The sequence below is a fragment of the Cervus elaphus genome, chromosome 23 (assembly GCF_910594005.1).
Source record: "Cervus elaphus chromosome 23, mCerEla1.1, whole genome shotgun sequence".
Classification (NCBI taxonomy): Eukaryota; Metazoa; Chordata; class Mammalia; order Artiodactyla; family Cervidae; genus Cervus; species Cervus elaphus.
In genome coordinates this window covers 47646394-47790572 of record NC_057837.1, presented here as the reverse complement: position 1 = coordinate 47790572, position 144179 = coordinate 47646394, and the positions used below count along the sequence as shown (strand labels likewise).

Here is a 144179-nt window from a genome sequence, read left to right as displayed (position 1 = left end):
TCCTGATAACCTGCTGTCTGATCAAACCCCTCCTAAACCCATACATCTTGTCAGGGCTTATTTCCTTCCTTCTCTTTAAAAAAATATTTCATTGAAATAGATTATCATGGTAGATTAAAAGTAGTCTCTTCTAGGGAAGCCAGCCGACTTAGACCACCATGCCAGGATGAAGCTCAAGCTAGCTATCTGAAGAAGTCCTTGAAAGGAGAGAGATGCCTGAGCTGTTTCAGTCATCCCAACTAAGGTGCCAGATTTGCAAGTAGAGAAGCCATCTTGGATATCTGGTCCAGTCAGCCTTTCAGCCAACTCCAGCCCCAGCTGCCAACTGACTACAACTGCATGAGAAACTCTGAGCAAGAACCTCCCAGCTGAACCCAGTCAGCCAACAGAACTAGAGAGATAATAAAATGGTTGTTTTAAGCCACCAAATTTTGGAATGGTTTGTTCAGCAGCAAAAATAATTATAACAAGGAAAGAGGAAATTAAGCAGAAAACACTAGGAATGTCTGTTGATGCTGGCAATCATTAGTTTGTAATGGAGCCATTTGTCTGACTTTGTTATTAATACTTTCTCTAGCTCAGCTTCTTAGGTTCAGGATCAGAGGGAATGGATAGCAGGACTTCTGCAAGATGATGATGATAAAGATGGTGATGATGATGATGATGGTTTAGTGGTTAAAGCAACAATTTATTATCTTCTAGAGGTTTGGGCCTGATGAGCTCATTAGGGCAGTTCTTACTTGAAGTGTCTCAGATGGTGGCAGAGAGTTTCTTTTTCTACCCAATCTCTCCACATGACTAGCATGGGCTTCCTCACAGCATAGCAATTTCAAAGTACTCAGATTTCTTACATAGCAGCTGGCATTCCTCAGAGCAAACATTCTAAGAGACACAGGCAGAAGCTATAGGGTTTTGAAAGACTATTATTTTGCCAATGACATGAAGAGACATTAAACATGAAAGGGGTGAAAAATGGACATGTAATAAGACTAGGTTCGAATATTTTTTAATGATTTTATTTATTTTTGGCTGTGCTGGGTCTTCATTTCTGCATGGGCTTTTCTCTAGTTTCGGTAAGCCGGGGCTACTCTTTGTTGCAGTGTGTAGGCTTCTCATTGCAATGGCTTCTCTGATTGTGGAGCTTGGGCTCTAGGGCATGCGGGCCTCGTTATTTGCGACACGCAGGCTCAGTAGCTGTGACTCCTGGGCTCTGAAGCACATGCGCAGTAGTTGTAGATCATGGTCTTAGTGGCTCTGAGGCATTTAGGATCTTTTTACCACTGAGCCACCCAGGAAGCCCCTAGGTTCGATTTTAAAAGGAGACAAGGAATCGAGAAAATGGAGCTATGGTGCCCCAAAACTTGTTGTCTAGAACCAGTGTTGCCCCAAATAAGTTTCTTTTCTTTTTTTTTTAAGTACACACTGCTATATTTTAAAAATAAATAAATAAAACTGTGCTGAAAGTAAAACAATTTTTTTTAATAAATTAAATCTTTCAGGATTTATAAGAGAAAACAAAATCTAAAGCTAGTCATTGACCATTGGCGTTTTCTCTTCTGAACTTTTGGTCACCTTATTTCATCCACACATTTTGTGTCTTCTATTAGTTACTTGGACATTTGAATTATTCCCAGGTATAAGATGGTGATATCCAATAGGACAAGGGCCATCTTATTTTTTTTAACATCATAGTAGCCTCAAGCCCTGTTTCAAGCAGGGTTTCCATATCAGTTGTAGTTCTGCTAGATATTTGGTCTTTAAGAAGAAATATTAACATCCTCTTATTTCCCTGGGTTGGGAAGATCCCCTGGAGAAGGAAATGGCAACCCACTCCAGTATTCTTGCCTGCAGAATCCCATGGACAGAGGAGCCTGGTGGGCTACAGTCCACAGGGTCACAAAGAGTCGGACATGACTGAACAACTTAACTAACTATTTTTCTTGATCGTGAAGCAGAATGCTGAAAGCTTTCAAGACAACTAAAAAATGCTTTCCATCATTATTGTTGGTCTGTTGACTTCTTGTTCAGGTTAACCTCCTCAACCTTGAGGTAGCTCTTGACTTTAGTGAAGGCCTTTAATGGCAAGTGCTTCAGACTAGGATGTTAAGTATACCATTTGATAATGAAAACACTTATTCTTCAGGGAGGTAGGGAAAGACAGGATGACTCTTTGTCAGTTTGAACATTTGACATGGCCTCTGGCTGGCAACAAGATGGCATCTGAGAGGTTAGAGGAGTTTTGGATCTAAGTGTCCTTAGGCTTATTGAAAGGATAGTTTCTATTGGATAGTCAGGAATAATCTTTGAGTGTGTGGATCACAACAAACTGTGAAAAATCCTCAAAGAGATGAGAATACCAGACCACCTTACCTGCCTTCTGAGAAACCTGCATGCAGGTCAAGAAGCAACAGTTAGAATTGGACACAGAAATACGGACTAGTTCAAAATTAGGAGAGGAGTACATCAAGGCTATATGTTGTCGCCCTGCTTATTTAACTTCTATGCAGAGCACACCATGCAAAATGCCAGGCTGGATGAAGCTCAAGCTGGAATCAAGATTCCCTGGAGAAATATCAATAACCTCAGATATGCAGATAACACCACCCTTATGGCAGAAAGCGAAGAGGAACTAAAGAGCCTTTTGATGAAGGTGAAAGAGAAGAGTGAAAAATCTGGCTTAAAACTCAACATGAAAAAAACAAAGATCATGGCATCCGTTCCCATCACTTCATGGCAAATAGATGAGGAAAAAAATGCAAATAGTAACAGATTTTATTTTCTTGGGCTCCAAAATCACTGTAGATGGTGACTGCAGCCATGAAATTAAGACACTTGCTTCTTGGAAGAAAAGCTATGACAAACCTAGACAGCATATTAAAAAGCAGAGACATCACTTTGCCAGCAAAGGTCCATATAGTCAAAGCTATGGTTTTTCCAGTAGTCATGTATAGGTGTGAGAGTTGGACAACAACAATTATCAGGACATGCAGGGACTTGCTATTGATAGAGTCCATAATGGTGCTAGTGGTAAAGAACACTCCTGCCAGTGCAGAAGACCTAAGAGATACAGGTTCGATCCCTGGGTAAGGAAGATCCCCTGGAGGAGGAAATGCAACCCACTCCAGTATTCTTGCCTGGAGAATCCCATGGACAGAGGAGCCTGGCAGGCTACAGTCCATGGGGTCACAAAGAATCCTACAGGACTGAAGCAACTTACCATGCAGCACATAGAACTGACTTGTTATTGTTGTCCAGTTGCTACATTGTGTCTGACTCTGTGACCCCCTGGAGGGCAGCTCACCAGACTACCCTGTCCTTCACTATGTCCTGGAGTTTGCTCAAACTCCTTCATTGAATCAGTGAAGGTATTCAACCATCTCACTCTCTGCTGCCCCCTTCTCCTCCTGCCCACAGTCTTTTTCAGCATCAGCATCTTTTCCAGTGAGTTGGTTCTTTGCATCAGGTGGCCAAAATATTGGAGCTTCAGCTTCAGCATTAGTCCTTTCAATGAATATTCAGGGCTGATTTCTTTTAGGATTGACTGGTTTGATTTCCTTGCAGTCCAAGGGACTCTTTAGAGTCTTCTCCAGTACCACAATTCAAAACCATCAATTATTTGGTGCTCAGCCTTCTTTATGGTCCAGTTCTCACAGCCATACATGACTACTGGAAAATCCATAGCTTTGACTACATGGAACTTGTCAGAAAAGTGATGTCTCTGCTTTTTTAATATACTATCTAGGTTTGTCATAACTTTTCTCCCAAGAAGCAAGGATCTTTTAATTTCATGGCTGCAGTCACTATTCTCAGTGATTCTGGAGCCCAATAAAATAAAATCTGTTTGGGGGGCTACAGTCCACAGAGTCACAAAGAGTCAAACATGACTGAGCAACTAACACTTTCACTTGACTTGTACCACCCTATATTTTGAGGATGTTCTACTTGGACATCAAAATGTGAGATTCACTGTCTGGTGTTTCTGTACAAGCAGCTCAGTGTTGGCGATTTACAAACTCCACAACAACCACTCCCAAAGGAATAAAGCAAGCCTAAACCCATCCTATCTGGTCAGTAGACAAAATTTCACAAAAAAAAAAGTAAATGAGAAAAGTAAATGCAGAACAAGCCCAAGATTTTTATCCCATGACTATGTTGATTGGGCATAAAATAGATACCACAGATGCCTACGGAGCTGAGTTTTTAATCTCACTGAATATCCAGAAACTCAGAAAAGATTTGGAGCAGAAACAATCAAATGTGAATACCCTACCATAAACACCAAGGGCTTAGGGGTAGGGAATATTGGCTTTCACTTCAGTAAAAAGGTAAAAGACAAATATTATTTTCTACATACCTTGAAATAAGATTTTAGATAAAGTAATATCTTGAAACCCACATCAACTGTAATTCTATAATCACACATAAAATGTGTATGAAATTTTGTGAATCTCACAATGAGCTGGAAAACTTTGTTTTTTGATGCTTAACGTGACCAGTAAGTCTCTTCCTTATGTATTTTGTTAGTAGCTTTTAATCCTTTTGCTATTGAAAAGAGTGGCATTGTGAAATTGAAACAGGTAGATTTTTAGGGTGTGAGGAAGGTGTTAGGAAGGAAAAATAATTTTAAACCCTTCTAGGTTCTTGGCTGAGACATCTCCTTGGAATAAAAGAGAGATTAGGAGGAGAAAAATAGAATTAATTTAACTTTGTACATGGGGAGCCCAAATATAAGAGACCTTCTTATACGTCATGAGCTAAGGAGAAGGAAATAGGGGTCTGGGACTAAAAGGGACTTCTCCTTCTGGAACTCCTATAATGTGAATATTAGTATGCTTGATATTATCCCAGGGGGTCTCTTAAATAGTCCTTATTTCTTTTTTCAGCTTGAGTGGTTTCCACTACTCTGTCTTCCAGCTCACTGATCTATTTCTCCGTATCATCGACTCTACTCTTGATTTTTTCCAATGTATATTTTATTTCAGGTACTGTATTTTTCATCACTGTCTGGATCTTCCTTATATTTTCTAACTATAGTTAAAAACTACTAAATTCTCACTCTGTTTATCCAATCTTCTTCCAAGTTCTTTGAGCAACTTTAAAATAATTACTTTGAACTCTTTGCTGGTCGATTATCTCCATTTCCCTTAGCTCTTCTTCTTGGGTTTTATCTTGTTCCTTCATTTGGATCATATTCCTTTCTTGCCTCATTCTGCCTCATTTGCTGATTTTATTTCTACATATTTGGAAGGTTGATTATGTTTCCAAACCTTGGAGACATCCTATGAACAACCCCCTCTAGTCCCTAGAGCTATATGCTCTAGGGTTGCCGCTTATGTAGGCAGCATAGGTCCTTCTGTTGTGGTGTGCATACTACTGTCGGTGGCCTGGAAGTGTCACTGGCCCTTGGTCTGATGGTTGCCAGGTTCTGCCTTGTGTGGGGGCTGCCAGCCACTGGTGGTCAGGGCTGGGTTATGAGGCAGCTGGCTGCAGAGCCTTAGGGAAGGAAGGTGTCTGGTGCTGGCTCACTGGTGTGCAGAGCCAGGCTTTGAGGTGGGTGGTTGTGCAGTAGGGTCCCTGGATATGGTCTCACCCTGCTAATGGTGGGGCTGGCTCCTGGGGACCCTGACTGAGAGGTCCAAGGTTTCCCAGTTGGCATGCTAGTGGGTAGGGTAGGTCCTGATAGGGCTGGCTGTGGGACTGTTGTTTTCATGGTGAGTGTGGATGGGTCCTTGGGCAGTCCCAGCCTACTGTGAGCAGAGCTAGGTTCTAGATTCTCTGCCTCAGGGCTTAGGAGTTCTGGAGCTGGTAGCAGCTTTCTAGTGGTCAGGGCAGATGCCCAGGGACGCCTGGGGTTGGTGCCAGCTCACTGATGTATAAGTCTGGTCTCAAGGTTAGTTCTGGCCCACTGGTGGATAAGTTGGGTCCCAGCATGTCTGACTGTTGGGCCCTAAGTATCCTGAGGTTTATGTGTTTGCCTAGTGGAGGGTGGGGCCAGGGCGCAGGCAGTCCTGGGGCTGATGCATGCCCACTAATGGGTGGTACTGGTTCAAGGGCTAGTTCTGGCCCACTGGTGAGTGGAGCTCGGTCCTGGGATCTCCGGCTATAGGGCCCTGGGTGTCCAGGCATTGGTATCAGCCAAGTGGTTCATGAGACAGGGTCTCAATAGCTGGCTGCAGGGTCCTGGGGGAGTCCCAAGGATAGTGTCTGAGGGCTGGTATGTGGGGCTGGGTCCTGGGCCCTCTGGTACACAGGGTCAGGTCCTGAGGTGGCTATGGTCTTCTGAGGGTCTTCATGGAGCTCACCTGCCTTGGGTAGTACTGTGTACCTGTCTGGCTAGCTGTTTGACTTGAGGCTACTGGTGCTGGCTGACAAGCTGGAGGGCAGGGCTGGGTCCAGATCCTAATAAGCTAGAGGGAGGGCTCCAAAATGGTGCTTGTCAGCACCAGGTCCTTGTGGTAGAAAGAGTTCCCACAGTTGCTGCTGCCAGAGTCTATGTCTGCCGTGTGAGTTCCAGTCGTCTCCTGCCTCTCCAGGAGGCAGGCATTCCAAGATAAGCAAGTGGGTCTGACCTGGGTCCTTTCAAGTTACTGCTTCTGCCCTGGGTCTCAAAGTGTGTGAGATTTTGTGTGTGCCTTTAGGATGGGGTCTCAATTGCCCATAACCCTCCGGTTCTTCTAAAAGTAGGCCCTGCTGACCTTCAGAGCCAAGGTTTTGGGGGCTTGTCTTCCCTGTGCAGAACCCCCAGGCCTGATGTGGGGCTTGGACCCCTCACTTATAGGAGAGAACCTCTGCAGTTATAATTAGCTCTCTATTAGTGAGTCACCCACCTAGGGTTATGGGTCTTGACGATACAGTGTCTCTGCCCCTCCTATCTGTCTCATTGTGGTTCCTTCTTTAAATCTTTAGTTTTAGAAAATCTTTTCTGTTAGTCTTCTGGCCTTCCTTATCAATAATTGCTCTATAAATAGTTATAATTTTGGTGTGCTCATGGAAGGAAGGAAGCTCAGGGTCTTCCTACTCTGCCATCTTCACTCTTCAGTTAAGTCTTCATGATGAAAAAAAAAGTTGATAATAACACTCTTCCTGGTACAGGCTCTCTATATAAATTATTTTACACAATTAAGGGACGGTATAAAGCTCTTCTTGAGTCTGTTGGGCCTTGATTGTCTGCAGCTTGAAATAATCCATACAATAATGGTATATTCTAGAGTGCCCTGCTCTGAACCACATGAGGGGCAATAAGCACAAAGCAGATAAGCATCTTTGGGAGGTAAATATCCTCATTAATTAAAAAGAATCATAACAGTTATAAGCTAAGTGTTCAAATAAACCTTCATCTTTTATCTTTTCATTTGTTTGATGAGTAACATTGTGTCATATATCACATTGCAATTGTTTAAATTCTGTTGTGATTATAAATTTTTTTTACCATATATAATCTTTTGTTTTCTTTTTTATTAAAGTTGATTTATCATATTATATTAGTTTCCGGTATATAATATAGAAATTCAATACATTTATAGATTTTACTCTATTTTAAGTTATCACTAACTATTGGCTATATTCCCTGTGCCATACAATATATCCTTGTAGCTAATTTGTTTTATAATGATAGTTTGTACCTTTTAACCCTCTACCTCATTCTTGCACCTCATCATCCATCTCTCTACCAGTATCCACTAGTTCATTCTCTACATCTGTGAGTCTGTTTCTGTTTTGTTATATTCACTCATTTATTCTATATTTTAGATTCTACATATAAGTAAGTGATCACAGACAGTATTTGTCTCTTTCTGTCTTGACTTATTTTACTAAGCACAGTGCCCTTCAGGTCTATTGATGTTGTTGCAAATAGTAAAATTTCATTCTTTTTATGGCTAAGTAGTATCCCATTTTGTGTGTATATATGTATACCACATCTTCTTCATTCATCATCAGTTATTGAGAACTTAGATTGCTTCCATATCTTAGTTAGTGTAAGTAATGCCACTATGAACACTGGGTAGAAAAACTAGTGCTTTGATTACACATATTTAATGCAAGTAGTTATCCTTTTTAGCTACTGAGACATTTTCCCCAAATAATCAACTTATATGGAATCTGAAAGCTCGTATCATAGGTTTGTTAGGTGAAAATGACATGGTACAATTTAGTTTACCCTAATTTCTACTTGCCTTGGGAAATTTATAGAATTTATCTCTGAATTTGTGACTTCTGCATCCAGCTTTAACACACCAAAAAAGAATTTTATGGAGGAGGGAGGAGAGAGTGCACACAAGAGATGTTGCTTCCAACATCTTTAGTGTGTTGTAAATATTATTTTTTTCTGCTTACTAGCTCTAGAAATAACATAAGAAGTTTGGTGATTTATCTAAGTTCTCCATAAATGTAATGCGGGAAAAGGTAAATGAAATTTGAACCAAAGATATTGAATACAGTCCTGATATTTGTTATTTACTTTATGTGTAAATATTTTCTCACTTTTTGTTTGTTTTCATGAGTCATTATGAAAGAGAGTGTACAACAGTGGAGTGTGGATTATCAGTTAGCCTCTGCCTATAGGGATGAAATGTAAACCTAGAATTGCAGCACCAGGTCATGTGCAGTGACTGTTTCTTTTGTTTAAAAGATGAATCTGCCTGCAATGCGGGAGACCCAGCTTTGACCCCTGGGTTGGGAAAATCCCCTGGAGGAGGGAATAACTACCTACTCCAGTATTGTTGCCTGGAGAATTCCACGGACAGAGGTTACAGTCCATGGGGTCGCAAATAGTCAGACATGACTGACTAACAGTAAACTAACACTTTCACTACAATTTCTGGTACACATAATTTTTGATGACTTGTCTTGGTATTGCCTGCAAGTTTGGTTAGTGTTCCATCATCTAGAACTCCTGAGAATATATGAACTAACCCAAGAACATCAGGTGAGAGATGGACCACAGATACCAAAGGCCTACAAAATGATGTACTCCTTGAGCATTGATCTACCAGGTCCAGACTGTGGTGAGCCTTCGTGATGAAAGACTACTTGTGTCTCGGGACTTCCCTGGTGATCCAGTGGTTCAGGGTCCACCTGCCAGTGAAGGGGACGTGGGTTCAATTACTGGTCAGGGAAAATCCCACATACTGCAGAGCAACTAAGCCTATGCATCACAACTGCGGAGGCCCATGTACCTAGAGCCCACGTTCCACAACAAGGGACGACACTGCAATGAAGACCCAATGCAGCCAAAAATAAATAAATAAATATATTTTAAAAGAGTACTTGCTTACTTGAAGAGATGGTAGCATCAGTACGCTGTGAAAGCTTGTTAGAAATTCAGAATTTCAGACCCCAGACCTGCTGAATTAGAACCTGTACTCTAACAAGATCCCCTGGTGATTCAGGGTAAGTTAAAATTTGAGAAACCCTGCTCTAGATCCTAGATACTAGGTAATTCCATAATTACATTCGATTTCTGTAAATTATGCAAGTGACCCATGTCACCTCTCTCACTCCTTTCTATCCACTTCTCTTCTGCTCTCTCCATCTCGTCCTCTTCTTCCTCCGCCACCTCTTTCTCCTCCATCTTCTTCCCCTCCACTTCCTTCTTTTCTTCCTCCTCCCTCTTCTCCTCTTCCTTCCCTCTTTCTCTCTCCCCCCTACACTCTATACTCTCACCCTCTTTCTCCTCTTTCATCTATAGAATATATGCTAGGAAAATAGAGACCTTTAACTCACATACACATATGCATATTCACAAAGCCAAATAACAAATAACTCAGCCTACCTGGAGCATTAATCGGTAAAGGAGCTGAGGCTGGGTCTTGGAAGAGAGGTGAAGAATGTGAGGTTATGGTTCTCACCCGTGAGTTTGAGATGTTCTCTCTTTGTTGCAGAAAAGACAAAGGAGCTTGGGTTTGGGGTAGTAAATTGGTGAGGAAATAAAAAAAAATTTTAATATAGCCTCTCAGTCCTAAATTCCCTGTCTTGGCTGACAAGGATACCATCTCAACTCCGGATACAGGGAAGGGGTGTTTCACATGGAAAATTCATCTCTTGCTTTCAGGGGGACATAGGAGGGTCAGAATGTCCTCCTTACATCACTTTTTCACATACATTTATTTCAAAATAATCAATATGTCAAAGTGGCATATTTTGGGGTGACATATTCTGAACTTTTATATTTGTATGGTGTAAATGTTTTATAATGTCCTCAGTTGTGCATCTCTTCCCAACTCAACAGTTAGTGATGCCACGCAGGTAGCTGAAAAATGGCCATGGTGAGAGTATTTGTACCATGGAAACTGGCAAATGGGACAAATCAGAATTGTTTTTTGGAGAGCCAACTGTTAAACATTTACCATCAAACCACTGACTTACATATTACTTACTTTATTCTTTTGGGTTTTCCCCCTTCCCAGTCCCCTTCCTCTCCCTCACAATACTTTCTGAGATCACCTTGCAAATAGGCTATTTGCATACAATGTTTTGTCTTAGAGAAACAACAGGAAAGAAAAATCTGACCATTCCAAGCTGACACTGTTGTTGGCCAGGGAGGCTGGCCTCTTAGCATAGAGCTGGCTGCTGAATATCCCCCTTTATAGATGAGCGCAGTTTCCAAGCAACAAAGAATTGTCATGAGCCCCATACTTACTGCAAGAGAGCCTGAAGTAACTCAGCCTGGTGAAAATTTGTATCCAAAGAGACTTTGAGGGGGAAAGTGGCTTACATAGAATTCATCAGAAGAAAGGAATTGAATCTCCTACTCAGCAAAGCTTGTGGATATTGTGTGTGAACATCACGGGCTTCAGTGTGCTTTAGGTCAGTGCTTTCAGACTTCTAGAAAACTTTGATCCAACAAAGTAAATTTTTAAAAATTCTGAGTCTAGATATAGGATTGCTGGTTTTTCATTTTGTCCCAAATAGAACATTATAAATTGAAACAAACTCCTATTGTTTCAAAGGATATTTTAACCTTTAAAAATAGAAATAAATGTCATTTATCATAGGATATCTTTTTGTGGGATAAACTTGGCTTCATGAAGAACTTATGACATTTCCTTTGTATTTCTCAATTTTCTTGAGGCTGTAAATATGTCTTCAGGGATCATCAACCACTTCACATGGACTTCGGGGCAATCTCTCATCAAGGTTCTGATGGTTTACAGTTTAGAAAAAGTCTCTCAAGTGAATGAAATCAAAGGAGGGAATGATTGAGTTCATGGAAGGGATGCAGTAGAGACCACATTGCCCATCTTTCTTTTTTTTGTTTCCCTTTTTACATCTGTTCTGCCTGTGCCTTCCTTTTCCCATTGCCTTTCCCTGTTGACTCATCTTGGACTTGGCCTGATTATTTACAAACCCCTGACCTATAGAGCATTCACTGAGGACTTTCTTCTCAGTATCTGTTGTGGGATCTGTCCCACAGAAAGATACGTTCAAGTTCAACCCGTGTATCTCTGAACATGACCTTATTTGGAAATAGGGGTTTGCAGATACAACCAAGTTAAAATAAGGTCAGTAGGGTAGGTAATCCAATATGACTGATGTCTTTGGAAGAGTATAAGAAGCACAGAGATAGATACACACAGAGGAAAGAGAATGTAAAGACAGATACACAGGGGAAATACTGTATAATGATGGCAGCAGAGATTGGAGTAAAGTAATGCATCTATACAAGTTGAAGAAGGGTAAGGATTGCTGGCAACACCAGAAGTTAAGAAAAAACTATGGAACAGATTCTCTCCTGGTGCCTTTAGAGACAGCATGGTTCTGCTGGCACCTTGGCCTCCAGAACTGTGACAGAATAAATTTCTGTTGTTTTAAGTCACTAAATTTGTACTTTGCTACATGAGTCTTAGGAAACATGTGGTATCCTAGCTGAAGTTGCTGAGAGAAGCTAATTAGCTTCCCTCCGATCAGGAACCGAACCCTAGTCTAGTCAGAGGCCAGCCAAACTTTGCCTCCCAGACTGGGTAGCTGTGAGTGGGACACTTTGACCTACATGTCTGATACAGGAAAGCTGGCAGGACCCATGGGAGAAAGGTCAGTGGATGTGGCCAGTGACTTGACGACATTGAGGGAGAAGCAGGACTTACCCTCTGTATCCCCTTAAGTTGAAGCTTGAGTTTCAGGAGGGCACAATGAAGTCCAACAGAAAGTTTTGCATTTCTTCAGCCATAATGAAGTAGTCTCATTATTTTATCATGGAGGAAAGGGAAGCTTTCTGGGGCCAAACATGAACCACTGAAATAGTGTTGACCAATACTGCCTTATTTTGACAAAATATCTCAACTTCTCCATGCCAGCCGTTCTTACAAGATATGGTTCCACAGAAGAATAAACACCGCTTAATGAGTTAGCTACTCCAAGACACTAGTATGCCAAACAAATTGGGCTATTCACAAAGTTATTTGTCTGAGCCCTTTATGGCAGTAATAAGCAGGGCAGAGATTAACAACAACAACAACAAAAACCCAACGATGTGTCTGGCATATTGTGTTTCCCTAATCAGATTGAAATAGCTGAAATGGAAAAATCATTTTCTAGGGGGTTTTTGCCATTCTTGGAATTCCTTCACACTGCAGCTGGGAAAATAGGCCTCATAACACGCAGATCCAAGTTATGAATCATTCTCCCTACATCAATAAATAAAACTGAATTTGAGCTAGTTCAGTAAATCTGTTATATTTTAATCTGGGAGCTGTGGTGTGCCGGTAAATATCCGACAACCAGTCCTTCTCGGGGAAAGCCCTGATCTGCAGCATTTACTGGTTTCAGACTACCCCATGGCTGATTTCAAGTCACCAACGTGAAGACAATGAACTTGAAGTTGGGAGATGGGTACCACCCACATGCAGCTGGCTCCTGCACAGGACTTCTTAAGAGTTTAATAGTTGTACTTGACATTGTTAGAGAACTTCAAAGAATTTGTTTTCTTTATACCAGGTGTTTCACATAAGCACTCATTCACAGTTGACATTCTTTTAAAATTCTTACACTTGATGAGGTAGATACTATCTTAGTTTTATAGGCTATAAAATTGAAAGCCTAAGAGTATGAGTGGTTTGTATAAAACCAGGTAGTGGAGCTGAATTAGGCAAGTTATTTAACTTAATGGCTTTTATTTCCTTTCCTACAATATGTGTTAATAATAGTATCTCAAACACAGTTGGGAGGATTTACTAAGATAAGGCATGGAAACTTCTTAGCACATTGCCTGCTGTGCAGTCATTCTCTATTTCAAATGCAATAAATATTCAGCGTGAAACATTAAAAAAAATACCAGTATGCAAAAAGGAAGAAAATTTAAAATACTTTTAACTGCTAACAATCCTGGTGCAGGATTTTAGTTCTGGTTTATAAGATTTATGAAGGGCAATCCAAGCATAAAATACTTTTCCAATGATAAAACATTTGAGCAATTGTTGAGTGCAATTTTGTTTGGATCATGATGGAAGCTTAGGTTACATACCAAAGTATGCAAATTACTTTTAAAAATAAATTAGAGCAGAAGCAATAATATCATTGTCCCTCTGAGTATGATATCATATTCTCTCTACAGTGGGAGTCCTAAGAAAGAAGATGAAGCCAAGGTCCAGAGCATATAATAATCATGGCTAGAACATCCATGAGTACATGTGGTAGCTCTAAATGATACCCTTGGTGAATGCTGCAAGAAAGATGGGGAGAGAACTGAGTCAGACAAATTCACAGTTAGGGAGAGCTAGTGTGTTTCTTCCAAGTCATTACTTAGAGTTCCCTGCAAGGTGTAGTGGAGCTTCTCCTCTGGGTATGGGGATGGGGTGCAGGGGGCTGTGTGCTATTTTTCAGTAGATCACAGCTCTCCACCTGATTTGACAGAGGATTTTCAGCTGATTTCAGTGGAAACAAAAAGTGATACCTTTTTTTTTTTTTTTTTAACCACACCGAGGCAGCATGTAGGACTTTTCCAACCAGAGACTGAGCTTGAGCCTCCTGTAGTGGAATTACTGCATCTTGATGCTTTTGAACTGTGGTGTTGGAGAAGACTTTTGAGAGTCCCTTGGACTGCAAGGAGATCCAACCAGTCCGTCCAAAAGGAGATCAGTCCTGAGTGTTCATTGGAAGGACTAATGTTGAAGCTGAAACTTCAATACTTTGGTCACCTGATGCAAAGAGCTGACTCATTTGAAAAGACCCTGATGCTGGGAAAGATTGAAGGCAGGAGGAAAAGGGGACAACAGAAGATGAGATGGTTGGATGGTATCACTGACTCAATGCACATGAGTTTGGGTAAATTCTGGGGAGTTGGTGATGGACAGGGAGGCCTGACGTGTTGCAATTCATGGGATCGCAAAGAGTTGGACACAACTGAGCAACTGAATTGGACTGAACTTTTGGACTACCAGTGAAATCCCAGACATGACACTTTTTTGCCCTGAAAATTTCACAATTTTTTTTTTCCTTCAAAACAACTTTATTGGGAATTCCCTGGGGGTCTGGTGGTTAGAACTCTGTGTTCTCACTGCTGAGGGGGCAGGTTTGATCCCTGGTTGGGAAGTAAGATTCCAGAAGCTTTGCAGAGTGACCAAAAAACAAACAACCCTTTCATTTTTGTTTCATTTGTTACCACAATTTGTTGCCATAATTCAGTAATTAGAAGATGAGCTTGTAGTTTAGCTTGCTTGTATATGCTTTTTCTATTGTTTTCGAGCATGATTAAAAATTAATACATATTCACATAGAATATTTGAAAAGCTGAGAAAAACACAAAAAAGACACAACTTCACGTTTCCACTACTTTTTTGTGTATTTACTGAGCATTTTAAAAGTAGTATATTAACATATATTTCTATAAATACATATATATCAAGAAATACTTTTATTAAAAAGTAGGATCATACTAAAAACTTTATCACTGTTTTTTACTTAGTAATAGACTGTGGATATTTTTTTAAGCCGGTACATAAGGAGTAATTAAATTCTTCTTTAAGTGACTATTTCTTCTGTAGATAAATGAGCATCATTTATGTAACCACTGCCAAATGTTTGTATTGTTTCTACTTTTTTTCTTAGTTCTTAGTATATTTTCATATGCCTGTAAGTATACCTTTCTAAAAAATATAAATTCTGGGTTGAAAGCTATGCACACAAATGTTTCATAGCTATGATTCAAATACTCTCCAAAAGAGTGCTATCAATGAATATCCTTAACAATAATGTGTCAGATTATTTTTTTTTCATATCCTTCCAAAACTGGGTGCTATAAATTCTTACTTCTACTACTGATAAGTTCCTATGGTTTCTCTTTGTTAAAGACTGTTGGAAACCCAGGAGGTTGAAGGTCGTAGAACTAGAGATATGGTGGACTGAATTGCTCTGTTGGCTGCTAGAAAAGTTTTGGCTCTGAAATCAAAGAGGGCCATTCTGGGGTCTGAGCAGGAAGAGATCATGTTTGTCTGTAGACCAAAGGATTACACAGAGCATAAGCCTGTGGTGGCATAATTAGATGGCAGACATCTTCCTTAGGGCTTTCCTCATAGTTCAGTTGGTAAAGAATCGGCCTGCAATGCAGGAGACCTGGGTTCGATTCCTGGGTCAGGAAGATCCGCTGGAGAAGGAAATGGCAACCCACTCCAATATTCTTGCCTGGAGAATCCCATGGACAGAGGAGCCTGGCAGGCTACAGTCCATGCGGTTGCAAGAGTCGGACATGACTTAGCAACTAAAACACCACCACCACTTCCTTTTGGCTCAGGGCAGTATCTTTGGACTAGAAACAGGATGAGGAGGTGTTGCATCTGTTAGAATAATTGTGCTCAGCCCTGTGCCAAATTCAAATATTCATGTGAGGGACTTCCCCAGTGGTCCAGTGGTTAAGACTCCACCTTCCAAAGCAGGGAGTATGGGTTCAATTCCCAGTGGGGGAACTAAGGTCCCACATGCCATGGAGTACAGTAAAAAAGTAAACAAATTTCGGACTTCCCTGGTGGTCCAGTGCTTAAGAATCTGCCTGCCAATTCAGGGGACATGGGTTTGATCCCTGGTCCAGGCAGATTCCATATGCCGAGGGACATCTAAGCCCCAGCGCCTAGGACACATGCTCTGCAATAACAGAAGCCACCGCAATGAGAAGCCCATGCACCACAACTAGAGAGTAGCCTCCTCTTGCCACAACTAGAGAAAGCATAGGCGCGGTAATGAAGACCTAGCACAGCCAAATAAATAAATAAATATTTTTAAAAATAGTCATGTGAGATTAAAGTTTGTGATTCTGAAATCACTCCAAACTTCTCTAAAGATTAGATGGCCCTTCTGGTAGCTGAGATTAATTACAAGAAATCATGGGCTTTAGAGGTCAATTATTTATTCCCTCAGGCAACAGAACTTATCAAGTACATCTGATAGGCATAGTTATAGACACTGGGCTTCAAAATAGAATAACATAAGATTCAGTAAATTCAAGCAGTTTACAAATTAGCTGCCCCTCCAGTGTTCTTGGGCCTCCCTTGTGGCTTAGCTGGTAAAGAATCCGCCTGCAATGTGGGAGACCTGGGTTTGATCCTTGGGTTGGGAAGATTCCCTGGTGAAGGGAAAGGCTACCCACTCCAGTATTCTGGCCTGGAGAAATCCATGGACTGTATAGTCCATGGGGTTGCAAAGAGTTGGACATGGACATGACTGAGTGACTTTCACTTTCACAAATTAGTTGGGACTGGGGAGACTAAAACCAAAAACCAATACCAATAAAGATGCAGTTGATATTGTCTATGCAAATTTACCCATGTAAATTTTTATCACACCCACCCCCTCAACACAAACACACACACCACACACACACACACAAACTCTAAGAAAAAAGCAGGAAGAAAGAAAAGGGTTGTAAGGAAAGGCTTCCAAGATAAGTACAGATAATTTGATGACTTCTTGGAGCTAATTTTACAGTGGTTCAAGTGGGTGGGGTGAGGACAAGCAGAGGAGAAGAGTCCCTTGGAGCAGATCTCAACCTTTGTGTTCAACTTTGAATACCTAGTAATCTTGTTAAAATGCAGATTCCAGGTTTGGCAGGACTGGAATACCAATGCTGCTGGCTCAAGGACCACACTTAGGATGGCAAAGTTCTAGGCTGATGTAGGCCTAAATCCTTTGGAATGACTGGGAAGGAAGGGAGTGGCTTGGGTCACAGACAAAGCTTTAGAGGTAGGTAGGATTCACTAATCCTGGAGAGCCATGGAGGTGGTGGTGAAATTTAATCCTGAGAGGTAGACTATGAGAATAAATCTACCCTTTTGCTTTCTTTGCCTTCCCCCTTCCTCCTCCTTCACCCCCCAACCTTACATGAAGCAAACAAAGAGGAAGGCTTCTCTATTTTGAAAACAAACAGAAATTTCTGGCTATTACAGAATTCTTAGGTCTCTGAATTTCTTAAAATTTCCAAGATGAGTTTTAATCTCCTACAAAAAGAATTTGGCTGTTTGCCCTAGGTAGTGGGTGCCTGCTTTGGCCATGTTACTGAACTCAAATTAGGCTGTTTGCTGCTTGAAAGTCAATATGCAAGAAACACCTTGTCAATAGACTAGTGTTAGTTGGAAAGTAAAGCTTGCTTTATTCAGGGGGCTGGCAACCTGTGGAGAAAGCAAATTTATGTCCAAGAACCAATTCTGAAGTTTCTGGTTGACCATGAAAATTTTTTAAAGGGAGAAAGAGGAAGTTAATTATTTGGGGGAAGGTGTCAAGAGTCTTTGTTATCACACGCTATGTGCAGACTTTCTTCTGATTGGTTGGTGGTGAGGTAACAGGGTGTGGTTCCAGGAATCTTGAGCTCAGCCTGAAGTTCCCATCCTCCACCTGGGTGGGGCCCTCGGTGGTGGTTTAGTCGCTAAGTCATACGACCCCATGGACTATAGCTTGCCAGGTTCCTCTGTCCGTGGGATTTTCCAGGCAAGAATACTGGAGTGGGTAGCCATTTCCTTCTCCAGGGACTTCAGGACCCAGGAATCGAACCCCGGTCTCCTGCATTGCTGGCAGACTCTGCTGGCAGTCTCCTGCATTGCAGGCAATTCTTAAGGTGGGTGGGGGGCTTAGTTCCTGCAAAAGAGCTCAAAGATATATTGTAATGTATACCCCTTGAGGAGGAGCCAGGATTCTGCCCCATGCCTACACTATTGTTTCTTTGACTGCCCCTCCTTTTTTTCTGCATTCCCTCCCTTTTCTGGTTGCTTAAGGCTTCCCTGGTGGCTCAGTCAGTAAATAGTCTGTCACAGTGCATGTGACCTGGGTTTGATCGCTGGGTTGGGAAGATCCCCTGGAGAAGGAAATGGCAACCCACTTGAGAATTCTTGCCTGGAGAATTCCATGGACAGAGGAGCCTGGTGAGCTACAGTCCATGGGATCACAAAGAGTTGGACACGTCTGAGTGACTAACTTTCACTTTTTTCCCTTTTCTGATTAGCAACTGTTTTTATCTGCCCTTTGGAAATTAAGGAAGGTCAAGGAGGCCAAGTAAAGCCTGTTTCCTGCAAAGGAGAAAAGGCAATGTGGAAGGATTTGTACCTGGGAGGGCCCCACAGGGTCTTGCTCAGTTTCAATTAGTCTATGATTTGAAATCTGAGACCTAAAAAGTAATCACTGATTTTAATAAGTTTTATCAGCCTAGGATGTCATTTCCTAAAGAACTTTTCTGTAATAACTGCCTACAGGAAACCTCTCTCCAAGTCCAGTAAAATAAACATCTCTAAAACGAACTAATTAGTTGAGGTTACTAACGCTCACTTCTATAGTTGGCTGGGTAATGAAATAACTTGGGAGACAATGGACTTTGGTTGACTACACACACTATAACTGAGTCTTCTAACCATTAATCATAGATATAATACTTGTATTAAATAAAGGTCATTTATTCAGTTTTTTAAAAAAAATGCCTGTGTGCTCAGTCACTCAGTCATGTCCGGCTCTTTGTGGCCCCATGGACTGTAGATGGCCAGGCTCCTCTGTCCATAGAATTTTCCAGGCAAAAACACCAGAGTGGGTTGCCATTTCCTCCTCTAGAGGATCTTCCCAATCCAGGGATTGAATCCTCATCTCTTGGGTCTCCTGCATTGGCAGGCAGATTCTGATAGTTAAATAAATCTAGAGAGAAAAAGACTGGATTACAGGGGTGCAAAACAAGGATACAATAAATAAAAGCAATAAAGTGTTAGTTCTCAGTCTTGTTTTCATTTTTAGGTAAAATAACAGAGGTACGGTGCAAAACAAGAGTAGAACAGAGAGAAGGGTTATTGCTGCTAATCTGCCCATCTAAATCATTCACATAATAGATGCACCACCAGTGCCAAAAACCTTTGCCTTCCTGACTCTGGCTCCAGCATTCTTTGGCCTGGCACCAGTCTGGATTGAGCAGCTGGGTTTTTGGCCCTTGTGTGTGGTAGCAGGGCTGATAGTGGTTGTTTTTTGTTGCTGTTCAGAGTAAGGATATGCCCTGAAACAGCAGCTCATTTTGTGGACAATCAATATTTTCACTAAAATGGTAAAATGATAGCCCATCAACTGTGGAACAGTTTGAGCAGTAAAGGGAACTCTTTTGGGGGATCCATTGTAATGCAAAATGCACAAGACTCAGAGGCATTTGGAAAGACAAGAAAATAGTAATAAGTGGAACTGACTAAAGACAAAATGTTCAGTATTTTCTGATAAAATTTTGTGTATGAGAAAAATGGAAATATAGTGTTAGTTCAGGTGTAATACATAGTGATTTGACAATTGCATACATTTTTGTGAACATAGGAGTGCATTTATCTTTTTGAATTAGTATTTTTGTTTTCTTCAGGTGAATACCTAGAAGTGGAATTGCTGGATCATATGGTAGTTCTATTTTTAATTTTTGAGGTACCTAGATACTGTTTTCCACTAATTTACATTCCCACCAAGGAATGCACAAGAGTTTCCCGTTTTCCACATCATAGCCAAGACTTCTAGTCTCTTGTCTTGTTGATAATAGCCATTCTGACAGGCATGATGCGATAGCTCATTGTGGTTTTGCATTTCCCTGATGATTAGTGACATGGAGCATCTTTTCACATTGGCCAATCTGTAGGTCTTCATTGGAAAAATGTTATGTCCTCTGCCCATAATTCAATTGTTCTGCTTCATTGTATCCAGTTTCACCAAAATGAGAAAATTGTTATTCTATTCTCCCTTTTTGTGGAAGAGACTCTATATAGCAACTGACAAAGCTTTCTAAATAATTCTTCCATTTACTTAAAACATTTTTTTTGAAGCGCTCCCTTTTTGGTTATATACATTTAAAATGTGATAGGGAAATTAAATGGGTAATGGTACTGTACCAAAACTATTAGCATAATTTCCACAATTCTGTGAATTAGGCTGGGCATTACCTTATTCCACGGATTCTACTGTCCCTTTTGAAAAATTTAACCTCTGAAATCACTGATGGCCAGGGAGGAGCAGCCCTGACATATTTGTCCTCTAGACACACTTGAATGTCCTTGTTTTCCCTGAAGACCTTTGAAGATGGAGTAGGAATCCAGACTATTATCTGTAGACCTTTGCTGATAGCTTCCCTTAAACTCAAAACCAGCAATGGCATCAAAACTTGGCCATTGGTATCAGTGACTTAGGTCCTGGTGATCATATTTGAGGACTTTAAAAAAAATGTTGTCACTAATGTTATTGGATAATATTGTTTTGAAAACTAGGGCATTACAATGTTATTTATGGTTGAACTATAAATGTGAAGATGTTTCAGGAATACCAGGAGAAATATCAATAACCTCAGATACGCAGATGATACCACCCTTACAGCAGAAAGCAAAGAACTAAAGAACCTCTTGATGAAAGTGAAAGAGGAGAGTGAAAAAGTTGGCTTAAAACTCAACATTGAGAAAGCTAAGATCATGGCATCTGGTCCCATCACTTCATGGCAAATAGGTGAGGAAACAGTGGGAACAGTGAGAGACTTTATTTTCTTGGGCTCCAAAACCACTGAAGATGGTGACTGCAACCATGAAATTAAAAGACGCTTGCTCCTTGAAAGAAAAGCTATGATCAACCTAGACAGCATATTAAAAATCAGACATTACTTTGCCAACAAAGGTCAGTCTAGTCGAAGCTATGGTTTTTCCAGTAGTCATGTATGGATGTGAGAGTTGGACTATAAAGAAAGCTGAGCACCGAAGAATTGATGCTTTTGAACTGCAGTGTTGCAGAAGACTCTTGAGAGTCCCTTGGACTGCAAGGAGATCCAACCAGTCCATCCTAAAAGGAATCAGTCCTGAATGTTCATTGGAAGGACTGATGCTGAAGCTGAAGCTTCAATACTTTGGCCACCTGATGCGAAGAACCGACTCCTTGGAAAAGACCCTGAAGTTGGGAAAGATTGAAGGCAGGAGGTAAAGGGGATGACAGAGGATGAGATGGTTGGATGGCATCACCAACTCGATGGACATGAGGTTTGAGGAAGCTCTGGGAGTTAGTGATGGATAGGGAAGCCTGGCATGCTGCAGTCCATGGCAGCACAAAGACTCCATGGACTGATTCGCAAAGACACGACTGAGCGACTGAACTGAACTAAGCAATTTATTTTACTTATATTTTCCTTTTCATGCATATGTGCACAATAATGATATATAATAAAATTTGTGTCTAAATAGACATAAAAGAACACTTTCATTAAATAAAATGAAACAAAATATAAGAAGATGTTATGGCATATTTTAAAGGGCAGCACTTTTTGATTCTTAGTATTGTCTTACAATCAACTTCTTAGGTATGTTGAAATTGGTAGTTCTTTCATGGAGTTGAGGTATAGGGAAGGTCTAGCGGGGGAAGGTAAAGTGTCTGCCTATAGCATGGGAGACCCGGCTTTGATCCCTGGGTCGGGAAGATCCCATGGAGAAGGAAATGGCAACCCACTCCAGTACTCTCGCCTGGAAAATCCCATGGGCGGAGAAGCCTGGTAGGCTACAGTCCATGGGGTCTCGAAGAGTGGGACATGGGCTAAGCGACTTCACTTTCAGGAGGGACATAGTCATTAGGTAGCAACAGGTACTGTGTCAGAGGCTGGGTGCCTTCTCCAGCTTCATTTGAAATAACCTATGGTATTTAAATTTCCACTTCACTGATGAAGAAACAGGTCAAAGATATTTTGAGCTAACCTTCTGAATCTTAGGTGCTACAGACATTTTGATATGATGGTACAACTGAGAGCTTGGAAAGCATGGACCAGAAAAGCAGCAGCCAATTTGAAATTGGTTTAAAGGTTCACATTTGCAGCACTTAAAAAATTTTGGAAATCAGCAGTTCCCTTGGTTTCCTCCATATAGAATTGATCTTTATATGAAAAAAAATTAACAGCAAGAACAAACTTCAGCAATTGTGTCACTTTTATGAAGAATTAGTCAGTTCAGTTCAGTTGCTCAGTCATGTCCAAGTCTTTGCGACTCCATGGACTACAGCACGCCAGGCTTCCCTGTCCATCACCAACTCCTGAAGCTTCCTCAAACTCATATTCATTGAGTCAGTGATGCTATCCAACCAACTCATCCTCTGTCATCCCCTTCTCCTCCTGCCTTCAATCTTTCCCAACTTCAAGGTGGTTTCCAATGAGTCAGTTCTTTCTATCAGGTGGCCAAAGTATTGGAGCTTCGGCATCAGTCTTTCCAATGAATATTCAGGACTGATTTCCTTTAGGATGGACTGGTTGGATGTCCTTGCAGTCCAAGGGAAGCGTCTTCAACACCACAGTTCAAAAGCATCAATTCTTCTGTGCTCAGCCTTCTTTATGGTCCAACTCTCACATCCATACATGACTACTGGAAAAACCATAGCTTTGACTGGATGGACCTTTGTTGGCAAAATAATGTCTCTCTTCTTAACATGCTATCTAGGTTGATCATAGCTTTTCTTTCAAGGAGCAAGCATCTTTTATTTCATGGTTGCAGTCACCATCTGCGATGATTTTGGAGCCCAAGAAAATAGAGTCTCTCACTGTTTCCATTGTTTCTCCATCTATTTGCCATGAAGCATGGGACCAGATGCCATGATCTTAGTTTTGTGAATATTGAGTTTTAAGCCAACTTTTTCACTCTCCTCTTTCACTTTCATCAAGGGGCTCTTTAGTTCTTCTTCGATTTCTGCCATAAGGGTGATGTCATCTGCATATCTGAGGTTATTGATATTTCTCCCGGCAATCTTGATTCCAGCTTGTGCTTCATCCAGTCTGGCATTTTGCATGATGTACTCTGCATATAAGTTAAATAAGCAGGGTGACAATATATAGCCTTGACATATTCCTTGCTCAATTTGGAAACAGTCTGTTGTTCCATGTCCAGTTCTAACTATTGCTTTTTGATCTGCATACAGATGTCTCAGAAAGCAGGTAAGGTGGTTTGGTATTCCCATCTCTTGAAGAATTTTCCACAGTTTGTTGTGATCCACACAGTCAAAGGGTTTGGTGTAGTCAATAAAGCAGAAGTAGATGTTTTTCTGGAACTCTGTTGCTTTTCCGATGATCCAATGGATGTTGGCAATTTGATTTCTGGTTCCTCTGCCTTCTCTAAATCCAGCTTGAACATCTGGAAGTTCATGGTTCATGTACTGTTGAAGCCTTGCTTGGAGAATTTTAAGCATTGTTTTCCTAGAGTATGAGATGAGTGCAATTGTGTGGCAGTTTGAACATTCTTTGGCATTGCCTTTCTTTGGGGTTGGAATGAAAACTGACCTTTACCAGTCCTGTGGCCATTGCTAAAGAATTAGTAGGGGCTTCTATAACTTGGGAATTGCTCATGGACTCATGCAGACGGAATGAAAGACACGGCCCTTAACCTTGAGGGATAGGGCCACCTGTGAGGTGAATGAAACACGAAATTGATAGCCTTCTGAATCTGTAAAAGATTCTGACAGTACAGAGATTGTGGAATATCTCAGGAGATATTCAAAATATTTACACGGGTTGATCAAGGGGTAAGTACAAATGATCACTCTTCTTAAAAAATTAATTAATTAATTAGGCTGTGTCAAAGGTCCCCTGGAGGAGGGCATGGCAACCTACTCCAGTATTCTTGCCTGGAAAATCCCATGGACAGAGGAGCCTGGCAGGCTTCGGTTCACAGTGTCACATCAAATCGGAAGTAGGAAGCAACTTAGCAGGAACACAGCAGGTGAAGTCTTAGTCATTGTGCAAAGGATCTTCATTGCATCATGTGGATCTTTTGTTGTGGTGCATGGACTCTCTCTAGTTGTGGCAAATGGTCTCTGGAGTGTGGACTTCAGAGTGTGAAGTTAGTTGCTCCAAGGCATGTGGGATCTTAGTTACCTGACCAGGGATTGAACCTGTGTCCCCTGTCTTAACTACTGGACCACCAGGGAAGTTCCCAAATGATCTTTTATCCACATAATAATGAATATTTCTGGGATAAGACTCAGCATAAAACAAAGCTGATTAGTTAAAATTACCAAAGGTGTATAGGCGTACATTAGTCGCTCATGAGTGTCTGACTTTTTGCAATCCCATCTGACTCTTTGCAACCTCATGGATTGAACCAGCTCCTTTGTCCACAGAACTCTCCAGGCAAGAATATTGGAGTGGGTAGCCATTCCCTTCTCCAGTGATCTTCCCAACCCAGGGATCAAACCTGGGTCTCCTGCATTGCTGGCAGATTCTTTATAGTCTGAGCCATCAGGGAAGTCCATTGTTGGAGGAATCAACACTTTGTGATAAAAATAAAGGCTTGCAAAATTAGACTTGGTAAAATAGTGGCCACAAAAGTAGATGCTATAGTTGGTTAAAAAAATACTGGTATCAACATAAAACTTTTTTTTTATAGTAAAATTTATATGAAAAACCTGAACCCGGGATTTCTCTGGTGGTTCAGTGGTTAAGAAGGGTTTGATCCCTGATTTTGGAAGATCCCACATGCTGAGGGTCAACTAAGACCCTGCACCACGAATACTGAACCTGTGCAACTAGAGCCCATGTTCTGCAACAAGAGAAGCCACTGCAGTGAGAAGCTTGCACACCTTAAAGAAGAGTAGGTCTCCATGCTACCCACCCCCTGCAATTAGAGAAAACCCAGCACAGCTAAAAATTAATTAAAAAAACCCTGAACCTAACAAAGGTAATTTCAATAAAATAACCATGAAACTAGCAACAACTTACTTCTACCTCTATTACCGAGTCCAGGCTCACTCGACTTGCCACATGACAGGCCAATGAATCCAAGAGTCGAGGTGTTGAGGTAAAGAAAGTGAAGTTGCTCAGTCGTGTCCACAGTCTTTGTGACCCTGTGGACTATAGCCTAACAGGCTCCTCCATCCATGGGATTCTCCAGGCAAGAATACTGGAGTGGGTTGCTATTCCCTTCACCAGGGAATCTTCTGACCCAGGGATCAAACCCAAGTCTCCTGCATTGTAGGCAGATGCTTTACCGTCTGAGCTACCAGGGAAGCCCTGATTGAGGCAAGGAAGAGATTTTAAATGGGGAGCCAGCAGATCGAGAAGGTGGCAAGCTAGAGCCTCAAAATAACCAATTTATGTGGGTCTGGGTGCCAGGTTCTCTTATAGACTGGAGAGAAAGAAGCAATGAGGAACTAAAGTCAAAAGGCAGAATAGAGAGGGAAATGCAGTGGGGGAGATAAAGTGGAAGGGTCTTCATTCTTGCAAAACATCTCCAAGGGAGTGGCCAGCCTTTAGAAGGGGTGTGTTTCTTCTATTCACAGGTGGGCAGGGACAAACTTATCTGTCCAGGAGCTGAACAAAGTCACTTTAGTTTACAGTCAAACAGAGGGGCAGGGTCCTCCAAGCAAGCAATTGAGTATGATTATAATAATAAAAGGAAGTTAAAAAAAATAGTTTCCAACATGGAGTCAGAATTGGGTTCCTTCCTGCAACACCTCTACAAAATTTAAGTAAGAAAGGAAATGGGCTTAATCGTTTTGTCCAGAAAGAAAGCCTCATAATTCATCAATTTGAGGACATCTCCCTGGTGGCCCAGTGGCTAAGACTCTGCACTCCCAGTGCAGGGGGCCTGGGTTCAATCCCCCTTAGGGAACCAGATTCCACCCCCATGATGCAACTGAAGATCCCTAGTACCACAGCTAAGACCCAGAGCAAACAAATAAATAAATATATTTAAGTTCATCAATTAAAAAATTTTCCAAAGATTTATATTCAATCACAGATAGTGAGGAGTAGGATTTAAGTTCAAGTATGGGACCTAAGGCTAGAAGATTTTCCACCAATGCTACTACCATTGTTAATACATGAAAGACAAAGAGAGATCATGCAGCTGATTTTGGATGAATGAGTTAATATGTTTCATTATTTAATCAAATAAGATAACATTAAATATTTTAAATGAGGTAAGATCCAAGTTAATCTCATTAAACATTTATTGCAAAAGTTATAACATTCCACAGAAGTAGGAGGAAGGAATGTATTGTTTATATTTTACTCTAATATAGCAATCATAACAAGGCATATGTGATATAATCTAAAATATTTTGAATTATTATAAGAGTTTTCAAGCAAGGCTGTGTAAAGTGGCAGCTCCAGGAGTCCCTTCTTTCCCTTTGCAGGTCCATGTTTCTCTGTTCTCAGTTTTTCAATTATCCAATGCTGCTGGCTTGTTTTGAATCTTCTAGAAATTCCTCAATTTCTGGCCCACTGATGGTGATTTTCAAATATGTGTAATTCTTCTGTGATTTCAATAGGACTTAGGGAAAGAGCATGGCTTCGACCCATCAACTTGAACTATAAACATTAGGCAAGTAATAGCTTGATTAAATAGTGATTACAGTAAAAAAAAAAAAGATCTAGTATAAACATTTAAAAAAAAGCAAACATATGAAAGAAATTCATCACTGAAGTATGACTAACAGCAGAGGAATGAAATAAACTCTAAGGTATTAGGAAATGTTAACAGCGGACTTTAGCAGACAATAGTACATAATTAGGAGGAAATTTTAATTCCTTAAGAAAATTGTGACTAAAAAAAAAAAAAAAGAAAATTGTGACTAAAACTAGTGACATCCAGAAATCATTGCATCTTGTGTCTTGCAGTAAGCAGGTACTTAAAAATTATTTATTAACTGACTAGACAACAGTCAGAAATGCTCTGGGAGCTAATCCAAGATCAAATATCAAATGCAGTCACCCGATATATATAATTTTATTTTATTAACAAATATATCTATTTATAAAATCCGACTTATAAAACTAGGAGCTGTCTAAGAGCTAGAGAGCCTCTAACCCAAATGCCTTTTTAATAGGACCATCCTAACCAATATGCTTCCCTGGTGGCTCAGAGGTTAAAGCGTCTGCCTGCAATGTGGGAGACCCAGGTTTGATCCCTGGGTTGGGAAGATCCCCTGGAGAAGGAAATGGTATTCTTGCCTGGAGAATCCCACGGAGAGAGTAGCCTGGTAGGCTACAGTCCATGGGGTCCCAAACAGTTGGACACGACTGAGCGACTTCACTTTTTTTCTTTAACCGATTTGCAGCTCAAGCTAGCTCTTGAGTCCTTTTTCCACATCTTAAGATTTTTCATATCTTACTCAATTTTAAATATAATTACAAATACATTATCATATTGCAATAGAATTATGAAAATTTCGAGTTGGAATCTCACTCGTTTTAAATGAAATCTGATAACAATTTTTTATTACGGGTAAACCAGCAGTTAACCTTGAAGACTGGAAAGCAACAGTTTAAGTTGGCTGATTAATTTTTCTGGAACCATCAAAGGAGAGAGTAAACCTTACCTTTTTTTTTTTCCTTCTTCTTCTTGGTAAGGTTCTTCCCCCACCCCACCCCCACCCCCAAAAATAAGTGACTACGGGTTTTGCAGAGATCTTTCTAGCTTCAAGCTTTATTTTACATATGAATAACCTGGGTCTTGTTACATGCAATTCATGCCGATTGACGTTGTTGTTCTTGAGTCGCTAAACTGTGTCTTACTCTTTTGCAGATACCATGTACTGTAAAAATGCGAGGCTCCTCCGTCTATGAGATTTCCCAGACAATTCTGGAGTGAGTTGTCATTTCCTTCTCCAGGGGATCTTCCCAACTGAGGCATCGAACCCCTTTTCTTGCCGTCTTCTGCATCGGCAGGCAGAATTCTTTATGATTGCACCTGGGAAGCCCTTAAAAGCAATTGGTATAGGCAGGTCTGACAGGATCTCCAGAGGGCAACTGTGATAATAACCACCGGGTGATACTGCCAGTATGAACCCCATCCTTTGCATAAGGAAGGTATAAACTCTCAACAATTTTAGGTCTCTCAACTCTCCTTAACCCTAAAGATTTGGTTAAGTGCGCTTTTCATTTTGTAACGAAATAGTTTCCACAGAATGTTAGGCTTGTTAATCTCCCTCGCTTTCCAATGGGACAGAAGACGCAATTCAGGATCTGAGCTCCACCTTTTCATTCTAGTTTGTCCTAGGACTGCTTAGGGGACCAAGGTAGGTGTCTAAGAACCCAGGCCAGGCCTCTGCCGCCGGTCCCGGCCAGCCGAAAAAGCCCACGCGGGGAACCCCTGGAATGCCCAGGAGTCCTGCCCTTACCAGAATCGCGCGGGCCCACCCCCAACGTGCGGCCCCCAACGTGCGGCCATCCATTGGCCCGGAGGGCGCCGGGCGTGACGTCAGGCTCCGCCTCGCCGCTCCTCAGGCCCCGCCCCGCGAGGGGGCCTGGCGGTTTGGTCTGGAGCAGCTGAAACCGGTTTGAGCGGAGCCGCTTCCTGTAGCTTGGTGCCGCTGCGGGCTGCCTGAGGGAGCGCTGGCGAGGTGCTGACGGCCGGCACCCGGCACCTCGGCCTGCGACACTGACTGTCGGGCGCGGCGTCGGTGGTGGCGCTGACCCGTGGACCCAGCAGGTGAGGTGGGAGGCCGGGCGGGCTGGGCGCTCGGTGCGGGGGCCGTGGCGCTAGCTCACGTGGCGGCCGAGCTGTCAGGGTTACGCGGCGGGGCGGGGGGCGAGTTGTGGGCAGGATCCCCCACCCTAGACGGGCAACCGGTCGGGGAACAGCGGCCTGGCGGTTTGCTCCTGTAAATCGGTGGGTTACACATGTTTATTGTATTTATCGTTTGCTGCCGCGATTACGCTGTGCTGCTTAGTGCTTAGTTCCCGTATGAAAATTCTGTAGCGTTTTCGGTAATACCAGAATGCATAGACAACCTAAGTATTGGAAGAACCATTTAGGGAACGAAGAAACGTAAATGCAGCAGAACTCTCTCACCGCCAGTCTCTGACTTCATCCATAAGTAATTCGTAGTGTTTTGACAACTGCTGCTTTTCTGAAATTGCTTATCCAAGTAGTCTAGGGCGTGCTTGTATAATTCAGTTATTCCAAGAAACCGAAGTGCCTTACTTTTTTAGGAAAAGGTTCTAGTAATAGACATCAGTGCCCTTGATACAATTTTAAGACAGCTGCCCCTTTTTCTAAAGCTCTACTTTTTCCAAGCTCTAAAGATTACCTTGTGGTAGAAAACCTAGCTCATCGACCCCCCTCTTTCCCCCTCGCCCGGATATAAAGGAAATCAGGCATGAATCATGAATTCAGTCACGAAGTGTGGAGATCTTTCACCATTGAGACAGCGGTCTAGTCTGATGTAACACATAGAGGAACTGGTTGGATGTTTGGGCTTGATGTTTTCTTAATACTTTTCTGTTGCCCTTCCTATTTCTGCTCAATTTCTATCCACTACTCCCCTCCCGGCCCCTTCTCCCCTCCCCGCCCCACCTTGCTACATTTCTGATAGTTGTGGCTTAACAGAAATAAATACAAGCTATCAGTCCTTTTTCCAACGCCTAACATTCTGGGTACAAGTAAGTAACATAAGGTAAAACAAACAGGTAAAACTGCACATGGTTCGGTCCGTTCTTCACATCACTAGCGAGAACTGATACTCTAGACAAGATGAGATTAGGAAGTGAAATCGCTCAGTCGTGTCCGACTCTTTGCGACCCTGTGGACTGTAGCCCACCAGGCTCCTCCGTCCGTGGGATTCTCCAGGCAAGAATACTGGAGTGGGTTGCCATTTCCTTCTCCAGGGGATCTTCCGGGATCTTCCCGATCCAGGGATCGAACCTGGGTCTCCCGCATTGCAGGCAGACACTTTAACCTCTGAGCCACCAGGGAAAGTTCGACTGAAATAGTAACCACAAAGGATATTTCAGTGGCAGAGGGAGTAAAATTTGATATGTGCAAAAGTAAGTTGATGAATCAAGTCTTTGTGTGTAACTTAACCAGGAAAAAAAAAAAATATATATATATATATGAAAATAATATCTAGACGTAATGAAAAAAATTTGGAATGGTTTTCTGGCATTGTGTAGAAAGATGATTAATGAGTTTACTGGCTTAATGAAATCTTCAGAACTGCTTTCTTAATAAAAACCCATCATGTCTATGTACACTTGATTAAAGTATTGACTCAGTATACTGGGGTTGGGCTAGAGGGGGATCATAATGATCCTCCACCAGGATGAGCAGAAGTTAGCTCCGGAAAGTATAGGCATTTCATATATTGCTTTCTAATATGCACTGAGGAGGCAAAGCTGTTGGAGCCTAGAGAATTGGAAACAGCTTTTTTCTTTGAAAAAATATTTGAAGGGAAACAGTGAAATACGTCATTTTGGCTAGGAAAAAAATACAATTTTGCTGAAAATACCTGTGACTTCAGTTTAGTTCTAAATTGTACCCCTGTTTAAATCTCTCTTTTGTTCCCTAAGCTGGCAAGCCAGTAAAGGAATATGTTAGGATAGTTTTTTTGATAAAAAGAATAAAGTAAAACTTACTTTGCCAGGTAGTATTTTTGAAGTATTTTTAAAATGTAAATTACAGTGTCATTTTGCAAATCATTCGAGTCCTTAAAAAAGTGTTAAAATAGTGTTAAATGCAACTCAAAGTCTCAGATGAGAATGCTGTTTAATACTTAACCTTCAGAAAGCAAAAAATGGAGGTTATGTTTAAAACCAAAGCAAAAACATATCTCAGGAAGCATGTTTTGTACTTGAGGGTATAGGTGAATTAGTTAAATTACATATTCAGTCAGCTCATGTATATAAAATGACTAGCATTTTCCATCTTATTCTTGTTGTATGTATTTAGAAGACCTGTCCCTGTTCAAGTTTAGATTTCCTTTGCATGTTTGGAAGAAGAGGAAATTTTGGTTGTGTAAATTTTTTGTTCCATAACAAAACAATATTTTACTTTGGTGGTAGCAGGGTGCCAAAATGGTACACTTCGGTCCTGCACCAGAATTTTGGCCTCTGTCCACCATCAAGTAAACTGCTGTAGGAGCAGCTCTGCAGGCTTTTGTTTGGAATGGCCTTAAATTTGGGCATTGCGGGGAGTGGAACTTAAACAGATTATATGACTTTTTTGGCAATCCACGTTGGAGATGATGCTTTGTTCACACCCGGTGAGGTTTTTTTTGGAGGGGTGGAGTTAATTTTGTGCTTGTGTATGAAGCTTTGGTATATAGTACATAATGTAAACTGCAGCTGTTTCCAGCCAAGTTACTATAGCCACTCTTACAAGCAACCTTAATAATGAGAGGCTCAGCTGTAATCAGCTAATTCCCTTTTCATAAAATTTAATGCAGTAGAAATTCAGAGATTTTTTTACTAGGTGTTGATTTTAATACATAGGAATAATTACATCTGTTTCCCTAAAATTGGTTAAAACAGTTACTTAAAATTGATCAACAAATAATCAAGTACCAATTTTTAATTATATACATGAGATTGTTCTTAGTAATTGTGGCAGTAAGCATTGGGTGAAAGTTCAGGTTATATGTTGAGGTTGGTTATTCAGCAGTTTGCTGGATGATAGAGCTTTTTGCTTTGTCTCAATCCAGTAACTTAAAAAGCCTAGTTTTTTTGATAGCCTTAAGGTTTCTGCTTGATATGATTGATGTAGATAAATGTAAGATAGATAAATTAAAAGTAGATTGCAGTGCTTCAATGAATCATTTATTTATTAGGAAAGGAAATCGTTCTATTCTTAGGGTTATACTCAGATTCATATTGAATGAAGGTTATTTGGGTTATATAGGTTAAATGGCGGGTAACAATCTAAAACTCATTTTAGATTTAAAACATTATTTGGCTGTGCTCAAACTGGATGTATTAATATATGTTTTAAATAGATCAGGTTTACTCTTAGACATAGAAAGTAGATTAGCATATGTGGTTTGATCAAGGACAGGCTTTTTTCCCCTCCAGTGTGGAATCTTGGGTTTTCTTACTGAATGGAGTTACTAAATAGGGATTTCTTGAGCCAAATGACATGAAACCACGTTGACTGATGGTCTTCCTGGTGGCTTAGATGGTAAAGAACCTGCCTGCAATGTGGGAGACCTGGATTCGATCCCTGGGTTGGGAGGATCCCCTGGAGAAGGGAACAGCTACCCACTCCTAGCCTGGAGAATTCCATGGACAGAGGAGCCTGACGGGCTAGTCTGTGTTGTCACCAAGAGTCCGACATGACTAAGCGACTTTCACTTCACTTGATTATTTACTATATTTACATTTTATAATTGATGTAAGTGAGATGATGCATAGTGACTCTTGATTTTCATTGCAGCCCCCCCTAGGGTTAGTTATTAGAGATTCCTCATCCTTAGCCCTCTTGATACTTGGAGCTGGATAATTATTTGTGGAGAGCTGTTCTATGCATTATATGGTGTTGAGCAGCACTCCCAGCTTTTACCACTAGATGCCAGGAGCATCACCCACGGTTATGGCAACCAGAAATGTCTCCTGACATTGCCAGATACCCTTAGAGGACAAAATTGCTTCCAGTGGCAACTGCTGCTTTAGATCTATATGCTTTGACTTGAAAGTGTGGTTAACTGTGGGTGTTCAGTTCAGTCGCTCAGTCGTGTCCGACTCCTTGCGACCCCATGAGTCGCAGTACGTCAGGCCTCCCTGTCCACTACAAACTCCCGGAGTTAGTGTTCATTAAATGACCATTGTGGAGTTGTGCATGTGTTCATAGGGAGGGGAACGGAGCATAGCAAAAATAGAAGAATGCATAGCTGAGAAAGGTACTTCAGGATTTTTTTGGAATAAAATGTGTAAATGCAAATAAGCAATATTTAAGCTGGAAAATTAATGGAAATGACATAAAGACATTGGAGTTCTTTTAGGAACATTGATGGATTGAGGGTACAAAAGTTTTATTGGAGGTGTTGGGATAGGTTATGTACAATATGATGTGGCCTTTTGTGTGGAGTATGTGTTCTTTCTGTATTTAAATTCTAAAAACTGCGTGAGAATTGATGTACATTAAAATCTTTAAAAATGTCTTAAGTACTTAAATAAAAAGATGGTAAGGTGAATAAGTTGGTTAGGCTGGGAAAAACAGCAAAGAAATTGAAAGCAAGCTGGAGCGAAGATGTGGCTAAAGGAGTAAAGGACACCAAGAGCTTAGGGGTTTAGATTTCTGTAAAATAATGGAAGCGATTCTAAGCCAGGGATGCAAGAAACATTCTAATTGACATAAAAATGTATTGTTGGAATGCGATTGGAAGACAAAATATAAGTAGGAGGCTTGAGTTTTTAAAGAAGTTTAAACTTAGAAAGGCATGTATGTAAGATAAATTCATATCTACAGGGTTTGGTAATAGATTGCAGAGTTGAGACTGCAGGACTGTAGTAATGATGGCCCTATAGTTAATAAAGAGAAACTCGAAAAGTGATTTGTGGGGGAATGGGTTTTGTCTTTTTTAAGCCATCAGATCATTTAGAAGCAGATTCTCAAACTTGTTACAAAACATAACCAGTTTGTTTCAGTGGATGGTGCTTAAGTTCTTTGGTTGTTTTCTTGTTATTAAAATTGGAACTTTCTTAATTAAAGTAAAAATACTCTTGAGCCAAGCTTTTTTCTGTCTGTAGTTGTGTGTGTGTATATTTCCCTCCACTGTAAACATGAGCCTGGTCAGGAAAGATAGGTGGAGTTCAAAACAGCTGCTTATTAGAGGAGTAACTGTGTGACAAGATAGTCTTGAATTCTAAAAAAAAAAGCTTGGACACACTTGTTTTGAAGTTTTTTCTGGTCCATGCATTCTTACAGAATAGGTTTGTAACATTAGGCCCTAAGACTTGCCAGGTGATTCCCAAATAATTCAATCTCTCTCTATATAAAGTCTCTGAAATCTTCATTTTTGTTTTGTGCTTTTTAGCTTATTTCTTGGTGGTAGCTATCTAGATATACTATAAATGACATCATCTTTTTCTTTATAGCACGACATCCTAAAATAAATCCATCAGAATGACACCTTCTCAGGTTACCTTTGAAATAAGAGGAACTCTTTTACCAGGTATTGTAAAGCTTTACTTTTAAACATTTAAAAAAATTACATTTTTCTTATCTGGATTATCTTAAATATAGAGTTGTTACTAGAGTGGACCTAATTTTTATTTATTTTTTTTATTTATTTTTTTTTTTAAATTTATTTATTATTATTTTTGGCTGTGCTGGGTCTCCTCTGGGAGGTAGATGTGGTTGCAGTGTGTGGTTTTCTCATTGCAGTGGCTTCTCCCGTTGTGGAGCACAGACTCTAGGCGTGTGGGCTTCAGTAGTTGTGGCACGCAAGCTCTGTTACTCCACCACATGTGGACTCTTCCCGGACCAGGGATCGAACCAGTGTCCCCTGCATTGGCAGACAGATTCTTATCCACTGAGCCACCAGGGAAGTCCCCCTAATTTTTATTTATTTTTTAAATATCTTTCTAATTTTTAGATGAAAGTATCTTCAGGGCATGCCTGATAACGGAAATGTGCCTGGAGCATAGTAAGCTCAAGGAAAAAAACAAAAAGCTGTCTCAAATGTCTTATTCTCATATTTTCCAGGAAAGCTGTGACTTTTGCATAGGATAAAGATATTTGAGCCATGTTTTTTTTGGTCACACCCACAGCTTGTGGAATCTTAGTTGTTCCCTGACAAGGGATTGAACTTGGGCCCTCAGCAGTGAGAGAGGTTTTTAAGTTGCATGAAAATGATGGAAATGTTTCTAGTGTGAAAAGTTGGTTAAATATTTGGCTAAGATAAATTTGTTCCTTACTTGTACATCTATTTTTTAAAACTTCATTGTATTTTTTGCTGTCTACTAAAGCAGTGTGAAATAATTTTAGTGTAAGATAGCACGTCAGAGCAATCACACCTTGGGACTTCCCTGGTAGTACAGTGGTTAAGACTCCTTCCTGGCTTCCATTGCAGAGGGCATGAATTCTATTCTTTTTCAATCCCTGGTCAGGGAACTAAGATCCTACATGCCTGCATAGTGTAGCCCAAAAAATGAACAACCGAAAAATACAGTATCATGCCTGGGTTATATACTTCCTTGTTTAATGCACTCTGGTTATTCTGGCCAGTCCTCAAATTTGTTGCATTCCTTTTCTCCTTTGGGGCTTTCTCAAATTGTTTCCTTTGTTTAGATCTGTGCCCCTTCCCACCACCTCTTAACTCACTCATTCTATATATCAAGCATCTTTGATCCAGTAGCTATTATAGCACCTGATAGTGTGTATTTGTCTAACACACGTTCTTAGCCAAGATGATCTTATACAGCTCCACCTCTGGGCAAGATTCTGCAGGTTGAAGATTGCTGGTCCCTTGGGTCCAGTACTCACCTCTTATCTAGTGTGTAACCTCCTTTGTGGAGAGAATACTGCAGACCTGTATCTTTTATTGACTTTTGTTCATAGGCAGTTTAAGCTAGAAGGGGCTGACCATGTCAGACAAATAGGATGACCGCAGAATTGGCTCTAGAGGAGTCAGCTTGACAAGGTGTAATTCCTGAAGGACTAGAGGGAAGATAGTGGTAGATGTGAATGTAGGTGAATCTTAAGTGGGAGGAAAGGAGGTGGAGGGACAAGAAGGACTCTCACCTTCCACCTAAATATTGTGTTACCTTAATTTCCTCCCCAAAGCAACGAGGAAGTATTCTCTGCTAAATGTGGAGTGAGTGCAGAGAGGGGTGAAGTTAGAGGGAACAAGTTAAAAAGTGTGGCAGTACTGTTTGAAATTCCTTTAGTTAGCATTCAAGTCTCTTGATAAATGAAAGCCAATGAAAGAAAGTGGTCTATTCTAGTAAAAAGTTTCCCTTTTTTCCCCCTCATAGAAGCCATATTCAAAGGCAATCAGCAGAAAGAGTAACATTGTAGGAGGGTATTGGTAAAATGCGGAGCTTTTATATAGAAGGAAAGTAACCAAGTTTGTCCAAGTTTCACTTTTTTCCATGTTTGATACATGTTCTTTCCAGAGCAGAGAGTAGCTACTGTTTTGTGTGGGAATAGGAAATAACTGAGTCCATGAAAAAGTTTGATGAGACGCTCCTTTATAAAAGAAGTATAACAGGCCTGAGTCAGTGATTTTACGGTAATCTATACTTTGAGCTAGGAACCATCTCATATGCTATACATATGCATAGCAGCATATGTGATCTTGAGAATAAACATTTGTGCCTTGTATTTAACAAAAGTGTTTATCTTTCTTTAAATCAGAAAAGGTAGTGATAACCTAAGTTAATTGCAAAAAAAAAAATCTGATTACTTTAAGGATTGGTGAATATTTTAACATGAAATCTTTATGTATAACCACCATATGCCTTTATAGACATGTATTTAGAACCCTGAAAACTTCTGAATGACTACCACACTTGTGATTTTAGTTAAGTTTTAGACAGTCCAAGTATACAAAATGCTCATGCAGGTCGCTAAAGCCAAGTATAGCTTCAGTCTTACTAGAATAGTGTCCAAAGCTTGGAAGCCAGGCTATACAGAGTATGAAGGAGTTTGTCCTGAAGTTTTGTTCATTTGGGCTCAGTTCATTGTCTTTTTCTTCATGGATTTTAATTATAATAATTCAGAATGTGTTGATACATAAGTTAAAGACTTCTGCATACTTACATTCAAGAATTTGTAGACTTTTCCTAAATGTGTGAAATTAGCAAATATAGGTGATGTTGGTTTGTGTGTTGAGAAGTGTTGAGATGAAGTGTGATAGTCTTTTTTTTTTTTTTTTTTTTAGTAAGGAATACTAGATTTTTCACTAGTCTTGTATTGGGGTTTTTTTTTTTTTTAAGTGATGGCTACATTGCTCATGTCCCATTGATAATTTTCTTGATCTTTAACTTCTTGATAGCCACTGTTTGAGTTCCTGGAAAATATCAATTATTATTTCTCTAAGATACTTATATGTCTTTAGTGTTTGCCCCTTTAAGTTGGAAGCTGCCTTGAAGACAAGGACAATGGTTTGATCACTTTGTCTTCTTGGTGCTCATTATTGGCTCAGTAAGTAGTTGAAAAATGAAGAAAATTCTGTCCCTGTACAACCTTCTTTTTCTCTGCCTTTGGTTCTGTAGAGGTGGGTCAGGTTAATAATGCAGGTGCAAAACAGAAAAAACACCCCCCCCCCCCAAAAAAAAAAAAACAAAAAACCACAGGGGCTAGTGTGTGTGCTACCTGGGTTTAAACCCATTTCTCCAGTGAATCCCTTTCATCTCTGTTAAAGGGGACTCTAGCCTGTTAAACCAGTGCAAAGTCCTAAAACAAAATGAGATGTTCCTACTTAACCCATTATGTTTTTTTAGGAGAGGTTTTTGCAATATGTGGAAGCTGTGATGCTTTGGGAAACTGGAATCCTCAAAAAGCTGTGGCTCTTCTTCCAGAGAATGAAACAGGTGAAAGGTAAGCATGGACATGTCATAATACCAAATAATTGTGACATTCAGATTATAAACTTGTTTTTTTTTTTTAAGGTATCTTGGTGTATTTTTCTTTTAATTTTTAGCAAACTTATCACATATGCATAGAGAGTAAAGTCATTTTACAAACTTTGCTGTGAAAAACAAGTTCCTTTGTTTCTCAGTTTTGACCTCTCAAATAGTTTCAGGTCTTGCCTGTTAGCTGCATCTTTTGGTACTAATACCATGTTTCTAAACAGGCTTATATTGTTTATTATTTTAAAAATCTTTTTAAGACATTGTCTTTGGCTTCTTGTTGCATAGTCTTTTTAAAAGATCTAATTTTTGCTTTAGCATAAGAAATAATTTTCTTGAGACATGTATACTATTAAAAGCAGAGAGTGGAACACATCATTAGAATTTTTAGCTAATGAAATGAGTTCACTACTGACATTAATTACAGCACTAAACTTAGCATGGGTGTGTTGGTGCATTGGAGTGGAGAAAGGAGGGCCTGGGTGCCAGTTTCAGTTCTGTAGTTAACAGTGATTTGAGGCAGATTCTGTATTTCTTAAGCCTCAGTTCCCTCATCTACATGGTTAAGAGGTTAGGATAGAATCAGTGATGTCAACAGTGGTAATCCTCCTCTTGCAGATCTTTTGAAGTGTTACTGATTGTCAAGATGTATGTGTGGGGGTGAAGGAGAGATGAGATTGTAAGTAGTGTACAAATACATGCAGTGCCCCCAGGGAGAAACATCAGATTAGATGATTATTAAGCAGTTCTACTAAAACTGTGGCCTTTAGACCCAGTGTTAGACAAAAAACATTTTTTATTAGTGCATGATGTGAGAAATGCACAAATTGAGAGCAAGTGTTTTGAAATGCTTAACGGCAGTTTGACATTGCTAGGACACCAATACATGTAATGGACTTATTGAACTGGATGTGTTGTGGACCAGAAGTATTGGTAGGGTAACACAAACGAACAGACACTGGTCCTTCACAGCAGATAGTTTGAGGAGCACAGGGAAATAACAGGGAAAGTAGAACAAGACCATAATGTTAGCTTAGGAAAAGAAAACAAACACATAGAATACCATTTTCTCTGTCATTTGTGTGACGCGTTTTCTCAGCCAATTCTCTTCCGTTAAGTTAAATTCTGTTGACAAATGATATTGGGATCACAGACAAATGAAATGTTTATTCTCTTCAAGTGGCTATTTTTTCCTTGATTTGTGGATCCATCACTCTTGTCTGAGGTGAAACCTCATGTCCTTTCGAACTTGTTTACCTCTGTCTGCTCTGAATTCTTAAGCTGCCCCATTATCTGTCTTCTCATTGCAGTGCCTTCTCTTGTTGTGAAGCAGGGCTCTAGGGCCTGAGGGCTTCAGTAATTGTAGCGCGTGGGTGCCATTGTTGTGCATGGGCTTAGTTGCTCCCTGGAATTTGGAATCTTCCAGGACCAGGGACTGAACCCATGTCTCCTGCATTGGCAGGCAAATTCTTAACCACTAGACCCAGGAAAGTCCTGAAACCACTTAAAAAAATTATTTAAAAAGGACTTTAGATGATTTAAAGCACTTTTAAAAGAGGCTTTTTTAAAAAAGTACATATGCTTAGGCCCTACTCCTGGAAGATGGATAAACAGTGCACGGGAGAGGGACCCCAACACATTTTTAAAGCTTCATATTAATTCTACTGTGCACATTTAGGGCAAGTTTCACTTATTCTGGTTGATTCTATGTATGAAATAATACTGGACGTTTGCCATAATTTTGGTAGCAGAGATGGGAGCTAAGTTTCACCCCAGAGTTGGTAGAATCTGTCAGAGCCCTGTGTTGAAGAGGATTCTGAGGCTTGTCAGGGAGAAGTCGTCAGGGCACATGTGCTGAGCATTCGCTCTGCCCTTGCTGTGCAGCAGTGCTTCTCAGCCAACCGTGTGCATCCCGTGCATCGAGCTCCATGTGACCAGGCTTCACCCCACACCTATGAAACCAGTCTCCTGAGGTGGAGCCAAGACATATGTATTTCATTATTGCCAGGTTGACTGATAGTTGTAGCTGGAGACCAGGGGTGACAGCTGGTTGTGGATATTTGTTAGAGACCAGAATTGAGTCAGAGTAAGGGTAATGCCTTAAGTCTGTCTTGGCAGAGCCAGGTGGGGAGCAGTGCTGACCATCTGGTGTCATGGAAGAACACTCGGAGCTCCTGTTTATAGTCACTGAACTATTCATGCTGAATTGATGTTTGAGTAATGACCTATGATATGGGCTCTCAAACTCAAGTGTTCATCATCATCAGAGCCTGGAGGCTTGTTAAATTACCGAGTGCTTGGGCCCTCCCCCGGAGTTTCCAATTCAATAGTTCTAGATGTATTCTGAAATTTTGCATTTCTACAAGCTCCCAGGTGATATGATGGTCCTGAGACCACACTTTAAATGCTGTTGGTCTATGATTTGAGGTTAAGAATGACTTATACATGTCACTCCATGTAACTCCATGGCTGATTCATGTCAATGTATGACAAAACCCACTGAAATGTTGTGAAGTAATTAGCCTCCAACTAATAAAGAAAAAAAGAAAAAAAAATAAATCACATCACTAGCTGACTACTGGAAAAACCAAAAAAAAAAAAAAAAAAGAATGACTTATAATCTTGAATTGTAGTGAATTCTTTCACTGTTGAGTCCATACTTTAGAAATAGCGTTTAGAATATGTTAGAATAGCATAGTTCAAAGGAAAACATTAAGTTTTAAGACTTACTTACAAACAAGTAAGACACAGACTCTGCTTGACTAGAGGGTAATAGCTAGAGGCTGGGCAGGAGAATAAGAGACAGTGGAAACAGGCAGTTAAGTCAGTGACCTTAGCCTCAAAGCCTCTTAGCAGCCATGTAACATCACTAGCTAAGTGAAAAGTGAAGAGATTCAGAAGTCTGCAGTGCTTCTTGCCTTTTTTTGTTTGGAATATTTCTGGTTCCTTTGTATGACTCACTGTTTAGGTCTCAGCTCAGACAGCTCTTGTTGAGGTCTCCCTCCAAAATTTGTCCCCTCAGAAAGATCAGCTAGTCCTTCCTATGTTTGTTTGTCTACTCATGTGAGCAAGCAGTTCCCTTGAAGATACGACTTTTTCTGCCTTACTCATCACTATGTTTGATGCCTAAAGCTCAGCTTCTCTGTACATCAGTGCCAAAATGAATCTTGGAGACAGAGTTTTGGTTAAAGTAGAAAGGGACAGCTTTATTGCTTTGCTAGGCAAAGCAGGCCACAGTGGTCTAATCCCCTCAAAACTATGTGTCCCTGACCCAGCAATACCACTTCTGGGCATACACACCGGGGAAACCAGATCTGAAAGAGACACGTGCACCCCAATGTTCATCGCAGCACTGTTTATAATAGCCAGGACATGGAAGCAACCTAGATGCCCATCAGCAGACGAATGGATAAGGAAACTGTGGTACATATGTGTCCCAAATTGGGAAAGATAGTCAAAAGTTTTATAGTAATTGCCTAAAGAAGGCATGATCAACTCAGTGGACATTTCTTCTGATGGGTGAGATAAATGGGAGTCAACTTCATCAACCTTCAGGTCTAACAGGTTTGGGGTCTTCGTGCTTGTGGGCTGCATGCCATTAACTTCTCCCACCTGGAGGGGATTTCAGTATCTGTAAAATAGCTCAAAGATAACTGTTGTATGCATCCTTAATAGGGAAATAGGACCTTGCCACTAGGCTGCTCTTAACTGTTCCTTTCTCCGTGGCCTTGCATCCCCTCCGTTCCCTAATTAAGAACTTCTGGAATCTGCCCATCGTAACTCAGGGAAGGTCATGGAGACTGAATGAAGGTTGTTTCCTATTAATCAAAGAAATGGAAAAAAAAAAAAAAAAAGAAATGGGGGACACAAAGGTCTTGTGTCCAGGAGCTCCCTGGGGCCTGGCATGGTATTATGTTCCCAGTTCCCAATTGATATCAGGCCTCGAGTAAAAATTTTTGTAGGATAAATGGTATTGATTACACATCTTACTTAAAGGATTTTATGAATTAATGAAGTCTTGCATTTTAGTTTGATACTGATGCTGCTGCTTTCTCTTTTTCTCACAGCATGTTATGGAAAGCAACCATTGTACTCAGTAGAGGAGTATCAGTTCAGTACCGCTATTTCAAAGGGTGCTTTTTAGAACCAAAGGTATGTTTTCTTTATCTAGTTTCCAGTTTCTTTAGAACACTTCTTTCAAAAGCAAATAACTTAAGTTTGGAAACATTAAAAGTAAAATGAGTTTGTTTTGATCAAATAAGGAAAAAAGAACTCTAGATTAATAATGTTTCAGTACCCAAAAGAAAGGAAATAGCCACCTCAGAGGCAGACAGTGTGTGCAGTGGAATTTTTTAAAGACTAATAGTAAGTATGTTCTGCAATATTCTTATCATGAAATTGGTTTTAATGATAAATGTTCTTGATAGGTGTGCATTTTCTATAACTTTTGTAAACTAGTTAGTAACCAGTAGTAAGGGTTTTTCTGTTTGTTTCATGTTTTTAATTTGTCTGTGGTAAAATATATTTAGAGGAGTATATAGCCAACTCTTAAGTAACTGTTTTAAAAATTATTTCACTGCAGCCAACTCTTAGTGGCTGCATTAACTGCTATCAAAACTGAAGTCATTCTTTATAGATTTTTTTCAGTGATGCTGTTGATAAATCAGGATCTTTTCTAAAGGCTTTGGAGTGTCAATTAGCTCTCAATCTGCTTGCTCACAATGGCTTATTATTTTGGGATCGTTTTCATGTTTAGAAAAGAAAATAAATTCTTATTTTAAAGATAGTTGCTTGCTGAAAGGATTCTTTTCTTTCAGATTTTTATCTGAGCACACATTGGGCTGCATGTGAAAAAGAGCTTAAGCGGGAGTCTAGGAAGCAGAAAGTGGATTAGATCTTTTTAAAAATGTATTTCCCTGTGGGGTCCTTGAATACTAGTTACATGTGAGAAAAAAAAATGCAAGCAGCCACTGTTTCCTCAGTCTCTTTAGCCACCATTATAAAAAACAAAACAAAACTGACAAACCCACTTCAGCTGTCTTTTGCACCTATTACGTTTCTTATTCCAAAAATATATTATGAATATACATAGTAATTAAAATTAAATTACATTATAGTTGATCATTATGTTGGCTTATCTTGACAATAGTCTCACTTTAATGGCTTGGGAAAAGATCATTTATTTGGCTGAGGGGTTGTGCATTGTGGCAGAATTCTTTAGTATACAGTGAACATTTGTGCATAGAATGTTGATCATAGCTCTCATGACTAAGCTTATTTGAGGATCCTAGTATATGAAATCTGTAACATGTGAAATTAACTAAATTTTACTTAAGGGGGCATATGGACAAGAAAAATCATAATGAATCCTTTGGGCATAGTTTCCTAAAGTAAGACTGTTGGCAACACAGGTCAAATTAAGCCAATCTATTTTCTCTTTTCATTGAAGATGTAACCAAAAGCAGCAAATCAATCCAAAATGTCTTTTCAAAAAATTGGCAAGAATTCTGTTTACAGTAAGAAACAAGTTTTTCCCCTTGTAATACTTGCAAAAGTTTACAGTATGTGTTGGTGAGTGTGTTTCTTTAAGTAGGTGCTCTGTATCGTGTACACATGTACCGTGTGATGCAGGGGCTGCCATGGTAAGTATGTTTTTCATGGAATAGAGTAAATAGCCACATAATAAATTCCATGCATATGGCTAGAGATTTTTTTCCCCCACATGCCAGCTTAAAGTGACGCTTTTCTTTTTAAAGTTGGTGGCACTTTTTAAATGAGTAATGATTTTAAATAGAAACTTTGTCTCAATTGTGCAATGATAGAAACAATGTGCAAGGAATCTTAAATTGTGAAATGATGTAAAGCATTAGAGTATATATTTTATGAATGTAAAGAATGATTGGAAAGAAAAATAATTATAAAAGCATTGAAAAACTGAAATGGGTAATAAGGTTAATTTTACTGAGTCAAAAGTTTTTGGTAGTCTATCTTGGCTGTTGTAGAACCTAAGCCAAAAATCTTGTAATGTTGTCACTTGACCTTCAGAATTCAGCTTCCTCATCTATAAAATGAAGGGTTTGAACTGTAGATTTTTTAGGTTTCTTTCATTGCTAAAACTTTTCTATAGAACATTTTACCATTCATAGTTTCTCTTCATAATTTGCTCTTTCTGGCATATTCCTCTTAGTTTAGAAGAGTCTTGAGGTCCTTTTTCTCCTAATTTTTCATATTCTTATACTTTGTAGAATTAGAATAAGGTATTAATAATTGAATTTTAAAATAATTTTACAGGTAACAGATATATTTTATTTAAACATAACACACAAAAATAGTAGATATTCTTGGAATGGAAACATTGCTGTCAGTCTGCAGATAACCCATTATTTTCACATCTTCACCAAAGATATCTAATTTTTGAATTAACATGTAACTTAAACATTTTTAAATCCATGTTCACCCCTTTTTATTTGTGGCTGGAATTAGGGATTGTCTCATACTGAGATTGTATTGTCTTTGAAATTTTTCATTCATTTCAGTGAAGCAGCTCTTTATTTTACAATAACATCTACTTTTAATTTTTACAGGTGTTAACATTCACTCATAATTAGATTCATTACAAATTCTTTTATCTTGTGGTTAATCTCCCTTGGTTTTTGTTTAAATCTTTTAATAGAAGAATCAATCATCTGATAGGCACAGTTGTTTCTTACTGGTCTTATTAAAAATAGTGATTTTTAAATAATTATGTATCTGGCCTCTGACATAGATTAAAAATTCTTCAGAGTCGCTTTCTTTTTCTTTTCTTTTTTATGGAGACATCAATAGTTTAATGGATGGGGAAGCTTGCATGTATGAAACAAATCTTAGAGCAACACCCGACTGTGTGCAAACCTTGGCAGGCAGGACATGGTAGCAGTCTTCACTGTGGATGGGGAATGGGGGAATTACCAGTTGCAGGGAAATTGACTTCAGGTGTGAGCTCCTTTCACATGGGCATTTGTTTCAAAATTGTAGAAAGAAAACAGTGAAATTTCTAAAATTTACGCTTAACAGTTTTTATGATATTTGAAAGCAGTGATATTACATGATAGTGATAATTTTGCTTGGTGGTTTGTTAAAAGCAAAAACTGCACTCTATATGTTATATAATCTTTCTTGTTTCTCAGTGCTTGATGTAGCTGAATGATGTCAATCAATAACTTTAAGAAAGCAGTCAATATGATGTTTTTCTGGAAACTTTTTTTTTTGGTATTTTTGTTAACATCCATTTTGAAAAGTGTTCCAGCAATCATCTGATTTAATACATGCTAAGATGGGCTTCCCTGATAACTCAGTTGATAAAGAATCCACTGGCAATGTAGGAGACCCTGGTTCGATTCCTGGGTCAGGAAGATCCCCTGGAGAAGGGAAAGGCTACCCACTCCAGTATTCTGGCCTGGAGAAATGAAATCTATGGACTGTATAGTCCATGGGGTTGCAAAGAGTCGGACACGACTGAGTGACTTTCAATAATAATAATAAAAATAAGATGTGGAATAACTCTAACAGTACTGTTACTAGAATACTGTCTTGGGCTAATCGTTACTTTTTTTCTCCAAAGAGCCACCTTGCGTTTCACTCTGAAACACTTAACATTTTGATAGTCTTTTACAGAATGGAACTCTTGTTTTTTCTAAGATCTTGAAGAGTGACTTATTACATTTAGAGTATTAAAAAGCACTGCATGTTTTGGAATTGTTACTGAGATCTTTAATTTCCCAGTGCCCAAGTATTAAGTTTTTTGTTTTAAGAAATATTAGTAAAAAAAAAAAAAAGCTAAAATTTAAGATTATCTTCTGAAGTTTAATAAAGTAGGCACTACAATTTTGGAAATTCAGTGTGTTTTAAGATTTGGTTCATTTGTCAGTACTGTAACATTTTATGTACCAATCATGAATTTTTAGTGTGAATGCTAGTAGACTCACTTACAAGCCATCTATTGAATTGGCCCTTTGGACTGCTCCTCAAAACTCCATTCTGTTCAAGCCTAGTTTGCTTTATGCTATGATTAGAGGGTTTGTTACTAAAACAGACAGGGGTGAGGTTTTTAAACTTAATCACTAAAATATGTTCACTTTCAAATGTTTAATCCATAGGGTTATTCTTAAATGATTATAGATACTGCAGTCAACACTTTGTGAAATTCCCCTGATACGAGAATTAAAAAAAAAAACAGACTCTCTTCTACTCACTTTTAATGCCGGCTGGTATTTACTGTTACATTCATGGCACCCTTTGAGGTCACATTTCATTAGTAACTTTTGTAACAATATGGATCTATACCATTTTTGTAGCAAAGAGGATTTTTTTTTTGAGGTGGCTGCAGAGGACATGGGGGTTTGGAAGAAGGGAATAGGTTAGTTAGTTCTGGTTCCCCGTTATTGCGAAGAAACATTCCTATTTTTAATGTATATATGCATCTTTTGAAATTATAAAGTTTTATCTGTGAAAATACAGAAAAATGACAGCAAAAAGTTTTAGTAAAAAATACCTAACAGATGCAGGATCAAATATTCCTCATTTTTAAACATAATTCACTGTATTTTAAGATGAACACTTTCACATTACATTTTTTTAAAATGTCTACACAGTTTATTATCAATTCACAAGTGAACACTTAAAACACGGATGCATTTAGCCGGAGAAAATGAGTTCCTGAATTGTCCCAGGATTAAGGAATTGAATGTATATCTAATGCAATGTTAGTTTTCAAACTTTGAAAGTTTGCAAGTTTTAAATAAGGTTTTAGCCTCTGGATATTTTAAGTAGGAGAATTCTCTCTTGCCTAACTTGTTACATACTTACTATCATTTGGCACATTTATTACATCAATAATGAAATCCTAGAAAAAGTTATAAAGAGTATTTAATGCCATCTGCAGATGTACTACAGGGAGAAATGTACATGTTCCAGACTCAAGAGTATGTATAATACATACCTAGAAAAGAGTTTGAATATGTGAAAATATTGATAGTGATTGTAAGTGATGTGATAATGGGTGATTTTGTTTTCTTTCTGCTTTTTTGTATTTTATTAAATTTCTTTTTCAGGAGGAAAAAATACCTTGTTAGGTTATAGTTTGAAATTTTGCTTTTAAAATATGTAAAGGATTGTTTTTGGGATATACGTTTAATTAGTCAAGGTGTTTTTTTTTTTGTTTTTTTTTTTAATGAAAATTAGGAAGCACTTCATATTTTAGTTCCTTAGGAACACTCAAAGGCGTCTTTGAGGTAGTTTATTTTAGGTTTTAAATTGCTGTAGACATTATCAACAATACATAAGGCTGGACTTTCGGTGGCTCAGATGGTAAAGAAACAGCCTGCAATGTATAGGATACCTGGGTTTGATCCCTGGATTGAGAAGATACCCTGGGGAAGGGATTGGTTACCCACTCCAGTGTTCTTCCTTGGAAAATCCCAGGTACAGAGGAGCCTGGCAGGCTACAGTCCATGGGGTTGGCAAGAGTCAGACATGACTGGGCAACTAACACTTTTACTTTCACTTTGTTTTTAGTAAGACAACTTGATAACAGAAGACAAGTATTACAATTTTTCACACTGTATGAATTTATAAACTTCAAGGCATGAAGAGTAAAACTGGATGCCTACTCCCATTTAATTAAACTTGTTCTTCAGATTTAACCCATGCATGTTTCCTTTCCTGAAGGAAAGGGCTTCTTGTGCTCCTTAAAAGCACTGGTTACTTTGATATGAGGATCTGATATTTTTCCTGTTACCTACTTACCTGTTTTTAAATACATGAAATGAACTTTATGATGCCTTCTAGTTCCTTGCATACTTGCGATAATTGATCTTGCAGTATTTGTTCTTACTGTTTATTTCTACCGGAGAGTTTCAGCTTTTTCCAAACCCTTGAAGAGTTACTTCAGACGAGATACTTCTTCCAGTAATCACATTGACTGCCAACATACGGAACATAATGTATATTTGCTGTTAATTTAACTCAGAACAGAGTATCAGTTAAAGATTAAACCGAGTATTGTAGGCAGATTAAAGAATGGGTTTAGAACGGTTTTATGTGCCAGTTCATCTCATTTTTCTTTGTTTACTGCCTCACCCTCATTTTCTTCCAGCATTCATCATATTTTGTGACCTGTTACATTTCTTATTTGGGGCATATAATATTGATATTAACAGGATGAATCTCTTGGTTTCATGCTTAGTATAAGACTTAGGCCACAAACATCTAATGACATCATGGGTAGAAAATAAGATACAAAAAATTATTGCAGACGTTTAACTTTTAAATTGCAGACTATCGGTGGTCCATGTCAAGTCATAGTTCACAAGTGGGAGACTCATCTACAACCACGATCAATAACCCCTTTAGGTATGGGCATTAACTGCATCTGTTTGAGGCATATGCATAAAGTTACTAATATGCTGCACATTGGCTTAGTGGGATTTAATAAGTATTTATTTTAAAGTTTAAGGTAAATGCATTGTCAATACTACAAGTTTCACTTAGTGTCTTACTTTCAAAACTAAGCAGTTCTTAATTGCCTTTCTTCATAAACTTAATTAGAAACCTTTGCCTAGTTATTTTTAATTTCTTGGATTAGATGACTTTACGGAATATATATTTCCATTTGGAGTAGTTAGAAAAGTTTGTAAAATAGCATTTTTCTTAACTGAGCATCTGTCTGTGGCTTTGATTACTTGCTCAGAGAACTTAGAGAACATTCAAGGAAAGAACTAACACAAAACAGTGATTCTTTTAACTTTGAGTAGTATGTTATTTTATTTATTGTGTGTGTGTGTTTTTTTAAACTAGTGAATATTTGAATAAACTTGTATGAATGAATTCAAATTTCCTGGTCGTAGCAGACATTTTCTCCCAATACCCTGCTGGCTATGTTAAAGTTGCTATTCAGATAATTTTTTTTTGTTTGTTTAAATGTTATTTAGTTTTTGTATGCCTAACAGTGGCATTTCTCTTCATACAAGTATTTTTGAATTTCCTTTTCCATACTGAGATTGAAATTCGAAATTCTTTTCACATACATTAAATTACCCACTTGGTTTCATGTATAAATTAGTGCTGAGAAATCTAGAGAAAATTATAAAGATAATAAATGGCTTGTTAGTTACTAGCTTAGATTAGAAAATAATGAGTGATTCTGCTTTACCCTGCATCAAGGACACATCTCTTTAAACAAATATCTTGTTCTATCCTCTGTTGGATTTTCTTTTTGCATGTTTTAATACATTTCTGATATTATATTTAGAATTGTTATGATAGTGTACTTTAGAATTATACTGAGGTTGGAAATTATTAGGAATTGAATATTTTAAAAATGCATTTTGAAGCATCCTGCAATTAAATATATTTTCTTTGAGAGGTAGGATGATTTTGTTTCTGGTCTTTTTAATAATTTTATTTTAAGCTTTTGGGAAGTATAACTTCTGAACTTAAGAGCTGTGTGAAATATACCAGAGAATCTTTACTGGAAACTATCACACTTATTTTGACAACTACTTCAGATTTATGCTTAAAGTAAACTGGGGAATGAAGTAGCAGGGAAGATAATCAGTATTTTACTTACAGGGTGGGGATTAACAGTTTTTCTCATTTAGTTAACATTTCTTTTGGAAGGGAGCACTTACCTTTTGGTAGTTCCTCACAGCTCTATGTATACAGGTAAGTTTATGCTGTTTGAAAAGCTTTTAGCTGGCTGTAGAGAATGGTTGGGGTTTGAGGAGCATTATATTTTAGTTAAGATCAGAATAGGCACTATGTGAGAATAAGCATTTTAATTGTGCCAATACCTTTGGTTTGAAAAAAACCAGGCAATATTGTTGTCCAGCATCTTGTCAGTCTCGTACATTGGTTGGTATAAACATTTGTCCCAGTGCCTCTAGTCTGGAGCACCTCTCTGAGAAGTTTTCTTTTCTCTTCCTTGTAACATTGTGAATAATCACCATGAATGTAAGAACTATTACTGTCTGATAGCCTCCTTAAAAAGGGTTTCTTTATTGAGGGCTACAATAAATATGCTTATTCACTTTGGGATGCTTTTATATTTTTAATTTTTTAAAAAATCCTTAAGGTGGGTAATTTCTCAGTTGTTAATTCAGTATGTACATCATGAATTTTAACTAAGTTTTCTATTTTCCTTCAATTTTAGAAAGTGAAATTATTATTGACGATGGACAATTTGGAATCCACAGTAAGTGAGACTGAGTTTTCAAAAATCTTCACATTCACATGGTTGAGATCTTACATAACATTTCATTAGAAACAGCACAGAGACATAAGAGTATGATTTTTTTTTAGATTATTTATCTATTTGGTTTTGGTTGTACTGGATCTTTGTCTTGTTAGGATGAGTTGGAGTTTCTCATTACAGTAGCTACTCTTGTTGCAGAGAACAGGGTCTAGGCACAAGGGCTTCAGTAGTTGCAGCTCAGGGACTCATTAGTTGTGGTGCATGAGTTTTAGTTGTCTGTGGTGTGTAGAATCTTCCTGGACCAGGGGTCAAACCTGTGTCCCATGCATTGGCAGGTGGACTCTTAATCCACTGGATCACCAGGATCTACTGTATCACCATGCTGCTTGTGGAATCTTAGTTCCTCAATCTGGGGGATCAAACCTGTGTCCTCTGCAGTGGAAGTGCAGAGTCCTAACCATTGGACCACCAATGCTTTATAATTTCATCTTTTTGATTTTTATTTGGCTGGTAACTTTAGGTGTATGAATTAATAGAATTAAAAGTATTATACTTAATTGTTACTATATCATCACTTAACACTACTGTGTTTGAGAATATTAATTGTTCTAAACCTTTAAATGTGAACTATTACTCATAAGCTGCATTTTTGCATTGTTTGTGCATTTATACTAAAATCCAGATTAAGGAGAATGTTCTAGTCATTCTGGCTGAGTAAACAATTTACAGTGGAGTACAGTCTCTAGGCTGGTGGGCTGAGTAGTTCCACTGAGCCATCAGGGAAGTCTGCTGCTGCTGCTGGTGCTAAGTCGCTTCAGTCTGACTCTGTGCGACCCCATAGACGGCAGCCCACTAGGCTCCTCTGTCCCTGGGATTCTCCAGGCAAGAATACTGGAGTGGGTTGCCATTTCCTTCTCCAGTGCATGAAAGTGAAAAGTGAAAGTAAAGTCGCTCAGTCGTATCGGACTCTTAGTGACCCCATGGACTGCAGCCTACCAGGCTCCTCCATCCATGAGATTTTCCAGGCAAGAGTACTGGAGTGGGGTGCCATTGCCTTCTCTGCAGGGAAGTCTGGGCGTGAGTGTATTGATTGTGGTTTTACTAGGTACAAGTGTTTATCTACTTTACAGATGTATAGGCTTTTGCAGTGTTTGGACAGTAATTTAACTTATTTTCTTGATTTTGTTTGGGATTATTTATATTGCATCATAAAGTAGTCTAACACTTGAGATGGTAGTGGTTTCTCTTTATGTATAAAATTTTGATAGTTAGGAAATCAGACCTAAGGAGAAAATTTCCTTGATTTTTTTTTTTTTTTTTAAATCCTATTGATGGAAAACTTAGGTCCAAAACAGTTGACAGCTCCCTGGTATTTATGACAATGTTATTACTTTTGTTAGTAAGAAACTTCAAATTAAACAGTGCTAGCAGTGTTATCACAATCATGCAGTTTATCAATGACAGACTATGTAGGTGGATAATACATTTTTTTTTTTTCACTTTAAAAAAAATTTATTTTTCATTGAAGGATAATTGCTTTACAGAATTTTGCTGTTTTCTGTCAAATCCCAACATGAATCAGCCATAGATACACATATATCCCCTCCCTTTTGAACCTCCCTCCCATCCCATCCGTCTAGGTTGATACAGAGCCCCTTTTTGAGTTTCCCAAGTCATATAGAAATTCCCATTGGCTATCTATTTTACATATGATCATGGAGGTTTCTGTGTTACTCCTTCCCTACATCTCCTCCTCTCCTCCCCTCTCCCCATGTCCATAAGTCTATTCTCTGTGTGTTTCTCCATTGCTGCCCTGTAAATAAATCCTTTAGTACGATTTTTATAGATTCCGTATATATGTGTTAGAATACTATATTTATCTGTATCTTTCTGACTCACTTCACTCTGTATAATAGGTTCTAGATTCATCCACCTCATTAGAACCGACTCAGATGCATTTCTTTTTATGGCTGAGTAATATTCCATTGTGTATGTGTTCCACAACTTCTTTATCCATTCAACTGTCGATGGACATCTAGGTTGCTTCCATGTTCTAGCTACTGTAAATAGTGCTGCAGTGAACAATGGAATACATGTGTCTCTTTCAATTTTGGTTTCCCCAGGGTATATGCCTAGAAGTGGGATTGCTGAGTCCTATGGTAGTTTTATTCCTAGTTTTTAAGGGAATCTCCGTACCGTCTTCCATAGGGGCTGGATCAATTTACATTCCCACAAACAGTGCAAGAGTGTTCCCTTTTCTCCACACCCTCTCCAGCATTTATTGTTTGTAGACTTTTTGATGATGGTTGCTCTGACCGGTGTGAGGTGATATCTCATTGTAATTTTGATTTCCATTTCTCTAATAATGAGTGATATTGAGCATCTTTTCATGTGTTTGTTAGCCATCTGTATGTCTTCTTTGGAGAAATGTCTGTTTAGGTCTTTTTCCCACTTTTTGATTGGGTAGTTTGTTTTTCTGGTATTGAGTTGTATGGGCTGCTTGTATATTTTGAAAATTAATCCTTTGTCAGTTGTTTCATTTGCTACTATTTTCCCCCATTCTGAGGCTTGTCTTTTCACCTTGCTTATAATTTCCTTTGCTGTGCAAGAGCTTTTAATTTTAATCATGTCCCACTTGTTTACTTTTGTTTCTATTTCCATTACTCTAGGAGGTGGGTCATAGAGAATCTTGGTTTGATTTATGTCATCGAGGGTTCTGCCTGTGTTTTCCTCTTAAGAGTTTTATAGTTTCTGGTCTTACATTTAGGTCTTTAATCCATTTTTAGTTTATCTTTGTGTATGGTGTTAGGAAGTGTTCTAATTCCATTCTTTTACATGTAGCTGTCCAGTTTTCCCAGTACCATTTATTGAAGAGGCTGTCTTTGCCCCATTGTATATTCTTGCCTTCTTTGTCAAAAATAAGGTGCCCACAGGGGCATGGGTTTATTTCTGGGCTTTCTATCTTGTTCCATTGGTCTATATTTCTGTTTTCGTACCAGCACCATACTGTTCTGATGCCTGTAGCTTTGTAGTATAACCTGAAGTCAGGAAGGTTAATTGTTCCAGCTCAATTCTTCTTTGTCAAGACTGCTTTGGCTATTTGGGGTCTTTTGTGTTTCCGTGTGAATTGTGAAATTTTTTGTTCTAGTTCTGTGGAAAATGCCATTGATAATTTGACAGGGATAGCATTAAATCCATAATTGCATTTGGTAGTATACTCATTTTCACAATATTGATTCTTCCTACCCAGGAACATGGAATATCTTTCCATCTGTTTATGTCATCTTTGATTTCTTTCATTAGTGTCTTATAATTTTCTTTGTACAGTTCTTTTGTCTCCTTAGGTAAATTTATTCCTGGATATTTAATTCTTTTTGTTGTAATGGTGAATGGAATTGATTCCTTAATCGCTCTTTCTGATTTTTTTCATTGTTAGTATATAAAAATGCAAGTGATTTCTGTATATTGATTTTGTATCCTGCAACTTTGCTAAATTCACTGATTAGCTCTAGTAATTTTCTGGTACTATCTTTAGGGTTTTCTATGTACAGTGTCATGTCATCTGCAAACAGTGAGAGCTTTACTTCTTCTTTTCCGATCAGGATTGCTTTCATTTTTTTTTCTTTGATTGCTGTAGCTAGGACTTCCAAAACTACATTGAATAATAGTGGTGAAAATAGACACCCTTGTCTTGTTCCTGATCTTAGGGGGAATGCTTTCAGTTTTTCACCATTGAGAATAATGTTTGCTGTAGGCTTATCATATATGGCCTTTACTGTGTTGAGGTAGGTTCCTTCTATGCCTGTTTTATGAAGAGTTTTAATCATAAATAGGTGCTGAATTTTGTCAAAGGCTTTTTCTGCATCTATTGGGATGATTAAATAGTTTTAACTTTCAATTTGTTAATGTGGGGTATCACATTGATTGATTTGCTTACATTGAAGAATCCTTGCATCCCTGGAATAAACCTAACTTGATCATGGTGTATGAGCTTTTTGATGTGTTGCTGAATTCTGTTTGCTAACACTTTGTTGAAGATTTTTGCATCTATGTTCATCAGTGATATTGGCCTGTAGTTTTCTTTTTTGTGTGTTGTCTTTGTCTGATTTTGGTATCATGGTGATGGTGGCCTCGTAGAATGAGTTTGGAAGTGTTCCTTCCTCTGCAATTTTTTGAAAGATTTTTAGAAGGATAGGCATTAGCTCTTCTCTTAAATGTTTGATAGAATTCTCCTGTGAAGCCATCTGGTCCTGGGCTTTTGTTTTTTGGGAGATTTTTTATCACAGCTTCATTTTCAGTGCTTAAAATTGGATTGTTCACAATTTCTATTTCTTCCTGGTTCAGTCTTGGAAGATTGAACTTTTGTAAGAATCCGTCCATTTCTTCCAGGTTATCTGTTTTATTGCCATATGGTTGTTCAAAATAGTCTCTTATAATCCTTTGTATTTCTGCATTGTCTGTTGTGACCTCTCCTTTTTCATTTCTAATTTTGTTGATTTGATTCTTCTCTCTTTTTTCTTGATGAGTCTGGCTAAAGGTTTGTCAGTTTTATTTATCTTCTCAAAGAACCAGCTTTTAGTTTTATTAATCTTTACTATTGTTTCTTTCATTTCCTTTTCATTTATTTCTGCTCAAATTTTATGATTTATTTCCTTCTACTAATTTGGGGGTTTCTTTCTTCTTCTTTTCCTAGTTGTTTTAGGTGTAAAGTTAGGTTGTCTATTCACTGTTTTTCTTGTTTCTTGAGGTAGGATTGTATTGCTATAAACGTCCCTCTTAGAACTGCTTTTGCTGCATCCCATACATTTTGAGTTGTGTTTTCATTGTCACTTGTTTCTAGAAATTTTTTTGATTTCCCTTTTGTTTTCTTCAGTAACCTGTTGGTTATTTAGAAATGTATTGTTTAATCTCCATGTGTCTATGTCAAATCTGTTTTTTTACAGTTTTTCTTGAAATTGATATCTAGTCTCATAGTGTTGTGGTCTGAGAAGATGCTTGATATGATTTCAGTTTTCTTAAATTTACTGAGGTTTGATTTGTGACCCAAGATGTGGTCTGTCCTGGGTAATGTTCCATGTGCACTTGAGAAGAAGGTGTATTCTTCTGCATTTGGATGGAATGTCCTGAAGATATCAATGAGATCCATCTCATCAAATGTATCATTTAAGACTGTGTTTCCTTATTAATTTCTGTTTTGATGATCTGTCCATTGGTGTGAGTGGGGTGTTAAAGTGTCCTACTGTTATTGTGTTACTGTCAATTTCTCCTTCCATGTCTGTTAGTGTTTCTCTTATGTACTGAGGTGTTCCTATGTTGGATGCATAGTTACTTACAATTATTAATGTCTTCCTCTTGGATTGATCCCTTAATCGTTATTAGTGTCCTTCCTTATCTCTTGTAATCTTCTTTATTTTAAGGTATATTTTGTCTGATATGAGGATTGCTACTCCAGCCTTCTTTGGCTTCCCATTTGCATGAAATATATTTTTCCATCCTCTCAATTTCAGTCTATATGTGTCTTGAGGTCTGAAGTGGGTTTCTTGTAGACAGCATATATATGTGTCTTCTTTTTGTACCCATTCAGCCTGTCGTCTTTTGGTTGGAGCATTTAATCCATTTACATTTAAATTAATTATTGATATGTATGTTCCTATTGTCATTTTCTTAATTGTTTGGGGTTGATTTTGTAGATCTCTTTTCTTCTGTTGTATTTCCTGACTATATAAGTCCATTTAACATTTGTTGTAAAGTTGGTTTGGTTGTACTGAATTCTCTTAACTTTTGCTGTCTGAAAAGCTTTTCATTTCTCCGTCAATTTTGAATGAGATCCTTGCCGGGTACAGTAATCTTAGTTGTAGATTTTTCCCTTTCAGTACTTTAAATATATCCTGCCATTCTCTTCTGGCCTGCAGAGTTTCTGCTGAAAGATAAGCTATTAAATGTATGGGGTTTCCCTTGTATGTTACTTGTTGCCTCTCCCTTGCTGCTTTTAATATTCTTTCTTTGTGTTTAGTTTTTGTTACTGTCCTGGTGTTTCTCCTTGGGTTTATCCTGTCTGGGACTCTTTGTGCCTCTTGGACTTGATTGACTATTTCCTTTTCCATGTTGGGGAAATTTTCAACTATAATCTCTTCAAAAATTTTCTCATACCCTTTCTTTTTCTCTTCTGGGACCCCTGTAATTGGAATGTTGGTGCATTTGATATGGTCCCAGAGGTCTCTGAGACTGTCCTCAGCTCTTTTCATTCTTTTTACTCTATTCTGCTCTTCAGAAGATATTTCTGCCATTTTATCTTCCAGCTCACTGATTTTTCCTTCTGCTTCAGATATTCAGATATTGATTCCTTCTAGAGTATTTTTAATTTCAGTAATTGTGTTTGTCTCTGTATGTTTATTGTTTAATTCTTCTAGGTCTTTATTTATTGATTGTTGCATTTTCTCCATTTTACTTTCAAGATTTTTGATCATCTTTTATAATCATTATTCTGAATTCTTTTTCAGGTAGTTTGCCTGTTTCCTCTTCATTTATTTGGACTTCTGTATTTCTAGTTTGTTCCTTCATTTGTGCATTATTTCTCTACCTTTTCATTATTTTTTTTTGTAATTTTTTTTTTTCATTTATTTTTATTAGTTGGAGGCTAAGTACTTTGTGTTTGAGGTCTCCTTTTCTCAGGCTTCAAGGAAAGTTGAATTCTTTCCTTGAAGAAGGTTGACTTCTTTCTTCCTTTTGGTTTCTGCCCTCTTAAGGTTGGTCCGGTGGTTTGTGTGACCTTCCTATAGGATGAGATTTGTGCTGAATTTTTGTTTGTTTTTCTTCTGATGGGAAAGGCTGAGTGAGGTGGTACTCCTGTCTGCTGATGATTGGGTTTGTATTTTTGTTTTATTTGTTGTTTAAATGAGGTGTCCTATACAGGATGCTACTGGTGGTTGGGTGACAGTGGGTCTTGTATTCAGGTAGTTTCTTTTGTGTTAGTTCTCACTATTTGGTACTCCCTAGGGTTAGTTCTCTGGTAGTCTAGGGTCTTGGAAGAGTCAGTGCTCCCACTCCAAAGGCTCAGGGCTTAATCTCGTTGGAGTCATGAACTATGCCATGGCTCAGGAGACAAACAGCTCCAGAAATGGGTGGGTATTGTTACTCGCTAAAATCTTTCAACAAATATTTGTTCAGTACTTGGTGTATGTCAGGCTCTGTTCCAAACCCCTTTGCCTGTTAGGCCTCGGCTACCCTCTGGGTGGCAACCACCTCTTCCCTGCCCCTAGCATCTCCCAGTACATTTAGTTTGTTTGATTCTTACCTCCTGGTATCTCCACTGCCAGCACTAGTGGAATAACTACTTTTCAGCTGAGTATCTCATGTGACACTTTGGAAGTGTAACCATGGTCACCAGTGGAACAACTGCTAGGTTATAAGCCTTCTTGGGATATGTATTTTTTCTGAGATAGATTTGTATTACTTTGATAATATATTCAATAAGAGTATTTTAATTTAGTTTTAGTTCTTAATGTTCATTTAGTTTTTTCGCCCTTCATATGTATATACTTCATATAAAAGTTTTCTTTTAATGACAAATTTGAGACTACTTGTATATTTGCTTTGAAGAGAAATACCAGTGATAGTTAACCTGAGTGTATCAAACTGTGAATGTTAACTGAAACTGTCAACGTGTCTTGTAGTTATTGGATTGTTTTTTAAAATGTGTATATTAATTGGTGTTCTTCATACTTTTTCTAGATGGTATTGAGACTCTGGATTCTGGATGGCTTACATGTCAGACCGAAATCAGATTACGTTTGCATTATTCCGAAAAACCTCCTGTCTCAATAACCAAGAAAAAATTTAAAAAATCTAGATTTAGGTAGGACCATGTGTATTTGTTACTTGACTTATTTATTTTAATAATAATTAATTTAATAATTGCTGTAGATTTCTGATCCATCTGGTTATAGGCTTTAAGTGTATCAACTGAGGAAATAGCATACTTGTATTCTAACAAACAACAGGGTCTTGTAAAAGTGAATTTGTTTCCTTTCATGAAGATTACTACAGTTAAATGTACTTACGTTAGTCTTAATCTCCAAGTGTGAAACCAGAACATCTTTTTTTTTTTAACCTTACATAAGTGATTTCTAGGCTGACATGTCTTTGTAGTTCCTACCATTTGAAATGTCTTAGTGTAGCAATAAGTATTTGTTTTGAAATTGATGTGATGAAATGATTTTGTGTTAAATGAGGGGAGAATGGCATAAACAGAAAAATGGTCATTGGAAATACACTTCAGTGTCCTAAATTTTCCTGTGTCTTAAAAACAAAAAACCGTTTCATTAAGGAAAGGTCGCAGTTACCATAGCAGTTCCAGATTAGTGTAATTTTAATCTTAATTTAAGAAATAGATGTCAAGCTTTGTATAAATAAGTAAATAGTAACTTAAATTTTTGTAATGTCACCATGTATATCTTTGAATGAACTGATTTCTTAGGAAACCAGGCAGCCTTATCATTTGAATTTTTTTAAATTTGGGACCGAGAATTCTAAGTATGCTATGTAATGCAGTTTTTTCTAACAAAATGTCAGGACTGGGTTGAAAGGGTCATTTTTCAGTAACTAAAGTAGTTAGTAATAATAGTTAATATCTATTTTCATGATAAAATTAATAATGTTGCAGTTTTTAAATCCGTAAATGCTTTACAGTAACTGCTGAAAATATTATATTATTTATCCTAGTCATAAAATACATATGGGAAAGGGTGGGTGACACTTCTCAACCCTTTCCATTGGCCTGTTCTGAGAGTGAGTAAAGTGTTTTGGGTGTACCTTGTCTCTGTTCATTAGCTTTTTTAGGCCTCTGCTTTGCTTCTGAGAAACCTAGATAATTGGACCACATAACTGATCTGCTCGGTCAGTTTGATTGCAAAGATTTTCTAACCAGATAGTCATAATTAGATATTTTATTTACATGTTAAAAGAAGCATATAAGTTGTGTTATAGCTATAAAGTGTCTTTGTTTTATGACCTTGAAATAATGATGGTAGGACTTCTTGTTTCCACTGTAAGGGATGTGGTTCCATCCTTGGTTGGTGAACTAAGATCCTGCATACTGCGATGCAGCCAAAAAAATTAATAGATAATTAATTGTGTTCTGATTGGCTTGCTTATGCATACTGAGTCCTATGCTTTTCTTGTTTATATAGAAGTTGAGTGTTTGTATATATTACTGTGTTGCTTAGGCTTAAATTGGAATATTTTTATAACCATACTTATTTGGACACTACAAATTAACTGATTCTTACTGAAATAATTGTGCATAGCTAGCAATTGATGTTTATTTTGACAGTCTCTTTCCCCCAAATTCATAGTATTGATAGGTTAAGCCTTCATTTGCTAGAAAATAATTTATCTGCAAATTTATCATGACTATTTTAAAAGCTTAGTAACAGTGTTTGCATTTTGAATAAAACACTTGACATGATTTAAAATGTTTAAATCACATTTTATTTATTTTTAAAGACATTTATTCAGTGTCATGATCAGACTGTTACATGTAGCAATCAACAGCATGGGTGCAAAAGAAAGTCTGCTTTAAAACTCTCTCCTGGAATGCTTTACACAGAACAAACTTGAATAACCTATTACACAATTAGTCACAAATACAGTCCTCAAGTTTTTTACCCATACAGATGAGTATTGTCTAAAGCATCTTTCTTCATAGCTGCTGGGCCCTGCCACCACTGTGCTTGGCTGAGTTCACAACTCCGTTACAACCTGTGGCTTCCCTGTCACTTCTCTGGCTCTCCTCTCTTGCTAAGCTTTGTTTCCTGGCAGTAATTAAAACCATCTGCCACTGCCATAGCTACTGCTGCTGCTGGAACCACCAGAGTCACCTTGCTTTTGTGGTTTGGCAAGGTATTGGCCTTCAGTACCATATGAGCCAGAACTTCTCCCTCCAAAAGTTTCATCCTTTCATGAGTCCAGAATTTGATGTTGTAATTGCCAAAATAATTGTAGCTTCTGCCACCTCCAAAATTATTTCCATTATTATCAAATCCATAGCCATCCTCAAGGCCACCATATCCACCACCACCAATGGCTATCACCAAAGCCACCTGAAGTTTCCTCCACAAACAGAGTTGTCATCCTCACCACAACAACCTTGTTGATTACCACCAAAGTTTCCAGAACTACTTTTACCTCTTTGGCTGGATGAAGCACTAGCTATCTCTTGCTTAGATAGGCTTTCCTTACTTCACAGTTGTCACCATTCACAGTATGGTATTTCTGAACGGCAGTCTTATCTACAGAGTCATGGTCATCAGAGGTTACAAAAGCAAAGCCGCTCTTTTTGCCACTGCCTCAGTGATTCATGATTTCGATCACTTCCTTTTTCCCATACTGTTCAAATTAATCTCTTAGGTGATGTTCTTCAGTGTCTCCTTTAATGCTACCAACAAAAATCTTTTTCACATTTAAGTGAGCAGTTTGAGAATCTTCTCTTGATAGAACTCTCTTTGGTTCCACAACTCTTCCATCCATCTTGTGTGGTCTTGCATTCATGGCCACATCTGCCTCTTCCGATGACTTAACGTGACAAACCCATGCCTCTAGGGCACTTGGTATTTGTACACAGACGTTGTACCACAATGTCTGTGAGCATTCCCCAGTGCTCAGAATGGCTTCTCAGACTCTCCTTGGTTGTTTCAAAGCTCACTCTTGATGAAGAGCTTCTGCAGTTCGGGCTCTCTGGGAGACTCTGAGTTGGACTTGCCTTCAGCACTGCTTACTTAGCGATTTCCACAAGCCAAAAGCAGTAATCTAACAAGCAAATCTCACCACCACATTTTAAATACAAGTTTCTCTTTCACTTGATTCCACCAGAACTTGGAAAGCAGTGTTACTTTATGATAGACTATAACATTTATATATTCATTCAAATTCCAAAGAAAGGCAATGCCAAGGAATGTTCAAACAGCCACACAATTGCACTCATCTCATGCGCCAGCAAGGTAATGCTCAAAATTCTCCAAGCTAGGCTTCAACAGTACGTGAACTGTGAATTTCCAGATGTTCAAGCTGGATTTAGAAAAGGCAGAGGAATCAAGAGATCAAATTGCCAACATTTGTTGGATCATAGAAAAAGCAAGAGGGTTCTAGAAAAACGTCTACTTCTGCTTTATTGACTATGCCAAAGCCTTTGACCGTGTGGATCACAACAAACTGTGGAAAATTGTTGAAGAGATAGGAATACCAGACCACCTTACCTGCCTCCTGTATGCAGGTCCTATATGCATACCTGTATCTGTATGCAAGTCAAGAAGCAACAGTTATAGGTAGATATGGAACAACAGACTGGTTCCAAATTGGGAAAGGAGTATGTCAAGGCTATATATTGTCACCCTGCTTATTTAGCCTATATGCAGAGAACATCATGCAAAATGCAAGCCTTGTTGAAGCACAAGCTGGAATCAAGATTGCCGGGAGAAATATCAGTAACCTCAGATATGGAAATGACACTACCCTTCTGGCAGAAAGCAAAGAAGAACTAAAGAGCCTCTTGATGAAAGTGAAAGAAGAGTGAAAAAGCTGGCTTAAACTCAACATTCAGAAAATGAAGATCATGGCATCTGGTCTCATCACGTCATGGCAACTAGATGGAGAAACAATGGAAACAGTGAGAGACTTTATTTTTTTGCACTCCAAAATCATTGCAGATGGTGACTGCAACCATGAATTTAAAAGACGCTTGCTCCTTGGAAGAAAAGCTATGACTAACCTAGACAGTGTATGAAAAGGCATAGACATTATTTTGTCAACAAAGGTCTGTCTAGTCAAAGCTAGTAATCCAGTAATCATGTATGGATGTGAGAGTTGGACCATAAAGAAGGCTGAGCACCAAAGAATTGATGCTTTTGAACTGTGGTGTTGGAGAAGACTCTTGAGAGTCTCTTGGACTGCAAGGAGATCCAACCAGTGAATCCTAAAGGAAATCAGTCTAGAATATTCATTGGAAGAACTGATGCTGAAGCTGAATCTCCAGTACTTTGGCCACCTGATACAAAGAACTGACTCCTTGGAAAAGACCTTGATGCTGGGAAAGATTGAGTGGGAGGAGGAGTGCACGACAGAAGATGAGATGGTTGAATGGCATCACCGACTCAATGTACATGAGTTTGAGCAAGCTCCGGGAGTTGGTGATGGACAAGGAAGCCTGGCGTGCTGCAGTCCATGGGGTTGCAAAGAGTCAGACACAACTGAGTGAGTGAACTGAACTGATAACATTTATATAGGTACTTGAAGAAAACCTTTAATATAAATGAACTAAATCCTTTCACTGATCCCTTTAAATTTGGTTTGTTTGGGGAAGAGAGGTAGGTAGTTGCACACTGCTATTTGTAAACTAGCTTTTTTTTTTTTGGTCACAGCATGCAGCATCCTAGTTTCCTGACCAGGGATCAAACCCCTGTTGCCTATGTTGGGATCTTGGAGTCTTAACCACTGGACCACCAGGAAGTCCTGAGAATAGTCATATTTAATTTCCATGCCTTCTTGCCAATTCATCACAGTCCATTTGTAGTCGTTTTTTGTATGTCCTGGTAGAGAATGTTTGTTCCTTCAGGCTCACCAGCAAAATCAGTTGTTCAGAACTATTCCTAAGAGTTTGGAGAGAAGAAAGAATCTTTTTTGTTTGGATTATCAAAGTGGTGCTACTTTTGATTTTACAGTATGACTATGGCACATTATTACTAATTGAATAATCATGTCCCCTCTGGGATACCTTGGAATATGTGCCTGTAAGATAAGTCTGCACAGTTGTTGGAGGCAGCAGGTCATTAAGAGAGAACAGGCCTCACTAATGTAGTTCTATTACTTGTATTATTAAGTGGATCACATTTAAATCTAGAATGAAAAGCTTTCCTAGCTCAACTGCATTTTATACAATAACATTGCTCCTACATCATTGGTATTAAACTTATTTGATCTATGTACATTCCAGTTGGTGCAAGAAATAGTCTAGCATTGAGTTAACTTATTGGCATTACAAGTGTTCTCTGCAGCTGATTGCTTCTCATTTGGAGTAAATTAGTCTTTGTGACCCAGTGGCTTTTATTTTCACTGCTGTGGGAGTTATGACTCTTGGCTTCTTGTTTTGTTCCTTTGTTTCATTAAAAAGTACATATATGTAAATACATAAAAGCCATGCATAAATGCAAATGTATATACCATACTTTTAATACCATTAATACCATGGTTTTCTTTAATAATCTGTTCACAAAGTACCTGGTCTCACTGTAGTGAGGGGAAGTAGGGGAAATTTAAAATTTTACGACCTGGAAGTGTGCTTGTCGGCCCCGCAGATCTGTCTCTTGGTTCAACAGTGCTTGGACGGAACAGACCCAGGGATGCCCCTTGTTCCAGCCTCCAACTACCCTCCAACCCTTTTTCCAGTCGCAACTTCTGGAATCAGTCACTCAGCAGTCTGCAATCACCGGGACCAGCCCCCATTTTTTAATTCCTTATTACCGACCAATCATGAGCTCCCAGATTCGTTAGAATTAGTCTACTGAAGTGGAGGCCGCCATCAACCACCTGGTTAACATGCAGTTGCGGGCCTCCTACACCTACCTCTCTCTGGGCTTCTATTTCGACCGCGACGATGTGGCTCTGGAGGGTGTGGGTCACTTTTTTCGTGAATTGGCCAAGGAGAAGTGCGAGGGCATGGAGTGTCTCTTGAAACTGCAAAACCAGCGTGGCGGCCGCGCCCTCTTCCTGGACATGCAGAAGCCATCTCAAAATGAGTGGGGTAAAACCCAGGACTCTATGGAAGCCACCCTTGTTGTAGAGAAGAACCTGAATCAAGCCCTGTTGGATCTGCATGACCTGGCTTCTGCCCATGGAGACTCCCACATCTGTGATTTCCTGGAGAACCACTTCCTAGATGAGGAAGTGAAACTCATTAAGAAGATGGGTGACCATCTGACCAACCTCCGCAGGCTGGCTGGTCCCCAGGCTGGGTTGGGCGAGTTTCTCTTCCAGAGGCTCACCCCCAAGCACAACTAGCCAAGTTATTCAGACTCTGTGCTGACAACAACCAGTGTCCTTTGAAGAACCCGCCTAACATCAGGGCTGCCTGAAGCCCCTCTCTGCAGCCACTAGGCACCTTTTAACATGCTGGAGTCCTCTCTCAAGCCTTGGACCAAATGGAAACAATAAAGCCTTTTGCAGCATAACAACAACAACAAAAATTTACGACCTCCAACTCTTAATAGGCTCTTTTTTTTTTTATGTTTATTTGGCTGCATCAGGTTTTAGTTAACAGCATTCAGGATCTCGTTGTGGCATGTGGTCTTTTCTAGTTGAGGCATGAGGGCTTTTCTCTAGTTGTGGTGCTCAGGTTCTAAGGCACGTGGGCTCAGTAGTTGTGGTGTGGGTTTAATTGCTCTGCGGCATGTGGGATCTTAGTTCTCCAACTAGGGATCCAACCTACAAACCATGCATTGGTACGTGGATTCTTAACCACTGGACCACTGGGGAAGTCCCTGCCTAACAGTCTTTTAATGCACATTGACAGAATATGGTTCAAAATTGTACTTGTTATATATATATTTGTGAAACTTCTTGTAAGAAATTGAGATAGCCAGTTATAAATGGATAATAGTAAATGCCTCTTTAGATTCACTTTAAAAAACCCAAAGAATTAATTAAAATAGGCTTAGGCATAATGAGCATTTATCTCATTTTAATACTTGGCAAAAATGTGTGGAGATAAAAACACCACTATTTTATAAAATATAACTAATGCCTTAACCTGTAGTATGTATAGTTCTTTTGTTATTTGAGGGTTTAGCATATAAAGGGAACACTTTTAAATTTACTCTTTAGGTAGCGTATATATGGATTTTCTTTCTTCACTTTTTGCATTTCATCATTTTTTCCTTTCATTTAGGGTAAAGCTGACATTAGAGGGTCTGGAGGAAGATGACGATGATAGAGTATCTCCCACTGTTCTTCACAAAATGTCAAATAGCCTGGAGATATCCTTAATAAGCGACAATGAATTCAAGTGTAGACATTCACAGCCGGAGTGTGGGTATGGCTTACAGCCTGACCGTTGGACAGAGTATAGTATACAGACAATGGAACCAGATAACCTAGAACTAATATTTGATTTTTTTGAGGTGAGTATATTTCACTGAAGAGGGTGAGAGACAATGTAGACATGAGTTTATTTTTACATATGTTTTGATTTTTATTGTAGTCTTAATTTATGTAAACGTATGATTCATACAACTTTTTAGATGTTTACTCCTCTGTACATGTTAGCAGATTTTAAAAAACTTAGAGTTGGCAGACTCATATTATTAAGAATATAATTGAGAACTTCAGAATTGCATTCAAATTAAGACCAGATGTCTTGATGTCTGTGTGTATTTTAAACATAAATGAATGTATCCAAAGGCACTTTGAAGAATAGAAGCTGTTACTTAATAGGTAGGCTGATGTAACAAGCATGATTGAGCCTTCTTCATGACTGAAGTTTTGTTTATTGAAGCATTTTATAAGAATCCATTGTAATAATTAACTCATTTTTCCAACTTTACTTGATATTATAAATATGTAAGAAAAGATAGTTGCTGTGAAAATTGTGCCAAGTTATTCAGACTCTGTGCTGACAACTTTCTAGAACTGTTTGTGATGCTTATCTTGGCTTTTGGGCTGTTCAGCTGCTCCTCACAAATAAAACTGGGTCCTCCCCTAAGGTCCTGGCTCTTTGATATTTCCACTCACATTTACACTAGATTAGAGTTTGACTCTGAGGGTGGGGAATAAACCTTCCCCAACAGTAGCACCTAGCCACTGTTTCTGAAAATAGCAAAATTCAGGATGGATTAGAACCTGAGTAATTCTTATAGCTTTATAATATAAAGTTATCTTGCCTAATTAATAAGATCTGTGAGACATTTATTATAAAAATATGAAGTTTTGGTTGAACATTTCCTTGTTCTTTTGGTACCTACCTATTATCTCTTGAACAGCCTGACTTTTCTTTCATTTGGTTAGCAGTTTTGGAAATACTAATTTATTCAGAGACTAGGTGGATAAAACACACTATATAATATCAAGTATTCAGTGTCCTAGAGGTTACTATCCCTCTGTGTCATCTGTGTAGATGCATTTGTAAAGAACAAAATATACATTAAAAGTGAAAGTCGCTCAGTTGTGTTTGACTCTTTGTGACCCCATGATATAGTCCATGGAATTATCCAGGCCAGAATACTGGAGTGGGTAGCCTTTCCCTTCTCCAGGGGATCTTCCCAGCCCAGGAATCAAACCTAGGTCTCCCTCATTGCAGGCAGATTCTTCACCAGCTGAGCCACAAGGAGAATAATTACAGGTATATCTTGGGCTTCCCTAGTGCTCAGTGTTAACCAATCTGCCTGCCAAGCAGGAGACGCAGGTTTAACCCCTGGGTCAGAAAGATCCTTGGGAGAAAGAAATGGCAACCCACTCCAGTGTTCTTGCCAGGAAATCCAATGGTCAGAGGAGCCTGGTGGGCTTTAGTCCATGGGTTTGCAAGAGTTGATTACAACTTAGCAACTAAACAACAACAACAGGTATATCTTAGTCTTTGAATGTAAAAGTACTTAGAAACATTCAGTCGATGCTTTATGCTTGCGTAATATATGTTAGAGGATCAGAAATGCAAATCAAAAGTTATGATTAATGAACATAAAATCGTAAATATACTGTGTATTAAATATCTTTGCCTACTAAAAGAATATATGTTACTTGTTACAACAAAGCAATCTATCTAAATTACCTGAATATAAATTTGGTTGTATTTCTGATTGATTTTCTTCTATAGATTCCAAGTTGGTTTTAAGGGTGTCTTTTTTGATCTTTTAATGGGGAATATTGAATTATAAGAATCTGGGTTATTCTTATCCTTATTTTTCAGGAAGATCTCAGTGAACATGTAGTTCAGGGTGATGCTTTTCCTGGACATGTGGGTACAGCATGTCTCTTATCGTCCACCATTGCAGAGAGTGGGAAGAGTGCTGGAATCCTTACTCTTCCCATCATGAGCAGAAATTCCAGGAAAACAATAGGCAAAGTAAGAGGTGAGCTTAGACAAGCATGGTGGCCCTTTACAAATAAGCAAAGGTTGTTAGGATTCTAATTAGTTTCAAATTGTGCTTTTGAGAATGGTAAAGAATTAAATTAATAAGTTGTTTCAGAATATTAACAAATACATTCCCTGGTTGCTTATTGGTAAAGAATCTGTCTGCCAAGCAGGAAACACGGGTTGGATCCCTGGGTTGAGAAGATCCCCTGGAGAAGGAAATGTCAACCCACTCTAGTATTATTGCCTGGGAAATCCCATGGACAGAGGATCCTGGGGGTTGGTGGTCCATGGGGTCGCGAAAGAGTTGGATATGACTTAGTGACTGAACAACAGCAATTTGCTGGAAGCTTTACTTTGAATGGACATTGACTTGATTTCTCTCTGTTTGATCAATTGATAAAGCTGGTTTGAGTGATATTTAAGTGTAATTGAGTTCATCGTAGACTTTTAATTGTCTTTCTTTTCCCCTTCCTCCTTTTTTCCTTTGAAAGTTGACTATATAATTATTAAGCCGTTACCAGGATACAGTTGTGACATGAAATCTTCATTTTCCAAGTATTGGAAACCAAGAATACCATTGGATGTTGGACATCGAGGTGCAGGGAATTCTACAACAACTGCTCAGTAGGTTGAATATTTGAGTAGTACTAGCATTTGGTAGGAGAACGCAATGGCAACCCACTCCAGTACTCTTGCCTGGTGAATCCCATGGACGGAGGAACCTGGTAGGCTGTAGTCCATGGGGTCGTGGAGGGTCGGACACGACTGAGCGACTTCACTTTCACTTTTCACTTTCATGCATTGGAGAAGGAAATGGCAACCCACTCCATTGTTCTTACCTGGAGACTCCCAGGGACGGGGGAGCCTGGTGGGCTGCTGTCTTTGGGGTCGCACAGAGTCGGACATGACTGAAGTGACTTAGCAGCAGCATTTGGTAGCTTATGCTTGATGATAAGGTTTAACCAACTAAATGTCAAAGGATCCTTTTAATTATTACCCTGGATTTAAATGTAATTTGGTAATTGGGCTTTAAATTGGCTTGTAAATACCTATGATTATTAGAGCTTGATTTAAGGAATGCACACACCAACCAAGTAACGGTCAGTCTTATTTTGGGGATGGTAAAGTTAGCCTCAAAATAGAGAATAAGTACTGAGACCATTATTGAAAATATAGTTTACTAAACTTTACTAAATTTGTCTTTTCTTTATTAATGATAACTATATTTCTATATATTTATTTTCTTTCAGGCTTGCTAAAGTTCAAGAAAATACTATTGCTTCTTTAAGAAATGCTGCTAGTCATGTAAGTGAACCTCTCTTTAAACAACTTTGGACTGGTGGTCCACAGGTAGAAAAGTAGAGAGTTGTAGGTCGGGGCAGCCTTCTCCCTCCATTTACATTAATAGGGTAAAAGGGAGAATATTTCTGCTTTTTCTAAATATATTTCTCAGTGAAGATAAAATATTTCTAGGCATTTTAATTTCATTTCATGGTACAGATTGGAATTAAAGCAATGGAATCCTAATCATCCTCTTAAATGTTAATTAGGTGATTTGTAGTATGGTTGATACATATTATATAAATTACAGATACACAGTATAATGATTCACAATTTTTAAAGATTATGCTCCATTTATAGTTATTGTAAAATGTTTGCTATATTCCCTGTGTTGTATCTTTGTAGCTTATTTTAAACCTAATAGTCTGTACCACTTAATCCCCTATGCCTTTATTGCCCCTCTTGCCTTCCCTGTCTCCACTGGTAACCACTGTTCCATGCAAGTGATGTCATATAGTATAGTCTTTCTCTGTCTGACTTAGTTCACTTAGCATAATACCCTCCAAGTCCATCCATGTTGTTATAGATAGCAAAATTTCACTCTTTTATGGCTGAGCCGTACACACAGCTGAGCTGTGTGTGTGTACATACATACACCACATCTTTATCCATTCACTTCAGTTTCTTTATATCTTGGCAGTTGTAAATAATGCTACTATGAACATTGAAGAGATATATGTTTTCAAATTAGTATTTTTCAGCTATGTATCTAAGAGTGGAATTGGTGGGTCATATAGTAGTTCTCTTTTTAGCTTTTTGAAAAACCTTCATAACTTTTTCACAGTGTCAATACCAGTTTACTTTCCCACTAGCAGTGTAGGAGGGCTCCTTTTACATGCTTGCCAGCATTTATTTCTGTTCTTTTTGATGATAGCCATTCTTTTGATGATAGTGAGGTGATAACTCATTGGTTTTTTTGTTTTATATTTCTTTTCGGCTGTGCTTGGATCTTTGTTGCTCTGCAAGGGCTTCTCTAGTTGCGGCAAGTGGTGGCTACTCTTACTGCAGAGCAGGAGCTCTAAGGCATGTGAGTTTCAGTAGTTGTGGCACGAAGGCTTAGTAGTTGTGGTGCACAGGCTTATTTGTCTCGCAGATCAGAGTTTGATCCCATGTCCCCTGCATTGGTAGGTGGATTCTTAACCACTGGACCACCAGGAAGTCCAGTTCTTTGTGGTTTTGATTTGCATTTCCCTCATGCTGAGTGTTATAACATTTCCTGTATCTGTTGGTCATCTTCATTTCCGCTTTGGAAAAATGTTTATTCAGTTCTTCTAACATTTTAAATAATTGGATAGTTTTGGGTTTGTTTTTTTTTTTTTTTTTTGATGCTGAGTTGTAAATTTTTATATGTTAGACATCAACTCCTTATTAGTCATATCTCTTGGAAATATTTCCTCCTATTCAGTAGCTTGTCTTTTTGATGGTTTGCTTTGCTGTCAGAAGGTTTTTGAGTTTAATTCGGTCCCATTTGTTTAATTTTTAAGTATCCCCCCCTTTTTTTTTGAGATAATGTTTTAAGTGTTTGACACATGCAAAAATGTTCCCCATGAAACATTGCATTTCATCAATTGAATTACTATGCTCATTTAGATACTCTGTAAATAATGCTTACAGAAGGATTTGATAGTGATTTTGTGTAACACTTGGGCTTCCCTGGTGGCTCAGATGGTAAAGAATCTGCCTGGAATTTCAGGAAACCCAGGTTCAAACCCTGAATTGGGAAGATCCCCTGGAGAAGGGAATGGCTACCCACTCCCAGTATTCTTGCCTGGAGAATTCTGTGGAGAGAGGAGCCTGGTGGGGGTCACAAAGAAAGACACTTAGTATGTCAGTTTGCCTCCTGTATACCAACCTGATTATGTTGAACTTCTTAACTTTTTATAGTACTGTGTGTGTGTGTATAATATATATCCTTATATATATTATGTATATATATAATACTTATATATATAAAACTCCATATATATATGGAGATATATATATACACACACTGTATACCATCCTGATTCTAACCTGATTATGTTGAATTTCTTAACTTTTCTTATATCGTTATTCAGTTAGTGGTTTTTTTTTTTTTAGCTTTTAGTTTTTTCAGTACCTGAAGTTTGACATTTTAAATCAAGAGCCTGTGTGTTTCCTCCTCCCTCACCTTCTACTGTACCTCAAGTTAAGCTTCATGTTCTGAAAAAAACTGAGAAACTCTAATTATATTTCAGTTTTTTCCCATTGTCCTCCACATACATGCCTTAAACTTTGCCTTTTTAAAAATAGTTCAGCAAATAAACTATTTGTTAGATTTTAATTTTATCACTTATATGAAGCAAACAACTATTCTAAGACGTACTTTTCCCATATTTTAAGGTCTCTAAAATTGGGATAGGATTTACAACTGTCTTAACTTGTCATGGTTTGGTTGGCATTGTTTTTTCTCCCTCTTAGTGGTGTATAAAATAATGATGCATTTTGTATTTCTTGACATCTTCAGTTCAGTTCAGTCACTCAGTTGTGTCCGACTCTTTGCAACCCCATGAATCACAGCACACCAGGCCTCCCTGTCCATCACCAACTCCTGGAGTTTACTCAAACTCATGTCCATAGAGTCGATGATGCTATCCAGCCATCTCATCTTCTGTCGTTCCCGTCTCCTCCTGCCCCCAATCCCTCCCAGCGTCAGGGTCTTTTCCAATGAGTCAACTCTTTGCATGAGGTGGCCAAAGTGTTGGAGTTTCAGCTTCAGCATCAGTCCTTCCAGTGAACACCCAGGACTGATCTCTTTTAGGATGGACTTGTTGGATCTCCTTGCAGTCCAAGGGACTCTCAAGAGTACTTCTCCAACACCACAGTTCAAAAGCATCAATTTTTTGGCGCTTAGCTTTCTTTACAGTCAACTCTCACACCCATACATGACCACTGGAAAAACCAAAGCCTTGACGAGACGGACCTTTGTTGGCAAAGTAATGTCTCTGCTTTTTAATATGCTATCTAGGTTGGTCATAACTTTCCTTTCAAGGAGTAAGCATCTTTTAATTTCATGGCTGCAACCACCATCCACACAGTGATCTTGGAGCGCCCAAAAATAAAGTCTGACACTGTTTCCACTGTCTCCCCATCTAATTCCCATGCAGTGATGGGACCAGATGCTATGATCCTAGTTTTCTGAATGTTGAGCTTTAAGCCAACTTTTTCACTCTCCTCTTTCACTTTCATCTAGAGGCTTTTTAGTTCCTCTTCACTTTTCTGCCATAGGGTGGTGTCATCTGCATATCTGAGGTTATTGATATTTCTCCCAGCAATCTTGATTCCAGCTTGTCCTTCTTCCAGCCCAGCATTTCTCATGATGTACTCTGCATTTGAGTTAAATAAGCAGGGTGACAATATATAGCCTTGACGTGACTCCTCTTCCTATTTGGAACCAGTCTGTTGTCTAGTTCTAACTGTTGCTTCCTGACCTTCATACAGGTTTCGCAAGAGGTGGGTCAGGTGGTCTGGTATTCCCATCTCTTTCAGAATTTTCCACAGTTTATTGTAATCCACAGAGTCAAAGCCTTTGGTATAGTCAATAAAGCAGAAATAGATGTTTTTTTGGAACTCTCTTGCTTTTTTGATGATCCAGCGGATGTTGGCAATTTGATCTCTGGTTCCTCTGCCTTTTCTAAAACCAGCTTGAACATCTGGAAGTTCACAGTTCACTTGACATTTTAATTTATCATAATTATTTATTTTAATGTTTAAAAATGATTAGTTGATAAATTTGTGTTGAAAGGATGTTAAATATACAAGTATGCTGTGCTGTAGGTCATTATTTGTAACCAGTTTCAGTTCCTTATAGTTAAGTAATCTAAACATGATTTTATTAACTGTGAACACATGAAGATCCCTAATAGATAGAGCTTTCAGGGTGTCTGCTTTTTGAGGGAAGATTCTATTGAGCCCTTTTCTGTTGAAACTCTTTTTACTCTTAGGGATCACATTATAGAATGTCCTATGTTAGTTATGAAAGGCTGGTTTGGTTTCATGTTAAAGACATTCTTGAAGAGGTTTCAGTTATTATTGGCTTATTTCTTAAAACATCCTCACACATGAATTTTTTCTTTTTTTTTTTCCTTTTTAATTTTTGGCCACGCTACACTGCATGTGGTATCTTAGTTTCTTGGCTAGGGCTTGAACCCGGGCCCCCTGCAGTGAAATGGGGAGTCTTAATAACTGGACCACCAGGAAAGTCCCTTACACATGAATTTTGAGATCAGATTTTATCCCTTAGTAAATTTATCTTCCTCAAGGACGGTGATCATGTAAAATTAAACTTTAAAACTGGAAAGCTATACTTTATGTATAATTGTTTTAACTCTTTAGGGGGTATAGGGGTTTTTTTCTCTTTGGTAAAAATGATTTGTGTTATTTTCTTGTTGACAGTGGAAGGAGCTAGGCTTATTTCCTGCTTCAGAAGTTACAGAGGAAGCAGGCTCCTTTGGTTCTAGCCTATGATCCATATGTACTGATAAGTTAAGCATCTTTCTTGACTAAAGCTAGGGTAAGGGATGGAAACATGTCCATCAGTTCTTACATAGCACTTCTCTGGGCCATGGACACCCTCAGACCTTGTATCCTTTGATCCCAGCTGGTTTTCTTTTAGTGATCGCACACATTTGTATGTCAGTTTATGTTTTTAGCGTTTATTTGGATTAATTAATAAGTCATGATGGATCTGACTTAAGTCTAATTGGTGTACATATTTCTTCTGTTTAGGCTTCTATTAGGAAATTTGGTGTATATATCATTCTTGTTATCCATTTCTGTTTTCTCTTTTCAGTAGAAGTTGTAGTTTCCTCTTTAATCTGATTATTGAGGTTTTATTAAGAAAGGCTGTAAAGTGTGTTGTTCAAAGGCACCAAGTAGCAGAGCTAAGAGCTTGCAGCTTTTCTTGTTCCCACCTCACCTTTGAGGTTTGACTGTCGAACTGAGGTGTACGGGGGGCAGCAAGATGGGGGAGGTAGCCATGCCCCAGACTCCTCATAGGCTCCATTTCTGCTAATACCAGTAGCAGAGGTGACACTGGTGGAGGCTGTCCACTGCCACAGAAAGGCCCTGGAGTGTGTTTGAGTGGGATCAGTACCCAAATTTGCCAGGAGAAATTGTTGTGCTGTTACAAAAAAGAACTTATAATTGTTTTAAAAGATTACCTTTTAGAAAAAGCTTGAAGTATAGCATTAAATAATTCATGAGGAAGTTTTTGTGTGTATAGGTCTATACTTTTACAGTGAACAATAAATTTGTTATGTTCTTAGAGTTTTAGATGTATTGTGGGCTAGATAATATTTTTTAATTGTTTTTTCCTCTCAGGGTGCAGCCTTTGTAGAATTTGATGTACATCTTTCAAAAGACTTTGTGCCTGTGGTGTATCATGATCTGACTTGTTGTTTGACTATGAAAAAGGTATGTAGAAATTCCTTTAACTCTTTAACTATAAGAGTTTAACTATAAGAGACAAAAGTTTAAAAACCAGCAAGTTTTATATACACATGCCATTATACATAAGAGACTTGAGCGTCTGTAGGTTTGGTATCCATGAGGGGTCCTGGAACCAATCCCCAGCAGATACTGATGTGTGTGTGTGTGTGCTCAGTTGCTTTAGTCATGTCTGACTCTACAACCCCTTGAACTGTAGCCTGCCAGGCTTCTCTGTCCATGGGATTCTCCAGGCAAGAATACTGGACTGGGTGGCCATGTCCTCCTCCGGGGGATCTTCCTGACCCAGGGATGGAACCCACGTCTCCTGGCATTTTCCTTAAAACTGTGATGGGTATCGTTTTCAACTGAGTTGATCTGAAATTAAGACTGAGAAAACTGGAGAACTACATGGAAAAGAATGAAGTTAGAGCATTCTCTAACACCATATAGAAGAATAAACTCAGGGCTTCCCTGTGACTCAGTGGTGAAGAATCCATCTGCCAGTGTGGGAGACACAGGTTTGATCCCTGATCCAGGAAGATCCCACTTGCTTCGGAGCAGCTAAGCCCATGTGCTACCATCTATTGAGTCTATGCTCTAGAGCCTGGAAGCCACAACTACTGAACTGAAGTCTTTGTGCCCTTGATTCACGCTCTGCATCAAGAGAAGCCGTCTCTTACTGAACTAGAAAAAAGCCCATGCAGAAGCAAAGACCCTGCACAGCCAAAAATAATAATATTATTTAAAAAAAACAAAAACCCTCCAAGTAGATTAAAAACCTAAATGTAAGACTGGACAGTATAAAGCTTAGAGGAAACAGAAAACTCTTTGATATAAATTGCAGCAATATTTTTTTGGATCTGTCTCCTAGAGTAATGCAAATAAAAAACAAAGGGGATCTAATTAAACTCTGAAGCTTTTGCACAACAAAGAAAACCACAGACAGCACAAAGACAACCTACTGACTGGGAGAAAATATTTGCAAGTGATGCTACTGACAATGGATTAATTTCCAAAATACACAAACAGCTCCTATAATTCAATATAAAAAAAAAATCAAAAAAATGGGCTGAAGACCTGAATATACTTGTCTCCAAAGAAGACATACAGGTGGCCAACAGGCACCTGAAAAGATACTCAATATTACTGTTAAAGAAATGCAGATCCAAGCTTTAGTGAGGTACCACCTCTTACTGCTCAGAATGGCCATTATCAGAAAGTTGAGAAATAATAAATGCTGGAGAGACGGTATGGAGAAAAAGGAACCCTCCTGCACTGTTGGTGGGGATAAATTGGTGCAGCCACAATGGAGAACAGCATGGAGTTTCCTCAAAAAACGAAGTAATGAAGTGAGTCTATGTGATCCTGCAATACCACTCTTGGGATTTCCAGAGGAAATTATAATTTGAAAAAATACACACACCTTAATGTTCATTGCAGCACTATTTAGAGTATCTCACACATGGCAGCATCCTGAATGTCCATCAACAGATGAATGTGTTAAGATATATATATGTACAATGGAATACTACTCAGTCATAAAAAAGAATAAAATAGTGGCACTTAGAGTGACATGAATGGACCTAGAGATTATCATACTAAGTGAAGTAAGTCAGAAAATGAAAGACACTTATGTGGAATCTAAAATATAATACAAATGAACTTACTTACAAAATAGAGACTTGGAAAACAAAATTATGGTTACCAAAGGGGGAAAGGGATTGTTTCATATAAATTTGGAGTTTGAGATTAGCAGATACAAACTGCAATATATAAAATAGATAAACAACATGGTCCTACTGTATATCACAGGGAACATTATCTTAATTCAATATCTTATAATAACCTGTAATGGAAAAGACTAGATATTTATTTATATATATATATGTTTGTGTGTGTGTGTGTATATATATGTGTGTGTGTGTGTGTGTAACTGAGTCACTCTGCTGTACACCTGAAGCTGATACAGCGTTGTAAATTAACTGTACTCTACGATAAATAGTTTGCTTTGCTACCACGTACCAGATGCTGCATAATGTAGTGTAAATCTGTGACAAGGCACCTGACTCTGCCTGCTGGTGGATTCTGTTATAATCAGTCATGTGGGTTTGGATTATTTTCATTTATAGAAAAGGATCCTTTCCTTTTTGTGAAATGGTATTAGGAGAAGGAAGGAGATGCACCTATTTATTTAAGTTATTTTGGGGGGGGCACCATGCTGTGTGGCTCGGGGACTCTTGCTTCCCTGACTAAGGGTTGAACCCAGTCCCTCAGCAGTGAGAGTGCTGAGTACTAACCACTGGATCGCCAGGGAATTCCCAAGATGCACCTGTTTAGATGGAAGAAGTAGAATTACTTAGATTTGGGGCAGGTTGTTTTTGCTGTGGGGGAAATGTTAATGGAAAGTGAAACAAAAAACGGATGGGATGGTGAAGGAACTCACTAACCAAGATTGAGATTAGTGACTCTAGCTGTAATTTCTTAAAATCCATGAGGGTTAGTTGAAGAGTATAAACTGATCCCTCATTTTTACCAGACTTTGATTGTTCTTATATTGAACCTGATTGTGTTAATTGCAGAATGAAAACAGTGAATTGGTTTTTTTTTTAGTATTCATTTTTAAGTTGGTATTTTCCTTATAAAACCAATTTATGTTCATTTATAAAATTAGCAGTAGTTCAGAAGATTATGAAATGGGTCTTCACTGGTGGTCCAGTTAAGAATTTCTGCCTGCCAGTGCAGGGGATTAGTGTTCAATCCCTGGTCTGGGAAGATTCCACATACTATGGGGCAACTAAACCCACTTGCCACAGCTACTGAGCCCACTGGCCACAACTATGAAGCCTGTGCTCCTAGAGCCTGTGCTCTTCCATAAGAAGCCACAGCAGTGAGAAGCCTGAGCACCATAAGAAAGCCTGCACTTGCCACAACTAGAGAAAGCCTGGGTGTAGCAATGAGGACCCAGTGCAGCCAAAAATAATAAATAAAAATTTTAAAAAGTAAAAAGATTATGAAATGAAAAGTAAATCTTCCTTTTTCTCCTTGGTCGTACTCTCTTCTCTACGTAGTAGTTTCTTTTGTATCCTTCCAGAAAAATGTACATAGGCTCATACTATATGTACTTGGTGTGAAAATAAATAGACATACACTGGATTTTAATTTATTTGTTGGATTGATGATTTACTGGTGGTACATTAACTCATTTCCTTAAGATAGAAGTGCCTGAATGGTGTGACTTTGATTTATTAAAATCTAATGAAACAGATTTGCTTATTGTGAAAACACCTATTATACAGTTCTTATTAAATATTACTCCTTAGAGGTAATCAATTTTTTCGTGACAGTTGATTTCTGTGGCTGTTTTTAACCAAACTTAAGTTTAAAAGGTTTTGAAATGTTTAGAAACTTGACAGAAACTAATCCATACTTGGATCATGCTTGCCTGTTGATTTCCTAGTCATGTAGCATGGATATATGTCAAATAAATGTATACAGCCTGGCAGGAAACAGGAGAAATTACTGATGTATGGCTTGGTTCTCAGTGTGTCTTCAGTGCTGCAGCTTCTTCCCAGCTGTTCTTTTCTTCACTTAAAAAAAAAAAAAAAAGTTTTATCTACATTAAAAACAAATAAGCCAGAATTTTAAGAGCTGGAAGGTGGTGTTAGGTAGAAAGAGCTCCCCTTCATGGGCTCACTGTGGCCACCACAAACAATTATTCTTATCAGTAAATTGAGACACAGGGACTGTCTAGAGTAAATATTCAGTAATAATTTATGGCCCATTTTTCTTCTTTTTAGAAATTTGATGCTGATCCAGTTGAATTATTTGAAATTCCAGTGAAAGAATTAACATTTGACCAACTCCAGTTGTTAAAGGTAATAATAGTGTGAAATGTTAATCTTTCTGGTTTAACATTTATCATTTAGTTTTAGTACTATTTGTACTTGTCTGTATATGCTAATGTTCTCTTTGCCTGTGGGGATGACTATATATACAGCATGTGTAGAGTTTATGCTTTGGTTTTCTGTTCTATTAGGAAGAATGAGTTTGTGCTCATCCATCTGTCGTCTTTAACAGTTTCCGTGGATCCCATCGGTTTTTGCTTTCATGAAGGAGACTGGGCTATAAGTCTTTATAGGCCATGGGGACTAGCTATAATCTTAGGTTGTCTCTAGTCTGCTTTAGCTCTTTTTATTTCATACTTGATCTTCTATGCTGTTGTTGAGTTTTATACTTATGCTACTAAGATCCTTCTCTATTTTATTGATACCATATAATTTTACATGGTGATCCTTCCTGTTCTCATTAGATATCTTAAATAAATGCTTGTTTGAGTGTAAACGGTTTCCTCACCTATTGATTTATATATTCTCCTCTTGGTTATTTGATCATGATCTTTTGTGTATGTGTGTAAATATAAAATATATACACTGATAAGTGCTTATTCTTATTAAAATACTAATTCTACATTTTATAAGTTTTTTCTAACTTGCTAGCTTTTCAAACTATAGTTCTGTTAACCATATCTTCATAAACTAAGGCCTATTTTTAATGATTGCATTTTGTATGTGTGTGTTTTCCAGCTCACTCACGTGACTGCACTGAAATCTAAAGATCTGAAAGGTATGTACCAATATGAAAACATTGTTTTCATTTCATGATTAGCATAATGAATTTTCTTATCCATTTTAATGTACTCTTTGTAACCTTAATATAATACTCAGTTATATAAATGTAATGTTATAGATGCGAAGGCTTTACATATGATACTTGTCATATGCATATGTCATATGTACAGAAAGCATGATTTTTTATTTTACGAGTTTTCTTAGCTTGATGATCAAAAATCTTTATTATTTTGTACCTACCAATCTTTCCACACATTCTTAAGCATTACAGAGTATAAGAGTGTATCAAATATAGAATCTAGCCCTATATAGGTGTTTGAAACTAGCTCTAGCATTTACCAGCTATGACCTCCATCTTTGTGTTTAACCATTCTGTGCTTCACTTTCCTCAAAGGATTATAAAATCGCTTTGTAATTCCACTTTGCTTTCTGCCCCCATAGAACTTAATAGTGAATGGCATTCATCTTAGTCTCAATATGTCCTTTTTTAACCCTTTATTTTTGCACATGTCTTATCTCTTCCACCAGAATGTAAACTTCTCAAGGATGTGAAAATATTTTTTTATTCCCTGAAAAATTTATAAGTGGTTATAGTAGGTATTCATTAAATGTTTATCTGCAATTAGGATAACAGGATAGTTGTAATGCCTTTATAAAGACATTGTGAGGTACCACAAACTCCAGAGATATCCCCGGAGCATAAATATGACTTTGCAAGTTTGTAAATGTTTCATAACTATTAATAGTAAAATGAATTTACTTTTAACTTATTTTACTGGAAAATTTTATATGACTTAGTTTTTTAATGTGTATTGCACAGGATTAGTTACTTGTTGGTTTTGTTTTGCTTTTTGTTAGTTGGGAGGTTTAAATCTTGATACAAAAATTTTTTCTCTAGGAAAAAATTCTGTGTACCTTGACATAATTGATTTTGAATTAAATGATAATGCTAACAAAGACAATGGTACTTGTAGAATCTCTTAATTTTTAAGTTGATATTTCAAGTAGAAGTATTAGCGAGATTACATAGCCCTTAATCTCATTGAGATATAAAAAATAATTGCTTGTAACTTCTTTTTTTAACTAGAATTTTTATAAGAAAATAATCACTGTTGAGGTCATAAACTTAGATGTTCCTATTAAATGTTGTAAAGTGGTCTTCATAAAGGATGCTTATTTTGAAAATGGGGGTTTTATTGGTTAAAATTACTAAATACAAGAGCCTTCAAAAATACTATATGTGAAAGGATCTCATGGCTACTTCATTAAGAATTTAGGGGAAGGTCTTAGTGATAAAGTGTCATTAATCTACTGAGTTTTTATTACTTAAAATTTCAGAATCTATGGTTGAAGAAGAAAATTCCTTTTCTGAAAATCAGCCATTTCCTTCTCTTAAGATGGTAAGTTGGTAATGCTATCATTAATTCTTTTATATCTGAATAATTTATTTTGGTCTTTTAAATGGCCACTAAAAAGGCTGTGTAATGTAAACTAATGTTTGATGCTTTTTAGAGAAGATACAGTCTTGTGTATTTGTGCACCTTTTTTTAAAATGAGAAACTGAATTGCTCAGATGAATAAATTTCCTACCTCATTGGATTAGTTTGGTAAGAAAAGGAAATTCACATATTTCTATATATAAACAGAGAGGAAAGGACATAGAAAAGGGGGTGCAGGGGGAAGTGTGATGATGGGAGAGGCATTTTTACAAAATTTAAGGCTGGTCTTTAGCTTTTAGAGAGAAATTCTCCAACCAAAGAATATAGGTACCCTGGTTACTTAAAGTGAGATACAAATTTCAAGAATTCACTCTGAAAAAGTGTAACAAAAACTGGCATGAAGATTTAAAACTAGACACAATTCATAGAGGAATTCCCTTGACATGCAGGTCAAATACCCTCTTTGATCATGCTGAATCTCCTTTTGTTCTTGTTGGTTCCATTTCCTAATTTTTCCTCTTCTCCACTGGTGATGTGTCAGCTACAGTACTTTTCTTAGGCAAAAAATAGGTAATACCAGTTTATCATGATTATTTACCCTCTAAAAAGGATGCTACAAGAGAACTCCTATAATAGTCATTGTCCTAGTGCCTTTAGGTCATGGTTTGAATAATTTTTCAGATATTTATGAAGCCTCGCTAAGTCATTCCTTCTAGTCCATAATTCTGAAATCATTTGGTTCTTAGAAATTTCATTTCTGGAAATGATTTCATAGAACAGAAAAACAGATTTTTTAAAAATTGTGTTTTAAAGGGTTGTCCTTACTTTTCTGATTGTGCATTAGTCCAGTAAAAATATGGCAGATATATTAAGTAAGGCTTAAACATATGAGAGAACAAAGTAAAAAACCCCACAGGAGATTGAGTACAGCTTGTTTTAGGTATTATACTTTTCATGCAGCAGGTTAATGGAGACCACGGCTATATCCAAGGTCACCAGAATTCCAGGCTATATTCTTTTTCTGTTAGCATTCTTTTACTTGCTATTATAATTAAATACCATATACACTATCCATATTAAGTGGTTTCTAAACTTTGAAATAAATTGTTCTAAATTCATTTTCTGCTTTAGCATGCTTGAGTATTTGACAAAGCAAATTGGTATTTGAATAAACAAACAAGCTGCTTGTAGGTTAATAAACAAGCTTCATTTTTTTTTTTTTTTTCTTTTTTAATTTGGCTGTGCTGGGTCTTCATTGCAGCCCATGGATTTTCTCAAATTGTACCACAGGGGCATTTCATTGAGGTGTGCAGGCTTCTCTAATAACTGTAGAGCCTGTAGGCTCAGTAGTTCTCTAGTTGCTCCATGGCATGTGGGAAGTTAGTTTCCTGACCAGCAATCGAACCCACATCCCCTGCAGTGGAAGGCGGATTCTTAACCACTGGACCACCAGGGAAGTCTCAAGCTTCATATTTTAGACTATATTTTCTAGTTATGCTGGCCAAGTGGCATTACTGCATAGTGTCTAGATAATTGAGATAAATTGATACTCTGTTATTTATATAGATAAAGATTTTTTTATTTATGAGCCTCTTTAACTTTGGAGATAACATCTTTCCAGGGAGTTATCACTGTGGTACAAGTTAAGTATCACCACCTTCAAAACAAGCTAGAAATTATGGGTTTTTTGTATAACTATATCTCAGTAGATTGACATGCCTGGATGCGATTCAAAAAATATGACAGATGTCTTTTTTTAAATTCATGAGGCTGCTTGTCTGTTATTAGGGCTCACTTTAGTTGTTTAGTAACGGTGAAAAGGATTTTAGGTTAGGATCATCTCTATGGTTAGTAGTAATCAGTTATCACATGCTAAAGACCGCTGTCTTTGGTATTTAATTTGTTTTGACTTTCTTATTCAGTTTAATCATCAACTAGGTTTTCCATTTGAGTATAAGAAAGATAGTGGTTTTTACCAACAGCACAAAGCACTTTATCCTTACTAGTGATATATTTTCTTACAGATTGCTTTTTGTAATTTGTTTTTCTTTTTTTCCTTCTTATTCTACCATTCATCTCACCAAAAATGAAACAATTTACCATCAACAAACGCAACTCTAGGTTTTAGAATCTTTGCCAGAAGATGTAGGCTTTAACATAGAAATTAAATGGATCTGCCAACAAAGGGTAAGCTGTTCTCTATGTGACCCATTCTTCTTTCCTCCCTCTCGTTTCTTTAAATGCATTGATTCTTGTCTCTTTGTTTTAGTTGAATAAGTGAAACTGAAATCTTAAGGCTTCTGCCAGCAGGCACAATGCTTGTTAGACCTTTTAAATAAAGCATAATTTACACTTACTTATTTGAGTCCTTAAAAGTAGTTACGGAGTGGATAGCCTTTCCCATCTCCAGGGGATCTTCCTAGCCCCGGGACTGAACCCAGGTCTCCTGGATTGCAGGTGGATTCTTTACCAGCTGAGCTACAGGGAAGCCCAAGAATACTGGAGTGGGTAGCCTATCCCTTCTCCAGTGGATCTTCCTGACCCAGGAATCGAACCGGAATCTTCTGCCTTGGAGGCAGATTCTTTCCAACTGAGCTATCAGTTATGACGAAGCCCAGTTATGATTACATTATAGTAGAAATTCCAATTTACATGCCTCATGCGCACAGTAATATGGACAATTTCTGGGACTTGTAAAAGGAACAGTGAGAAATCTAACCAGTCAGAACTTTGTAACTGATTAGTTTTTGTTTTTTTACCCCCATCTCAATACCTTAAATAATTGCCTAAGCAGTTTTCTGTTAAGTGGCAATAGCTAGTAGTAATTAATTAGGAAAAGAGATTTCTGCACACGTATCTAAAATTTAGTCATTCTTTTGTTCAATAAAGAATTATTTATTGAAAAGCTGCTATGGGCCAGACATTTTCTGTGCTTAAGTGGTGAAAAAAAACCTTGACTTTGTGGAGCCTGGTAGTGTTCTACTCCAGGAAGATAACTAAGTCTTGGATGTATCAGATGGGGCTGCATGCTAAGAGCACTGGTTGGGGTGGGGAACATTGGAAGTAGTTAATCCAGGCAATCCTGGTATTTGTTTTGGTCAGATTAATCAAAACTGTCCTCAAAGCGTGTCTTTTACATCACTGTTTATGATAAGCTGGTCCTGGCTAACATGTTTTTCTTAGTACTTGATTTTTAGTTTTCAGAGCTTTTAGAATAACTGTAATGACTAATATTTTAAATTTTTGGTATTTGGGTATCAACAGGGCTCTTAGTATTTTAGCTATATTTAGAAAGTTATTTTTTGCGGGTACTTAATATGCCTAAGACTCAAGAATGAGATTTTTAACTGATAATTCTTAATTACCAGGGATTCTTGGCTAGTGAGTTAACAAATAAAATGGAGTCTTTTTGTCTACTTACAGTATATGAAGATTATATAAATATATTTTAAAGTCACAGTAGATTTCAGATTTCCAGAATTTTAGCTTTTATTTTGTTAAACTTTATTAAAGCAAAAGTCAATTGATGTTATAACCACTTTCTATGTAAGTGTCTATACCTAATTATAATAATTGACATAGGGCTTTGCTTTTCTTATCTGTAAAATACTAGTTGGACCATTCTCAAGAATTTTTCTTAGTAATGTGATTCTAGGGTATTTAATGACTTTTGTTTTCCTTTTCTTCCATAGGATGGAATGTGGGATGGTAACTTATCAACATATTTTGACATGAATCTGTTTTTGGATATAATTTTAAAAACTGTCTTAGAAAATTCTGGGAAGAGGAGAATAGTGTTTTCTTCATTTGATGCAGATATTTGCACAATGTGAGTAGTTCAGGTTTTTTCTCCTATATACTTAGACTATAGCTAGGATTTCGAGTAGAATTACTGCAGTAGGAGGTAAGGAAGTTGTCAGACTTCACCCTTGATTTGTCTTCTGTATTGCGTTTTATATATTCTGTACTGAGATGCCTTGTACACCACTGGGTTGGAACACCTCACACCCTGTGTTTCATTTTACAGGCATATAAAATCCTCCTTACTGAATTGTAATCCCTCAGGGGCTTTCTTTTTGCCCATTTCTGAGAGCATTTTAATTCTTGTATAGAATAATTTAATTTTTTCTTTTTTTCTTTCTTTTTTTTTTTTTTTTTACTTAAAGGCAATATATGTTAATGTTTGTTATACCTCTGTAACGAGTATGCCTTTAATTTTTTTTCTTTATATTTTTAGTATTTTCTCAAATTTAAAAGCAATATGTTATGGTTATCTGCCCAGTGAAAAATATTTTTTAAATTGTCTTTTTTTAGGGTTCGGCAAAAGCAGAACAAATATCCCATATTATTTTTGACTCAGGGGAAATCTGATATTTACCCTGAACTCATGGACCTCAGATCTCGGACAACCCCCATTGCAATGAGCTTTGCACAATTTGAAAATCTACTGGTAAGCTATGCTTGAATTTTTTTTTAACATTTATTTTTTGAAACATGTTTTAGAATAATAGTAAGTAAAATTATATATTAATTTAACATCTGAGTGGTTAGTTTTAACCTGTGTGTAATGAGCAGGTGCACTACGTAAAATGAGAATATTAAATTACAGACTGAAAAGCAGTTAAGTGACCACCACAACAAAAATTTTCTTGCAGGCCTTGGTTAAGTATGTTTTGTAGTTTAGTGTTCTGAGTGGGTTTTATGAATCATCTAAAATGGTTACATTTATAAACTGGTTTGATTTATTAAATTGTAAGAAAAAAATTCTAACATTTTCTTTCCCTGTCCATTCTGCTTTACAGAATACTAATATAGAGTATGACCATTTAGAATTTGTAGTTAATAAGTTACTTTTTCATGAGTAACTTATTTTTCATCTTTTAGGGGATAAATGCACATACTGAAGACCTACTCAGAAATCCGTCCTATATTCAAGAGGCAAAAGCTAAGGGACTGGTCATTTTCTGCTGGGGTGATGATACCAACGATCCTGAAAACAGAAAGAAATTAAAGGAATTTGGAGTTAATGGTCTAATTTATGATAGGTATTTGTTTTTTATGAAAAATTTTCATGGATTGTTAGAAGAAGAAAAGTAGTAAAATTATCTTAACATTTATTTGTCAGTGAAATTTTTTCAAACTTTGGAGTATACCACAGTCACTTGGGAAGTTTGTTAAAAATTCAGATGATTGGGCACTAACCTAGATATATTGACTCATCTTGCAGGTGGAGGTGGCTGTTTGCCCTAACCCTCTTCTCTGTCTGCACCAACTTTCTTGGTGGTCTCATCCAGTTCTGTGGCTTTTCATACTTTGTACATCCCTAAATATTTATCTCTAAGTCAGTCCTTTCCCTCCATGAGGGTAACGCTTTGCCTGTTTTGTTCACTTTGGTATTGTCAGATTTTTGAACAATACAATAGCTTAAATAATTTGTTTTTAAATAAATACGCTGGTTGTTTAAAATGTAACTCTGAGATCTCTGAGAGATGAAAAGGTTGCTTAGTGTAAAGAAATCTGGGGTTAGAAGGTTTACTCTGCTGAGGGGGTTTAGTGGGCTTACTAATACTTGAACAACATCAAGTAAGTGATAAAATTTGTTACCAGACCTGCTTTAAAAATATACAGTCCCTGGATTTAGTTCAAATTACTGTTTGTTCTATAAAGTTTTATCGCTTGTTTAATAAAGCTTTCCCCACCCCCGCTATTTTGTCTGAATTAGTCTTGTCTTAAAACTACAACCCAGATAATGCCTGCCTTTTAAAGTATTTGGTTAATATGTCTTTAAGCTGCATGATTCATGATTCTTTCTATTAGACATTTCTATCTAATTAAAAGAAAATTAAAATTTTTAAATTGCAATATGATAGAAGTGCTTTATTTAGCAAATTTTGAGGGAGTGTTTCTTTGAGGAGGAGGAAGGAATGATTGCAAACATTTTCAGGTAAGAAAAGTATATTGTGGGATTATACCATGTATAGCTATTGTAGAATGTAGAAATTTTAGTCAGATCCTTCATCTGAAGGGCCCTCCTTGGTTGTAGCCAAACACTGACCTTGCAAGGAAAACAGGAAGATACTGTGTGATTTATATATACCATATATAAGGCCAAAAGAAAGTGAGTGCTTTCTGGCACATGGTCAAGAAAAATAATTTTAAAGAGGAAGCAAGGGATAGATTTGAGCCTGGGTGGTGGTGGTTAAATTTGCTCTGACAGATTTTGCGTTTTAGGCAGAGGTGGGAGCAGGCACCAGGGCAGGACTGTGTTGAGGGTGTGTGTGTGGAGGATGTTGAGGCGGCCCAGCACTGGGCTTCTGCTTGGGCCCAATGAGAGGTGAGATATGGACTGGGTTAGAGTCAATTTTTATTATTCTTGGAAGTTTTTTCTTCTTTTTTTAAAAATTTTAGTCAAAGTATTACATGTATATATATAATCAACCATAATATATGAAAACTACATATATGTCTTCTCTGTGTGTGTGTGTGTGTGTGTGTGTGTACGTACTTCAAATAGTTTAAGACTAATAATAAAAACTTAACAGTCCCGGGAATTACCTTGCTCTCTGTAGTTAGGAGTTAGTGCTTTCATTGCCAGTGGCTTAGGTTCAGTTCCTGGTTGGGCAACTAAGATCCTGCAAGCAATGAGGTGCAACCAAGAAAAACCTAGCAATCTTTCCATCTCTTTCATTGTCCCTGAGTCCCTGTGTAAGTTTTTTTTTTTTTTTCTAACTGTTTCTTATGGTATTTAAGGTGTTTATTGCTATTATTTTTTCATTATCAAATTTAAACATATTGAAGATTTAAATGATTCAGAGCCTTTGTTTCATTTTAGATGGGGGAGAATTGTGATGTGTTTTAATTTATCAAAAACCAGTTCTGTTTTTACAAAGGCATTAACACAGATTTTAGATTTAATCATGGTTTTGTGGTTTATTATCTTATACAAGCTGCTATGCTTAATTTGCTGATATTTGGAATTTCTGCATTTGTAGTAATGAGTGAGATGGCCTTTAATTTACCTTTATCAAATGATTGTCTTATTTTGACATGAGGATAATACTCACCTCATACACTAAATTGAGCAATGTTTCTGCTTTGTATACTGTGCCTGCTCAAATGATTTAAAAGAATTCAGTAACAGAACCCACATTTAAAGAACATTATTATTAGATATGAACTCCCTTGTGTGCCCCTCTCTAATTCTATTCCCTTACCTCCTCCCTCAAATATAACTGATTATCAGATTATTCTCTTAAAATTTAAATTCTTATTTTTATTGCTAGACAATATAACATTTAGTTTTTCATGACTTTAAACTTTATTTGTACTCTTTCCCTACTTGTTACATTCTTAAAGTCAACCCATTTGTTGCATGTTATAATTTGTTTCTATTCATGGCTCTATGATTCTACCACAATTTATTCTACCATTGGAGAATGTTGAGGTGGTTGAGGAGTTTGGGCTACTTTTAACTCTCCCTTTTCATTTTTTCAACTACTAGCTTGTGGTTTGGACTTTTCTATTCTGCTAACTGAAGTACTTTATTACTTATCCATCTGTTTTCCAGCTTCCAAAATTTTGTTGCTCTGTCTCTTTGGTTTTTCTCATATTCAGTGAATTTTCTCTCAATACCCTTATTTCTAACAGGATATAGGGAGTGAACTTAGATGCTTCTATTCAGTCTGATACCTTGATCCAGAGGTCACTTTTCATTATTTTATATATGCCTTTAATTAAGTCTTTGTGTTAGAATAGTGAAATATTTAATAAAATCAATACTTGAAAAATCTTGTTTAAGAAAATTTTCCCTATTCTGATGTCATAGTAGCTTCCCAGGTGGCTCAGTGGTAGAGAATCCACCTGCCAATGCAAGACACAGGAGATTTGGGTTCAGTCCCTGGGTTGGGAATATCCCCTGGAGGACCGTATTCTTGCCTGGAAAATCCCATGGACAGAGGAGCCTGGCAGGCTACAGTCCATGGTGTTGCAAAGAGTCTGAGCACTGCTGAGTGGCTTGATGTCATAAAGAGTTAGTGCCTCACGTAAATTGTCTGGTTTTTTATATTTAAACAGTGAAAGGCCTTCCTTGCTGTGCTGGTGGGCAATGCTAGTACTGTCATTGGCACTTGGGGCTCTCAACTCTAGGTACATCTGTTAGTACTACATAGCTTTAGCATAAGTTTCACACTGGTGAGTAATCCTTTTTTTTTTTTTTTTTTTTAATTTTAATGTTTTGGCTGCATCGTGTGGCATGTGGATCTTAGTTCCCCAACCAGGGCTGGAACCCATGTACCCTGCAGTGGAAATGTGGGTTCTTACCTATAGAACTGCCAGGGAAGTCCTGAGCAGTCCTTTTCATCTTGATCTTTTGTGCTTTGAAGTCAGAACCGGGTATGAATTCCAACTCTGTGGACTGTAACCTACCAGGCTCCTCCTCAGTCCGTGGAATTTTCCAGGCAGGAGTCCTAGAGTGGGCTGCCACTTCCTTCTCCAGGGGATCTTCCCAACCCAGGGATCGAACCGTGGTCTCCCGAACTACAGGCAGACGCTTTACCATCTGAGCCACCAGGGAAGCCCAATTCCAACTCTACCTTGTAGTAACTTCTCGTCTGTCAGATAAGGCATTGCTGATTGATTAACTTGGAGAAAAGATACTTGAAGAATCACTAGTAAGCTACAAATTTCATTTTCTGATTCAATTTATAATCAGCTCTTTTGCTTCAGGGTTGCAAAAAGGTAGTAAGTAGACTGGAAGAAGAGAAATATTTTTAAATAGAACTGATGCTTATATCTTTTAAAGAAAAAATTACGACTTTGTAGTATAGGTATTCTAGGCATTCTGTAGGTTGTCAGATCCTAAGTAAGCCATAAAATTACCTATGTTATGTTTTGTGTTTGTCTCATCATAGGATATATGATTGGATGCCTGAACAGCCAAATATATTCCAAGTGGAGCAGTTGGAACGCCTGAAGCAAGAATTACCAGAGCTTAAGAGCTGTTTGTGTCCCACTGTTAGCCGCTTTGTTCCCTCATCTTTGTGTGGGGAGCCTGACATTCATGTGGATGCCAATGGCATTGACAATGTGGAGAGTGCTTAGTGTTTACTGGGTGGAGACCATTTGGGGCATGCACCGCTATTCTGGGTATTCACTTTTCATCACTAAGCACTGTTTATCTATGCCTTTTAGGTTTTCAGTCCAATGAAGCAATAATGAAGTATTTTCTATTTCATTACAGTTCTTGCTAGAATTTCAAGTATGCTATTTAAATCACTTGGCCAGGTATAATTACCAGTCAATCTCTTTACAATGAGAATATTTATTGGTTGGTAAATATTTTAAACTAAATATGTAAATGTATAATGTTAAACATAGGATTTTGGAATTAACTATATAAATATCTCATATTTACACTTACTACAGCTTTTTATTTGATCAGGTCGGAAATATATTTAGCACTCGGAAGAACATGACTATGCATAATTATACCTGACCATGGGAAAAATAAGTACCTCAAATGCATGTATTTGCACTGGTGATTCCAACTGCACAAGCCTTTGTGCCATCTGTGTGTATGTGTATTTTTCACATGAATTGACATGCACACCATTTTCATTCAGTATGAACTTTGAGGCTGCTGCCATTTTCCCATTTAACCAAACCAGTACCTGTGTAAATAGCCTAAAGGTGATCCTTGAAAACTTATTTCATAAATCTTTCAGAAGTTATTTTGCATAAATATTAAAATTCCAAAAAGCTGCAGGGTAACTTTAATGTACAAAATATTACAAGTATGGATTGCAGATTTCATACAATAGATGATAATGTATAAATTCTATTGAATGCATGCTTTCTGTTTTAAGCATGAGACTGTACACGTTTACTGAAAGTCCTTGCATCTGTGGTGCTAGGTGAGTATGAAAAGGTGTCAAGGACTGAAAAAATACTTTGTTGCTTAAAAAAAAAAAAAGGAAAAAAAAGTTGTCTGTAGGCATGTTAAATATGCTTAAGTGTGTCTCTCACTACCTATTACACACCATTGCTTTGTGGATTTGTTTCGTGTATGTGTGTGTTGTACAGTAGATAAAACCCTGTGCAAAAAATAAATGTCCTGAATTCTTACTGGTATTCTTTATTGGTTAGTGAATATCATGCTTGTAATTTATTTAGAAATGTAGATGATTCTACTAAATGTGTATGCATATTATTATGATTATACAAAGGTATCTTTCATTAGAAGCAGATTGTTTTGGTATAACTAACTTATGAGTGAATGTTAAATACACAGATTTATTGTCTTCATTATATAATGAAATTTCAAGATGTTACTTTTGCAGAATTGGTCTTTTATTATTATTATGAAATATTGGAATTTAGTGTCCACCCTGAAAGGATGGCTTATTTGCATATAGCTTTTACTGCATGTAGGCAGTTTATTCATTACTGATATGATTTGGCAGTAGCTGAGAACCTAAAACTTGGGTTGTATGTTGTATCTTTACTTTTTTAAGTGGAGTAATGTGGTTTTGGTCAGATCTTAATTGTGTGAAGATAGGCTTTAAAATCCTGTGGTACTGTGTTTGTAACACTGATACTTAATGGAAAATAGTTTAGGAAATGGAGTTTTCTGCAGGGATTTTATATACTTTTCTCATGTTGAAAGAGATTTTGTAACACTTTATGTGGAAATTAACTTGGTGTGAATTAGGCACTTTTAGAAAACTTCTGAAAAAGAATTACTTTTTTTGATCTACAGACCTGGTATAATACAGTTACCATTACTTTATGATAACTTGATTAGCCATATGTGTATTTCTAGTCCTGTTTGTTTGCTCCTCCCCTGTGCCTTTTTAGTTCCAGCTCCATTTTGAAGACTTGCAGATCATGAATGGAAAGAAGAGGAACAGGAAAGGAAGTGACGTAGGGGTCAGTTTCCTGTAATTTGCTGAGTAGAGTTTACAGCCACTGCTTATGACAAGGACAGAACCTCACTGCTCACTTTCTCCTGTCTCTGATCTTATAAACACCAGCGTTAGTAGATGATTAACTCATAGCAAGCAGTAGCTTCCCTTTTTATAGGACTAAGTCCTGGCTTCCATATCACTAGCTGTTGCCCCATACACTCTGCTCTAGCTACACTGTGCCTGTATTAGGCCCTGGCCATGCTGTATTCCTACACTGCTCCCTGTCTCTAGCCATGTGCCTTGCCTGGAAGCCTTTTCCGCCCCTGATAGTTTCTCCCTGCTCACTCTCATTTCTCCTTTAGCCCTTCATCGACCTCTCTGCTGCACCCTTGCCAAAACTTAGGAAGGGATGAATCCACTTTTTTTTACTCCATGGCTGAATGTTCATTCCTTTATCATGTCATTCATCATGGTACATTCTTGGTAGACACAGTTAATTTTGCCTCACCACACTGCAGGCTTTTAAGGGTAGGGACCTTGTTTGACAAATTTTTATTTCCACAGTGCATGGGAACATAGTAGAAAAGAAGTGTTGGAATTTTGAGGATAATATAATTTGTATCAAATGTACTTTTGAGTTAAGAGATTTAATTTACTAAGAATGTAAACTTTGAGTTGGTTTACATTTTGGCAGTGAATTGGTTTACATTTTGGCAGTTGGAATAGTTTATTAATGTCAGTTTTAAATGTAGAAGTGTAATGTTAAATTATTTTATATTTTTTGGAAATCGAGTGAAATGTTTGATAAAATGCTGCCATTGTTCTTTGATTTTTCCATTATCTGGGATTATGTACTGTAACTGACTGTAAATATGAGGAGCACAGTTCATTCCTGTGTCAGTGGTGCCAGAGGGCTGCCACCGCCACCTATTTACCTCACTCCCGTTGCTCCTTGTGACATTTGTCTTTCTTCTCCCTCTGAAGCCCATGCTTAGGCCTACCTCAGCACCACTCCTTGACTTCCTTCTGCGTTCAGCTCAGGTGCCACCTCCTCAAAAACCATTCCTCTGCTTTTGATCAGAATCATGATGCAAACAAGTACAGAGAGCCTCTAAATCTCACTATTTTGCAGCTGGGGTAGTAAACCCCCAGACAGGTTAACTGACTTACTGGGTTGGGACTAGAACTGGACTTTGTGACTCCTAGCCCCGTGTTCTTGAACAGTGCTGCCCTCTGAATTTTTGTGGCATTTGTTAGCATATGCTTTCTTGTAGTCCCACTTTTTATGTGCCTGTTCTATTTCCCTTATAAGATTGTAAGCCCCCTAAGGGCAAGGACTTCTTTGCATTTCTAGCACTACCATAGTGTTCTATACTTAGATATGAACTAGATAAATAAATGGTGGAGACTACAATCCTAGTTTCCTAACTCAGATTGTTTCACAGTATACATATGTTTTTGTATGGTGTGCAGCCATGTTGTCTGGAGTGTGTGTGCTCACATGTGCATGCATGTGCATGTATGTTGGCATGTTTAAACATGGAGTTCTCACTCCATCCCCAGTTTCTTGGGGTCACTTAGTTTAGGGGTTACCATAACTAATTTTTTCCTCCATGCTGAATGAGGACAGTCGTGGGAATGAGTGGCAGATAAGGTAGTTTTCTCCCAGGCCTGTCCCTTTCTAGGGCAGTATACCTATATCCTGCAGTGGGTGGCTGAATCAGGTACTGCCTTGGGTAGGACTTGCATGACCTGTGGGGCCAGTGTTCATGAGTCTTGAGGGACCATCATTATCCTTTGTTCCTTGACTCTCCATACCCTGACTGCATTCCTCCCCCTACCCCACGTGCGCACGCGCGCGCTCACGCACACACACATTATCACTGGCTTGGTACTCTAGGTTAGACAGTGGAGTTCTATTCATTTAGATTTGGATATAAGTGCTTTACTCTGTTTTAGGTTTGGATCATGTACTTTTGGGGTAGAAAGAAAGTATACATTCTAGAAGTAATGTATTATTTGGTGTTCATGAGTGGAAGTTTATCAAAATAATCTCTTAGTGGGTGTATATGGAGAAATGGATTTGAAATGTTTAAAAAGTAAGCATATGGTTAAGATCCACAAGTATGTATTGGAGGAGAGCTCATGGATTGGAACAAAGTTTTCATGAGGCTCTCAAGCCCTTGCAGAATGGGGTGGCGGTCAGTTTGGGGCACAGCCTTTGTAAGTATGGCCAAAGTAGTAGTATGTTCAGAGAGGATCATGGAGCCATCCCAACAATGGAAAAGGATTTAGGGATGTCATTATGTTCAGTATGTTCAGTATGGCCTTACTTTGTAAGGCCAAAGTAGTAGTATGTTCAGAGGATCATGGAGCCATCTCAACAATGGAAAAGGATTTAGGGATGTCAGAGGCCTTGCATCCTTGTAGGAGATAAAAGTTTATTGATGATTTTTAAGGAAAATGACGTGAAGGTGAGATGAATTTTTAAATAATGAAGAAAGTAATGTTAGTATAGAAATAATAAACCACTGATGGCTCAGCAGTAGGAAATCCGCCTGGCAATGCAGGAGATGCAGGTTTGACCCTTGGGTTGGGAAGCTCTAGAAAAGGAAATGGCAACCAACTCCAGTATTCTTGCCTGAGAAATTCCATCAAGTCCATGGGGTTGCAAAAGAGTTGGACATCACTTGGCAATGAATGGAAATTGTGTACTCCTACTAAATTGATCCAAACATACCTCTGCCTTTTCCCTCAGAAAACAAATACATACGGGATGAATGAACTTCTGAAACTTACTTGCAGAACCAAATAATTCCATGGGAATTATTTACATAATTACTTAATTTACATAATTAACTACATAATTCCATGGGAAAGAAACCAGACCTTCATAACAGTTCCATATTATCCCATGACTTCAAATGTATTTCTCTGTAGCCCAGACCTCTCTAAGTCCCAGATTCATATATCCAGTTGTCAATTTGCATCTCCAGTTGGAGATAAAATAATGGGGCATCTCACATTTAACACACCTCTAGAAAGATTTTTCCTTCCTTTCACCAAACCTGCTCCCATCTCACTTCCTTCAGTGTTCTGTCCAACACTGTATGGACCATACACTGTCCAACAATGTATGGTCCAAATCACAGCATATTAAGCAAAGACAATACTTTTTGCTGACCAAGGTCCATGTAGTCCAAACTATGATTTTTTCCAGTAGTCATGTACATATGTTGGGCCATAAAGAAGACTGAGTGCTGGAGAACTGATGCCTTTGGATTCTGCTACTGGAGAAGACTCTTAAGAGAGTCTATGGGACTGTGAGGAGATCAAACCAGTCAATTTTAAAGGAAATAACCCTGAATATTAATTGGAAGGACTGAAGCTGATGCTGCAATGTTCTCAATAAGCAGATACTTCACAGATTTGTGTCACGTGATGGTTAAGAGCTGGTTCATTGGAAAAGAACCTGATGCTGGAAAAGATTGAAGACGAAAGGAGAATGGGGTAGCAGAAGTTGAAATGGTTAGGTAAAATTATCAACTCAATGACATGAATTTGAGAAAACTCCAGGAGATAGTGGAGGACAGAAGCCTGGCATGCTGCAGTCCATGGGGTCACAAAGAGTTGGGACACGACTTGGTGACTGAACAACAAAGCAATCACAGAGTATGTACACTTTTGCCCAGGGTACCAACTTTTCTCCCCTCTGCCTCTTGTACTTCCCAATACAACTAAAACCTGACATCATATGAACAATTATATGCAAAACAAGCATAAGAAGACAGATGGAGAGAAGACAGATTTAGCAGTGGACTTCAGGAATCATGGAAATAAGTGAATCTCTGGGTTTTCTTATTTTCCTTATCTAAGACAATTTTGGTGAAGTTGGCTACCAGGAAACACCAGAAGATGTAGGCAAAAATGAAATAACAAGACACCAAAACCCAGTAAAAGCCTGCTCTGTTCACCCAAAGGACCAGGAAAAGGGCAGCTTAAGTCAGAAATCCTTTAGACAGTAACTTCTCTATTCTAATCAAATATCTCATGAAAGATTGCAATTGTATTCTCACCCTCACCAGTTAAGGCCAAAGGGATGGCCTAGATTCCACCCCAGGAGGCTTAAACTTAGTACTTCGACCCTCTGCCAGGATGGTGTCAAGAGAAGGTCTAGTGAGGAACCTGGACTCCAACCTCCTTGCTTTCTGGGATGGAAACAGGGTACTCAAAGAAGAATCAGGGTTTTTACCACTGCACAGTGGCAAAGAGATGGCCTGCACGACAGTGTCAGTGGAGACTGCACAAGGAGCCTAGACTTCATCCTTAGTAACAGGTGCTTCTCACCCTGTGGTGTCAGAGGAGGTCTAGGGTAAAGTCTGAACTCCCAGCCCTTCCTGTCCTCAGGTGTCAACAGGAACCTTCTACCTGGCAGTAATGAGGCAATGCTGTGGCAGAGGGGACCCGTTAAAAAGATTTAAGTAAAATTTAGTAAGAGTCTTATAATACCAAAAACGTCCAGGTTTCAATCAAAACCACTTGTCATACCAAGAACCAGGAAGATCTCAAACCATGTGAGAAAAGACAATACAGATGACACATAATATAATCTGACAAGGATTTTAAAGCAGATGTCAGCAGATGCTTTGGCAAGCAATTAGAAACATGGAACAAATGGAAACAAATGGAAAAGTGGCCTCAGCAAAGAAACAAGATATAATGAACCACACAAAAGTTTCAGAATGAACAAATTTAAATAAATGACCCAATCAAAAGATGGGCCAAAGAACTAAACAGACATTTCTCCAAAGAAGAAATACAGATGGCTAACAAACACATGAAAAGATGCTCAACATCACTCATTATCAGAGAAATGCAAATCCAAAATGAGGTACCACTACACGCCAGTCAGAATGGCTGCTATCCAAAAGTCTACAAGCAATAAATGCTGGAGAGGGTGTGGAGAAAAGGGAACCCTCTTACACTGTTGGTGGGAATGCAAACTAGTACAGTCACTATGGAGAACAGTGTGGAGATTCCTTAAAAAACTGGAAATAGAACTACCATATGACCCAGCAATCCCACTCCTGGGCATACACACTGAGGAAACCAGATCTGAAAGAGACACGTGTACCCCAATGTTCATCGCAGCACTGTTTGTAATAGCCAGGACATGGAAGCAACCTAGATGCCCATCAGCGGACGAATGGATAAGAAAGCCATGGTACATATACACAATGGAATATTACTCAGCCATTAAAAAGAATACATTTGAATCAGTTCTAACAAGGTGGATGAAACTGGAGCCCATTATACAGAGTGAAGTAAGCCAGAAAGATAAACACCAGTACAGTATACTAATGCATATATATGGAATTTAAAAAGACGGTAATGATAACCCTATATGCAGGACAGAAAAAGAGACACAGATGTACAGAACAGACTTTTGGACTCTGGGAGAAGGTGAGGGTGGGATGATCTGAGAGAATAGCATTGAAACATGTATATTATCAAGTGTGAAACAGATCTCCAGCCCAGGTGGGATGCATGAGACAAGTGCTCAGGGCTGGTGCACTGGGACGGCCCAGAGGGATGGGATGGGGAGGGAGGAGGGTGGGGGGATCAGGATGGGGGACACATGTAAATCCATGGCTGATTCATGTCAATGTATGGCAAAAACCACTAAAGTAATTAGCCTCCAACTAATAAAAATAAATGAAAAAAAAAAAAAAAAGTCAATGGGCTCAACAGCAGAATAGGACAGAGGGTAGAATCAGAGAACTTAAAATAAAAATTACCCAATCTAAACAGAAAGTAGACTGATAAAAAAAGAATGAGCATGACCTCAGAAACACATGGGATTAAAACAAAAATCTTAACATCATGAGAGTCCCTGAAGAAGAGGAAAAAGAGGGTGGGGCTGAAAAACTGGTTGTAAATTCCCCAAATTTGGGGGGAAAACTAACTTGTAAACTTAGAGATTTAAGCTGAGCAAACCACAATCAAACCCAATAAAATCCACACCAAGACGTTGTAAGCAAACTTCTGAAAGTTAATGACAAACTTGAAAACAATTAGATGGTCCATTACCTACTGGGGAAAAACAATTCAAACAGCACATTTCTCTTCAGAAACCATGGAGACTAGAAGGACCTGATATTTTTCAAGTGCTGAAAGGAAAGTACCGACAACCCAGAGTTTTATATCCTGCAGAAATAATACTCCTAGATGTGAAGAGGGAAACAAGGATAAAGGAAAACTAAGAATTTGTTGCCAGTGAACCTACACTGAAGGAATAGCTAAAATGGAGTTCTCTAAAGAGAAAATGGTAAGAGGAAAGGTTGGGGGAAATGTTAGGAAGGAGAAAAAAACTTGGTAATAGCAAAAATGCAGGCAAATGTAATAGAATTTCCTTATCCTATTGAATCTTCTAAATTATGTTTGACGCTTACAGCAAAAATTATAATACTGCCTAATGTGGTTCTCAGTGTATGTAGGGGGAGTTTTGGGGAGAGGGAAAAGCATGCGAATGGAGATGTTTCTATACTCAAATTGGTAAAATGGCACCAATAGGCTTCGATAAGTTTTTTTGTGTGTGTGGCTGTGCTGGGTCTTTGATGCTTTGTGTGGGCTTTCCCTAGTTCTGGTGAGCAGGGGCTACTCTCTGTGGGGCACAGGTTCCTTGTTGCACTGTCTTCTGTTGCGTACATAGACTCTAGGCTTGTGGGCTCGGTACTGACGGTGCACATGCTCAGTTGCCCAGCAGCATGTGGAATCTTCCTGGACTGAGAATCAAACCCATGTCCCTGCATTGGCTTGTGGATTTTTAACACTGGATCACCAAGGAAATCCAGACTTTGATAAATTATATATATAAAAGTTTGAGTAAACACTCAAAATGCTACACAAGGAAATAAACTCAAAATAATATAAGCAAGTAAAAATGCAATTGTAAAAAATGTCTAATTAACCCACAGGATGTCAGGGAAAAGAAAACAAAACATCAGAACCAGTAGAAAAAAAAATAGCACATTTAAGCCTTAACATCAGTAATTACGTTAAAATTAACTTGTCTAAATGTACCAGTTAAAAGATTCATAGAGTGGACATGCTATTGACAAGAAACTCAAGTACAGTGATAAAGGTAGACTGAAAGTAAAAGAATGGGAAAAATATGGCATGCAAAAAAAAAATCAAGACAAGTACAGCTATTAATATCAAATAAGGTAGACGTTAGAGCAAAAGTTACCAGAGACAGAGAGGGACATTTCATAATGATAAAAGTGTCAGTTCACCAAGAAAACAGCAGTTTAAAGGTGTATATCTCCAAAACTCCCCCCAAAACAAAAAACAAAGCCATAAAATAGGTGAAGCAAAAACTGCTAGAACTGAAAGAAGAAATCTACATGACCATAGTTGAAGATTACAATAGCCTCTCAAAAACTGATAGAACAAGACCAACAGGATATAGGTGACATTCCAAAATTTGTGGGATACAACTAAAGCAGGGCTAAGAAGGAAATTTATAGCACCCAAATGCATATGTTAGAAAAGAGGAAATATCTCAAACCAATAACCTAAGTTTGCATCTCAAGAAATTAGAAAGGAAAGATCAAAATAAACCTAAAGGAAGCAGAAAGAAGGAAAAAAATAAGATTATAAATGAGTAGATTTGGAGACAGAATAGAGAAAAATTAATGACATAAAAAGCTCCTATTTTTAAAGATCAATAATTCTGACAGACCTCTAGCAAGATTGGCAAAAAATAAAAAAAGGAAAATTATCAGGAAGAAAGCAGGTCCTGTTAACAGACATCAAAAGGATAATCAGGCAATATTATGAAAAACTACACATCAAATCAACAACTTACACGAAATGGGCCAATTTCTTGGAAGACGCAAGCTATTAAAACACCCAAAATGAAGCATATATTGAACAACCCTATAATTATTAAGGAAATTAAATTTTAAAACCTGAAAAATAAATCTCCAGAACTTCCCTGGTGGTCCAGTGGTTAATAATCCACCTTCCAATGCGGGGGACCAGGGTTCAGTCCCTGGGCAAGGAACTAACATCCCACATGGCATGCCCCAAGTGCCATGGGGCAACTAGAGAGCCTATGCTCTGCAACAAGAGAAGCCTGTGCACCATAATGGAGAATCCTGTGTGCTGCAACAAAGACCCAAAGCAACCAAAATAAAAAGAAATCTTCAGGCTCAGATGTTTCCAATGGAGAGTTCTACTAAATGTTTAAATAAGAATTAGGACCAACTTTTACAAAACCTCTTCTAGAAAATAGAAGAGAAGGGAGCCTTTCCCATCTCATTCTTGGAAGCTAGTTGTTAGTTATTACTCTGGAACCAAAACCAAATGAAGAGTACCAATAATAATAATAATAATAATTTTTAAAACAAAAAGCAAGAAAAGAAAACTGTAGACCAACATTCCTTATGGATGTAGATGCAAAAATTCTTTTGAAATGTTAGCAAACAGAATTCAGCAATATATAATAACATTGTATAACAGGAACAAATGGAATTTGTTTTAGGGATGAAAAACTGATATAATATTTGAAAGTTAAACTGTAATTCACCATATTAACAGGCTAACTTAGAAAAATAACATGAAGATATCAATGGATGTGGAAAAAGCTTTTGACAGAATTCAACACCTATTTCTGATGAAAACTCTCAAAAGAAAAGGAATAGAGGATAACTTCTTCAAGCTGATAAAGAATATCTACAAAAAACCTACATCTGAAATCATGGTGAAATATTGAATACTTTCCTGCAACACTGGGAACAGGACAACGATGTCCACTATCCAATGCTATTCAGTGTAGTACTGGAAGTTCTTCTAGTGCAATAAATTTAAAAAGGAAAATGCATACAGATTGGAAAGGAAGAAATCAAAGTATCCCTATTTGCAGATTACAGGATATTAATCTACATAGAAAAACTACAAACAAACTATGAGAGCTAGTGACTGAGCAAGAAATCTACAATGAGAGCTAGTGATTCAGCAAGGTCAGAGGATCAACATAAAAAAATCAAAAGCAATTTTTTAATCAGTATATAGAAACTATATATTCTGTATATTTCTGTATACTAGCAATGTACAAATGGACACCAAACTTTAAAATACAGCGTCATTCACATGGAGTTGCAAAGAGTCAGACACGACTTAGCGACTGAACTACAACAAGCCATTTACAAGTGCTGGGTGCAAATACAACAAAGAGGTGATTTACCCCACACTGCTATACAGTTTTAATGCAATTCATATTGTACTCTTTCAGCAAAACATTTTGTAGATATACACATTATTCTAAAATTTATATGGAAAGGCAAAGGACCTAGAGTATCTAAGAACAGTTTTGAAAAAGAATGAAGTGGGAGGAAACACTGAGTTCAAAACTTAATGTAGTTTTAAGAATTGATTCTGTATGGTACTGTGAAAGGGTAGACACATATATCAGTGAAACAGTAGAAAATCTACAGAAGTACATACAGCTGACTGATTTTTGACATGGGTGTAAAAGCAAATCAATGGAGAAATGTCTTTTCAACAAATGATGCAGGAACAATTGGACATCCATTTGCGAAAAAAAAAAAAACAAAACAAAACTTTCACCTAAATTGCCAACATCCGCTGGATCATTGAAAAAGCAAGAGAGTTCCAGAAAAACATCTATTTCTGCTTTATTGACTATGCCAAAGCCTTTGACTCTGTGGATCACAACAAACTGTGGAAAATTCTGAAAGAGATGGGAATACCAGACCACCTGACCTGCCTCTTGAGAAACCTGTATGCAGGTCAGGAAGCAACAGTTAGAACTGGACATGGAACAACAGACTGGTTCCAAATAGGAACAGGAGTACGTCAAGGCTGCTTATTTAACTTATATGCAGAGTACATCATGAGAAATGCTGGGCTGGAGGAAGCACAAGCTGGAATCAAGATTGCCGGGAGAAATATCAATAACCTCAGATATGCAGATGACACCACCCTTATGGCAGAAAGTGAAGAAGCATAAAGAGCCTCTTGATGAAAGTGAAAGAGGAGAGTGAAAAAGTTGGCTTAAAGCTCAACATTCAGAAAACTAAGATCATGGCATCCGATCCCATCACTTCACAGCAAATAGATGGGGAAACAGTGGCTGATTTTATTTGGGGGGGGAGGGGGGCTCCAAAATCACTGCGGATGGTGACTGTAGCCATGAAATTAAAAGACGCTTACTCCTTGGAAGAAAAGTTACGACCAACCTAGATAGCATATTAAAAAGCAGAGACATTACTTTGCCAACAAATATCCATCTCGTCAAGGCTATGGTTTTTCCAGTGGTCATGTATGAATGTGAGAGTTGGACTATAAAGAAAGCTGAGTGTCAAAGAATTGATGCTTTCAAACTGTGGTATTGGAGAAGACTCTTGAGAACCCTTTGGACTGCAAGGAGATCCAACCAGTCCATCCTAAAGGAGATCAGTCCTGGGTGTTCATTGGAAGGACTGATGTTGAAGCTGAAACTCCAATACTTTGGCCACCTGATGTGAAGAGCTGACTCATTTGAAAAAGCCCCTGATTCTGGGAAAGATTGAAGGCAGGAGGAGAAGGGGACAACAGAAGATGAGATGGTTGGATGGCATCACTGACTCAATTGGCATGAGTTTGGGTAAACTCTGGGAGTTGGTGACAGATGGGGAGGCCTGGTGTGCTGTGGTTCATGGGGTCGGAAAGAGTGGGACACTACTGAGTGACTGAACTGAACTGAAATTTCATATCTTATGCAAAAAGTAACTCAAGATGGATTATGGGTTGAAATGCAAAATTCTAGATCTTTTGAAAGATACCATTGGAAAAAATCTTCAATCTTAGGGGCTTAAAAAATTAGTTCTCAGAAAATCTTTAGGTATTTTTAATTGCTAAGCAGGATTTTATCAAAATGAAAAACTACTGCTCTGCAAAGACCCTGTTAAGAGTATGAAAAGAGAGATTACAGACTGGGAGATGATATTTGCAAACCAAGTATCTGGTAAAGGACTCTCAAAACTCAACAGTAAATAAAATTCAATTAGAAAACAGTCAAAAGACATGAAGAGACATTTACACTGAAGAGTATATATAGGCATTAAATAAATACTTGAAAAGATATTCAACGTCACTGGCCATTAAGGAAATGCAAAGTAACATGATATATCACTACACTCTCATTACAAATCAGAACAGCTACAATACAAATCTATTAGACTAGCTACAATCTATTAGAATAGCCACAATACAAAGTTGTGCATTACCAAGTGCTGGTGGGGGCATGGAGAAAGTAGATTTCTCATACTGGTGGGAAAATTAATACAAAGTTAGTTTTACATTAAATGGTACATCTACTTTAGAAAATAGTTAGGCAGTGTTTTTAAAATGAAATATATACTTAACATATGACCCAGGTATGCACTCCTGAGGTTTTAACCTAGAGTAATGTAAACTTTTGTCCACACAGAAACCTATACACAATTGTTTCCAACAGCTTTATTTGTAACAGCCCCAAACTGGAAACAATCAAAATGCTCCTCAATAGGTGAATTGTTGGACAATCTGTGATACAGTTATACTATGGAAAACTATTAAGTAATAAAAAGGAACCAACTATTGGCCCAATAACAGTTTGGATGGATCATGGGGGCATTATGCTGAGTGAAAAAACCAGTATCAAGAGGTCATATACTGTATGATTCCATCTGGGCTTCCCTGGTGGCTCAGATGATAAAGAATCTGCCTGCAATGTGGGAAACCTAGGTTCTATTCCTGGGTTAGGTAGATCCCCTGGAGAAGGAAATAGCAACCACTCCAGTATTCTTGCCTAGGAAATCCTATGGACAGAGGAGTCTGGTAGGCCCCAGTCCATGGAGTTGCGAAGAGTTGGACATGACTGAGCAAACACATGGTACATTCTTGAAGTAATAAAATTAGAAAGGTTGAAAGCAGATCAGTGGTTGTCAGGTAGTAGGGATAATGGGGGGCTTCGCAGGTGGCTCAGTGGTAAAGAATCAACCGGCCAATGCAGGAGACGTGGGTTCAATCCCTGGGTTGGGAAGATTCCCTGAAGAAGGAGATGGTAACCCATTCCAGTATTTTTGCCTGGGAAATCCCATGAACAGAGGAGACTGGCTAGAGTCCATGGAGTCACAAGAGTCAGACATAACTTTGTGACTAAACAACAACAAAAGGAATAATGGGAGATCTTCACAGTGATGTAGTGGTTCTTTATCTTAAAAAATTTTTTTTGGATGTAACTTTTTTATTTTTATTTTTTTGCTCACTGGGTCTTATTTGTGGCACTTGGCATCTTCAATCTTCACTGCTGCATGTGCGATCTTAGGTGGCAGCGTGTAAACTCTTAGTTGCAGCATGTGGGATCTAGTTCCCTGACCAGGGATTGCACCTGGGCCCCCTGCTTTGGGAGCACAGAGTCTTAGCCACTGGACCACTAGGGAAGTCCCCTGGTTCTTTATCTTTACTTCAGTGGTGGTTACATGAATCTAAATATGTGATGCACTGAACTATATGCACACATTGTACCAATGTCAATTACCTGATTTTGATACTTATACAATAATTACTTAAGATATAATCATTGGGGGAAACTAGGTGAAAGGTATGAGGGAATTCTCTATTTTCTTTGCAAAGTCCTCGGAAACTTTAATTATTTCAAAATAAAAAGTTTAAAATATACATATATAGAATTTAAAATGTCCATGCCACTCTACATTTTACAACTTCATTTTTAATGGTTACGTAGGGACTCTGACACTTCTGATCATTATTTAAACATTCTGAGTGCACTGCTATCTTTTAAATGGCTTGGTAGTGGCAGTAGCCAACAATTTATCCTGGGAAAAGTGGGTTATGAGTGAGCCTCTGAGAAGTCTAAGTCCTACATTCTGATAGAGGAGTTCCCCATGGCCTCAGTAACTGTTCTTGGGGGCTCTGAACGGCTCAGACCAACTTTTTTCCTGCCCTTTTCCAAAAATTTTGAATATACTTATTCAAGGATAAAAATTGGGGACTGCCTCCTTCTATCTGGTAATGCATTCTTTTTCAGTCTTTGCTGATGTCAGTTACCAGAACACCAGTAATTCTAGAGGTATGGAGGAAAACATCTGTCTTTGTCTCTCTCTTATCTCTTAGTGCTTTACCTTCTCTTATTCATTGAATTAATGTCCGACGTCATGGCTGCTGACCGTCACTGAGTCAAACCTGCTTCTCTGAGCCGAGGTGGTCTCTGTTGTCTTTGATGCTAGAGAGAGTGGCCACTCAGCACTGTCCAGAGCAGCTGTCTCTGTCTCCACTGGCTCCTACTGAACCAGCTGGAGGCCATTGTCTGTCTTTCTGGAAGCCAATTCCAGGAAAAGAAGGTTCTGTGCAGCTGAGCAAGTACCATTGTCTTTTTGTGTGTGTGTGTGTGTGTTTGTTTATTTTTTTTTTCCTTTATTTATTTATTTATTTTTTCAGTGGGTTTTGTCATACATTGATATGAATCAGCCATAGAGTACCATTGTCTTTTGTAGGGCAGAAAAGAGCTGGTTGCATTTCTCCAGTGTTCCACACACATCTTTCCAGCTCTGTGCCATATCAGCTCCCGTGCCATGCTGAGGACTAATGTCGGATGTGGGCCAGGCCCTGCTCAGTCAGTACATACTTTGGGTCACCTGTGGTAAGGACTGAGAGGAGCTGTCTGGTCAGATATCGAAGGTGCCCAATGCCACGAAAATTGTTTCTGTTTGTTTGACGGATTTAAGGCAACCCAGGTTCACAACACAAAAAACAACTGGATCAAAGAGAAGTAAGCATGCATTAATTCCCTAGCATCAAATAAGCAGGCTTAAAATACAGAATTTTCTATAGATGATTACATCACAATGAATTCAGAAGCTTGTTTACCTGGATTTTCTTTTTTCTTCTGAGGTTTTTTTTTTTTTGTAAATGATGTTCACATGTGACAGAAAATTCAAACATATAAATTTTGTATTAGACAGCAGTTTGGAATTGTAATGCCAGGTATTTTTCTCTGCTTCATAAATGATATTCCCTGACAACTGTTCTGCCACATGGCCTTAGGCAAGGGGGCAAGTCAGGGACACTGGAAAAGAAGCAGCAGGGGACATCCCATCCCGACAAGAAAGAAAAGTTAGAGGAAGCACTTCCAAGCCAGCTACATGTGGGAAAAAAGAGAGAGGAGGAGTGAGCAGGTGAGATTCCAGAGTTCTTGGAATCCCATTTCCTTCCTTTGAGGCAGAGTTGGGAGGGTTGCTGAACAAGCCCCCTGATAAGCAGGGAGGACTGTGGAACATTAGTGGCTCCATCACTGCACATACACTAGATTGAGGCAGGGGCAGCAGGGAACTTGGTGAAAGCAGGGGCTTCATTGCTGACTGCTGAGGATGTAGCGAGCTCCTGGCTGCCACACAAGCCTGCCCTGTTATTGCTTTATGTTTATTAAGTGTTTTATTCTTCATAGCCACCCAGTGAGGCAGGTACCATTATTACTCCAGTTGTCCAGAGGAGAGACTGCTGGTCAATCAGGAGAGAAGTAATGAAGTTCTCAACACCAGCATTAGCAGGAGTGACGGGGGTAGAGGGGAGCTTCAGATCTGGAAGACAGTGAGCCGAGGAAGCTGCAGGCCTTGACTGCATGGTGTGACAGAAAGGGAGGTGTCCATCATGACTCCTAGGTTTCTGTCTTGAGTAACTGGGTGAATAATCCTGCCATGTGCTGACATGAGGGCATATACTGATTTTCCCTTTGGGACTGTCTGGTCTGAAGTGTCTGAGCAACACCCAACAGGAAAGTCCCATGAGCATCTGGATATATTGGTCTGGGCCTGAGCAAGATGTCAGGTGGAGAATTCAGAGTCATCATTACATAGATCTGCCTGCTTACACACGCACACAAGCCAGGAAAGTTCTTTAACTCATTGTTACACAGTCAGACATTTCAGTAGCAGTTAATTAGTGTCATAGGCCTATTTTTAAAATGCAAAATCTTCAGGACAAAATTTCGATAGTGCCTACTATGGAATTCTGGAGCCAAAGGGAAGATGTAAGAGGTGTTACACAAAAAAAGCGTTCTCTAGGTAAAATGTTAGGGACATGTTAGGTCAGAAATTCTGACCAAGAGCATGTTGGAAGCTCTGGAGAATTAGTAATAAAGGAATATGTCTAACTTAAAAAAAAACTTCTTGTCTACACACTCATTCTGGGAAATGCTCTAGTAAGATTTTGATCCAATCAGTGACTTACATCTCAGTGTGGATTAATTTCTGATTTGAGTGTTGAGGGAGTGGATGCTCTGATTGGCTGGGAGTACAGGCAGATAATTTTGGAATACAGGATGCATGGGTCTTATCCTGCCCTCTATGCAGCATTTAGATACAGGATACAGGATTTAGAGGAGGGTTGAGATGATGCCAAAGAGAAGAGAAACAAATAACGTTTTGCCTAGCTTTGGCCCCATACCAGGGAAGGACAAGATTCTTGACTTCCTCTCCTCTCTTCCCTCTGTGACAGGAAACCCAGACTGAGTATGGCCCACAGTCCAGAAGCATGCGTGTATGTTGGGTTAGCCTGGGATCCTGAACACAAAGTTCCCTCCCTTTCCATCTGTAAACCCACCCAACTTCTGGGCAGATTTCTCTGTATTATGTGGCGTGATCTTCCAGGCCAGCTATGTCTCTGCTCCAGGGCACTGAGTAGCTAGCAGAAGAGCAGGCTAGAACTTTCTGGCCATCACCCTGCCTACAGCACTTAAGACATTGCTTTGTACTTCTGATTTATGTGCCCTTTGTCTTAGTCTGTTCAGGCTGCCATGACAAAACACCACAAACAGAGGTGGCATAAATAATAAAAATTGATTTTGCACAGTTCTGGAGGCTGGAGATTCAAGATCAGAGTGTCAGCATGCTCAGTTCCTGGTGAAGACTCTCTTCCTGGCTTGCAGATGGCCACCTTCTCTCTGGGTCCTCAGCCTTTTCTGGATGTGTGCTCTTGGAGACAGAATGAGCTGCTTTTCTTATAAGGGCACCAATCCCATGGCGGGCATCTCACCCTCATGACCTCATCCAAACTTAATTACTTCCCAAAGGTCCCATCTCCAAATACTATCACACTGAGGGCTAGGGCTTCAACATGTGGTTTTGGGGGCCACAATTCAGTACCTAACACCTTTCTCTTCACCAGGACAGAATTTAACCCTAACACTTGATTCAGAGCCTAGCACTCATTAGGCCCCAAGTGATACATGGACAAATAAATAAAAATGACCGAAGTATAACACCTCATGTCTGTTCCCTGTCAGAGGGGTCAGGTCAGGGCCCACATGCTCCTGAATGCCTGGAGTGGGCCCCAGAGAACTTGGCAAGGCTGCGTGATGGAGTGAGGGCTCTCAGGCTTCTCAGAAAACTACCTGTTAGTGTTGAATGAATGGTATATTATGAGATACAATCTCATTTTGTTTCTTATCTTCAAAATGACGGAAAACAACAACATTCTGTAAAGGAATTAACCTTCAATTAAAAAATAAATGAATTTTAAAAATGTCTTTTTAATCTGAAACTTCATTACTTTAAGGAAATTTAGAATATAGATAAACAAAAATGTACAAAATAAAAGTAAAGGCCATAATAATCCCTGAGAGGCGACACTGATCTGGTTAGGCTATTTCAGGCCTTTCTCTGAACAGAAGTATGTATATGTATGCTCACTTAGTATGTATTGCTTGTAATCTGCCTATTTCCACTGAATTTCACATTTCAGGAATAACTGCACTGCTCCAGTAGACTTTTCAGCATCATTTAAAAGGGCCACTTGGTACTTGGTCTTTGTTGCTCAAGGAGAGCTGGGATGTTGCCTCAGTGTATGAAGGTTGCAGCTCTCCCTCCATTCCCCTGCCAGCACTGGCTGTGTTTCTCACTTGGTGAGAAACTAGGCAAGCTCTGGGGAGGCAGCCTGGGGAATCAGGCAACTGACAGAGCGCGTCTCTTCATCTACGGATACTTTATCCGAACTCCCTGAGGGCCTGTGTCTAACCTGTAGCCAGTTAGAAACTGTGTGGGTGAGGGAAACACTTCCGTTTGGATTCTCCTTAAACAAGAAGGGGAGGTGGGATAGTGAGGACAAACTTAAAGGTCCAGACACTTTCTGCTTATACTCAGAGGACTGTCTTCAGCTCCTGCTTCTGCCAAGAATACATTGTTTAGGCATTCATTCATTTGTTCCACAAACCTTTACTGAGTTCCTAGTATGGTGGAGGTGACACAAACTAAACACATCTCATCTATATTTTAAGGGTCCTTGACCATCATCACAGTGTAAAGTTGAGATGCCTCAGGGATAGTGAGAGCCCTTCCCTTCATGAGATGGGATGCTTCACCAACTGCCTTTTTTTTTTTTTTCTAACATTTATTTGGCTGCATCAGGTCTTAGTTTAGGCTCGTGGGCTTAATTGCCCTACAGTTTAGGGTATCTTATTTCCCTGACCAGGGATCAAACCCGTGTCCCCTGCATTGAAAGAAGGATTCTTAACCACTGGACATTCAGGGAAAGCCCCCAGCTGCCCTTTTGAACAAGATGACCTTCAAAGCTAACATTGAAATTTAATGAGTGCTGTAAACACCCATTGGTGCTGTTCTGACCTCATAAACTAGCCAACTTCTTCCGTAGTGTCATGACAAACTCTGGGCTTCTTTCCATAGCTGGGTGAGCAGTGAGAGGGAGTGAGGAGAGAATTTATCAGTCTGGGGCCAGTGACTTCCTAGACGGTCTGGTGGCATCACCCAGCCCTGTGGTGAATCACCACTGGAATATCCCAGTCCTGGCTGCTGCCCTCTCATGGGCCACAGCCCTACAGCCTCTGCCTAAGTCTACATCCTACTCATCTTCTCAAGCTGAGCCTGTCATCCTTCCTTTAGTGGGCACGTCATTGGCTCCCTTGGTTATACTGAACTGAGATCATGAGGGCTGGTGCCATTTGGAGATGTGGATATTTTGATATGCAAATGAGAATGGATGTAATCTGAGTCCTGAGCAATCTCAGAACAAAATGGTTTCACAACCACTTCATCATGCTGAATAAACAAAGCACTGAACAACAACAACAACAACAAAACATGTGTTCAACAGAACTTCCAGCTGGTGTACGGACAGCAGGTAATTTCACTCCACCCTTGAGTCTCACTCTGCCCCACTTTACCTCCCCTCCTCTTCCCCAGCTTTCTTGATGCCCCATATCCCTAAACCACACCCAGCAGTGAGCCCTGGGCCCCTGCTCCCACCTGGAGCTCCAGTCTATCCCTGCTTCTGCAGCTCCACTCACTGCTAACTGTCCCACTTTATCTCTGACCTCAGAGATGGAGGAAGAATCAGAAGTGGATAATAGCAAGTGGAAATTTGTTCTTTGGATGTTGGATGTCAAATGCCCATTCCAGAAGTTGCCTCGGCCAAGCCATCCACTCTGGCCAAGGGAAGCAGTGATTGGAGAGGAAGGAGGTAGGCAGTGCTTGAATTAAAACTGGATTCTTTCAAGGGCCAACCTGGCCCTCCAGAATGTTCTTCTTTCTCCTGCTTTTCCTCTGTATCTGCCTATGTGGCTGTGAAGCAGTCATGTTAAGAGGAAAAACAAAACAAAAAGTAAAGCGTGAGATCTGGGCATGCAAAGAGCTTCAGGGTCCTTATAAAGAAAAGGTTATATAAACCCACAGAGTAAACTTTCCAAGGTATCTTGCCAAGTGAAAAGCAGATTCTCATGACCACAACTGTTAGCTAAAGGAAAGGCCCAGATATGCCCTAAGGAACAGGCAGTATCAAGAAAGCCTGTGGATTGCCATTGGACCAGCAGAAAATAGATTTCAACAGGTGTAGGGCAGGGCTTAAAGGACAGGAGCACAGGATATCTTATTATGCCTAAAAAAGGGAAGGTATCAGAGAAGTAAAAGAGCGCACAAGCCAACCTGAAGGGACTTTCACTCACCTAAGATCGAACAGTTTAGCACCAAAACAAATAATAGACTGAAACACATTATAATGATACAAGAAAAAACTGAAAGAACAAAAGCCCTGCATTTGTCACCACTAGAATTTACCAGGGCAAAATTCAGTTCTTTGACAATTGGTAAATAAATGGACAGAATCAAACATTTATCCTTGATAAGATCAACTACATAGCAGGAAAGGTGGTATGTGCACAGTTGTGTCTGACTTTTTACCACCTCATGGACTATATAGTTCACCAGTTTCCTCTGTCCACGGAATTTTCCAGGCAAGATTACTGGAGTGGTTGCCATTTCCTATTCCAAGGGATCTTCCTGACCCAGGGATGGAGCCTACATTTCCTGCATCATCTGCCTTGTCAGGTGGGTTCTTTATCACTGTGCCACCTGGGAAGTCCCATAGCAGGAAAACCAAGTAGTTAATAAAGAAAAATTTCCCATTATAGAAGAATTCCAGCTAATAGAAGCAAAAGGAATGATAGAAAAATTGCCATCTTGCAAGCATTAATGATGGAAAGGAAATGGCAATCCACTACAGTCCATAGGGTCACAAAATCAGACACGACTTAGCGACTCACTTCAGTCCAGTTCAGTCGCTCAGTCATGTCCGACTCTTTGCGACCCCATGAACCGCAGCATGCCAGGCATCCCTGTCCATCACCAACTCCCAGAGTTCACCCAAACTCACGTCCATCAAGTTGGTGATTTCATCCAGCCATCTCATCCTCCGTCGTCCCCGTCTCCTCCTGCCCCCAACCCCTCCCAGCATCAGGGTCTTTTCCAATGAGTCAACTCTTTGCATGAGGTGGCCAAAGTGTTGGAGTTTCAGCTTCAGCATCAGTCCTTCCAGCGAACACCCAGGACTGATCTCCTTTAGGATGAACTGGTTGGATCTCCTTGCAGTCCAAGGGACTCTCAAGAGTCTTCTCCAACACCACAGTTAAAAAGCATCAATTTTTCAGTGCTCAGCTTTCTTCACAGTCCAACTCTCACATCCATACATGACCACTGGAAAAACCAGAGCCTTGACGAGACAGACTGTTGGCAAAGAAATGTCTCTGCTTTTTAATATGCTATCTAGGTTGGTCATAACTTTCCTTCCAAGGAGTAAGCGTCTTTTAATTTCTTGGCTGCAATCACCATCTGCAGTGATTTTGGAGCCCCCCAAAATAAAGTCAGCCACTGTTACCACTGTTTTCCCATCTATTTCCCATGAAGTGATGGGACCAGATGCCATGATCTTAGTTTTCTGAATGTTGAGCTTTAAGCCAACTTTTTCACTCTCCTCTTTCACTTTCATCAAGAGGCTTTTTAGTTCCTCTTCACTTTCTGCCATAAGGGTGGTGTCATCTGCATATCTGAGGTTATTGATATTTCTCCCAGCAATCTTGATTCCAGCTTGTGCTTCTTCCAGCCCAGCGTTTCTCATGATGTACTCTGCATATACGTTAAATAAGCAGGGTGACAATATACAGCCTTGACATACTCCTTTTCCTATTTGGAACCAGTCTGTTGTTCCATGTCCAGTTCTAACTGTTGCTTCCTGACCTGCATATAGGTTTCTCAAGAGGCAGGTCAGGTGGTCTGGTATTCCCACCTCTTTCAGAATTTTCCAGTTTATTGTGATCCACAGAGTCAAAGGCTTTGGCATAGTCAATAAAGCAGAAATAGATGTTTTTCTGGAACTCTCTTGCTTTTTTGATGATCCAGTGGATATTGGCAACTTGATCTCTGGTTCCTCTGCCTTTTCTAAAACCAGCTTGGACATCTGGAAGTTCACGGTTCACATATTGTTGAAGCCTGGCTTGGAGAATTTTGAGCATTACTTTACTAGCATGTGAGATGAGTGCAATTGTGTGGTAGTTTGAGCATTCTTTGGCATTGCCTTTCTTTGGGATTGGAATGAAAATTGACCTTTTCCAGTCCTGTGGCCACTGTTGAGTTTTCCAAATTTGCTGGCATATTGAGTGCATCACTTTCACAGCATCATCTTTCAGGATTTGAAATAGCTCAACTGGAATTCCATCACCTCCACTAGCTTTTTTCGTAGTGATGCTTTCTAAGGCCTACTTGACTTCACATTCTAGGATGTCTGGCTCTAGGTGAGTGCTCACACCATCGTGATTATCTGGGTCGTGAGGATCTTTTTTGTACAGTTCTTCTGTGTATTCTTGCCACCTCTTCTTAATATCTTCTGCTTCTATTAGGTCCATACCATTTCTGTCCTTTATTGTGCCCATCTTTGCATGAAATGTTCCCTTGGTATCTCTAATTTTCTTGAAGAGATCTCTAGTCTTTCCCATTCTGTTGTTTTCCTCTATTTCTCTGCATTGATCACTGAAGAAGGCTTTCTTATCTCTCCTTGCTATCTTTTGGAACTCTGCATTCAAATGGGTATATCTTTCCTTTTCTCCTTTGCTTTTCACTTCTCTTCTTTTCATAGCTATTTGTAAGGCCTCCTCAGACAGCCATTTTGCTTTTTTGCATTTCTTTTCCATGGGGATGGTCTCGATGCCTGTCTCCTGTACAATGTCATGAGCCTCCATCCATAGTTCATCAAGCACTCTGTCTATCAGATCTAGTCCCTTAAATCTTTTCTCACTTCCACTGTATAATCATAAAGGATTTGATTTCGGTCATACTGAATGGTCTAGTGATTTTCCCTACTTTCTTCAGTTTAAGTCTGAATTTTGCAATAAGGGGTTCATGATCTGAGCCATAGTCAGCTCCTGGTCTTGTTTTTGCTGACTATATAGAGCTTCTCCATCTTTGGCTGCAAAGAACATAATCAATCTGATTTCGGTGTTGACCATCTGGTGATGTCCACGTGTAGAGTCTTCTCTTGTGTTGTTGGAAGAGGGAGTTTGCTATGATCAGTGTGTTCTCTTGGCAGAACTCTATTAGCCTTTGCCCTGCTTCATTCCGTACTCTTAGGCCAAATTTGCCTGTTACTCCAGGTGTTTCTTGACTTCCTACTTTTGCATTCCAGTCCCCTATAATGAAAACGACATCTTTTTTGGGTGTTAGTTCTAAAAGGTCTTGTAGGTCTTCATAGAACCGTTCAACTTCGGCTTCTTTAGCATTACTGGTTGGGGCATAGGCTTGGATTACTGTGATATTGAATGGTTTGCCTTGGAAACAAACAGAGATCATTCTGTCGTTTTTGAGATTGCATCCAAGTACTGCATTTCGGACTCTTTTGTTGACCATCATGGCTACTCCATTTCTTCTAAGGGATTCCTGCCCACAGTAGTAGACATAATGGTCATCTGAGTTAAATTCACCCATTCCAGTCCATTTTAGTTTGCTGATTCCTAGAATGTCGATGTCCACTCTTGCCATCTCCTGCTTGACCACTTCCAATTTGCCTTGATTCATGGACCTAACATTCCAGGTTCCTATGCAATATTGCTCTTTATAGCATCGGACCTTGCTTCTATCACCAGTCCCATTCACAACTGGGTATTGTTTTTGCTTTGGCTCCATCCCTTCATTCTTTCTGGAGTTATTTCTCCACTGATCTCCAGTAGCATATTGGGCACCTACCGACCTGGGGAGTTCATCTTTCAGTGTCCTATCTTTTTGCCTTTTCATACTCTTCATGGGGTTTTCAAGGCAAGAATACTGAAGTGGTTTGCCATTCCCTTCTCCAGTGGACCACATTCTGTCAGACCTCTCCACCATGACCCGGCCGTTTTGGGTGGCCCCACATGGCAAGGCTTGGTTTCATTGAGTTAAGACAAGGCTGTGGTCCGTGTGATCAGACTGGCTAGTTTTCTGTGATTATGGTTTCAGTGTGCCTGCCCTTTGATGCCCTCTGGCAGCACCTACCATCTTACTTAGGCTTCTCTTACCTTGGACATGGGGTATCTCTTTACTGCTGCTCCAGCAAAGCACAGCCGCTGCTCCTTACGTTGGACGAGGGGTATCTCCTCATGGCCGCCCCTCCTGACCTTGAACGTGGAGTAGCTCCTCTCGGCCGCCGCCCCTGACCTCAGGCGTGGGGTAGCTCCTCTCGGGCACCGCCCAAACGGTAACAAACAACCGGAGAAGGCAATGGCAGCCCACTCCAGTACTCTTGCCTAGAAAATCCCATGGACAGAGGGGCCTGGTAGGCTGTAGTCCATGGGGTCACTAAGAGTCGGACACAACTGAGCGACTTCACTTTCACTTTTCACTTTCATGCATTGGAGAAGGAAATGGCAACCCACTCCAGTGTTCTTGCCTGGAGAATCCCAGGGATGGGGGAGCCTGGTGGGCTGCTGTCTCTGGGGTCGCACAGAGTCGGAGATGACTGAAGTGACTCAGCAGCAGCAGCAATAACAAACAACAGCAACAAGCATTAATGAAGCCATGAACATATCTTCATGTGATGCTAGAAGCACAATGTGAAAGTTGATAGGAAGGTTTATTTTATTTGTTTGTTTTTTGGCTGTTCTGGGTCTTTGTTGCTGCGTGCGCTACTCTCTAGTTGCGGTACATGGATTTCTCATTGCTGTGCCTTCTCTTGTTGCTGAGTACAGGCCCCAAGTGCCCGAGCTTCATCAGTTGAGGTTCCCGGGCTCTAGAGCACAGGTTGAATAGTTGTGTTGCACAGGATTAGTTGCTCCACTGCATGAGTTGCATCCCCTGTGGACTGGGGATGGAATCCACATTGGCAGGTGGATTCTTCACCACTGAGCCATCAGAGAAGCCCTGATAGGAAACTTCATAATGGAGGGATCAGGCCAGTACCCCGTGGACCTGGTAAACAGCTTTAGCATCACCAGAAACAGCCAGGAGCTCTGTATGATATGCCTCTGACGGATAGCCATAGCAAATGCACAATCCCTCCTATCTATTTTTCATGCCTAAAAAGTTGAATCTGATATGAATAAGGCTCTAGGCCTGACTTCTGGTGAACAGGGGCTACAAGTAACAGGAGAGCGCCATGCGACACAGACAACCCCGCAGGAAGCCAAAAGCCAAACTCAGAGCATGGAACATCCTGGACGCTAATTGGTCCAGTCTCCTGAAGAAATCAATGGCGTTACATCACAAAGAGCAGTAAGATTGCCATATCCTTCAAGGGACTTAAGAGACATACAACCAAATGCAATGTATGCATTTTTAAAATCCTGATTCCAATGACTAAACTACAAAGACACCTTTAATAATCAGGGAAATGAATATGGACAGGTATTAGATGATACTAAAGGAGTTATTGTTAGCTTTATTGAATGTTTAATGGCATGTGTTTTTCTTTTTTAAACTATTTTTATCAGTTAGAGAGGCATGCTAGAGTAGTTACAAGAGAAATGACATTGTATTTTGGATTTTGTTTATGACAATTCAGTACAAATAGAAGAGGGGATGAATAAAGCAATATACTGGCAAAATGTTGATGAAAGAAAGTGAAAGTGTTAGTTGCTCAGTCATGTCTGACTCTTTGCGACCCCATGGATGAGGCTCCTCTGTCCATGGAATTCTCCAGGTAAGAATACTGGAGTGGGTGGCCATTCCCTTCTCCAGGGGATCTTCCCAACTCAGAGATCAAACCTGAGTCTCCCACATTGCAGGTGGATTATTAACCATCTGAGCCTCCAGGGAATTTGATGGGTATGTATGGAATCATTATACTATTCTGTATATTTTGTATGTGTTTTTAATTGTCTGTAATAAGCTAAAAGAGAAGGCAGAAAAGGGAGTAAGGGCTCTGGTTCTGATTCTGTCACCACCAATTTTAAGCTTCAGTTCCTCAGCAAATTGGTAATTGAAATGATAAGCTTGCAGTCTGACCTCTGTAGTTTTTTAAATTCTCTCTTCAACTTGGAAGCCACTTTTAAAATACCTTCCCAGTTATGTCCATGAGGGGAGGCATCTGTAGTACAAGTTGTGTGGGAAGAGGGATGGGATGCCAGGTGGTGGTGGGGTGCTTCCAGAAGGAAGTAGAGTGCAAAACCAAATCAGGGTTAAATGGTGACAATTAAGAGTTTTTGTTTTGTTTCAGCTAACCAAGGAGCCACAAAAGGAAAGACAGATTTATCTGATGCAATTTCCTTCTCTTCCCCCTGCCCCACTTTTTTCTCTTCCTTCCTCCCTCTCTCTTTTGCTTCTATATGCTCCTGTTTAACTACTGTGCAGAAAGCTCTATTCTAAGGATCTGGACAGGAGAACTGCTTATTCACCAGCAGGCCTAATGCAAAGAGAATGACTTTTCGTCAGTTGAGGTGATATAGCTAGTTCAGTTCAAAAGACTCTCACCAAACATTTAATTTTTTGTAAACAAATTTCAGGCATGTAGGGAAACATTTGCAATGAGGCAGGAGCAACTTGTAAGCATGGTGAGCAGCAGTTAGGAAGCTCTCAATGAGTCAGTGGTAATAGGTCCTCTTTGTTAGGAAATGTAGAAACACCAGTCTGGCTTCTGGACCCTTGTACCCCCTATCAGCAGGTGTTCAGTGTAATATACGATTGAGTTAAAGACCAATAGGAAGATACATCAGGGGAAAAAATAAGCTAAAAAATGAATTAGGGGTTATTTATTTCATAGTTATTCAGCAAACTAATGGGAAATAGCTGTAATGATCTAGAATTTTTTGACCTCAGAATTCATATTGTTGTTTTTGTCATTGTTTAATTACTAAGTCATGTCTGACTCTTTGAGGCCCCATTGACTGTAGTCCACCAAGCTCCTCTGTCCATGAGATTTCCCAGCTGGAAATCCAATGGGAGTGGGTTGGCATTTCCTTCACCAGGGGATCTTCTCAACCCAGAGATCGAACCTGCATCTCCTGTACTGGCAGGTGGATTCTTTACTGCTGCGTCACTACGGAAGTCTCAGAATTCATGTTCCATAGCTTTAAATACAATCTAGATGTTGAAGACTCTCAGATTATCTCTAGCCTCAACTTTTCTGTGAACTGCAGACTCCTACAACTAATCGCCTCTTCAGGATCTCTCCTTGGAAGTCTAAAAGAATCTTTGAACCTAGTGTGTCCCGGCATGAATCCATGCTGTTCATCACCACCACCCCAACTCTGATTTGCAGTCTTCCCTTTTTGATAAAAAGCAACTCCATCCTTCCAGTTGCCAAATCTTCGAGTCACCCCTGACTCCTCCTTTACTTTCATACCTTGAAGAATAGGTTTCCTTCAAAAGAGTTGTTTTCCCTGCCTCCTTTGGCAGAGTGAGTTAGGGTTCCCAACTAGACATGGCTCATCTTCTTACCTCCAGTCATGGCTTCACCACTGGTTCTTGCTTTGAGAAAATCTCGACAGCTCTTTATATTTGTCTGTGTTTTCTCCAGGCACCACAAGAGGCCCAGGACTTTCTGGAGGTCCCTCAGTTCCAAGACACCCACAATCATGAGCGTGCTTCTGCGTCTCTGACCCTTTCTGGCCTTTCTACTGTGCCTTTTGGAACATTTGGTCAGTTGTCAGCTAAGTGCCCATTTCTTTTCCAGGAGCTTCTTTCATCATCTTTCCCTAAGCTGGCATTGCCCAATAGGAATGTAAAGTAAGCCATACATGTAATTCTAAGTTTTTTAGTATTCAGATTAAAATAAGTAAAGGGGCTTCCCTGGTTGTCCAGTGGCTAAGACTTTGCACTCCCAACTCAGGGGGCCTGGGTTTGATCCCTGGTCAGGGAACTAGATCCTACAGGCCGCAGTGAAGATCAAAGATCCTGTATGCTGCAACTAAAACCTGGTGCAGCCAAACAAACAAAATTAAAAAAAAAAAATAGAAAGAAGCAGACAAAACTAATTTTGATAATTTATTTTCTCAAACAAAACAAATCCCACATGCAAAAACATATATATGTAACCTGTTAGTAATATACTTATCATGCAAAAGTATAAAAATATTAATAAACTTAAAATATTTTAAATATTGATATATTTAAACTTATCTTAAATACTGTCTTTGAAATATGCTGTGTATTTTGCACTTAGAGCGTATTTCAGTTTGGATTTTCAACAGTTAAAGTGACATGTCGTCCTACCAAAACAATAGATCTGTGATTAACAGAAAAAATTTTTATATAGCTTCAGCTTTTAACCTGACTGGAATTAAATTCAAGTAAAGATCCGGTTCCTCAGCCACACCAGTCACATTTCAAGTGCTCATGGCCACACACTCCTGGCAGCTGGCATGCTAGATCACCTTTCCCCTCTGCTGTCTCAGGTGTGGATGTTTTCTGAACTTTTTGTACCTCTGTGGACCTGAAGGTGGGGAGAAGGGGCTGTTTCCTCCCCCACTCACTGTTGCTTTCCTGGAACATGCTCCCTCCTTCTCACCAGGAATTGTTTCTCCTACCTTCATTGTGGTGACAGTGATCTACCAAATTCTGGGTGTGTGTGTGTGTACTCAGTCGTGTTTGACTCTTTGCAACCCTAAGGACCCCGCCAGACTCCTCTGCTCATGGAATTTTCCAGGCAAGAATACTGGAGTAGGTTGTCATTTCCTTTTCCAGGGAAAGTCTGGGTAGATGAGTTTATTCCTTGAAGTTTCACTTCCTGAATCGCTGAAACTTTCTCTAACACTGCCTAGTCATATTCCTTGGTAAGATCAATATCTTGGTAGATAATATGAACATTTCCAGCACACTGGCCTCCCAGCTCTCCATCACTGATCTTGTCTCCTCAGTGGTGTGTTCCCACAGTCACATCTCAAAGATGTCCTGTCCAGTATTGACACCCTCATAAACCCATGTGGGCTTAGTTGCCCCATGGCATGTGGGATCTTAGTTTCCAGACCAGGGCTTGAACCCTCATTCCCTGCATTGGAAAGCAGATTCTTGACTACTGGACCACTAAGGAAGTCCCTCTGGCCATCTCTTGGATCTATGTATTTACCTAAATTTCTTCGTGTTTGCAACACATTGTCATAAAAGGATACCATAAAGGATGTCATAAAGGTTCGTCATAAACCTTTAGTGTAGAGGTTTCCAGGATGGCAGGGGTATTAACAGGGGACAGTTTAATTACACTGTTCTCTGGATGACTTCCGTGGTGCCTCAGACAGTAAAGCATCTGCCTACAATGTGGGAGACCTGGGTTCGATCCATGGGTTGGGAAGATCCTCTGGAGAAGGAAATGGCAACCCACTCTAGTACTCTTGCCTAGAAAATCCCGTGGACAGAGGAGCCTGGTGGGCTACAGTCCAATGGGATCACAAAGAGTCAGACTTGACTGACTAAACTTTTATTTACACTTTTCTGGATGAAGGCAGTTCAAATGTTGTGTGCATGTGCTGCCATCTTGTGGTATTTTGAGGAACATGTCTCTGATGTAGTCTGGTGCTGTTTGCTCACTTGGTGAGGTGAAGAACTGATGCTGAAGCTGAAGCTCCAATATTTAGCCACCTAATACAAAGAGCCGACTCACTGGAAAAGACCCTAAGGCTAGGGAAGTTCAGTTCAGTTCAGTCACTCAGTCATGTCTGACTCTGCGACCCCATGGACACACCAGGCCTCCCTGTCCAATACCAACTCCTGGAGTATGTCCATTGAGTCGGTGATGCCATCCAGCCATCTCATCCTCTGTCATCCCCTTCTCCTCCCACCTTCAATCTTTTCCAGCATCAGGGTCTTTTCCAATGAGTCAGTTTTTCACATCAGGTGGCCAAAGTAGTGGCGTTTCAGCTTCAACATCTGTCCTTCTAATGAATATTCAGGGATAATTTATTTCTTTTAGGATTGACTGGATGGATCTCCTTGCACTCCAAGGGACTCTCAAGAGTCTTCTCCAACACCACAGTTCAAAAGCATCAATTCTTTGGCACTCAACTTTCTTTATAGTCCAACTCTCACATCCATACATGACTACTGGGAAAACCACAGCCTTGACGAGACGGACCTTTGTTGGCAAAGTAATGTCTCTGCGTTTTACTATGCTGTCTAGCATAACTTTTCTTCCAAGGATCAAGCGTCTTTTAATTTCATGGCTTCAGTTACCATCTGCAGTGATTTTGGAGCACCCAAAAATAAAGTCAGCCACTGTTTCTGCTGTTTCCCTATCTATTTGCCATGAAGTGATGGGACCAGATGCCATGACCTTAGTTTTCTGAATGTTGAGCTTTAAGCCAACTTTTTCACTCTCCTCTTTCACTTTCATCAAGAGGCTTTTTAGTTGCTCTTCCCTTTCTGCCATAAGGGTGGTGTCATCTGCATATCTGAGGTTACTGATATTTCTCCCGGCAGTCTTGATTCCAGCTTGTGCTTCTTCCAGCCCAGCGTTTCTCACGACGTACTCTGCATATAAGTTCAATAAGCAGGGTGACAATACACAGCCTTGACATACTCCTTTTCCTATTTGGAACCAGTCTGTTGTTCCATGTCCAGTTCTAACTGTTGCTTCCTGACCTGTATACAGATTTCTCAAGAGGCAGGTCAGGTGGTCTGGTATTCCCATCTCTTTAAGAATTTTCCTGTATTTGTTGTGGTCTACACAGTCAAAGGCTTTGGCATAGTCAATAAAGCAGAAGTAGATGTTTTTCTGGAACTCTCTTGCTTTTTTGATGATCCAGCGGATGTTGGCAATTTGATCTCTGGTTCCTCTGCCTTTTCTAAATCCAGCTTGAACAGTTGGAAGTTCAAGGTTCACGTACTGTTGAAGCCTGGCTTGGAGAATTTTGAGCATTATGTTACTAGCATGTGAGGTAAGTGCAATTGTGTGGTAGTTTGAGCATTCGTTGGTATTGCCTTTCTTTGGATTGGAATGAAAACTGACCTTTTCCAGTCCTGTGGCCACTACTGCTGGGGAAGACTGAAGGCAAGAGGAGAAGAGGGCGGCAGAGGATAAGATGGTTAGATAGCATCATTGACTCAATGACATGAATTTAAACAAACTCTGGGAGACAGTGAAGGATAGGGAAGCCTGACGTGCTGCTGTCCATGGGGTTTCAAAGAGTTTAACATAACTTAGTGACTTAACAACAACAACAACCTTTCTGAGGATTGCAAACGGCATATTACATACACATACATCTTACACAAACACCCATAAATCCACACACAAAACTTGTGTTCCACAAAGTGGGTCACTTTACCCATGAAATTATTCACCGCCGCCGCCGCCAAGTCGCTTCAGTTGTGTCCGACTCTATGCGACCCCATAGACGGCAGCCCACCAGGCTCTGCTGTCCCTGGGATTCTCCAGGCAAGAATACTGGAGTGGGTTGCCATTTCCTTCTCCAAAATTATTCACAGGTTGTTCTAAATGTAGGAGAACAGATGACAAGGCTCATCTCTGCCAAAGAAGGAAAAACGCATGCTGCTCGGTAAGCCTAGGAGGTTGCCCTACTGAATCTGTATTTCCTAAGTGTTTTGGACTGAAGCAGATCTGGAAACCTTAAGGCCTTATAGATGCAGTTCAATATTTACCAATTATAGACTGAATTATTCTGTTCTGCTAGTGTGTCATCATTTTTCTTTCCAAGCCTCTCAGCATACATCCTGACTCTGCCCTAATCATATATTCATTCTCTGGAAAGTCACAAATAGTCTGAGTCTAAACTGCAGCATCTGTCCTCAAATTTCTGTGAACATTCACCCACTGAAGGGCATCTAAATTGTGCCTGCTGCTCCTGCTGCTAAGTCACTTCAGTCGTGTCCGACCCTGTGCGACCCCATAGACGGCAGCCTACCAGGCTCGCCTGTCCCTGGGATTCTCAAGGCAAGAACACTGGAGTGGGTTGCCATTTCCTTCTCCAATGTGTGAAAGTGAAAGTGAAGTTGCTCAGTCATGTCTGACTCGTAGTGACCCAATGGACTGCAGCCTACCAGGCTCCTCTGTCCTAGGTTGGAGCTATTATGAATAAGGCTACTATCAACATCTGTGTACAGGTTTTTGTGTAAATGTGAGTTCTCATTTCTTTTGGGGCCATAGCTTTGTAGTAAATCCTGAAGTCAGAAAGCTTGATACCTCCTGCTTTGTTCTTTTGTCTCACGATTGCTTTGGCTATTCGATCTCTTTTTTGGTTCCATAGAAATTTTAAGATTATTTTAGTTTTGTGAAAAATATCATGGATATTTTGATAGGTATTACATTAAATATGCAGATTTCTTTGGGTAGTATGGTTATTTTAACAATATTAATTCTTCCAACCCATGAACACAGGATATCTTTACCTTTTTTTAGGTATAATTTTCAATTTTCTTCATCAATGTTTTACAATTTTTAGAGTATAGGTATTTCACCTTCCTGGTTAAGTTTATTTCTAGGTATTTTATTCTTTGTGATACAATTTTAAATTGTTTTCTTGCCTTCTCTTTTTGATAGTTCATTACTAGTGTATAGAAAAACATTTCCATATATTAATCCTTTATCCCAAGACTTTACTGAATTCATTTATTAGTTCTAATAGTTTTTTGGCCTACAGACTTGAGGGTTTTCTATATATAGTATGTTACTGCAAATAGTGACAGTTTTACTGTCACTTCTCTTCCAACCTGGAGGCCTTTTATTTACTTTTCTTGTCTAATTGCTGGCTAGGAATTTTAACACTGCGTCAAATAGAAGTGGCAAGAATGGGTTTCTTTGTCTTGTTCCCAATTTTGAAGGAAAAGCTTTCAGCTTTTCACATCGAGTATGATGTTAGCTATGGTTTTGTCATATATAATCTCCCTCTTTGATGGGAGGTTATTTTAAAATCATGAATGAATGTCGAAGTTTTTGAAATGCTCTTTAAATCTGTTGAGATGATCATGTGATTTAATCTCTCCTTTTATTAGTGTGATGGATCACTTTGATTGATTTGCAGATATCAAACTAGTCTTGCATCCCTGGAATAAATTTCACTGATTGTGGTATATGATCCTTTTAATATATTATTGAATTTGGTTCATTAATATTTTAGTGAGAATTCTTGTGTCTATAGACATCAGAGGTATTGGCCTGTAATTTCCCTTTCTTTCTTTTTGGTAGTATCTTTTTCTGGTTTTGGTATCAGGGTAATGGTGGCATCATAGAATGAATTTGGGAGTGTTCCTTTCTCTTCTGTTTTTTTTTTTTTTTTTTTAATAGTTTGAGAAGGATAAGCTTTAGTTTTTATTATGTTTGTTAGACTTATCCTGTGAAGGTTTTTGGTCCTGGATTTTTGTTTGCTGGGAATTTTTTGTTTTATTTTGCTTTGTTTGGAGGAGGAAATGGCAACCCACTCCAGTACTCTTGCCTGGAAAATCCCATGGATGGAGGAGCCTGGTGGGCTCCAGTCCATGGGGTCACAAAGAGTGAGACACAACTGAGTGACTAAACTTTTTGTTTTTTGCTAATTCAGTTTCACTACTAACGATTGATCTGTTCAGATTGTCTATTTCTCCCAATTCAGTTTTGGAAGACCATATGTTTCTGGAAATTTATCCATTTCTTCTAGGTTGTTGAATTTGTTGGCATATAATTGTTTGTAGTATCCTTTTTATTTATTTAATCTGTTTGGCTGCATTGGGTCTTGGTTGCAGCACACAGGGTCTTTATTTCATCATGCAGGGTCTTTCCCGTGGTTTGTGGACTTTCTAGTAATGGTACGTGAGCTTCAGTAGTTGCAGCATGCAGGTTCTCTAGTTGCAGCACATGGGCTCTGGAGCATGTGGACTCAGTAATTGTGGTTCATGGGTTTAGTTGCTCTGTAGCATGTGGGATCTTTGTTCCTTGACCAGGGGTTGAACCCATTTCTCCTGCATTGCAAGGTGGATTCTTAACCATTGGACTATTTATCATTTTTTCATTCCCTGTGATGTTGATTATAATTTCTCCTCTTTCATTTCTTATTTGTTTATTTGGGTCCCCTTCCCTTTTTTTTCTTGTCTTTCTCTTTTTTAAAGTTTGGAATGCATCCAAATGTGCATATCATTTTGCACAGGGGCCATGCTAATCTTCTCCGTATCATTCTTAATTTTAGTATATATGCTGCTGAAGCCAGCACTCTCTTTTTTTTTTCTTAATGAGCCTGTCTAAGATTATGTTTATCTTTTCAAAAGACTAGCCCTTTGTTTTGTTGATCTTATATATTATTTTTTGGCCTCTATATTATTTTTTTCTGTTCTGATATTTTATTATTTCCTCCCTTTTACTGATTTGGGACTTTGTTTTTTCTTCTTTTTCTAATTTCTTTGGATGATAGGTTAGGTTATTTGAGATTTTGCATGTTTTTGAGGTAAGTCTGTATAACTATGAACTTCCCTTTAGAACTGCTTTTGCTTCTTCCTGCAAACTTTGGAAAGATTTATTTTCATTTGCCTCAAAGTATTTTCTGATTTACTTGTTGATCCTTTTTTTTTTAACTAGCATGTTGTTTAGTCTCCACATATTTGTGTTTTCCCCATTTTTCTTTCTGTAATTGATATCCAGTTTCCCTTGTGGTTGGAAAAGCTGCTTAATGTAATTTTTATCCCTTTAAGTTTATTGACACTTGTTTTGTGACCTAGCACATGATCTATCCTGGAGAATATTCCATGTGTATTTGAAAAGAATGTTTTGGATGGAATGTTCTATAGATATCAATTAAGTTCAACTGGTCTGATGTGTTATTTAAGACCACATTTTCCTTATTGATTTCTGTCTGGATGGTCTGTCCATTGATGTAAGTGGGTGTTAAAGTCCCCTATTATTATTGGGGATTTCAATTATTGTCAATTTCTTCCTTCATGTCTATTAACGTTTGCTTTATATATTTAGGTACTCCTAGATTAGATGCACATATATTAATGAATGTTATGTCCTCTTCTTATATTGATCTTTCAATCATTAAATAATGCCCTTCTTTGTCTTTTGTTGTATTTTAAAGTCTCCTTTGTCTGATATGAGTATTGCTACCTTAGCTTTCTTGTCGTTTTTATTTGCATGAAATATCTTTTCCATCTCCCTCACATGCAGTATGTATGTGTCTTTACCGCTAAAGTGAGTATCTTGTAAGCAGCATATAGATGGATCTCTTCAACTGAGATACAGTTGATACATAATATTATATAAGTTACAAGTATACAACATAGTAATTCACAATTTTAAAAGTTATACTCCATTTATAGTTATAAAATATTGGCTGTATTTCCTACTCATTGGACAAGACCCTGATGCTGGGAAAAGATTGAATGTAGTAGGAGAAGGGGGTGACAGAGGATGAAATGGTTGGATGGCATCACTGACTCAGTGGACATGAGTTAGAGCAAACTCTGGGAGACAGTAAAGGACCGGGAAACCTGACGTGCAGCAGTCCGTGGGGTCACAAAGAGTCAGACATGACTTAGCGACTGAACAACATATTTTCTACATTGTACAATATATCCTTGTAGCTTGTTTGATACATAATAGTTTGTACCTTTTAATTCCCTTTCCCCATCTTGTAGTCCTTCCATATTGTTACAAATGGCAAGATGTTGTGTTTTTCTTTTATAATCCTAAAAAATTGTTTATTTATTTTTGGTTGTCCTGGGTCTTTGTTGCTGCATGCAGCCTTTCTCTAGTTGTGGTGAGCGTGCTACTCTCTAGTTGTGGTCCACAGGCTCCTCATTGTGGTGGCTTCTCTTGTTGTGGAGCACAGGCTCTAGAGTGTGTGGGCTTCGTAGTTGTGGCACATGAGCTCTAGAGTGTGTGGGCTTCAGTAGCTGTGACGCACAGGCTTGGTTGTCCCACAGCCTGTGGAATCTTCCCAGATCAGGGATTAAACCTGTGTCCTAGGCATTGGCAGAAGGGTTCTTAACCACTGGGTCACCAGGGAAGCCCAGAAAATGTCATTACTTTTTTATTAATAATCCATTTTGTGTGTGTGTTTGTGTGCACAAAATTTGTTGATGGATATTTAAATTGTTTTCATATCTTGGCAATTGTAAATATGCTGCTATGAATGTTGGGGTGCATGTATCTTAGTATTTTTGCTTTTTAAAATACTTACCCAGGAGTGGAATTGCTGGGTCATACTGTAGTTCTTTTCAATATCTTGAGGAACCTGTATACTATTTTCCACAGTGGCTGCACCAGTGAACATTCCCACCAGCAGTATATGAGGGTTCCCGTTTTTTCCACATCCTCCACAACATTTGTTGTGTTCTTTTTGATGGTAACCATTGTGACAGGTGTGAAATGATATCTCATTGCAGTTTTGATTTGCATTTTTCTACTGATTAGTGATGTTGAACATCTTTTCATGTGCCTGTTGGCTGTATGTATGTCTTCTTTGGAAAAAATGTATATTCAGGTCTTCTGGCCATTTTTTAATTGCGTTGTTTGTTTTCTTGATGTTGAATTGTATATTGTATGAACTGTTTATGTCTTTTGTATATTAACCCCTTATTGGTCCTATCATTAAGAAATATTTTCTTCCATTTTGTAGGTTGTCTTTTTGTTTTGTCACTGGTTTCTTTTGTTGCTCAAAAGCTTTTAAACTTGAAATAGATCCCACTTACTTTTGCTTTTGTTTCCTTTGTTTTAGAAGATAGATCCAAAAATATATTGCTATTATTTATTTCAAAGAGTTTTCTGCCTATGTTTTCTTCTAGGAATTTTGTGGCTTTGAATCTTATATTTAGGTCTTTAGTTTATTTGAGTTTATTTTTGTATGTGGTGTTAGAGAATGTTCTGATTTCCTTTTTTTATATGTAGCTGTCCAGTTTTCCCAGCACCACTTATCAAAGAGATTTCTTTTTCTCCATTGTGTATTCTTCTCTCCTTTGCTGTAGATTAATTGTCTACAAGTGTGTGGGTTTATTTCTGGGTTCTGTTCTATTCCATTGATCTATGTGTCTATTTTTGTGCCAGTACTGGGTCTTCTTTTCTTAAATTAGATCAGCCATGCTACATCTTTTACTTGGGGCATTTAGTCAATTGACATTTAAAGGGATTATTGATAAGTGTGTACTTATTGCCATCTTATTATTTGTTTTCCAGCTGTTTTTGTAGTTCTTCATTCTTTTCTTCTCCTTTTCATTTCTTCTATGTAGTTTGATGACTTTGTTTAGTGGTATGTTTGTGTTCCTATCTCTAGTTTTTGTGCATCTATTGTAGATTTTTGATGCGTAGTTACCATGGAGTATATATTTGTTGACTACATCTGCTTGTTTTAAACTGATAATCATTTAAATTCAAACACATTCTAAAAGATCTACATTTTAAAATCCCCTTCCTAATATTTTGTGTTTTAAATGTCTTATTTTACTTCTTCATGTTTATTCTTTGACTGTTTATTGCAGTTATAGTTGATTTTAAAATTTTTATTTTTTAATCTTTGTACTAACTTATTTAAATGGGTGATGGCCTTTGTCATATAGTTGCTTTTACTAGTGAAATTTTTCATTTCCTATAAGTTGTATATCTTGTAGCCTTTTCATTTCCATTTAGAGAGCCTTTTTGACACTTCCTTTAGGGTCAGTTTAGTATTTAAAATTTTTTTTTAAATATTATTTATTTATATATTTTGGCTGCTGTGTGTAGACCTTCTCTAACTGTGGTGTGTAGGCTTCTCATGGTGGCTTCTCTTGTTGCAGAGCACAAGCTCTAGGGCGTGTGGGCTTCAGTAGTTTGTGGCACACGGGCCCAGCAGTTGCAGCTCACAGGCTCTAGAGCAAGGGCTCTTGGACTTAGTTGCCCAGTGGCATGTGGAATCTTCCTATGCCAAGGCTCAAATCCATGTTCCCTGCATTGGAAGGTGGATTCTTAACCACTGAACCACCAGGAAAGTCCAGGGTCAGTTTAATATTGACAAACTATTTTAGTTTTTGCTTGTCTGAGGAATTCTTTGCCTCCTCTTCAATTCTGAATTATAATCTTTCTCAGTAGAGTATTCTAGGCTGTAGATTTTTCCCTTTCAGCACTTAAAATTACCACTCCCTTCTTGCTGCAAAGTTTCTGCAGAAAAATCAGATGATAAGCTTATGGGAGTTCCCTTGTATGTGACTCATTGTTTTTCTCTTGTTGCCTTAAGAATTGTCTATCTTTAACTTTTGCTGTTTTAATTATATTTTATCTTGATTTCATCTTGTTTGTGATTCTCTGTGCTTCATAAGCCTGGGTATCTGTTTGGTGTTTTTTTCCAGCTTCAGTTAATTTTCAGCCATAATTTCATCAAATAAATTTTTGACCCCTTACTCTAATCTCCTCTGGGACCTCTGTAATGTCCTAGAAGCCTCTTAAGCTGTTCTCATTAAAAAAAATTATTTGTTGCTCTTTGGCTAGTTGTGGTGAGTGGAGGCTATTCTCCAGCTGCAGTGCAAGGGCTTCTCATTGTGGTGGCTTCTCTTGTTGCAGAACACAGGCTCTGGGGTGCCTGGGCTTCAGTGGTTGCAGGGTGTGGGTTCAATAGTTGTGACTAGAAGTCTCTGGAATGCTGGGTCAGTAGTTGCAGTGCAACAAATTAGTTGCCCCATGGCAAGTGGCATCTCCCCAGACCAGGAATCGAGCCAGTGTCCCCTGTATTGCAAGGCAGAGTCTTAATCACTGGACCATCAGGGAAACCCTATTTTCATTTTAAACATTTCTTTTTTACCTTGCTGTTCTGATTGGATGTTTTCCACTATTCTGTATTCCAGGTCTCTTATGCATTTTCTATATCACCTAGTCTACTATTAATTCTTTTATTGTTTTTCATCTTAGTCATTGTATTCTTCAGCTCTGACTGATTCTTTTCATATTTTCTAATTCCCTGGGCAGTTTCAATCTTTTACCTGGGAGTAATCAAGCAGGGTTACACTGCAGATGGTGATTGCAGCCATGAAATTAAAAGACGCTTACTCCTGGGAAGGAAAGTTATGACCAAGCTAGACAGCATATTAAAAAGCAGAGACATCACTTTGTCAACAAAGGTCCATCTAGTCAAGGCTACTGGTTTTTCCAGTAGTCATGTATGGATGTAAGAGTTAGACTGTAAAGAAAGCTGAGTACAAAAGAATTGATGCTTTTGAACTGTGGTATTGGAGAAGACTCTTGAGAGTCCGTTGGACCGCAAGGAGATCCAACCAGTCCATCCTAAAGGAAATCAGTCCTGGGTGTTCATTGGAAGGACTGATGTTGAAGCTGAAACTCCAATACTTTGGCCACCTGATGTGAAGAGCTGACTCATTTGAAAAGCCCCTGATGCTGGGAAAGATTGAGGGCAGGAGAAGGGGATGACAGAGGATAAGATGGTTGGATGGCATCACCAACTCAGTGGACACGGATTTGGGTAAACTCTGGGAGTTGGTGATGGACAGGGAGGCCTGACGTGCTGCAGCTCATGGGGTCGCAAAGAGTCGGACATGACTGAGCAACTGAACTGAACTGAACTGAATCAAGCAGGTGCATGAACTTCATGAGCAAAGTCTAGATTTCTTACAGCCTTCCTCTAAGCCCCATTGGTTTTCTAGGAGGAGAAGGGGATGACAGAGGATGAGATGGTTGGATGGCATCACCGACTCAATGGGCATGAGTTTGAGTAAACTCTGGGAGTTTGTGATGGACAGGGAGGCCTGGTGTGCTGCGATTCATGGGGTCGCAAAGAGTCAGACACGACTGAGCAACTGAACTGAACTGACTGAACTGAAGGGGAATTATCTTCTGGGTGTTGTCCCTCAGGCTTGAGGTTCCCAATATGTGGTTCTAACTACTGACTCCGCAGGGAGGATCCCCAAGCCCATGTAATCCCCCTCCTCTTCTGTGTCTGCTGCTTGGGGCTCAAGTCCCAACCTGATCCTTCCTGCACAACGCCACGTGGAAGCCTAGGTTGTAGAAGAGTCTTTCTGACAGTCTCTAGTTTGTTTTCAGTGAGAACTGTAGAGATATTCTTTATATGTTCATGGGGAGGTGAGCTCAGTTTCCCCCTACTGCATCATCGTGGTCTCTTCCTGCCGCTATATTTGTTTTAATCACTATCATCATAGTTATATAGTGATATCTCACTGTGGTCTTAATTTTCATTTCCCTAATGTTTCATGTTGAACTTCTTACGTGTCAATTTGCTATCCATATATCTCCTTCAGCAAAAGTCTCTTCTGCCCATTTTGTAACTGATTTGGTTTTTTTCAAGCTATTGAGATTTAAGTATTCTTTATATACTCTGGTTATATCATTTTTTTTTCAGATATGTAGCTTGCAAATATTTTCTCCCTGTCTAGAGATGCTCATCCTCTTTAAAAGATCTCTTACACTGAAAAAGTTTTTGGTTATGATGAAAATAAATTATTATTTTTGCCTTTTATTTATCAAGATTTTGGTATAAAATTTAGCAACTCTTTTCTAGCCCTAGAACTTAATAAACATTTTCATTGGATGTTTGTTCTTGAAAGGTTTATTGTTTTGCATTTTACATTAAAATTCATGATCCATTTCAAGTTAATTATAAGGTGTGAGAATTGCGTCAGGGTTCATTCTTTGCCTATAAATGCCCACTTGCTGCATCACCATTTCTTGAGAAGGCTATCCTTCCAATATTAAATTGCTTTTGCACCTTTGTAAAAAACACATTCATTATACTTGGGTGATTTCTGGGTTTTCTATTCTGTTCCTTTGATCTGTATCTTTATCTCTCTGCCAAAACCACACAGTCTTAATGATGGCTATATAATAAGCCCTATAATCAGACTGATTCCTCCCCCCTTTATTCTTATTTTTCCTTGTTTTAACTGTCATAATTCCTTTGCCTTTCCTTATACATTTTGTAACAATATTTTCTAAACCTACAAAAAAGTCCTGCTGATACTTTGCAATGATTTGCTAAACTTGTATTCCAATTTGGGAATAATTGACCTCTTTTCCATATTGGGTTTTCAATCCATGAACATAGTATGTCCCTCCATTTTAAAGATCTCTTTAGATTTATTTGATTTGTGTTTTGTAGTTTTCAGCATATAAGTTTTGTATGAGTTATGTTACATTTGCATGTAAGCGTATCTTTTTAAGTAACTGTAAACGGTTTTGTATTTTCAAATTTAGTGTCCATGTATTTGTTGATAGTGTAGGTTGATTTTGTATGCTGAACTTATTAGTTCTAGGGGGGTTTTTATTATTGCTTTTTAATATTATTTGGGATTTTCTAAGTAGAAGATCATGTCATCCACAAAGAGGACCTATTTATTTTGCTAGGAAATTTCTGATATATTTATGTGGCTTTTTCCCCAATAGCCTGTTAATTTGTATATTATGTAGTTAAGTTGGTTTTCAAATATTGAATCAGTCTTGCATTTCTGGAACTAGCCCTACTTGTTTATGATATATAGTTCTTCCTACATATTGCTGAATTCTATTTATCATTATTTTGTCAAGAATTTGCATCTATATTCATGAGAAATATTGGTCCATAGTTTTCTTTCTTTTTTTGTACTCTCTTTAACTGGTTTTGGTACAAGGGTAATACTAGTTTCCTAGTTTACTAGTTGGGAAGTATTCATTCCTCTTATTCTATTTTGGAAAAAATTTTGTAGAATCGATTTTAATTATTTTTTAAATGTTTGCTAGAATTCTCCAGTGAAACTGTCTGAGGGTTAATTATAAATTCATATTCCTTAATAGCTATTTGGCTATTCAGATTATCTACTTCAATTGTGTGAGTTGTGGTAAGTTTGTACTTTTATAGTACAGTGAGTCCCCTACATAAGAACCTTCAAGTTGTGAGCTTTCAAAGATGCAAATGTGCATTTGCATGTCCAAACATGTAAGTTAGTTCATGTGTCTGGTGTACATTGTCACCTACACGCATCCTCTACAAGGAATTGGGCTTTTGTGTACTTTACTGTACAGTGCTGTACAGAATACAGTAGTACAACATCTTTATTTCAAGCCCAGGATGTCCAGAAGCAAGTGTAAAAGCAACGGTGATGAAGCTGGCACTGCTAAGAAGTCCGAGCTGTTGTATCGTACTACTGTACTTTTCAGGGTACAATAAGATTATATAGTAAGATTAAAAATGTTTATTTTTTGTGTTTGTTGTTTATATATTACTTGTATGAAAAGGATTATAAACCTATTACAGTAGAGTACTATATAGCCTATTGTGTTAGGTTACATAGGCTAAATTTGCTGGGCTTATTAACACATTGAACTTACAAACATGCTCTCGGAATGGAACTTGTTTGCGTGTAGGGGACTTACTGTAGTTGTTGCTAAATCTATGTTTATAGAGCTGTTTGCAGTATGCCATGATTATCTTTTGAAGTCTGCATGGTCTTCAGTGATGTAATAGGGGCAGAGCAGGCACACAGCTGTTAGTGAGCGAACAGTAGCAGTCCTGCTTGGCCATTGGTTGGCACTGAAGTGGGCCCCTCCCTCAAGTGAGCGACCATTAGTGAGCAACTGTTAGGGAGACGCTGTTATCAAGCAACCATGAGCAGTCCCATTCAGCCATTGGTTGGAATCACCAGTGGGCTTCCTACTCCCAATCCTCTGTCTAAAAGAAGCCTGAATTCAGACTGAGTGAAGATGTGTTACCAAGCCCAAGCTTGTTCTTGTCCCCCAAACCATCTTGTTCCAGTTCAAATTCAGGCTTTTTTATACAGAGGTGGGGGAATGGGTGGAGCACATGTCAGCACTGACCAATGGCTGAGCAGGCCTGCTATGTAAGTCATGCCTGCCCCACTCCATTTCAGATATTTTTTTGAGACACTAGTCTACCGTCTTTTCAGCCTGCTAATTTTCAGGTTAAAGTCACTATTTCTTGCCTCAACAGCTTGTCTCTTGACTTATTGGCCTGTTATGTGGTGAGTAGAGCAAGCTTGGACTTGGTAACAATTGTAATAAAGTCAGTCAGGAGCCTTGCTGCTTGTGGCCTACTCCTCTGATTGGGGAATTTTGGGATCAGGCCCTAACAACTGCTAAGACCACTTTTCCTGAGGATCTTCTCTTCAAAATTTCCTGAAGTGGAACTAGCTGCCTCAGCACTTGGCAGTTGGAAAAAAGAATTGACATTTGGGAGTTGACAGGCTCTATATAGTAGGGTGTTTGGGCTTTTCCTTAGGGGGAAAAGCCAATTTGCTTTGCATTTGTTTGGGGGTACCCTGTTGGAGAGGGAAATTGTTGCTGGACTCTACCTGATTTGTGAACTGTTTCATTGCTTTCGTTTTGTGTTTATTCATGATGGAATCTGTCTGTGCTTTTGATATTGGTATATGCTTATGATTTTTGTGTTTTGTTGCTTTTAAATTTAAATATGGAAAATGCTCCATCTGTCCCTAAGGAAAGTCCTTGGGAGCATATCTTAAATAAAAGAGCAAAATATAGCTGTGGGCTTGTGACTAAGAAAGAGATGATATTCTATTGTAATAGTGTGTTGTCCCAATATATGTTAGGATCAGAAGAGCAATGGCCTTTGAATGGCTCACTGAGCAGGGCAATTTCCCTTGTGCTGATATCTCATAGGAGGCCTTAAATTAATACATGTGGCCAACCAGCTGAGTTTCTATGGATGCACAAGCCATTCTTAACTTTGTGTGTGCATGCTAAATTGCTTCAGTCATGTCTGACTCTTTGCGATCCTATGGACTATAGCCTGCTAGGCTCCTCTGTCCATGGAATTTTCCAGGAAAGAATACTGGAGCAGGTTGCCATGCTGTTCTACAGGGGATTTTCCCAACCCAAGGATCAAACCTGTGTCTCTTCCATCTCCTCCATTGACAGACAGGTTCTTTACCACTAGCACCACCTGGGAAGCCCATTCTCAACTTCAACATTTGCTTATTGGAAAAACTGTGCTGATTGAGAGGACCCCCTCTACATGCCTGAACTTTTCACTTCTGTCTTTGTTACTCACCATCCCTCTTGGGCAGACATTCACACTCTCAAGAGCATAATGTTTACTGAAAGGAGGGTGGACATTGACAAGGCTAGAGAGAAAGAGCACCAGCTTCATCTAGCAGATCCAGATGGAACTCCAGAAGCAAATCTGGAAGTTCTGGACTTCCCTGGTGGTCCAGTGGTTAAGAATCCACTTACCAGTGCAGAGGACACGGGTTCAATCACTGGTCCAGGAAGATTCCTCATGCTGTGGGGCAACTAAGCCTGTGTGCCACAGCTATTGAGCCCATGTGCTGCAACTACTGAAGCTCACGTGCCCTAGAGCTCCACCACAAGAGAAGTCAATGCAATGAGAAGCCTGCACACCACAACTAGAGAGTAAACCTAACTCACTGCGAGTAGAGAACAGTAATAACAACCATGTACAGCAACGAACACTCAGCACAGCCAATAAATAATAAAAATATAAAACAAAAATCCCCAAACCTGGCAATTCCCCTTGCTGAGGGTGGCTGGGATTCTAATAATGGAGATATGCCACTCCTAAAGCATTATAGGAAGTGTATCTTAGTAGGTCTTTGAAAGGGAGTTCAGTTCAGTTCAGTTCAGTCACTCAGTTGTGTCTGACTCTTTGCGACCCCGTGAACTGCAGCACGCCAGGCCTCCGTGTCCATCACCAACTACCGGAGTTTACCCAAACTCATGTCCATTGAGTCGGTGATGCCATCCAACCATCTCATCCTCTGTCATCCCCTTCTCCTCCTGCTCTCAATCTTCCCCAACATCAGAGGTTTTTCAAATAAGTCAGCACTTTGCATCAGGTGGCCAAAGTAGTGGCGTTTCAGCTTCAACATCAGTCCTTCCAATGAACACCCAGGACTGATCTCTTTTAGGATGGACTGGTTGGATCTCTTTGCAATCCAAGGGACTCTCAAGAGTCTTCTCCAACACCACAGTTCAAAAGCATCAATTTTCAGCTTTCTTTACAGTCCAACTCTCATATCTATACATGACTACTGGAAAAACCAAGTCTTGACTAGATGGACCTTTGTTGGCAAAGAAATGTCTCTGCTTTTTAATATGCTATCTAGGTTGGTCATAACTTTCCTTCCAAGGAGCAAGAGTCTTTTAGCTTCATGGCTGCAGTCACCATCTGCAGTGATTTTGGAGCCCCCAAAAATAAAATCAGCCACTGTTTCCACTGTTTCCCCACCTATCTGCCATGAAGTGATGGGACCAGATGCCATGATCTTAGTTTTCTGAATGTTGAGCTTTAAGCCAACTTTTTCACTCTCCTCTTTCACTTTCATCAAAGGCTCTTTAGTTCTTCTTCCCTTTCTGCCATAAGGGTGGTGTCATCTGCATATCTGAGGTTATTGATATCCCTCCCAGGAATCTTGATTCCAGCTTGTGCTTCATCCAGCCCAGCGTTTCTCATGATGCACTCTGCATATAAGTTCAATAAGCAGGGTGACAATATACAGCCTTGACGTACTCCTTTTCCTATTTGGAACCATTCTGCTGTTCTATGCCCAGTTCTACCTGTTGCTTCCTGACCTGCATATAGGTTTCTCAAGAGGCAGGTCAGGTGGTCTGGTATTCCCATCCCTTGAAGAATTTTCCACAGTTTATTGTGATCCATGCAGTCAAAGGCTTTGCTATAGTCAATAAAGCAGAAATAGATATTTTTCTGGAACTCTCTTGCTTTTTCAATGATCCAGCGGATGTTGGCAATTTGATCTCTGGTTCCTCTGCCCTTTCTAAAACCAGCTTGAACATCTGGAAGTTCACAGTTCACGTATTGCTGAAGCCTGGCTTGGAGAATTTTGAGCGTTACTTTACTAGCATGTGAGATGCATGCAATTGTGAGGTGGTTTGAGCATTCTTTGGCATTACATAGGCCAAAGAGTAAAAAACAACCCAAATGTTTAGGGTTTCTAGAAAGAATTTACCAAGCTTATAGGCACTACATGGATGCAGACTCTGAGGCTCCTCAAAATATAAGGATGGTAAATATGACCTTCATTGGCGAAAGCACCCCAGATATAAGAAGCAAATTACAAAAGTTAAATGTTGTATTTGGAATGAACCCTTCTCAATTGGTAGACATTGCTTTTAAGGTGTTGAACAGCAGGGAACAAAGACAGAACCAAGATGATCAAGAAGTAACACCACTTTCCTGGCAGAAGCATTGAATTCCCAGAAGGTGAGTAACCTGAAGAGAGGTTAGCCGTACCACTGGGGGAGGAGCAATGTGCTTACTGCGGGGAGGAAGGGCTTTGGAAAAGATATTGCCCTAGGCTACTGTGTGGATCTTGATAAACTGTAGAAAATTCTGAAAAAGATGGGACTACCAGACCACCTGACCTGCCTCTTGAAAAACCTGTATTCAGGTCAGGAAGCAACAGGTAGAACTGGACATGGAACAACAGACTGGTTCCAAATAGGAAAAGGAGTACGTCAAGGCTGAATATTGTCACCTTGCTTATTGAACTTGTATGCAGAGTGCATCATGAGAAACGCTGGGCTGGATGAAGCACAAGCTGGAATCAAGATTCCTGGGAGGGATATCAATAACCTCAGATATGCAGATGACACCACCCTTATGGCAGAAAGGGAAGAAGAACTAAAGAGCCTCTTGATGAAAGTGAAAGAGGAGAGTGAAAAAGTGGGCTTAAAACTCAACATTCAGAAAACTAAGATCATGGCATCTGGTCCCATCACTTCATGGCAAATAGATTGGGAAACAGTAGAAACAGTGGCTGATTTTATTTTGGGGGCTCCAAAATCACTGCAGATGGTAACTGCTGCTGTGAAATTAAAAGACCCTTACTCCTTGGAAGAAAAGTTATGACCAACCTAGACAGCATATTAGAAAACAGAGACATTACTCTGCCAACAAAGGTCTGTCTAGTCACTGCTATGGCTTTTCCAGTAGTCATGTATGTATGTGACAGTTGGACTATAAAGAAAGCTGAGTGCCGAAGAACTGATGCTTTTGAACTGTGGTGTTGGAGAAGACTCTTGAGAGTCCCTTGGACTGCAAGGCGATCCCACCAGTCCATTTTAAAGGAGATCAATCCTGAGTGTTCATTGGAAGGACTGATGTTGAAGCTGAAACTCCAATACTTTGGCCACCTGATGTGAAGAACTGACTCATTTGAAAAGACCCTGATGCTGGGAAAGATTGAAGGCAGGAGGGGAAGGGGATGACAGAGGATGAGATGGTTGGATGGCATCACCAACTCAATGGACATGAGTTTGGATAAACTCCGGGAGTTGGTGATGGATGGGGGGCTGGCATGCTGCAGTCCACAGGGTCGCAAAGAGTAGGACATGACTGAGTCACTGAACTGAACTGAACTGAAGAAATAAGAAAGAAAACAATAAAAGGAAGACAGGAGCCTCTCATATGGTAGAAAGAGAGGAACCCTCTTATGGGGCCCCAACAGAAGCCCCAGATAACTCTGATAGTGGGGGAAAAGTTGATTAAGTTTCTGATAGATATGGGTGCAACATACTCTGTGAAGGGGGCTTCCCAGGTGGTGCTAATAGGAAAGAATCTGTCTGCCAGTGCAGAAGATATAAGAGACATGGGTTCAGTCCCTGGATTGGAAAGATCCCCTGGAGGAGGGAATGGCAACCCACTCTAGTATTCTTTTTTTTTTTTTTTTTCAATTGAAGGATAATTGCTTTACAGAATTTTTCTGTTTTCTGTCAAACCTCAACATGAATCAGCTATAGATATACATATAACCCCTCCATTTTGAATCTACCTCCCGTCTCCCCCACTCTAGCATTGTTGTCTGAAGAATCCCATGGACAGTAGAGCCTGGCAGGCTACTGTTCATAGGGTCCCAGAGAGTTGGATACAACTGAAGAGACTTAGCGTACATGCATACTCTGTGGTAAATACCAAAATGGCACAGGAAACATTTCAGTCCATCCTGGTTTTGGGAACTTCTGGAGAAGTACAAAATTGTTCTTTCTTACAACCTCTAGAATCCCAATAAGGGGACCTCACCCTGAAACTCAGTGTTTTATATATACCACTGTTGGGCTGAGATCTCCTTTGTAAGTTAAACATGCAGGTAACTTTTTTTGCCAGGACAGCTTAACATCAAGGTCCCAAGAGAGTGTACTGTAAGCCTGAAGTGGCATTCATGCACACTCAGACAGAGCTCTTTCTGCTGAGGTCTACAAAAAGTAAAGCTGGAAGGGTGGGCTGATGGCATCCAGGGAAAAACACATGACCAATATAAATCCCATTTAAAAGGAACATTGGGACACCTAATCTAAAATAATATCCTCTGAGGCAAGAGGCTCAGAAGGGAATTAAGGCAATTCTCAAGAAGTTTTGAAAACAAGACTGATTAAACCTTGCAGTGTCCCCATATAACCACCGTATCCTCCCAGTCAAAAAGCCGAACTCAATAGAGTATTGCTTTGTCTGAGACTATTAATGACAGGACCCCCTTGCAGGTACAAGATTTGCACCCCGTGGAAGCTAATCTATACATTCTGCTCACAACTATTACAGGAGAGTACAACTAGTTCTCAGTTTTGGACTTGAAAACACTTTTTTTCTGCATTCCTACTGCATAAAAATCACAGCAGCTTGTGAATGGCAAGACCCAGAAACACAGTAGTGAAAAACTGAGAAAATGAATTATATGTTAAAGAGGAGCATTGACAAAATTTGTCAAGAGACTAATTTAACTTGGGATAAGGCATCACCAGTCGCCCTGCTATAGATCAGAGTAGTTTCCAGAAGTAGACTTAAATTAAGCCCCTTTGAACTATTGTATGGTATGCCATTCTAGGTGTCTGCCAAGGTGGGAGGATCTATAAATGCTCTGAAATATCTAGCAGTTGCCAATTATCCTAAAACTCTGGGCACTATACTAACCTCTGTTCATGAGTTTTCCTTCAACAGGCCTGGTTAATCAAATGAGATAGCCTTACATTCTTTCCAGCCTGGAGACCAAATCCTTCTTAAAACCTGGAGAGAACAAGCTCCTGAGCACCAGTTGATTGCAAAGTGAAAGGAACACACGTGGTCCCACTTACCATGCACTCATCTTTGAAGTTAGCTGGAGTAAAGCCATAGATTCATCACACTCGGGTTAAAGCAGCCCCAGTGTCATCAGAAAATGACCCAGCTCCTGAGAGGACAGTGGGTTTGTGAACCCTTAAAGGATTAAGTTTGCTCTTAATCCTTTTAAAGTATAAGTATTGTATAAGTATTAAAGTAAAAGTATAAGTATTGAGATTAAAATTTCATTGTAGAAGGAATTTCATCAGATTCAAATAGTCATAGATAAAGAAAAAGAATTGGATTACTTACTAAAAATTTTGAGGAGTATTCTGGACACAAAACTGACCAATTCTATTTCACCTCTTCATTACTCCTGTTTAGTAGGATGTAGCCAGAAATATTGTTGCTCCTTTTCCCACATGATTGTGGAATGGACATTGACAGTGGGGAATTGTGATATGGTCAGGGCAGGTGCACGGCTGTTATCAGTCCGGCTCAGGCATTGGTTGGAATCACAGTGGACTCCTCCCCTCCCCTTCCTCTGTATAGGAGGAGTCCAAATTTCCTCTGAGGGAAGATAATTTTTTTTGAGACAGTAGTCCATCTTCTAGGTCAGCTAGCTTTCCAATTGAAGTCATTATTCTTTGCCCCAACAACTTCTCATTTATTGACCTGTTGTGCTAACAGCAGAGCAAATTTGGTGACAGCATTTCACTCCAATATTAGTAATTTATGTATTACAGCTTCTAAGAACTATTATTGAAAAGGTACTAGTAGTCTTGGGCTTCCCTGGTAGCTCAGATAGTAAAAAATCAGCCTGTAGTGCAGGAGACCCGGGTTCGATCCCTGGGTTGGGAAGATGCCCTGGAGAAGAGAATGGCAACCCTCTCCAGTATTCTTGCCTGGAGAATCCCAAGGACAGAGGAGCCAGATGGGCTACAGTCCATGGGGTTGCAAAGACTGAATGACTAACACTTTTTTTTCCCTTTGTCCCTTTGTCTTTGTTTCCCTTTGTCACTCTTGCAGTCTGTCAATTTTACCAGTCTTGTCAAAGAATAAACTCTTTGCTCCATTGATTTTCTCTCTTTTTATTTTGCAATTTCATTGATTCTGTTTTTCATTATTTCCTTCCTTGTGCTAGCTTTGGGTTTATTTTGCTCTTGTTTTCCTAGCTTCATGAGGGAGCGATTGGGTAATTTGAGATACCTCTTTTCTCTGTGTGCATTTATTGCTATAAATTCCCCTTCTAGTGCTGCTTTAACTGTGTCCCATAAATCTTGATATGTTTTGTTATCATTTTTATTTATTTCACTCTTAAAATTTTTCCTTGGGATTTCCTTTTTTTGATCCATGGATTATTTAGAATGTGTGGAGGTTTTCTTATTATTCATTATAGATTTCTAGTTTGATTGCTAGGCAAATGGTCTTTTATTCCTTTCTGTGCCCTCCCAGCCAATCATAACTCCTCTCCTGGGTAGGTGTGATAGGTGTCACAGTGGAACTCTTGTGACATCACTGCCCCTTCCCCAGTTACTTTATTCAGGAAATTGCTTCTTATCCTGCCCAGCCCAACTCCCAATCTGTGCTTCCCTTTTTCTAGCTCCTGTTTCCATCTCACCCCATCCTACCCTCATCCATCCAGAGTAAAGTTGATTGTACATTTGCATAACACAAAAATAACTGAGGTGCAAAGAGAATAATATTGCCACAAGTTGGTAGCTCAGATGTGCAAATGCAATGAGCAGAAATACAGAGAAATGAAGCCTCAAGGAGAGTGCCAAGGCTTAGGGACTCAGACAAGGAAGGGTGAGGCACTGAAGTCTGGGACTCTGGACCCGGGAAACAGAGTGGCAGCCACGGGAAGCATAGCAATTCAGGGTCTCAGCAGCTCTGGGGAACATAGGTGAGGTCTGACTGAGGGAACCCAGATATTCCTGGGTCCATGGTGGTCAGCACTAGGACCAGCCTGAAGAAGATACACTGGGATAGGTGGGGGATGACTCTGTCTTTGGAAGACCTTGATGCTGATGGGGTCATCCTGGAAGGGACTAGGCAGGTGGGGCAGTGGGCATTCTGGCTGTGTGAACAGAGGTCTGAGATTCCTCCTGCAGGGAACACCATCTGTGAATCAACCCTGGGTGATGGCCAGGAAAGAGGCTCATTTCTTTTCTTTTTTCTTTGGCCATGCTGTCTGGCTTGTAGGATCTTAGTTCCCTCACCAGGGATTGAACCTGAGCCTTTGGCAGTGAAAGAGCAGAGTCCTAAACATGGGACAGCCAAGGAATTCCCAAAGTCTCCTTTTTATTATTTTCTATTTTTAAAATAAAATTTGCTCATTCAACATAGATTGAACAAATAACTTCTAACAGGTTTTATTTCAGGAAACAGCCACCTCCTCCCCTGGCCTGTCCCCATTGTCCACCTCCTTTAGAAACCCATTTTTCCTATTTGAACTAAGCCACAAAGATCTTCTCTAATATTCTCTCCCTCTCCCTATGCCCCAGCTCCGCCAGCTTTAGTCCAAGGCATCCTGCTGTCTCCCATCTGCTGTGTGAGCACTTAGATCTCACAATTGCCACATTGCCATTTGTTGCAATATTTTGGGTCATAGTGTCCTTGCTCTAAGGCAGTGTTTTTTTCTGGTGAGTGTTTTCAGTGAGCTTTGATTTGCTTTTTTCCCCCCAAGTCTTCTTTTTGTAGTTTTTTATATCTCTCCCCAGCTCTTTCTTATTTTTGTCTGAGGTTGTTTTTCCCAAATCAGTTTTTAGCAGGGAGTTCATCTAGAGGAACATTGAGTGCTGTGGCCTAGGGTCTCAGAATTTCTAGAAGCTGAGGTTTTTGTGGGTGTGTGTTTTTCTTTATTTTAAGAAATGAAATACAGTAGCTAACATGAAAAAGGGCTTCGCTAGTGGCCCGGTGGTAAATAATCCACCTGCCAATGCAGGAGACATGGGTTTGGTCCCTCGGTCAGCAAGATCCCCTGGAAAAGAAAATGGATACCCACGCCTGTATTCTTGCCTGGGGAATTCCATGGACAGAGGAGCCTGGCAGGCTACAGTCCATGGGGTCACAAGAGTTCAACATGACCTAGCAACTAAGCAACAACAAAAACAGGAAAAAAAAAAAACCCAAATAAATTGCATATGTGAGGTAGAAAGAGAACTAATCATGGAAGCATTCCCAGTGTAGCTATCTCTCAGCTCTTGAACAGTTCAGTTCAGTTCAGTTGCTCAGTCATGTCTGACTCTTTGTGACCCCATGGACTGCAGCACACCAGGCCTCCCTGTCCATCACAAACTCCCGGAGTTTACTCAAACTCATATCCATTGAGTCAGCGATGCCATCCAACTCTCTCAGTCTCAGTCATCCCTTCTTCTCTGTTGTCCCACCTTCAACCTTTCCCAACATCAGGGTCTTTTCAAATGAGTCAATTCTTCACATCACGTGGCCAAAGTATTGAAGTTTCAGCTTCAACATCAATCCTTCCAATGAACACTCAGGACTGATCTCCCTTAGGATGGACTGGTGGGATCTCCTTGCAGTCCAAGGGACTCTCATGAGTCTTCTCCGACATCACAGTTCAAAGGCATCAATTCTTCGGCACTCTTCGGCACATAGCTTTCTTTATAGTCCAACTGTTATATCCATACATGTCTACTGGAAAAACCATAGCCTTGACTAGACAGACCTTTGTGGCAAAGTAATGTCTCTACTTTTTAATATGCTGTCTAGGTTGGTCATAGCTTTTCTTCCAAGGAGCAAGTGTCTTTTAATTTCAAGGCTGCAGTCACCATCTGCAGTGATTTTTGAGCCCAAGAAAATAAAGTCTGTCACTAGTGTTTGTCGTGGAGTAAAATTGAAGCTTTGTTTTTACCTAGACACTCCAAGGACAAAGCTAGCAGTAAAAGCTGAGTTCTGCTAAAGTAGAGAGATAAGGTGCCCGCTCTAGAGATTAAGGAAATCTTCCCTGTCTGCATATGTGCAGGCAAGCTTCTTGGAGGTGGAAAAGGGAGGGGCCCCCACCATATAATAAGTGTAGATATATCCCCACAGGCCTCTGCAGTGGAATCCATCTTAGCAAAAAGTTGCACATGCATCTTTGGGGAGGGTCTGAGGACAAATCAGGTGTGAAAAAAGAAACAGGTTAATTGGCCAAATGTAAACAAAGACTTGGAAGGACTGTCCTATGTAAGTGATTTAAATCACCTCTTCACCATGCTCGTCATTCAGGATGCCCACACTCCTGATCGTGTATTTCTGCTTTGTTTCTGTCTTCAGTAAACAAACTGTTTATGTGCTCTTCCCACATGTTACGTTGTGTCTGTAACAATAAACCTTGTACCTATTTTTACAGGTTTTGCCTCCTTGAAATATCATTGCTTTCAAACAGGGGAAAGAACCAGGATCACTTTGCTTCTAGCCTGTCATCCCTGGTTGTTTGATGGCTAGGATTCCTGGTTTTCATCCAGGCTACCCAGGTTTAATTCCTAGGCAGGAAATTAAGATCTCTCTTCAGGACTGCTCACTGCTGCTTCTCTGAGATCAGTGCCGGATCCAGTGTAAATGAATTCCTTCTATTCTACTTCCCAGCAAATACATGAATTTTTGCATTAAAATTAACCCTTCATTTTTCATCCAGCTGACAGTAACAGGTAACTATAGGCTATTCATAAAAATAAGTCTCCATTTCCTCCTTTATCAAAATGTTTTTTAAGCTTCCCATGTGTCACTAGTGGTAAAGAACTCGCCTGCCAATGCAGGAGATATGAGAGATGCAGTTTCGATCCCTTTGGTTGGGAAGATTCCTGGAGAAGGAAATGGCAAGCCACTCCAGAATTCTTGCCTGGAGAACTCCATGGACAGAGGAGCCTGGCAGCCCACAGGTTGAAGTTGAAAAGAGTTGGATATGGCTGAAATGTTTTAGTCATAGCAATTTTCACCACCCACTGTCACTATATTTATTGCTGTTTACTCCTTCCTCTTAAAATGGAAGTTCCAGGAGACAGGGATTTCATCTGCCTTTTCAAAACTTTTCTTTGGGGGTCTAGAACACTGTAAGGTACATAGTCAGTACTCAGTAAATATTTGTTAAGTGATTGAATAAATATATAAAGTGAATCTGAATTATTAAAGTAAAAACACTAAAATATGTATGACCTTAAAATTACACAGATGCTTGTGAAGAGACCCAGCATCAGAAAAGAGTCTTCATAATTACCTGGAAATTATGGTAAATTGGTTTTTGAGAAAGATGCCAAAACAATTACATAGGGAACAGATAGTCTTTTCAACCAATGGTTCTGGGACAAATGGATAGTCACAAGCAAAATATAAAGTTGGATCCCTATCCCATACCATTTATGAGAATTAATTCAAAATGGATCAAAGACTTAAGTGTAGGAGTTAAACTATAAAACTTTTAGAAGAAGACATTGGAGTAAAACTTGGAGTCCTTGGAATAGGCTATGATTTCTTAGCTATGATGCTGAAAGCACAAGTGACTAAAAAATAATGGACTTCATCAAAATTAAAAATTTTGTACTTCAAAGGACATCACAAAAGTGAGAAGATAGCTCACAGAATGGAAATAAATGTTGGCAAATTATACATCTAA

The 144179-nt window shown here is 39.1% G+C and overlaps 2 protein-coding genes and 1 non-coding gene across 4 annotated transcripts; 2 read left to right on the top strand and 1 right to left on the bottom strand.

The window, feature by feature from the left end:
* Nucleotides 1–28676: 28676 nt before the first annotated feature.
* Nucleotides 28677–92251, top strand: GPCPD1 (glycerophosphocholine phosphodiesterase 1). 2 transcript variants are annotated; one of them, XM_043882718.1, is made up of 20 exons: nucleotides 28677–28856; nucleotides 34235–34311; nucleotides 37586–37682; nucleotides 41782–41866; nucleotides 48028–48103; nucleotides 49902–49943; nucleotides 57675–57798; nucleotides 64879–65110; nucleotides 66892–67054; nucleotides 67551–67683; nucleotides 68310–68364; nucleotides 73741–73833; nucleotides 77646–77723; nucleotides 78432–78471; nucleotides 79815–79876; nucleotides 82037–82102; nucleotides 83608–83744; nucleotides 84230–84365; nucleotides 84800–84960; nucleotides 88825–92251. In XM_043882718.1, exons 2-20 carry the CDS (start codon nucleotides 34263–34265, stop codon nucleotides 89012–89014), a joined length of 2019 nt encoding a protein of 672 aa, XP_043738653.1. In that variant the 5' UTR covers nucleotides 28677–28856; nucleotides 34235–34262; the 3' UTR covers nucleotides 89015–92251. The 2 variants fall into 2 exon arrangements, with proteins under 2 accessions (XP_043738653.1, XP_043738654.1); XM_043882719.1 differs by lacking the exon at nucleotides 34235–34311.
* Nucleotides 62104–64159, top strand: LOC122681031 (ferritin light chain-like). The gene has a single exon (XM_043882720.1). It carries the CDS (start codon nucleotides 63531–63533, stop codon nucleotides 63990–63992), a length of 462 nt encoding a protein of 153 aa, XP_043738655.1. The 5' UTR covers nucleotides 62104–63530; the 3' UTR covers nucleotides 63993–64159.
* Nucleotides 92252–123657: 31406 nt separating the features above from the next.
* Nucleotides 123658–123763, bottom strand: LOC122682292. The gene has a single exon (XR_006337310.1). It is a non-coding gene; the product is annotated as a U6 spliceosomal RNA (small nuclear RNA).
* Between the last annotated feature and the right edge of the window lie 20416 nt (nucleotides 123764–144179).

Coding starts and splice junctions, on each gene's coding strand:
- GPCPD1 (XM_043882718.1), top strand. CDS start 34,263: ATGACACCTTCTCAGGTTACCTTTGAAATAAGAGGAACTCTTTTACCA. Junction 48,104..49,901: donor ACGATCAATAACCCCTTTAG/GTATGGGCATTA, acceptor CTTCAATTTTAG/AAAGTGAAATTATTATTGAC. Junction 83,745..84,229: donor GATGCAGATATTTGCACAAT/GTGAGTAGTTCA, acceptor GTCTTTTTTTAG/GGTTCGGCAAAAGCAGAACA.
- LOC122681031 (XM_043882720.1), top strand. CDS start 63,531: ATGCAGTTGCGGGCCTCCTACACCTACCTCTCTCTGGGCTTCTATTTC.